We start from the raw sequence: 143,103 nt of genomic DNA on the forward strand, positions 1-143,103 counted from the left end.
TAAAGATGCTCCAAGAATATGATACTATGAAAGTAATCCAAAGGAAGTCTTTTAAGCTTTAACCTTGTTTCCCAGTGGAAGAGTCCTTGCTTTTCCAGGGCAGGCTGAGGAAGGAGAGCCTGTTGGGAAAATTAGACTGGCACTATTACAACAGAAAATTAGATGCATCAAAGACATTCTTGAAGATCTTTTGGTTTCAGAGCTAGATTTTTTGAATTTTTACAATTTTTTTCTTTCCTCAGGTCATAAACCTTTCTTTGATCAATTCACCTGTCTTCTTCCTTGCATCCAAATGCTGTTTTTCAACTCCATTACTTTGGTTTGAGAAATATACTTTAAAAAAAAGATTTAACTTTAGCAAGTTCATTTTCCTTTTGCTAAAATCTACATTTAGAAGAGGCAATGTAGTACTTATTTGTGCATTAATACTGTAGAAATTAGAAGGGTTTTAAAGAAAAGAGCAAAGATCACAAGGAAGAAAACCTGATCCAGTGAATGGGAAACTAGTGAACTGTTTTTCCAAACATCACAGATGTGCCTTAATCATATATACCAGAGAGAGGGCTAGAAAAGCCACAAGTATTCAACCAAGAATTACTAGAGAAGCTGAAAAAATACTACAGAAAATGAAGGTAACAACCCAAGTGGTCACAATATTCTCATCCATTTCCATCTTGATTAATTCTATTTTAAATCTGTTAGATATTGGACCTGCACACAAGTTTTTGAATGTTGTGTAGTGGCCCCTTCTGATCTTCAATTGAGTTCCTCTTGTAGTAGCCTGTGATGTGCCGTGAATGACTGTAGTGGAAGAGGTCATGAGAAGTGTACATGTGCATGGAGAAACACACTTCACACATGGGGCTCTTTCATTTTCCCCTCCCCTCCCTGAACTGTAAACATTAATTGTGGATGCTCACAAATTGCTTGTTTATAGAAGTAATAGCTTCTTGAAATTAATCACTGAATTTATAACATTTCAAATTCTCTTTGGAGAAATAAGAACATGACAGTAATAATAGTCTGGCCATAAATGCCTAGGTGAACTAATCCATTTTGGAAGGTATTGAAAGGTTCTATAGCTTGGAGTAAACTCAATGAAATAGACAAGCAGTTCTACCCTTCTAAATCCATGGAAACCAGAGGGCTTAGAAGGGAGTAACTGCTTAGGATTGCACTGAGGGTCTATTATTCAAGACTTGTTCACCCCTGTTATCAGTTGGGCCACACAGTATAGCTGCCTTTCAGGAAAAAAGCAGAATATTTCACTTGAAGGCAGGTAGTGCAAGCCAGTTGGAAAGACAAATCTGCTGAAGGCAATTTCTGATCAGTGAAACAGGAAAAAAGGTGTTTAGCTATAGAACACAAAGTAATACACACTTTCACTGCTGCTCTGCCCACTCAGAATGAAAGCCACAACCTTTGGGGCATTTCAGTTCTGGCTCACACTATCAGATTCTCTTATTTTAAATTGTCATTTGTTATTTCAAGAGATGCATCTTGCATATAGACCTTTTTCAGCTGGTTGGTTTAGCCCAATCAAAAAAGAACAGTGTGGATACTAGCTTAAAAGCCTGCATTCCAAATAAGTGTTAAGGGGTTGATCTGTATCTTTTGATATAAAGGAATTGGAGGCTACAATCAACACAGTTCAAATGGAAATCATTAAGAAAGAAAACAGCTGCAAGATATTTGAGACTGAAATGCAAGAGATGCAGGGGCATCTTCAAACACTGTCTGGTAATGTAGAACTGTTTGATATCCTTACAGGCATTTTAGTTTTTAATTAGGGATGGGCATGAATCAGATCATGAACTAAAGTCCATCATTAGCTTTGTAGTTTGTGAAGTGATAATTGTAGAAGGATGTCCAGTGTGGACAGTTCATGAACTTTCTGTGGTAGATTGTGAATGGATACAGTTCCAGGCTGACTGTCTCTGCTCAATGAAACAATGTACAAAACTCCAAGGTGCTTGTGGGAGGGGGGAATTCTCCAGCCTTGGAAACACCTATAGGAGCCTTCCAAGGCTTAACAAGCACTGCAGGTTGCCAATAACAGAGTTCCCATTCTGCTTGAAAGCATCAGAAAGCCTGTTCCTCTACAGTCTCTCCAAATTGGGAGTGGATTACATTTCTGGGGTGTCAGGAAAAAGCCAGTGACACCAAACTCAAAAAACTTAACCTGGGCAGCAATCCCACCAGACACTCGAAGCAGGCAAGCATACTTCTGGGCCATTCTTTAGACTCCTTTCTGTGACTGCAGCTTTTCCAGAGAGAAAAAAGGTCTCCCCAGTACCCTCTCTGGAAAAGCAGTCACAGAAAGGAGTCTAAAGAATGGCCCAGAAGTATGCTTGCCTGCTTCGAGTGTCTGGTGGGATTGCTGCCCAGGTTAAGTTTTTTTAGTTTGGTGTCACTGGCTTGTTCCTGACACCCCAGAAATGTAATCCATGCCCAACTTGGAGAGATTGTAGAGGAGCAGGCAGAACGGTGAGAGCTGGTTTGGTGTGGTAGTTAAGTGCACAAGTGCATGACTCTTATCTAGGTTTGATTCTCCAGTCCTCCACATGCACCTGCTGATGTGACCTTGAATCAGTCACAAGTTCTCACAGAGCTGTTCATCTCAAGAACAGTTTCTGTTACAGCTCTCTCAGCTCCACCTACCTCACAGGCAGTGCCGGCTCTATGGGATGCGGCGCCTCAGGCAGGCTCCTCTCTGGTGTTACCATCCTGCTTCTCCTGTTTGAAGTTATCACATTTTAAATATATGAAACACTGTATGGCTTGCTTTGGCACGTGACTGACATTTTTGTCTTGCAATTTCTCTCCCTAACAAGATCTAATTATTCCTGTAGAGAACACATTGTACCAGTCATCCACCATGAGCCACTACACACAATTTTGCATGACAGAACTCTTGTTGGAAAAGTTTCAATGCCAAGCAAAGCTGTGACTACTATCCTCAGATACAAGCAGGGGGAAGGGGGAAGTAGTCAGATGTGAGTGCTACAATTGTATGTACCAGCTCATAGATCAATAAATTATCACTTGAATCTAGTGAAGGAGATCCATACGTGTAAGAAGATTTCTATGCATGTATTCATTGCTGGATTAAGAACCACAGGTATAAATAAGGTTGCCAAGCCCCCGGTCCAGGCCAGCGGGGGGAATCTCCCCTGATGTTGTCGAAGAAATGACGTCACCTGGAAGTGATATCATCATGCTGGTGCACAGTGGCTGCTCTAGGTGTTTCTGGGAAAACTCTATGGTTTTCCCAGACGTTCTAGCCATTTGGGAGGGAAAACTCTATAGTGCAATAGGCACCATAGAATTTTCCCCTCCCAAATGGCTAGAGTGTCTGGGAAAACCATAGAGTTTTCTTGGAAACACCTAGAGTGGCCACCAGTGCCATCGCTGGCGTGATGACATCACTTCTGGGTGATGTCATTGTATCACGCACACGCAAAAGTCCCCCTCCAGAGAGCGGAGGGGACTTGGCAACCCTAGGTATAAATTTGAGGTATATTGGAGGCAGATATTGTTTATCAGGATGGCCTTACTTTCAATTTAATTATACTATGTAAGACTGTTCACATTCTGTCCCAGCTATATCTTTTTTATAAACTAAGATTGGGTCAGAGTACAAATTATTTTTCTTGTAATGGTACTCTAAACCCAGGGACGAATTATGGTATAAATAGTTTTCTAAGACTGTATGATGCTTTTTTGCACTTTTTAATCTGTTCATGGCTAGATTTACCACCGGCTGTAATACTTTCTAACCAAAATTCAGAGGATTAGTCTGTTGCTGCAAAATAGAAAAGAGTCCAGTAGCACCTTTAAGACTAACAAATTGTATTGTAGCATAAGCTTTCAAGAAACATAGCTGTCTTTGTCAGATTCATGGAGGGTATGTAGAAACTGGCTTGAGATAAAGAGGTGGTAAGGGGAGGGGGGAGTGGATGCAGGGAGTGCCATGTAAATGCAAAGCAGTTCCAAGAGTCATGAAAAAAGTAGAATGGGCAGTCCAGGCTGAGTGTAATCACATCCTTCTATTGATGAATTTGAATGGAATACCTGAAAGGGAAAGGCAGTTACATCTGGTAATGAAATAACCATCCAAAAGTCCCGATTCAATCGAAGTCCGAGTGAAATTTACAAATGAATTCCAGTTTAGCAGCTTCCCAGTAGATTTTGGTTTTGAAATGTTTCTGTTGAACTATGTGACCTTTAAGTCCTAGATGTAATATGTCCTGGTAGATTGAAGTGTTCTTCTAATGGTTTCTGGATACTGCCATTTTTTATCTCAGATTTATGTCCATTTATTCTTTTGCTAAATGTTGGCTGGGTTGTCCTATGTATAGAGCAGAGGGGCATTTTTGACACGAGGGACTGCCTCTCCCTATATGTCCGTCTAGTTTCTACTAGAACCAGGGCCTTTTTGAGTCTGGCATCTACCTGGTGGAATGAGCTCCCCACAGAAATCAGGACCCTGCAGGATCTATTGCAGTTCTGCAGGGCCTGTAAGATAGAGCAGCTCTTCTGCCAGGCCTTTTGGTGAAATTTGGACATCTGACTCGTCTCACCCCTCCTACTGTATATTGGCCTGACCTGCCTTTTATTGCTTAGTGTGTGGAACAGCTGTTTATCAGCGGGCCTTAAGCAGATTTCTGGAATACAGCCATCTTGTGCTTAATCAGTACTGCTGAATTGTAGTCTATTAGTTTGATGATTTTAGGATTTTAATGAATTAATGTATATGTTCTATGTTGTAACCTGCCCTGAGCCTGCCTTGGCAGGATGGGTGGGATATAAATCTCATCAAATAAATAAATAACACATTGGAGGATGAGCAGCTGTAAGAGCCAGAGATTGTGTAGTTGACACCATTGGGTCCTGTAATCATAGTTTCTGGCTAGATATGTGGGCAGAGTTGGAATCTGGGTCTGTTGCAGTCTGGTTCCTGTACTGGTGACTCTGTTAGATGGACCATGATTGTTAGTGAGAAGTCTTTTAAGGTTGGGGGGCTGTCTGTAGGCAAGGAGAGGTCTTCCACCCAGAGAAGCATCATTTTGTCAGATGGGTTGTAGGTCACTGATGATATGTTGGACATGTTTGATCTGGGAACTATAGGTGACAACCAGTGGTGTTTTGGTGATGGTTCTTTTCAGTTTGTCCTGAAGTAGGCTGTTTCTGGGTACTAGTCTGGCCCTGTCAATTTGTTTCTTCATCTCATTTGGTGGGTACCATAGTTCCAAAAATGCTTGTTGTAAATTCCTTAAGTGAGAGTCACAATCAACAGCATTGGAGCAGATACAATTGTAATGGAAAGCTTGGCTGTAGACAATGGACCAAGTAGTATGATTTGGGTGGTAGCTGAAGGCAAGTAGATATGAGTATCGGCTGGTGGGTTTCCAGTATAAGGTGGTGTTTATCTGTCCATCATGTAGTTGTACAGTGGTGTCCAGAAACTGTACCTGTTGTGTAGAGTGGTCCAGTCTCAGGTTGATGGTGGAGTGGAGTTGTTGGAAGTCCTGGTAAAATCTCTCAAGGGCTTCCTTCCCATGGCTCCAAATGATTAAGCTGTTATCCAAAAACTTTAAGTACAGGAATGGCTTTAGTGGATGGGAGCTGAGGAAGTGCTGCTCCAAGATGACTCCTGAAGGCTTTCACAACCTGGGGCCTGTTTACTTGAAATATTACCTTTGCCAGATGAGCCTGTATGACAGCTTCATTCTTTTGGTCAGCTCCTGCTCTTCATCCCTTCTTTATCATGATGTATTCAGCCATGGCTTGTATACAAGCTGTCTTAGTGGCAGTCCCCACTAAACCCCCAGGAGACATCATGGTGTACAGTGAGATGTTTTAGCAAAGGCAGCTCAAAATCCTGTTTGTTCTCATGTCATCCAATGACTGAAGACTGAACTGCACAACAGCGAATCTTCCAGGCCTAAGGAAGTGTTCTGTGTTCAATGGGACAACTTTTGTATTAAGTATGATCAAAACAATAGCCTTAGAAAGAGCTACCTTACAGTGGAATCCTAACACCACTGTCCTGGGAGCAAGCACCAATGAGTTGTTTTGTCAAATTTTAATGTGTGGAGTGAAACGGATGGTTTCCTGCAGATGGAAATGCTCAAGAAAAACTGTTATTAATGGAGGATGCCATGAATTTGAAGAAATTGGCTGCTCTATCCACCCAGGATGTCTTGTACAAAGAAAGAGAACTGCTAAACATTCAGAGAGAGCTAGAGCAAACTGTAAATACAACGAAGGAAAAAGAACATAATATTCATCTTCTAGAAACTCAGGTAAGCCATTCCCTATTTGGTCATGAATAATTTTTTTCAAAAATGCATTCAATGTCGAGGGCTGTAGTTTTGAATGACTGAGTTTTGGACCAGCTTTTAGTGAAAAGATGCAGGTTTCTGACTAATAACAGGCAAAGGAACTAAATTTCAGTTAAACAGGATATTTATTTGCTTAAAGCAGGGTTTCCCAAACTTTTCTTTCTTGTGGCCTGGTTATTTTTACACTTCTCCTTTGTGACCCACTAAAATTCGGGGTTGGAGCCTGGAGACTTTTAGGGTGGAGCTGGAAGACATGAATTATGTCATTTCCTGCAGTGTCACTTCCAGGTCACGGGCCAAGTAACGTCACTTCCAGGGCACACTGAACCAAAACTCCACCTCTTCCTGTGAGGTCACTTCCAGGGAACTCCCCCAAACCTGCCTCTTCTTCTGAAGTAACTTCGTTTTCAGAAAAATCTCTCTGAAACTCATGCTGAGCCAAAATGGGGGTGGAAAGTGGGTGGTCTGCAACTTTTTCACATTCCCAGGCTCCTCTTTTTCCACCCCCACACCTGCATGCACCTGTTTGTGTGTTCTTCTCCAGCTTGCAAGCACTCCTAATGCCCATGTTCAATTGCCTGCAGCACCTACACAACCCTTCCTCAACAGCACTGCCAGTGTATGCAGTTGGGAGTGCTGTTGCCATTGCTATCAGGAACGCCAGCACTGTGTACCACCCACACTGGGCCCTGGCAGCTCCTCTACCTCAAAATATGCTGACAGATTTAGTAGGCCCTTCCTTCAGCTGCTACTACTGGAACCCTGCCTCAAGCTACAACCAAGCTTGCTTATGTCACTATAACAGTGTGCCTCGCGGTCTCACTGGATCGCTTCTATATGCGGCTTATGGCTACCCTAGCCCCTCTTCAGCTTCAGTTCTTCTTGAATTTTACCTCACGGCTATGAAACTCAAGGGGTGGGTGTAATATGGATTTCTCAATACTAGTCTCTTCAGGGGTTTTGTTTGGCTTTCAGATGGATATAAACTCAGTTTGTAGGGGACCACAGCAGCTTTGATAGTTTTCCCAATACACTGGCACCAGAGAACTTTAAAATAAACCACAGAAATTTATTAACGTACACACACCGTCTTCAACTGGGGAATGGGAAATATATACATGGGCTATATTGTATCTCAAGCAGTTAACAGTTTCTTCGTAGTTCAGGCTTTATAATATCTAATTCACTTAGGTCTCTCAGATTCACAGTTCATATAGATTCACTCTCCAACACTATTCTAGGTTGGCCTCTTGGGTATAATGTGCCAAGTCTCTTAAGTCGACTGGTGTCTCTTCTCCCAGCCCTTCTAGACCCACATCTTTCCCTCAACCACCTCTTTAGCTCTTAAGAGAAGTGTCTCTGTGTCTGTGACCTCTCAGGTCTTTTACTGTGACTCTCCTTTAGTCACACACAGCCCCTTGGCTGTCTTTATAGAGTGAACAGTGAGCTTTGCTTCTCTCGAAGGCTCTCCTCAGCTCCTGTCTCAGCTTCTTCTCAGACCAACTGCTCTCTTCAGCAGTCTCCCTCAGACTCCGTCTGTTACTAACTGCCCTCAGCCATTAGCTGTCAATCACCTCTGAGAGTTCCGCGCACTCTGGCTCCCACCCTCAAATTATCTGACGCAGGCTCTATATGTCCTTAGTTTTCTTGTTAACCCGTTCATTACCGTCACAGTCACTCTTCAAGCCTAGGTTTTCTCTGCACAACAAAGAGATGGGGGAAGGAAGGAAGCAGAGCAGAACTCAGGCTTTGCTGGGGGCGGGGCTAGCTTTGGCTTTTCTTGTGACTCGGTATGGAGGCTTCCGTGGCCCGGTATCAGATCGCGACCCTGTTAATGGGTAACACTGGCTTAAAGTATTTTTACTTCTCAGAGTACAATCTAAATTGATGTGCTTTAATATAAACCAGTATTAGGTCATCAAATTAGGATAAACTGATTTGTGATTCCATTTTTAATCAAACAGTTAACTGTTCTGAAAAACTTGTTTAAAAAAATGACAGACTTCCCAAGGAACACTGGAAGCATTAGATCTATAAAGAGTCTTACGATTTCTCTTCACAATGACACAAATTTTCCCTAGAAGAGCAACTCCTAACTACCTGTTGTACTTGCAGACAGTAGCATCTTTTAAACATGTATACAGGGCTTTGTAGGCATGCCCACACTGGTTTTGCACCAAAGGTTGCACATATGGCTAACATGGAAACCAAAATACAATTCAAGTAAAAATTGTTTATATAATAGAATGTGGGGGCTGTAATGCTTTTCTCTCTTTTTAAAATACAAAATTAGTATTTCAGCATCATAGTGGGAGACAAGGGGAGAATGGACCCCTTGTCCATCATGAAGAGTCCTCCTCCGAGGAAAGAAGGACATCTTGATGGGCGATTCCCACCCTCTATTCAATGAGGCAGGAACAAATTCTTTTCCACTTTCTGTCTCTGCTGTCGGAGTCACCCATGTCCTCAGTTTTGGCAACTCTGAAAACAGTTAACAAATCTTCTACGCTATGAAAGAATCAACAAACATGAACTATAATGAGGAAAAAGATGAGTAACAGTAAAGGAGCAATAGGACAGGAGTGGTCCTGCTGAAAAGAAGATTGAAGAATGACTCTGGTGGTAGAGAAGACTTTGGGAGGGATGAGATATCCTCCTTTCCTCAGAGGAGAAAGACCCTTCAGGATAAGTATCCAAAACACCTCCTTCGTGACCCACTAAGCAGACCTAGTAATGTGTTTTCGTCTCTCTTGAAGAAACTTTGGCTATCCCACCCTGTCAGTAAGATATATTTTGGCTATTTGCTCAGCACGGGAACCTGAGGGAAGGGATAGATCATCCTTTAACTTAAGGTGAAATCAGGAGTTGTAATTGCTGAGAGTACAAGCACATACTGTTATTAGATATCAGGCTAATGAGAGGTTCTTAAACTATTCAGTTACTTTAAATCAGGGGTGGGGAACCTTTTTTCTGCCAAGGGCCATATGGATATTTATAATATCATTCGCGGGCCATAAAAATTATCAACTTAAAAAACACTGCTCCACTGAGGGAGAATGATTCAGGCCAGCAAAATTAATGCAAGTAATTGTTTTCCTATTTGAAGTCATGTGGGGAGAGCCTAATCTGGCACACACATATACACACACGGCCTGCCGCCCTAGGCAAATGCATAGGTCTAGGGCTTTTTTGTAGAAAAAGCCCAGCAGGAACTCAGTAGCATATTAGACTACATCCCCTAATATTAGCATATTAGGTCACACACTCATTAGCATATTAGGTCACACCATCTGGGATAATCAAGTGCAAACTGAACTGTGACAGTAATTTTTCCAAGCCCTGAAGCAATTCTGGCCGGCCAGCCAGACCCCTGGGAGGCTGCCACACAGTACATTGGGCCCTGTGATCCCTGCCTGGCCCTGGGGAGGCTGCTGCACAGCGCAGCTGGGTCCCACGATCCTCACTGGCCAGCCAGGCCCCAGGGAGGCTGCCACATGGCAATCTATGTATCTGTCCAGCAATTCCCGAGGGCCACACCAAGTGACCTCGAGGGTCATATATGGCCCTCAGGATAGAGGTTCCCCACTCCTGCTTTAAATCATTATACTGAGGGGCTTTTGTTCCAGTGTTTTCCCAAATACTCTAATACACTTATTTGTATAATTGTTGTTTTGGGGCCCAGAAGGCTGGTACCATATTCCCAGTACCCAAACATCTTCTCTTTGGACACCAGTGGTTAACTGATTTTTAAGGTCTCTACAGGCAGTTCTAATCCCAGCAGACCAGGGATCCCTATACTCCTCAGAGGTAACTCTCCCTGTTTGACTTTGTAGGAAATTTCTTCTTTCCCTAGAAGATTTATCCCCTTTCCTTTGGCCAGAATGGAAGTCTTTATCTACTACCCAAACTTCCTTGCCAAACTTCCCCCCAGTTCTATGTTCAAAGTGCTTTCAGCTAATGCTGAATTCAGACTGTGTTTAGTCAAAGCTGACATCTGACTCTGTCAGCACTAAACCCCTTTTCTGTCAGGGCTGTTCTCAGTTGGTCTCTGTACACATCTCTTCTCAGTTAAGGCAGGAATCTAACTGAATCTCCTCAGCATACAGCTCACACAAGACTTTTTCTGCTCAGCTGAAGCTAACCAATCAGATTGCCTAGAGCAGTCTCTGTCACTCAAGGCTCTCTGAAGAATTAACCCATCACAGTCCTTTGGTTGTTTGTAAAGCACTTCTTAGCTTCCTTTTAAAAAGTGCAGTCTATCACATCCAGCAAGATGCCTTCACCTCAGGAGGACATAGCCACTAAGGATTTAAAAATTTTAAGTGACGAAGACTTGACCTGGGTTCAACACTCTGGGAAAGTGGTTTTTTTCTGCTTTTGCCCCAGCACCATGGAACATTTGTGTGCCTCCTGGGATTTCTCCAGTTTTTCTCCCATCTTTCCCAAACCTGTTTTGATGCAAAATTTTGGGAAGGATTGCAGCAAAACCTGGATGGCTGCTGAGTGGGAAAGTTTTGATATTTCTAGTCCCCACCCACATGGCAGTCATTTTCTGTTTCTTTCTCCATAGTAGCTATTCATCCTCCCCCATGATTTTTTTTAAAGAATGGAAGAAGCCCCAGTTCAGGATGGGGGATGGCAGTGCAAATCTTGCCATGTGGAAGTCTCATTGCCATTACACTAAATCAGCAGCCCTAGGAGAATCACGCTAGCCTGCCTCTTGTGGGACAATGCCTAAATCTGTATTGGGATAGAGTGAAATGTACTGCTAATGACATCGCTGGTGTGGTAGAGAATGGGTATGCATTGATGGGTATACATAACCCAGTCCTGCAAGGGATCCTCACATGAAAACCTTCCACATTGCCAATACAGATCTCACTGCATTGCAGTGCAACATCGTTGCAGCAGATGTGCAAGTCGGCAAACAGTTGTCTGGATCCCTGTAACAGATTGGGAAAGGCCATACATTTGACTGTCACTAGGGGATTCAGTAGCATCAAATGACCATACACTTGGTGCAGGAGTGATCAGTTTACTATTCACTTCTATAGTGTTCTTTATTCAGCTTCAGCAGCAGATTCAGAAGCTCCAGGATATGGAAGGAAAACTTACAGAAAGTAGACTGGAATGCTTACAGCTACAGGAATTACTCCAACAGCTAGAGGAGAAATACCTGACTGGTGGCCAGTCTACACAACAGCATATTGTTCAAGAACTCCGGTAGGGATATTTAAGCATATTGTCAATCCTTTGGTACTTCTAGAACTATTGAGCACCTACTTTTCACACTAAATGGTCATTGGCTTGCTTGTATTAAAAATCCCCAATACAATTTCTTTATCCTTGAGCAAGGAGGGGAAGGAAGTAGAGCCACCACTTAGAACTTCCACATAATATCCATATTCAGAAGTCACATACCTTTTAATATTAGATGGTGGAAAGGAACATGCATTGGGCTGTAGCCTTAAATTATATCCTAATGTTCACAACTGTCATATATGAAATAGGAGCTTTTGAAAATTAGGTCTTGCTAACAATGTCCAACTCACTTAAAGCACATATAGAACTACCCTACTTTTGTTTGGCTATGAGCAATGTAATGTATTTGACTATTTCCCCTCCTAAATACACCTTTTAGCAGATTTGTGTATGGATCGGAATTTAAATATTATTTACACCTAGAGAGGAAGCTGAAAAATTAAGACAAATGCTCAAAGAGAGAGAGCTTTCAGCTGATGAGGATAAATACTTACACAACAAGATGGCAGAAGACTGTGGACATCTGATAGGAAAAAATGCCCTCTTACGAACTCAAATGCTGGAAGCAACCCGGCTGTTAAGCAAGGTATGTTTCCATCTGCTACCCAGGAAGTTAGTTCCTTATCTTCATTGTCTTTCCTTGAAAATGATTAGAAAAGATGACATGCTAGTTCCCTTCCAAAATATGTGTTTGTGTACTTATTAATTTGTTGGAAATACATGCATATATCTAAAGCATAATATAATAGGTTTTTGTGTTTCAGCTAATGCAGCAAAGTATTACTGTAAAACCACTTAAGGCTAAGGCAGTAGCTCAATGAATCAAATGTACAGGTTCCTGGGTCGGTGCCAGCAGCACTGTAAGAGGAATGCTACCATATTCCAAGCACTGGCAGAAAAGCAACATCTCCTTAGTTGCATCATACAAATGTCTGTTGGCTTATGGCTACAGCACAGCTCTGTGTCATCTCCTTTAAAAAGATTTTTAAAGCAAATGGACCAGAGCATGAATTGGCTACTATTTATACTTCTGTAGTGGTCATGAAACAAACTATTGGTTGTGCAGCAGCCACAGCTCAAGGTATCAAAGGTAGAATCACTAGTTTATATAAGTTTTAAATGAATGAATAAATACAAAGTTGTATTTATAAATAAATACAGAGTCGCAACATTATAGTAGACTTGTTGAATGCAATGGGGTGACACTAAAAGTCGTGAATTTCCATCCTATCTATCCAGAATCTGTATTTGTTTCCTAAGGAGAAGCATGAGTGTGCACTGAAAAGTAAACTCCTTGGGAATAGTCAGCATTCTGAGCCACAATAGCAGCCAAGATCTCAAGGAGCCATAGAAATATGGGCTTAGGTGCTCTCTCCAAGGGCATATCTGCAGATACTTTTTTCCACTTTGAGACTGAAGTGTTAACTGCATTTGATCTCTGTAGGCCAATCAACATGTACACATAAACTGTGCTGATTTCCCAAGAAGTGGCAGAGATAAATTGCCAGAAAGTACCATGGGTGGATCAGTCTTTGTAGCCAATGCATAAAAGCATGACATTTGATTTTTCAGGTACTGCTTATTATAGTTCTGGCTTCATACTGTAACATGAATATGGAAGCACTGCAAGCTACCAGAAGAATATGCCCGCTCCCTCAAAATCATTTTCATAGGATAGTTTCTCCCAATTTGCTACTCCACTGGCCCCAACTGAGCAAACTGGCTAATTATACTATTGTGCAGTATGCCATCTCCACATCCCTAGGAAAGCTACACATATAGCTTTCCATAGCATTATAATGCTATTCAGTTGCACATATGATGCTGTCCAGTGTGGAGATGGCTAGAAGGTAGAACCCTATTTGTAATCTGTACATGGAGCTGCCCCATGTGTGATCAAGATAATGCTATGGTAGTAAGGAAGGAAGAAATTAGCATAGTCATGTTGGTGTCTTGTATGCCCTCAACCATTCTATGCAAGATGTTTTTACTAATGTATATTCTAACTCATGGAAATGCTATAGAAGCAACTGAGAGAAGAAGAAAATACTTCCTATTCAAGATGGGTGTCTGAACTTGTATCAGGAAAAGAGGAAGAATGGCATCTTAAAATGGAGCTTTCCTACTTGAAGACACTACTCCAGGATAGTAAACAGAGGGTTCTTAAAGGACAGGATAAGGTCATTACATGCTTTTTAAACACTGACAGATCATAAATTCTGCAGCAGCACACTTAAACTTTGGAGGATGTGCTTGACTATCAAGTTCTTAACACATAAGTTTATTTAGCTCTAGCCTTCCACTATAACTTGGAATTCAGTTGGGAATAGCTACTTAGAAAAGCATTCCCCTTATGCTGTGAAGAGTGAGCATTGTGTATGTTATGAAAGTTGTGACAAATCATTTACTAGTATTTCCCCCACCTGTCCATCAAAGTCTGTCTTCCCAGAAGCCTAATTTTATCTCTGCATACAACTGTCTGATCTCTTTCACAGCTGCCTGCTTCTGTTTATTATCCTATTTCTTATTATGATCATTTCCCCAATTTTCAAGGATGCCATATTTGAAGGTTCAGAGAATATGGGGGGTCATACCCCACCCAACATGCCTGCGTTTCAGACCGCATGGAGTTATTTCAGACGGCATGTCCAGCTCATCATTCCACTCAGTGTAGAATGGTTTTATACAATTAGTTTATTTTTAGATTTGAAATACCTTAATGATGGTGACCACTTGTTGAGATGACTGCTACAGTTATTTTAAAAAAGCCCCAACAATAGCATTCTTTCCAATTTAATTTCAACATATTAAAAATAGGCATTTAAACCTTGCTGAATAGAACATACTATCTGAAGTTATACCCCATTGCCAAAAAAGTTAGCATTATATCTATTGCTACTATAGCTTAGTATAATTTCTAAAGGAGCTTCTTGTTCTTATGTAGCCAAAAAAGGGGAAATGCAAGGATTTAAAAAGGGCCATAAATTTCACTCTCCCCTAATTTCTTTCCCTTCCCTGAAAACTCTAACTTCTCCCCTTTTCTTGCTTCTTTCTCGCCTTCCCATCCACCAGCTAACCTAACTTCATCTGCCCCATCTTCAGCTTTCCCTCCTTTCTGCCTCCTGGCAGAAAACACACTGGATTAGGCCCAGTTGCATGTGAGGAATTGGCAAAGACTTACCAGAGCCCCTCACTTTCCCCCATCATCTCCTTCTGGCAGCCTTTCATAGATTCCTTCTCTCCTTCCTGCCTATCCTTTATTTTGCCGTCTTCAGGTATATTGCTTCATTTAAACTACACCTTTCTCCACAATGAGGATTCAAAGTATCTTTATATCATTCTCCTCTGCAATGTTGTATGCTCATAACCACCCTGGTAGGTAGGTTAGGCTGAGAGTGTGTGACTAGCCAAAGGTCACTGTGTCTTCCTGAGCAGTGATAATTCACAAGTGGATCTCCCAGAAAATAGTCTTAAGCACTAAAACACAGTGGCTTTTGTTGTGACTGCTTTGAATAGTAGCAAACACTGAGCCTTGGTGAATCATGTAAGTCACATAAGAGCAAACAGCCTGGTTGTTGCTGGCTGGCATACCTTTCCTTAATGCGCCCTCTTTCAAAGTCAAAACAGTTGTGAAAAGAGCCCTGCCCCTTACTGACCAAGGTTTGAAAGCTGGCAATACTGTTCAGGTTGGTTAGCAATCCCCCGCACAATGGCCACCAGAGAGTGCATTCATTTCTTAAACATACAGGTCCTGCTTCTATTTGGGGTGGGTGTTAACCCCCAAATACATTTTTTTTTTAGATTTTCTGTGAGCCTAGGTATATTTTCAGGCTTGTAGAAAGATTTCTCTATTCATGGGTCCAGTGTCTGGCTTTAAGCATCCACAGATTTGGCCATGATGAGAATTAGTAGGAAATCTACAAAGACTTGCAGGGTGAATTTCCCATTCCCCCATTATTTTCCCCTTCCTAAAAAGCACCCCCCCCCCCGGTTTATGGCCATCTTGGACATCCTTTAGCCCTTGTTTGGATAGGATATGGATAGGGATGGACACTACCCTGAACCAAGACAAAAGGCCCCACCTGAACAGTCCCAAACAAAACTGGCAGCCATTTAAACCTAACAGCTTCGCTGTACACCCACACTGCTCAGCTTTTTAAATGGCCTCAAAGAGCCAAATTGGACAAAAGTCCAGTAAATGTTCCGGAAAGATGCTGAACATTGGTTTGGTGGCTCCAAACCAGTGCAAGTTCATGCCAAATTTTGGCTCATGTGGTTTGTGCCCATCCCTAGATATGGAGATAAAAATAAGCATTTTCTTTCTAAAGACGTTTGTTCACTATAAGTAATACTTCAGGGCTCTTCTAGCACTGAGAGTGTGCCAACCCCTTTTCTTTGGAAACTTAGGCTTTGAACAAAATTGTGGTAGGTGCAGTTCCTGGAACCTACGGAATGCAGAATTAACTGTGAGGATAAACATGGGATCAGGTCTAAGGGCCACTTTGTCTTTATGCAAGATGCAAAGGTTGTCTTTGACAGAAAGGGAGCCTATTTCAGACACCTTCCTGGTTGAGGTGATGTCAGCAAAGAACAGAATCTTGGCCATTTGATGGAGACATTGTACATATATTTTGTGTGTATTTCTGCACCTGTAAGTCATGTCAACCTGCGATGACTGACCACTACTGGGGGCCTGGAGGATATTCAGTGAGGGGGCTGAACATAGCCTGCTCCCTGACGTGGTATTTCAAGGTAGGCTCCCATCCACAGTCAGTCCTGCTTAGCTTCCAAGATCTGATGAGACTGAGCTTGCCTGCGCTATCAAGGTCAGGGTTATAATGTCCACTTGTTGATCTTTGATCTTCTGGAGGACCCGGGAAAGAGGGAAGGGCAAATCGTAGAGTCTTGGACCAGGGAGCTATGAGCTCTTCCATTGCTTCTGCCCTGAAGTGGTAGAACTGTATGAAGAAGTGGCTGAACTGGTGATTTGCTAGGGAGGCAAAGAGGTCTACTTATGATTGTGCAAACTGATTATCTGGAAGAAAAGCTCCTTTTGGAGAGACCACTCTCCTTCCTGTATGGTTTGTCTGCTGAGCCAATCTACTTTGTTGTTGGAAGACCTCTTTATGAGTTGTGCTGTAATCAGGGGTTGTTTTGTAGAAAAATAGGTGGTGGAGCTCATCCAGGGATTGTTATGCAGCTGCAATACTATTCAATGGGCAAGGAGGTGGAACTCTCAGAAAGGTTAAGGAGCTGTGCTCCCAGGCTCCAACAGGCTGGCTGTAATTGATAAGTTCTTCTCAGCCCAGGTAAAGATTTTCAGGACTTCTTTGTGAAAATTGGAAGACCTCAACCCTCCTTGCTGGTTGATGCAGGTCTTTGCCAAAATATTGTCTGTTCTTATGAGAACGCGTCTGTGTTTGAATTGTCAGTGAAAATGTCTTAATGCTAGCCATATGGCTCTTTGCTCCAGGAGACTGATGTTCATCTTGGATTCTGCTCTTGGCGAGGTTCCTTGGATTGGATTGTCATCTAACACTGCTCCCCATCTTGAGAGGCTGGTGTTGGGGAAAATCGGCAGTACTCTTCACTTCCAGTATGTTTTTACTTTGTGAGAGACTGGATGGTTTGGTCCACCAAAGGCCAGTCCTCACTTGGACTGGCATTTGGAAGGGCAGGTTTGTTCTCCGCATGATCTGAAGTTGGTATAGTCATAAGAGCTGTTGCAGCTGTCTAGTGTGCAATCAGGCCTATTGGATCGCATCTAAATGAGATATCATGAGGCCTAGTGGCTTGGCCAGGGTCATGAGGTGTGTAGACCTGGCCTTGATTATGGAGCTTGACAATTCCATTATTCCTTGTTCTTGTTTTGAGGCGGGAACAATTGGTTGATGGAGGTGTCAATGATAACTCCCAGATGTTTCAGTTGTTGAGAGGAAGATAGGGAGCTCTTTTGTAGGTTGACTATGGATCCTTAATCCTGAAGGCACTGTATGGTCAGCTTTGTGTCTAGTTTGGCTTTGTTTCTAGTGGTTCACTTGATCAGGTGGTCATCTAGAGATGGATGGATGTGAATACCTTGCTGTCTCAATATGACTATTGGAAGCACAGCACCCTCAGAGCTTAGAGAGGTCAAATGGGAGCACTCTGAACTGGAAGTGGAATTACCTGAAGCAGAGGTATTTTCTGTGAGCTGGGAGAATAGGAACATGAAGACATGCCTCCATGAGGTTGATGGAGGCAATTCTCCTGGTTACAGAGATTCCATAATGAGTGTAGCAATTCCATCCAGATATGCTTTGTCTTGACAAACAAGTTCAGGGATTTTAGATCCAGGATGGCCCCCATGGCAATATGCGGCTCATGCTACTCTCCTAGGTCTCCCTTGTGTTGGGGGCGCCTTCTCATGAGGGACAATCTGTCTCACCTGCCAACAAGAGCCATTGTTGTCTTGTAGGTGCAGCATTCCTGAAGTGGCTTTCATATTTCCCACTCTTAGCAGTTGAATAGACTACAAGGTGTCTGTAGGGTTTTCTTTCTCTCTCTTTTTTTTTGCTGTCTCCACTTCTGAGGTCCACAGGAGAGGGAGAGAGAGAAAAGGGGGAGGGGGAAGAGACAGGGCAAGGCAGAATCAATGGGAGTGAAGAGGAGGAAGAGAAACACAAAGTACATGAAATAGGACAGAGCCTGTTTGCTACACTTCCTTCTGAGGCAGGAAACAAACTGGAAAGGGTGACTCCCATGACACTGAACAGGAAGCTAAAAATTAGTTCCTGCCTCCCTTGATTGGACGGTGGAAATCACTCTATCAAAGATGTCATCTGCCTCAGAGGGAGCATGTGTAACTGATCCAATGTCACCCAGTGCGTTTCCAGGGCAGAGTGCAGATTCAAGGCTGTAGTCTGTAACTCTAACCACTATACCACACTGGCATTCATAGAGTGACTGCTGTTGAATATTAGCAAGCAGCAGGGCCTAGGTGAGTCATGCAAGTCATATGGTATCAAGATGTGGTCTCAAAGATCACAGCAGTCCTGAAAAGGACCCTGTCCCCTTTCATTGATTAACCAAAATTAAACCTGTTGTTGTTGCCTAGCAACAGCCACTGAGGACACCCGTTTCTTAAAGCTATAGGCATTCCTTTTATCATTTGGTGTTTTAAGGTTCCTCAGATTTGGTCAATGTCACTATTAGAATATATGATGATAGTAAACAGTCTGATCTATGCAGTGTGTTAAAGCTAAATACTAAGTAAGTGCTAACAGAAACTATTGGTAACAGGTGATGTCTCTCTGGCAAGGAAAAGAATCGGAGGGCCAAAGTCAGCACTCTCTTCAGTCACAACTAAGAGATTTAGAGAGGAGGCATTCCAGCATTCAACTGGAAAATTCCAAGCTTCAAACTGAAAAAACTCATTTGGTAGACTATATTTCTTACTTGCATGAACAGGTAAGTAGGTATGTTTGCCGCCCACTCCTTTGTACATTCCGACAGCAACCCTGTTAAGTTTACTCAGTGTAGTAAATAAAGTACATTAAGCTTGTATTAGAGGCCAAAGAGTTCACAGAAAGGATATTTCTCCACTTTACACAAGTTTATTCTACAAATCCTGAGTATCAGAAGAACTTCACCAATAAACCTGGCCATGGTAGAGTATTTCAGCAACAAGGGTAAAATAGCCATCTCCTTATTCCATAAACTACCAGCAGAAGGAAAGGAGGCTGTTTTGCCCAATATCCCCTTCATCACTGTGTAGGGCTGCCAGGTCCCTCCTGGCAACTGGCAGGGGATGGGACAACTTACCAGGAGCAGGAGGGAGACCACGTGATGTGCCTACATAACTGCCCAAGTGACCCAGAAGTGCCATCATCATGTCAGGCAATGTTCTGTTATTTGGGCAAACATACTATGCAAAATTTGGCTTCTATCATAGTTTTTGCCCAAATACTAGACCGTTGCCCCAACATGATGACATCACTTCCAGATCACGTGGGCAGTGATATAGGCACATCGCTATACATTGGATAGATCTTCTTTTAGAGGGCAGGTTCCCCCCACTGGTTAGCTGATTGGCAGCTGGATGGTGGACTCTGGCAGAGGGGGACCCCCACTTCCACCAGGGGGTCTGGCAACCCTATCACTGCAGCACCTTGTATGATGTTTCATTTTGTTAGCCAAGGCTTTCCACCTTATCAGAGAGGATTTTGGGGAAAGCGAAAGACTGGTTCTGCCATTTTTTTTCCATTGGATCCACGTGCTAGTTTTAGAAGAATCCCTATTAAGCATAGTTACTCATCTTCCCATTTAATTTACTCCATGCTCCAAAGACTTGAAACTCTGTGTGCTTGTCAAGCATTCAGACTTGTATTGACTAAACAGCTGCCCCAGAGCCTGCCAACCCCTTCCTGATGCATGGCTAGTAACTTCCAAAATTCAAAAATCTCAAAAGCAGTTTGTGCTTTATTTCGCCAAAGTCTATTGCTAATGAATATCAAAGGGGCTTTTAAAAAATGTATAATTCAACTGGATAAAGTACATAAAAGTCAGTTATCTAAAACTCATGTTCTTTTAGAGTTGAGACTGATTTTCTACCATCTAAGCATGCAACCATGAACATAGTTAAGTGCCAGATTCAGAACCCCATGAAACGTTTTATTTTTAAGGGGCAGCATGTGTTTAGCTTCTAAAGTCTGTTGATGGATTTGAAAATGCTTATGGAACACCAGATGAGAATCTCAGGAGTTTAAAGAACTAGTAGGGAACTAGTGAACAGGGCTATAGAACCAGCACTAAATGTAGTTTTTTTCTCCATTAATAGCAAAAGCTGAAACAATTTTTCTACATTAACAGGCTGCATGTCACAAAATTCAGCTTTCTGTAGTGCAGAATGTTGTGGCTTATACCTCAGCTTACAGCAGTTTTTTAGACAGATATAGCCACTGAGATTCAACAAGAAGGTTGCTTACCGTGCTTATCAATAGGCAACTTTCTGTGGCAATATTCTGTAGTGGCCAGTGTCTCCACTAAATAATATTAAGCTTGATGATAGGCCCCAGTTGCACAACATACTAAATAACCTGGGACAATCTGTTCTCCCTCCCACCATGATACCATAACTTCTGCAGCAAAAAAATTAAGAGAGTGGAAGCATACCATCCTTACATGGGATATGTCCACTTTTAAAGGCGTATGTGCAAGTGACAAAATGTTACAAAAAGCCAAGGAGCTATGAAGGTCATTGAAAGCCCCCTCCCCATTACAGAGCTTATCAGTTATCTCCATATTGGTTGTCCAGATCTTATGTATCTTCTTTTAAAAAATTTAGGAAGAATAAAATATTGGATTTATACTCCACCCTACACTCTGAATCTGAGTGGCTTACAATCTCCTTTATCTCCCCCCCCCCCCAACAGATACCCTGTAAGGTAGGTGGGGCTGAAAGAGCTCTCCCAGAAGCTGCCCTTTCAAGGACTGCTTTGTGATAGCTATATGAGCATATGAAGCTGCCTTATACTGAATCAGACCCTCGGTCCATCAAAGTCAGTATTGTCTTCTCAGACTGGCAGTGGCTCTCCAGGGTCTCAAGCTGGGTTTTTTCACACCTATTTGCCTGGACCCTTTTTTGGAGATGCTGGGGATTGAACCTGGGACCTTCTGCTTCCCAAGCAGATGCTCTACCACTGAGCCACTGTCCCTCCCCTATGGCTGACCCAAGGCCATTCCAGCAGCTGCAAGTGGAGGAGCGGGAATGAAACCTGGTTCTCCCAGATAGGAGTCCACACACTTAACCACTACACCAAGGTTCATCCCTCAAAAAAGATTATATAGACAGTCAAGACTGTAGATTTCATTTTTGTATTTAGTAGGTTTATTGTACCACAGTAAGTTAACATCTTTTCCCAATTACCTAGATTGCTGAAAAGAAAAGAGAAATCCATGGTCTCTATAGTCATGCTAATAGCTTGTCCAGTGACCTTGGTAATTTGAAGTCTTATGTCGATACAGCATCTCATCTGCAGGAAAAAAAAGGAAAGAGTGCTCCAGTATGTTAATAGAAACAACTCAATGGGTTAACTTTGTGAAGCAGTTATTAAAGTCTGTTGGCTCACTTGAAGAAAATTAAGGCATCTTTATAAAATAGTTTCTTCGAATTTTTTTGTATTCTGAAATTAATTAAAACTTGGCCTTTTAGTTGAGTTACAATGGAGACACTGATCTACCATTGGGTAACTGGCTTACTTAAATCTAGGGAGACCTTTGGATAATTCAAGAATGACCACTCGCTAATTTGAAAACAGCATTATAAAGTCTTCTAACTGAAAGAGCTATAGAACCCTTGATGGCAGGAAGGAAACTATAAACAGTGCAATCAGCGATTCTTACTACACACATTTAAATCCTGCCATCCTTCATAGTTTCAGAGAGTGGCTGTAGTGGTCTCCAGTAGAATGGCTAGATTTAAGTCCAGTGGAACCTTGGAGACCAACAAGGTTTTCAGAGTATAAGCTTTTGAGAGCCAGTGTTCCCTTTGCCAGATACCTGGTATCTAACAAAGGAAGCACTGATTCTTGAAAGCTTATATCTTGCTGGTCTCCAAGGTGCTTCTGGACTCAAACCTAGCTGTTTTCTCATCTTAGGCTTTGATAGGCTGTGACAGTTTCCCACTTATTTTCTTGTTACGCCTGATCAATCCAATAAACTTTCACCAGACCCTCAATGAATGGTGCATGCAATCCCACTGGAAGAAGGCAAGCAAGAAACACATCCTTAAACTTGGTTTTAATCATGAGACTTGTGAGCACATGAGGATGCCCTATATATAGACATGGGAGAGCCCAGGGGGAAAACATGGAAATTTGGGGGTAACTGAAGAAAAATTCCTATGAAATATTTTCTCTTTTAGAATGTGTAAAAAGCTTCTTAAAGATTTTTAACCTTCAAAATATATAGCATGAATAAGTCAGAGAACTTTCTTAATTTCTCCAATGGAAAAAGTCAGAAATTTTTGGAATTAAAAAACCTCTTATACTATAGACATATACAATCTTTTCAAGGTTTTTTGGTTTAAATGTAAATTTGGCAAGTTAATATTAGGAATGGGCATGAATCAGCTCACAAGCTAAATTTGTGATGAAAATTACCTGGTTCGTAGTTTGTGAGCCTCCCACAACTCTCCATGAGGTTCAGGCCGTTCATTCATGTTGGTCGCATCCACAGCTGACACACTAGTGCAGATCAATTACGATTGTCAAAGGAATGGGGGGTGGGGAATGGACTTTTGCAGCCCAGGGAACACCAACAGTGGCCCCTCCAAAGGGGCTTCTGGCTTGTGGGGGATTCCATTCTATAGGCTCCTGGATCTGTGGCTGTGAGTTATTTCCAAGAGAGCACTTTCCTGGGGGGCACCTACTTTGGGAAGCTGCTACTACACCCCTCAAAGCCAATCCTCACCAAACCTGGAGGGCAGGTAGAGGGGCATCCTGTGGAAGTCCATTGCAAGTTTAATGCCTCTAGCTTGCGGATGGACCCATTCAACACACTCCTGAACCCGATTTCCTCAGTGATCACTTTCCTGGGGGCACCTGCTTGTGGGGGGGGGGGCTGTACTTTGGCCACTCTAAATCCAATCCTTACCAAACATGAAGGCAGGTGTAAGAGTCAGCTGGAGACTCACTGTGAGTTATGATGTCTCTAGTCGCAGAGGGGGCATTCCACATCACAAACCTCAAGAACTGGTTCAGTAAATGGGAAGGTCTGTGGTTCATGTGGCCCCATGAACCAAAATGAACCTCAGTTTTCCTGATTCATGTCCATCCCTAGTTAATATGCTATGGGTTTCATAATAATACATAAAGAGTTTAATGTTTACAATATTACAAAGTTTTTAGCATAATATCAAAAAAATGCCTCCAGTCCAGTAGGTAGCATTGTGGCTATAACAGATATTTAGGCAAAATAATACACTTTTTCTTATCTACAGAAATTGTTTTCTACCTTCAACTTTTAATTCTTCCTATTTCTCATAAGGCAAAAATTGAAGATACATATGCTATGGTAGCATAAGGTGCAGCAGTTTGCATTTTTTCCTCATATACCTATTTGCAACTTTTTAAATAGAAAAAGATACTTACACCTGTAAATTCCATAAATATGCCAAATGGTACAATTTTATATCCTCATTAAGTTATAAATAATGAATTCCATGCAACTCTTCATGATTCTAGGCAGGCTCTCTATTACCCAATATGCATTAACTCAAAGAGACAAGGACCGACTCTGGTACCTTCTTTACACATTGCATATAATTCTGCCATTAAATCACAACTTCTACATGAGGGACTCCACTGACTGGTATATTCTACCTGTTTTTTCTGCAGAAGAATTGGATATGAGGTATCTGCTACCAAATGGCCATTAGGAAGTCCCTTCAGCTTCCTGTCCAGTAGACCCAAGAACTGCAAGAATTTTAAAATACAAGTGCATATGCAAGAATAACTAGGATGCATAATTCAAGCATGCCAAGAATCTCAAAGCTGATATTTCTCTGAAATAAATTCCTACCTTTTCTTATAAAATCAGTAGCATCAAAACATTTTTTCAAAGTTTAAAATGATCAGAAGGTCTTCTATGGACTGCCAGACAGTTGACTTGACCAGGAAAAAAAAATACATGGCCTGTTAATTGCTCATGATTTTGTTGTATTCCAGTAATATAATCCGGGTGAATCAGCATTATGTTTGAAATAGCTAAAAATCCCGCAGCTACAGCTAGACAAATAAAGCTGGAAACTTTCAAAATTCAGACCTACCAATATCCAAGGTCCACTGAAGGATAAGCACTTCTATAAGATTTCTTTGCAAATATAACCCAAACAAAAAGCACAACAATTCTGTAGTGTACCAAGTGTATATTTCAATTTACTGTATGCAATCTAACAACAAATTTGGTCATAATTTACCAGATATACATAAATGATTTAAGTAGCAAAAGGAGATTCAGTTTCAAGAGAAAAAGTAAAATACATTAAGAATGTAAAGCCAGGTCCAGTTTAAGCATCAGAGCAGTATATTCTAATAAAGCAGATTTAGGTGAATTTCAGATTTTTATATATATCTGTATAGATATATATAGATATAGATAGGCAGGTCTACCAATCAAACTATTTTAAGGGGGGGAATGGGGTGGAAGAACCTTTATACTATAACTTACATATTCACAGAGCAGAACATTTACTTAACGTTTAAAATACTTCCCATTCATATTATCTTTCCCCACTATTTTCTACTTTGGACCCCACCAGAATTACACATTACTCATTTCATTCTAGAACGAGAATAAGATGTATTCAGTTTTTTTTAAAAAGACCCAAGAACTACCCAGCTGTCACGTTTACAGTGATGTGGAATCTACCAATGAAGCATTTGGATAGAAAAGGTTACAATTTAATACCCATATAATTCAGTATCTCTGTTTCATCCTGCAGAAACAGTGTCTAACATTAAGCCATTGTTGTAATGAAATAAGGGATAATAAAGCTGTCTCTTTAAATATAATATAATATATATATATATATATAATATCAACTTTGATCAGATGAGCACCATTAAGATTCTATCTGTCAAAGCAATTAAGTTTACCACACAACTACCATAATTTAGTTACCAATATAAAATAGGAAAATATACTCATTTTAAAGTTAAAACTCAAATATGGTGCCCCCTCAAATTATTATACAGTACTGTCACACTGGCCTAGCTGTGTTATGATAAATGCTGTGCATATTTATTCATTGTGACATAGTATATTGAACGCAATGACTCAAGTTCAAGTAGTTCATTTGCATTCAGACTAGATGAAGTTGAGAATTCTAAGCATAAAAAGGTGCAATACCCTCCCTTCCCTCAGAAAAAAGGCCTGAAATCATTGGTACAATATAACAAGTTTAGAAAAGATTTATGGCTACAAAAATTCAAGTTTCAACATCTCATCCAAAAACAAGCAAAGAGCGTTGGGGATAAATAGGTCTATCAATTATACTAACAAATACCAAGATTATTTTGAAAAAGGTTCCAGCAAATAAAGCTGCCAAGTTAATGTTAATTTGTTTGGTATATAAAAGAACCCCCAAAGTAGGAGAGAAGCAACGGCTTATTTTGTGTTCACTTTAATGAAGAGCAATGGGGCACAAGAAAAAAAAGAGACAGCCTTGTCTATTTTTTTCCACATAACAGAACTAGGCAAAAGCAAACAACTGAGGTTGAACTATTTAAATCAAATTTTTAAAAGTCTGATGACATTTACTTTTCTATGACACTCTTCCTCAGAATCTAGGACTCTAAGCTTTGTGATGGACTGAGGTATACAGTAGTGAATAAAAAGGATAACCCAATAGGAATAGTGCTAACATAACATAAATTAATAACATGGGTAGCCATGCCAGAAAGTGTCTAATATAAAATATTTAAGTGGCAAGGAGAAAATTACTTTCATTCCAATCACAACCCTCCTTGTAATCTAAGTCATTATTGTGTATTTGGTGCAAAAGTAGTAGCTTTTTGCAAACTCACAATATCAAAACCAAGGAAATTAGTAAATTAAATATCATTGATTAAATTCTCCAGGAGCTGGAAGAGAAACCACTTCCTGACCAACAGCCAGGTAACATAGATCAGTTTCATCAAGATGCTGATATTTTGAGGGGGAGGCAAGGGATGTGTGGCAAAGCCCACTTTCAGGAAACAGAAGTCACTAGTCCAAATCAGCCACATTTGTTCGTGAACTATGATTGGATCTGAGGGAGCCATCTCTGTATTTCTAAACAAGATTGCAATTTGCTTCATTCATGTTAAAGGACACATGAATGTGTAACACAAGCACAGTTTTTACTATGCTTTAATAGGAACCAAATAGCTATATCCTATAAATAATAAAAATACATTTTTTCTTTTGATAATTGACTGTAGATGTGAGGACTCTATAATCCAACCCAATGGCTGTATGCTATACAGTCCTGTGCAAATATCTTTAAAAAATTAATAATCCTTTTTTGCTATAAGGCTTTGACCCTACAATTTTCACAGCAATGTAACTTCCATCCAGCCTGTACCATGTTTCCAAGCCTTCAGTCAAGAAATCTACATGGTCAATCCATATGATGTCCAAATAAAGCATTCAGAAGGCCATTATGCCCTATCAGTCTTCTAAAGGCACACAGATTTCCCCAGATTCATCCCATCGGGTCTGGTCATTTTGTTCTTCCACATCATCGGGCAGTTCTTCATCAGCCTCTCCTACTTCATTTTCCTCAAACTCTTCATCTCTTGGAAAATCTGTGTCCTGAACCTGGTCTACTCCCTCTTGCCCTCCTGATTGAGATTTATCTGCACAGTCAACACAAACACCGTAACGTCGAGATCCATGTCTTATTCCAACACTGGCTGCTAGCATGAATATCTTCTTGCATACCATACATTTGTACTTTTTATCCTTTTTGTGAACCTAAAAAAGAAGGAACAATAAAGTCAGCAGATTTTTTTCCAGCTCTATTGCTTAGTAAGTTTGCTTGACTACTGCTAGCAATCCTGAGTACTCTTTCAATAGTCCCAGTTCTAAACTGTTTATCTTGGAACTTTGTTTCCTTGTTTTACCAAGTAATGAAAACATGCAAGTGGTTGGCTTTGTTAGATGAAGCTCCTGGTCTCAGCAAGAAAAGCTTTTGCAGCACTTATACAGGCCTAGTTTCTTAAATATGCTGACTTGTACAGCTGTCATAGACCTTGTTTTATAACAGTAAAAAAAAAATTAAAAAATGAAGTGTCACTGAAGAAATACAAATTTTTAAGGGATAAATGCTAACAAGATAGCTGCGAGGCTGATATTAATTAGTTAACCACGGCTCATAATAATAGGAGTACAAGGAAGTAGAAAGAATAATGGAATATTGATGAAAATTTCTATTAGAGGTGCTGAAACATCAAGCATGAAAAGTATCTCTTCCTGGGTACTGAAAGCACAGACATACAGGCACCCTTCCTAAAGCTACCAGAAATGCTTCTAACCTCTATGTTTCTAATTCTAGTAGCTGGAGAACCTGAAACATGTTCTGTATCACAATAATGTATTCACGGGATAAAGACACTACACTGGAAGCTGAATCAGCATTGATAAGACATTCAATGAATGCATTACACCACATTTCTCACCATGAAACTTTTGAGAAACAAGAACTTGACAAGTATTGTGCCCATCAACATAGATCAGTGGGTAAAGATAACACATATCTACAGTCTATTTCAAATATTACCAGTGGTAAACATGTGCAACTGAATGAACACTCTGTGAGAAGTTCCAGTTTATCATTATATTTATTTATTTATTCAATGTATTCCCCCACCCTTCCTGCCAAGGCAGGCTTAGGGCAGCATTACATCCCAGCCATTTTGATTGTACATTTGATGTAAACGGTTCAGAGAGCTTATACCCTCAGCAAGTTAGGTTTGCTATCTGACCAAGGGAGTATTCCTATGGAAACAGCAACATTCCAGGTAGGTTTACAGCAATATATTACCTCTGAAGTAAAAATTCTTTATAGCTCAACAGTGAAGTAACGACAAAGAAACAAATATGTGATTATGGTAAATTTTCTGAATGCTGTTGATTTGTTTGCTTATAGAATGTTTTTATTGTATTTTATTGTGTTATCATATGTTGTACTCTGCCCTGAGCCTTACGAGCGGAATAGAAATGCACTAATAAATAAATAAATAAGTAAATCAATCAATCAATCAATCAATCAACTATTCTATTTCTGGAACACTGGTGATTAGGGATGTGCAATATTATCTTAACCGGTATTTTCCAGTTTGGGCCTACTGGACCTGAAAAAATTTCAGGATTTCCAAAAAAATCTCAGCTCCCAATACCAGTAGACCCAAGAAGAAAAATACCAGGGTTTTTTTTAAACCAGCACAAAGCTGATCCAGTGGGGAAATAATCTGTTCTTCGTGTGCACAGCTAATCATCTCTGGGCTCGCTTCTCTTGTATTCTAGTCTAATCTGGGTTTTAAGAGAAGCGAGCCCCATGAAGCACATTATTCCTGAGCTGGCAGGAATAGTCTGCTGTTCACCAGCACAGCTGATCCTGTCTTCTGTAGTCCCTTTAAACTTTAAAGTGACTGCAGTAGACGCTCAACAAGCAGCTGAGACATGGGAGCAATCTGCTCCCATCTCTTCTGTTTTCAAATCTGCCTGGTAATCCCCAAATATACCTGTGATTTTTTTTTTTTTTGGGGGGGGGGTCTTGAGAAAATCCATATATATTTGGGATGTGAAAATCTCCCTGAAAATACTGGAAAGGCATTTTTCCAGTAGATTTTCAGCTTGGGTGGTTCCAAATGCACACCCCCACAGCTGATATTTTAGCTCCACTAAAGCCAACTCAATTATTCCAAAGGTTAGAAGGAGCAAACATTCATCTACCTTTGGCCTGTCAAACTATCAATCAAGACTACTTGCGTGCCATTGGTTGAGTCCACTCCTCTCTCCAGCCTAAGTGACAGTTGCTAGCTAGCCAAGCTGATTCTGTCAGTAACCAACACTGGCTCTGGCAGTTGCTGTCCCTCCCTACTCTCCCACTGGCTGAGCCGCCTGTCACACTGCTTTGCAGGAGAGAAAGAAACCCTTCCCTTGATTGGCTGAGGAAGGGAGGAGGGAAATTGCCAGAGAAAGCCTTCCTTTGATTGCCTGAGAGCTCCTCTGGAAGGGGAACCAAGCCAGAGATTTGGGGAGGAATTGTGTCTCCTGGCAGCAGACCACATACAGAGAAGAAGGGAGGGAAAGCAAGAGAGGGTGAGAGAAAGAGAGATTGAACTCTTGTGCTTAAGACCAACAACATCATCAGAGAGAGACTGTTGGTCTGAAAGGCACCACTAAAGGTCATTGAGGAAGAACTTATTGGGGCCAATCCTGTCTAGGATTGCCAGTTTCAGGTTGGTGGGAAATCCCTGGATATTCTGTCATAGAGTTTGAGAAGGGCATAAAAGTTCGGGCTTCAGAGCAGGGTCTGCCAGACCCTTGCTGTGGAAGCTGAATGGATGATTTCGGACCAGTCACAGACTTTCAGCCTAACTTACCTCACAAGGTTCCTGAGCAGTTCACAGGGGGAAGAGGAGAATGATGTAAGCTGCTTCCCCCCCCCTCACTGTGGAGAAAGACTGTTCTTTTTCTATGTAGAGACTGAAGGAAGGGGGGAGGCAATGGAAAGCTGAACTCAGAGGGCAAATAAAGAGGAGATTGGGTTGCTAACTTCAAGTTAGGAAATTCCTGGAGATTTAAGGGGTGGAGCCTGAAGAGGGTGAAGTTTGAGGAGGGGTGGGACCTCAGACAAGTACAATGCCATAGACTTCACCCTCCAAACCAGTCATTCCCTCCTGGGGAACCATTGTTGCCAATCTCCAGGTGAGGGGTAGAGAACATTCAGAATTACAACTGCTCTCCAGATGGCAGAGATCAGCTCCCCAGGGGGGTGGGAGGAGAGAGAATGAATGCCTTCATTTGGGTGGGTAAACAGCAAGGAGGGCATTTGCCCAGAGTTTCTTTCTAGAGCTCATTGTATTTTTATTCACAATGGGCCTTATTCCTAGTCAAAACATAAATACATGTGCTGTATAAATCTGACACAAATTGCAGGCTCAATGTACACTTGCAATTAATGTAGAGCAGAGAGAGGACACAATGAAGTACCAGTTGCAGAACAAAAGAGGCAAGAACATCAAAGTTCCACCAAAATATATTTTAGGGCACAGTGCATTTTAATCTGAAAAGGACAGAGCCAAAAAAAACCCCTCTAATACCAACTAACTTTCAAGCAATTACTTTGGTATGTGTGGACCTGTGTTAGATTTTAGCATGCCTGAGGTTTTGGCCTGTGTTTTAAGTAGCTAAAGGCCATCAGTTCTTACACTTCCAAATTCTTGTTTCTAAGCAACTCCTATCTTTTTCTATCAAGAGTCTCCAATAGGTAGTTTGGAAGCTACTGGCTTCTGCACAGTAACATTTGTAGCCCTTAGAAAAGATTGCAAAAAGATGTGCTTGGGGATGGGGGGAAAAGTTTTACAAAGCACTTTGCTCTGTGCTGCTTAGAAGATAGCTTCACTTCTGGCACATTTTCTCTGCCCTATTTCCAGGACAGAAAAAAACATGGTAAGATGCCAGGGAGAGGAGAGCAGTCTGGGATATTTTTCTTTACTCAGTAGCTCTCACTAGTGAAAATGTTGGTGATTCCCAAACTAAAGCAGCCTTTTAGCAGTAACACAATATTTATACCATCTTAATGAAAACTCACTATCACAACCAGTACTCTTTTTTAATATGTGGGGGAAGGCATCTTTGACATAGATGATTCCCACTTGTCCATCAAGGAATCAGGACTAAAATTCTTCTAGACTTCCTGTCTCCTGGTCAGAGTCACCTATTTCCTCAGTTCATTTCCTGCAGGCTTTTAGTAGGAAGTGCTCAACAAGGCTCCTACAACTCAGAAAGAGATTCTAAATATCTCTGTTCCTTCTTATTTCTTCCTTCTGTATGTTCTTTCTTCCTATTTTGCCTACTTTTCTCCCTCCTAAGAGTGGTGCAGCTGTGACAATGGAGAAGAAGCTGGATTTATATCCTACCAAAGGAGTCTCAGAATGGCATTACAATCTCCTTTCCCTTCCCCCTCTCCACAGCAGACACCCTGTGAGACAGGTGAAGCTGAGAGAGCTCTAACAGAAACTGCTCGAGAGAAAGAATTATGTGAGAACTTGTAACTGACTCAAGGTCACATCAGCAGGTGCATGTGAAGGAGTGGGGGATCAAACCCAGTTATCCCAGATAAGAGTCCACATATTTAATTACACCAAACTGGAGGTTTTAAGAGAATTTCAACAAAGCCTCAGATGACTTCATCTCCAAGGAAGATGGGGACCCTTATCTCTTTCCCAAAACTGGAGGAAGGGACTATTCCCTTCGGGCAGTCAAGCAGGCACAGTCTTGCAGATAAGTTACCAACAGCAGATCAGCAGGGGTGGTGAGAAGAACATGCCACACAATTAGACTATCCCTTGGAGCTGGCAATAGCAAGCAATGTTGGAGGAGTCTAGGTCTCTGTAAGAGCAGCCTGCAGGAGCCAGAAAATATACTGTTCAAGATCCTCTTCCAGATCATGTTCCCCACCTTCTCTCATATCATTTAGATGAGGAAGCAGTAAAGATTCCTCAAACAGGGGTCTGATTATTGCCTGTTTGGACACAGTTCCTTGGGCAAGGTTTCATTCCTGCCTGCCCAGCGGTTCCTAAGACTCTCAGTTACAGATTCTTCAAAAGGTAGCTGTCCCTTTAGAATTCAACTACCTGCTACAACAGGATCCTGTCTGGGGGATTTAGTTGCCTGTCCAAGGGCAATGAATACATAAAGCTCAGAATAATCCAGGTGTTTACAGATGCAAGCCTGAAAGGGTGGAGAGCACTCTGTCAGGGGAGACATGCACAAGAGAACCGTGCAAAGTGGAAGGTGAACATCAAACAGGTTTTTCTCCAGATTCCAGAAATAGAGCAAACAGAAGTCCTGATATCCCTTTGGCCACAGCCCCCAATTGGTCATGCGTATGTAGGTTTCAGCAATAGTGGAGTTTTTTAATAGAAGATGCTAGGACATGCTTCAATATTGGCTATCGTGGCACCCAGACTTAGCAAGGCTACACCTTGGCTGCACTGAAATTGAAATGGAAAAAACTACTGGGACTAGGCTATTTTGCAACAGTCACAAACACTATGCTTTCCTCTAGAAAAAATTCTGCTTCTAGAATGTATTAACTAACACCTCCTCTGGGAAGGCATGTGCTAAGTGGTGCAAGCAATACCATCCAGATGCATTCAGCCCAACGTTACACCAAATTCTAGAATTCTTGCATGATGATGTTGACCAAAAACTGAGGGCTGACCAAAAATTGAATGCTGCACAACAGATGGAGCCTTGGTGAGAGCTGTTCCACAGGTAGATGGATATCTGATCACCAGACACCCTTATATAATCTAGTTTCTTAAAGCAGTTGCCCAGGTCAACCATCCAGTCACTTACAGATTCCCTTTCTGTAGGCTACACATAGTTGTATCAGCTCTTATACAACCACCTTTCTGTAAGGAATTCCAATAGTTCAGAATGTAGGTTCTGTTTGACTGATTCAGCCAGAAGCGTCTTAGAATTTAGGTACTCTATCAGGAAAGAGCAAAGTGCTGCTAAGAATGGATCCCACATTTAGAGCTAAGATAGGGTAGTACTGCATATATTTCAATTCTTCACCACCACCACCCCAATTTTTAAAAAATTTTTTAAAAATTTCTTCAATTTACATCTCTAGAGATATTTACAGGCGTGTGCATGTTAAGACACACAGATAATTCTGAAGTGGTTCTGAAGTTCAACCATTGAGGCTACCTGCAGATATTCTGGGATGAAAGCTAATACAATCTAAGAAAAAAAAAATCAAAGTTGTGACAATCCACAAAGTAATTTAACAATGGTTCAAAACTATTATTGATTCACTATCCATACCAAACTCTTTTCTACTGATCAGTGTAGTAATTGTAGGATGTTACATACCAAGGAATGTCTCTTCACATGCTCTCTACGAGTAAACAGCTTTCCACAAATATCACAGCTGAAAGATCTCACTCCTGTATGAATGAGCAAGTGTCTCTTTAGTGTTCTTCTGTATTTGGCTACGTAGTTACAGTGTGGACACTTCAGTTTGTTCATGATTAAGGATGAGTCACCTAAAATCAAAACACAACTAGTTTAGCATGAAGACAAATGAAATCCACATAATTTATTAAATATTTTGCTATTAATAAATATTGCACTCACTTATTATTATCGCTTTTGTAATTAAGAGCATGCATTTTTAATAAGCAAACAAATCTCAATTTGGTTCTCTGCTTTGTCGGAGCATGAGATTGTTTATAAAAATCTTAAACATGTAAAAATAAGCTCACTTGCTCAACTGCTCTATGAAGATTAATTCAGCTTGCAAAAGCTATGCAGGTTAGTTTTTATATTTGACTGGATGGATGCTATTAATGAGAAGAACCATGAAGTTTCTAGGATGGAACGATGTTTTAGGCATTGATTGCATTTAGGTCTAAGTATTTCTTAGTATGCTGATATTCATCATCAAATACATAACAGTATTTGATATTTTAATATCAGTTTTTAAAACCTCATCTTCAAAGCCTTATCAAAATGTCTGAAGAGATCACGTCAAAACAGTTAATGGATTCACGTGATGCTTCTGATCATGGGCTATCCATTAATGATATATATATAATTTTTTATGAATTTACACACACACATAAAAATATCTTTTAAAAGTATATTCACAGAAATTATGTGCCACATTAACACAGTTGTGCTCTGTGTTAATGTGGCACATAAATGCTTTCTGGTTCATTCTGGACTTTATGTTAGTGAGATGGAGTAAAAAATTTTCTAGTGCTACTGTGTGGAAAAATTTTTACTTCACATATGCAAACATAGTCTAACTATAGTTGTCAGAACTGTTGTGCTGGGGGGGGGGATCACTTTATTTGGGCCAAATTTGAAATATGAAACAGACAAACCACAGTCCTTGTAGGTGGACCAAGCTTGAACATGGTGCACAGACTTCTTTTGTTAACATTATTTAATTTTAAATTTCTGGAAACCTCTGCTTTAGACACCAAGTATAGAGAACAAGGGACTTGGAATAGATGTATACCATGTATACCATATAAAACCAGCATCACAGGCTATTTACATCCGCACATAAAGAATGCTTTGGGTTTCAGCAACATACAACACATTGTGTTTGTTCATGATTAAATTCAGCTGATCTGAACCAGGCAAAAACTTTAAAAGTTTCCACATGTAGCAAACATGCCCCAAAACACTGACAGGAATCCTTGTATGACCACTATACAGGGATTAATTGCTGCTATGGTATGTCATTTATAGTTATCAACAGAGACACAACTAGCACTTTAAGAATAACTTTGCTGCAAAATCTACGTTTGTGACATTCATGGAAGAGGTTGAATCCTATTATTCTGTTCCTTGGATATATACTTCTGTTGCAAACAGTGTTTTAACACAATTAGAGGAACATGCTTGTGCCAACAAAAAGAACTTGAAAAATCAAACCCAGCATATCAGCGGCTAGCATCAATATTTTTACTACTGTCTTCAGTGTCCCCCCTAAGCTGCATATTGAGTGGCTTCTCAATAACACAGGAAGCCCTGCTCAGCAGCAATCTGGATCCATATTGCATTGCCCATTTTAAAATTACAGAAGTTATAAGCTCAGGATGTGAACTGCTTCACTCAGTAGGGGAAAAAAATTGAAGGAACATAGACTGTCTTTCTTATTCTCAACTCTACAATATACTATCCAACCAAATACATCCTGGAAATACAACACTATTACTTGGTAAATCACATGACACATCCTTCTGTATATTTTCAACTGGATGCTTGTGTTTATTGAGACACAATTACTTCAGCAAAGTATGTGAATCCGTGCTCTAAATCAAGGTCAACTTCCATTTTAAATGTGTCCAAAAGCCCACACAGTGCAATGTAGTGAAAACTACAAATAACTAATAGATCAATAGCTGTTATGCAGCTTTAAGAATACCGCAAAATTTAAAGCACATCTAACCAGATCACATCTTTGTTACTTTAAATAAACTATGTAAACTGTACTTTATCAGGATGCTTAAACAAGAAATTTGCTCTTGTGTAGCAATTAAAACAATTTCTTAGACCAACTGTCAGCAACTGATTTTTAAGACGACTGCAGATTTATACCCCACCCTTCTCTCTGAGTCAGAGCGGCTTACAATCTCCTTTATCATCTTCCCTCACAACAGATACCCTGTGAGGTAGGTGGAGATAAGAGAGCTCTCACAGAAGCTGCCCTTTCGAGAGCAATGGCTGACCCAAGGCCATTTCAGCAGCTGCAAATGGAGGAGTGGGATATCAAACCTGATTCTCCCAGATAAGAGTATGAACACTTAACCACTACACCATACTGGCTCTCTTAAGAAGTCTAACAGTCATTATCTTTGCACACAGAAGTCACAATAGACATCTTATGAAAAGAGGCAAACATGAATATTTATGAAAGTTACTTGCCATTTTCCCAGGTTTCCTTTGGCCAAGATTCAGGTAACAATCCATATTTGAAATCATTTGAAGTACCTGGCAACAATCCAAACTTGAAATCATTTGAGATAGCAGGAAACATTCCAAACTTGAAATCATTAGAAGTACCTGTCAGAAGAGGTTATGGAAAAGTAATGTAGAAAAAGTTATCTACTTAAGCCAAACAAATAACCTATTTCCATGTGAGAGAGACATGATTATGAGTTAAGCCATAACTTCAGGCTAAAGGTACTCTACCCACTATCACTGCTGGCTAACACACACATCCATTAGCAATCCATGCATGCAACAGAAAATCAGAAAATCAGTGACCAGGATCTGATATCTGCTGACATGATCCTTAGAAAGGTGAACACAGCTACTCTAACAATTCTCTACCCAGGTGAAATAGGACCCAAATAGTCACACCAATGAAAAACCTATTCTAGAAGAATGGCAGATGAATCTAGACATAGTGAGGAAGCAGGTATGCACTGGGTACTTTGGCAAGAATAACAAGGAGCCTGGCAATCAAATTACAGTACCTGAACTCAGCAGTCTTAACAATTCTCTTAAGACCCAACTACTCTAACTATATCCCAGATAGAAAAGAGTAAGAGTCCAGTAGCACCTTAAAGACTAACGATTTTGTGGTAGGGTATGAGCTTTCATGAGTCACTCCTCACTTCTTCAGATAACTGAAGCTTATAGCTACCACAAATTTTGTTAGTCTTTAAGGTGCTACTGGATTCTTACTCTTTTCTGTTGCTAAAGACAGACTAACATTGCTACCCATCTTGAGCTATATCCCAGATCTCATCAATGTTATATATTTTCACTGTCATCATCAGTTAATGTCCCATCTACCAATGATCCCAGGAAACAGGTTAGTTCAACTGAAACCGTGTAGGAGCAGCAGGCACAGTTGAGGCATACAAGTCAACTTGTTTATTGCTGTCCTAGCAAACCTGCTATTAGTACTCTCAAAAAGCAGTACTTTTGAAAGCTTCAGCTGATGCAATATTCTACAAATCTACATATGCAAATACACTGCCTAGTGTGGGTAAAATCATGAACTGAGTTTCTGCCTTTGTTCATGTACCTGAGTTTCTTTCCCATTTTTCTCTGACACCCAAAGCCAGGCCAAGCAATATTTTCTACGCAAGGCTTGGCTTATTTCCTTCTCCCTCCTGCCATGATGGCACTAAACCAACAGTGACTAAGCATATGGATTCCAAAAAGGATTACCCATTGACTAGGAGAACTGATGAAGGCATGACAATCAACAGCAGGCAGAACTGCAAACTGTGACCCACAACTCATTTTAATGGCAGGGACAAATGAAAGAAGCCAATGTAAAATACTCTGCACTTATAGAACAGGCACTATATAAATTCCCATTAATAAGCAGTTCAGTCTAATATTCACTACCATCCTTAATGAGACATTCAGGATAGAGTTTTCAAAAGTGTTACTTAATACAGGATATTATGATCACTACCAGAGGATTTATTTTTAATCTTTTGATCTTATGTGCACACTATGAATCACCCATTTATCAACACACACATCAAACTATTAAGATTAGTTATGTGTGCTGGTCTAATGCACTGGGATACAACTGGTATCACTGACAGCTGTACACTGATCTGTTTTTCTATGCATAAATATATGCAAGAATATTTATAAAACAGAGGGTGCTTACTCATAGGTGTTCATCCCATTTACTCCCCTCCCCAAATTTAATTACCAATGGCAAATAAATCCTTTTACCGTGTACACAGCTAGACTACACTGTTAACTCAAATACAGTGTACATTTTAATAGTACAGCAAAATACACATTTCTACATCATTTTACATACTGTCCTGTCCTTACTTAAAACTGCTGCAGCAAAAAGTGTATATATAGGAGTATACAGGATTTGGTGGCTTCTTTTCCCCGCTGATGAGAATTGACCACCTTGTTAATGGGTTACAGAGGAATGAGTGGATGCCAGCCATTACTGAACCTTCCTTCTTCCACATCTGAGACAGGCAGGGAGTCAGGGAAAGAGAGAAGGCAATAATACAGAACTGGGTTTGGTACTGTAATTTCCTTAGTAATTCTGGTTGATTATTCTAATAGAGTAATTTTTGGGTTATTATGGTTGACTATCCTACTATAGTTAGTCAACCAGAATAACCAAGGAAATTACAATACCAAACACAAGACTGAAACAACATTAGATGTAGGTCATCTGTTAATTCAAGAACACCTAAAGCTTACTCAATGCCTACCCAACGAATGTTAGACTAGAAACTAGCAATGCAAGACTAGTTCTCTTGGCTTCCTTTAAATTAACTGAGGTTACACCATCCCTCAACAAGGTTAGTTATCATCTAGAGTACTAATTTCTTCTCAGTGACCAGGACCAGCCACAAAGGTTGCAGGTCAAAAATAGTAGTCATTACATGACATACACATAACTTCAGGGTTTCTCTCAGCTGTAGTTCTACTAGCCTCAGCACTACTTTGTATCAGTATAATTCTTAGTTCTTCTACACTTTCCCCCTCATGAGGCAAATTTAATTCTTTGCACTTTTGAATCAGCCTCCTTCATTCCTAGAAACTCTTGCCATGTTTATCTCTTAATTGTATTTTCTTTTACAATTTTTACTAAACTTCACAAGATTATGTTCTTTCTTTTATAACAATTCTTTTCCCCTCACGTAATTCAAACATACATTAAATTTCATCAAATATCTGTCCCCTCAAAACACCTCTCTCAGCTTTCTTTCCTCCCAGGACATTCTATTCCTTTTGGGACAAGTCCTTCACTTCAGAATGTTTTATTCCACTTATAATAATTTTCCTTTCCTCAGAATGTTGTATCCCAATGCTAAGCCAACACATCACAAGTATGTAATGCTGCCACCAGGAATTTAATTCCAAAAACTTTATTTAATGTTCCCCACTTAATTGAGCACAAGATTTAAGGCTTCTTTGTTGGACTACGTGGCCCTGAGGATGAGACTCTTATGGTTTCAAGAGGTTTATAGTTTAATGCTCCAGTGAATAATAATTACTTCTGATTGAAACGTCGCTCTTTTGCAAACACTCCCCACTCTCAAATCCTTCTTTTTCTTCCTAACTCAACTTTCTGACAGCTTCTGTCTCCTACACTCCTATAATACTCTGACCGTATTAGGTTTTGCTCTCTATCTAGCCCCTAATATGTCCTCTAAAGTACTCTACTTTTCTTCTCTAGAATCTTTCACAGCATTTGTGTGGGATTCTAATCAGAAAACTGCTTCACGACTGAGTATTAACTGCTGTTACTCTGCTGAGAAATAACTGGCAACTGACTTCTCTCTCTATGCATACTCCTTAGCTCTGCCCACATTCAGTCATTTATCAATCAGCTCACTCACTCCCCTCTTTAATCCCTTTCTCTACTGCAACTTACTAACAATTAAAGGAACAGACATATATAAATTCAAATCATTACAAACCTACTGAAGGTTCTGAGCTACAGATCATAAAGGATCAAGATATAATAAATTTTAACCACTAAAAGTAGTTCAGGTGGATAGGACTGTGCAGATGCAGTGAGGGCCGCTAATTTATCCTTGCCATCTTACCATGTAGCTCACTGAACTATAGTAACATATAAGACTTTGTGACCATATGAGGATGCCTTTGACTCAATGGTACTGCAGAAGTCTATTTCATATTCCTGAAGCATATTTGTGCTTCAGCAGAGTAGTCAGGCCCAGTCCTTGCCTAAGGCTGTCCAAAACAGCAGGATCTATAAGCATTTAAGCTGACCACTTCCCTTCTCTTGCAACTCTATGCTAATTGGCAAACACTGGAACAGATTAACATCCCTCTGAAGGGACTCTGTTCCAAAAAGCCACCAGAGAGACATGCTTCCTCCTCTTCATTTGTGCTTCAGCAGCACCTTCAAGCCCTCTCAGATTAAAACATCCACTTCAGCTAGTCATTTCATATATCAGCCACCCTGGGTAGGATGAATAATATACACCTTTTTTGTTTAAAGGGCACCCATGTCCCAGCAGATAGAAAAATACAAATCAAGATATAGAAGGAAAAGCCAGATTCAAAGAGAGTACCTTGGACCACTTTCCAAATCTTGCACTCTACCAGTCATAAGAGACAAACTGAGTGGAGATTCCAACCCCCCCAATCCTTGGAAAAAGCAACAGGAAGATAGCATTGCCTCAATATCACATGGATGATTCATTCAATCAGGATACCTTCTGCCTCCAGGAGGAAACAGTGATCAAAACCACAACTTTCATCAGTCATCATGCCAAAGGAACAATAATCTGGGATAAAACTCAAATGGCAACTCTATTCTCATTGAAACTAAAATCCAAATCCACTGAGTAGCACCTTACCCTGGTTTTGGGCCAGTGTGGTGGTGGTGCAGCTCCACACCCTCTACTGCCCCGTCATCAGGCAGCATGGCTCTTGTTGCTAGTATCATGTGACCCATCATGGGACCCGGAGCCACATGATGCCAGCAGTGAGATCCTCCCATACCACTTGTAACAGATGCAACAGAGGAGAGGGAGAATTTAAGCTGTGCTATGCTGCTGCTGCGCTGGCCCTAAGCAATTCTCTAACCGTTTCTTCTGCTCACCACCACCAAAGAGAGCCAGTTCGGTGCATTGGTTAAGTGTGCGGACTCTTATTTGGGAGAACCAGGTTTGATTCCCCACTCCTCCACTTACAGCAGCTGGAATGGCCTTGAGTTAGCCATAGCTATCACAGGAGTTGTCCTTGAAAGGGCAGCTGCTGTGAGAGCCCTCTCAGCCCCACCCTCCTCACATGGTGTCTGTTGTGGTGGGGAGAAGATATAGGAGATTGTAAACTGCTCTGAGTCTCTGATTCAGAGAGAAGGGCAGGGTATAAATCTGCAGTCGTTGTCGCACTTAGCCCAGTGGGCAGTCGCCTTGTGGCTTTTCTGGCTCCTCCTGCTGCTGGGGTAAAGGAATGAGTGGAAGGAAGAAGGGTTGCAGAAGTTGCTTCAGGCTGGCGTGGTGGCAGCACATTTTAAGGAAAACTAAGTTAAAGGTACAATTGGGCTGGGGCCCTAGCAGCCAGAACTGGCCTGTGCACCCAATTCTTAGCAGCCTCCTCATGATTGCTGTTTGGTGTGGTGGCAGCGCCTGCCACTCAGCTCCACCAATCCTTGCTGAGCTGTAGTTGGAAGAGGGGGGGGAACACCCTGCTTCCTCTCTCCTCGAACTTTGCTGCCCCACCACCACTATTTTACTTCAGCTTCACAGCCTGCCCCCTAAGCATTTCCTTTCATTTCTTGGCAGCTTTGACCACACACATCTCATCATGTGCCTGAGCACCCCCTCCCCCAGCAGCTTGCCTTCCCCCTATCATAGTAGTTGTTCACAGGATGGATAAGAGCCCTGGACAGGCCAGTCTCGGTACCTGGGCCATAAATTTGACATCCCTCTTTTAGACTGAACACTAAGTCCTTTTGGAAGAGAGAATACATGAACCTCTAAAATCTTTGCAGAAGCCCCTGAGATGGCATGAAATTGGCCTCTGAATCCATAAATTACTTGAACTAATTTACAAAATGTTTCTTAAGCATTAAATGAATATTTTGCCTCATACTATAGAACTACAAATTAATAATCTCTATATCTTTGATCTATAAAATATTAAGTAGTATCTTCAGATAGTACTTTTTTAAAAAGATCAAACTTCTAAAATATAATTTTAAAAAGAAGTCGTTGATCTTTATTCCATAGCACCAGAACATGCTAGTTTTACTGTCAGTAACCTTTGTGTAGAAACTGAAATTCCCTAAAACAAAAATCTGGGACTTCAACACTGCCTGAGAGGACAGCACAGTTAGAAAGCTTGTTAGGCAGGGGCTATAGAACACTCTAAGAGAATGTGGTGACCAGGGGCGGCCAAACTTGTTTAATGTAAGAGCCACACAGAATAAAACATCAGATGTGTTCAAGAGCCACAAGACATGAACATCAGATGTTCGAGAGCAACAGAACACGAAGGCAGGCAGGAAAATCTATGGTGGAGGGAAGAACAGGGAAAAAAGCAACTTTAACTTTAAATGCATTTTCCAAGCTGCCAGCTGGGTTGGAGAAGTGTTTTAAAGAAAGAAAGAAATGATTTCTCCAAGCCAGTCAACAGGGTGGTGAGGGCTTCGACAGCCACACAATATGTGTGAAAGAGTCACATGTGGCTCTCAAGCTGCAGTTTGGCCACCCCTGGTGATGACTCAAGTTTGGGAACCAATAAACACACAACATAGGTTAGACCAAGGGTGTCAAATGTCCGGTCCATGGGCCAGGACTGGCTCACCACAGGGCTCTTTTCTCCCCACCCCCCTCCTGTCCTCACCCTTTGAAGCTCCAAGGCTATCGAAGTTCTCATCTCCTTCCTTGTCTTTGCAGGCTGAAGCAGGAAATAATTCTGGGCCTGCAAAACTGCAAAGAAAATGCAAAATGACTCTGCATTAAGATCTCTGTGCCCAGATAGACTACTCTGGGAGTAGTCATTCTGGGCACAGAGGCCTTAATGGAAAATCTATTCTGTGTTTTCCTTGCAGTTTTGTCTGTGCTGCAATGTATTTTAATGAAGTGGAGCTCAGTTTCACTTTTCAGTATTTATATGGCCAGTCAGAAGCTGTTTCTTGCTGGAGTTGTGTGACCTTGCAAATAAAGGGCTGATGGTCTGAGCCAGCATATCTCTGCTGAATGGACTTTAGAAATGGTGCCTAGTGAGTACTCTAACCTGGAAACCCACAGCTAAAGGGGGATATTACACTGAACCATTGCCAATCTGAGTAGACCTGGGGGCAGTGGGAGAAGCTTGCAATGCCCAGCCATTTCATGTTTCCCTAAACCCAGAGTATTTGATATTTCTGGTTTATATTTTTAGTTTCTGCTGTGATCCTTGTGCTTTTGCTTGGTGATTTATTTTTAAACCTGCAATGCCAAATCCCACTATTATCCCACCCTTTCCATTTTAAACAAAACACTGAAAGCGTTTTAAGCATGTCTGCATTTTAAGTGGGGAAAAAATCTTTTGTGTTTCTCTGTATCCTTTATATAAAGTTTCTATCTCCACTACCCGGCATTACATATTACGATGTGCATGACCTGTCCCTATAAAGTCCCATTTATGTCAGATCCGGCCCTCATAACAAATGAGTTCGACACCCTGGAATAAGACTCTCCATGAAGTAGCTGAAAATCAAAATGACACGTCACCTCCCCAGTCATATTCTTTTAGCTGCTGCTTCACAGATCTGGTTTAGAGCTGGGTGCATGTCTGCAGTTTCAAAACTATGAACAGTCAGAACTCCTAAACCACACTATAAATGTGTGCGATTAGCTCAGTCTATGGAGAAATGACAAGGAACGAACAGACTGCTGGGAAGACCTTCCTATATCGCAGGTTTTATCTCTTCTTCCTTCAATAAGACTGCTCAGAGTAATTTTAATCCATTAAAGGATCAATCATGATGGTGCCACTCCAAAGGGGAAAAAATTAAAAATAGGCATTTGGCACAATCTTCCAGGCTCTTTAAGCCTGGCAGCAGCACAAAAAGCTAACAGGAGAACCAAGCAACCAGAGAGAGGCTGGAGCCAAAGGAAAGCATAAAGGAAGGGATACTTACTCAGTCACAAAACTGTATCAGTAACACACTAGTATTAAGAGTGGATGGCATTAAGGAATTATTTTATTGTAGCAACATTAAACCAACAACACAACAGAAGTATAAAATAGCTCAGGTGAGTTCTACTGAAGCCAAAACTAAACTCTCAGCCTTGGTACATTAAATATTCCAAAGGTACTGACTGTAACAGTAGCCCAGACAAGTTTGGAGAAGCAGTAACAATGACACTGCCAGAGAAAATATAGCTTTGGGGCCAGAGACTAGATAAGGAGTTAAGAATTGACAAGTGCTAGCAGTGTCAAGACTCCAGTGTTCTGACACAGTACTGAATCACACAAATCCACAAAACTGGATCCATGAAACTCAGAGGAGTTTTCTATTATAACTCCTTAAACTGGCATGTTTAGTACTTAAAACACTTTATAGCCTCATATTTTAAAACCTGGTATTCCAAATCTAAATTTCACTGTTGTCAAAACTACTGTTTCTTCAACTATGAATACTGACACACGGCAGAGAAGGTACTTGCCAGAACGAAATAATTCATCAGGTTATGAAGAGGCACTCTCTTTCCTGTTTAGTGGCCCCAATTATGTCAGCACATAAAGAGAATACACAGATATGAATCAACACCTAATTGAAGCAGACTGAATGATTCTAGAAAATGCACAAGTCTTTGCTTTCATTCCATGTGTTGTCCATATTTGCACCTGTAGGCTTTTGCAAGCTATATACAGCTTTTTTATATTTAGGATTGTAGCACTTCTCCTTTTCTAAACACATTTCTGGTAATTTGTTTTTCCTTATATCCTCTATCAAAAGGAACTAAAGATTGTTCAGTATTAATGAGATGGAACTAAATGAAAAAAAAAAACCAAATTCCTAAGTTGCATTCTGTGAATCAAAGTCTTTTGAACTGGTTCTACCAATGGAAGGAAACTACTTACTTGTACCCAAGATGTCAGTTCTTTTATATCAGTTCTCACTTTATTTATTTAATATTTGTATCCTATCTTTCCTCATTGCTTACAGGTAATTATATTATACATTAAAACCGAATGAAACAAAAACCTCAATTACACCCCCACACACCAATGGAGATGCCAACTGCTGATACACATCAAAAGCACTGCCGAACAAGACTTGAGGTTCCACCTGAAGATGTCCAAAGAGGGGCTCCCTCACAATTTCAGGGAACTCAGTCTAAAAGTGGTAACCATGATTAAAGAGGCCTGGGCTCTAGTTGATGCCCCTGCTAAGAGGGGAACAGCCAACACGTGAGCCAACTATGGTCTTCTGGCTGTCACAGAAACATATGGGAGGAGTTGGTTCTTCAGATATTCAGCCCCACACCATTAAGGGCCTCTAAACGTCATAACAACCAGCACCTTAGATTTGAAAACAAGCTAGAAGCTAATGCAGCTATTTCAATATAGACAAGGTATGCTCCTATTAGCTATCCCGGGACAATAACCACACAAAAAGATGCAGAAGCTGACAGCTGCCTAAAGGTTCTGCATTGTGCCCTATATGCACTTTTTTACTCCTGCTGTCTAGAGAAGAGTGGAGGAGAGCAGTGGCGGGTGTGGCCAGGTACTCAGTTTGCTGCTTGCTTCCCAGCAGTGACAATGGTACATTCTGATAAAGGCAGGCATTATGATTACTGTGGTCACAGTTGTGCATAAACTAGTAATTGTTTGTGTGCCTGAGTGCATGCTGCACAGTTGTCCTTTTAAACTTGGTAGATACAGGAACAACCACAAGATATATGACATCTCATTTCCTAGCTACAGAACACAACAGTGCACAGAGCTGCTAGCTTCTACATACTCTTAACAGAGTAATTAAGAGGAAGAAAATGCAGAGAAACTGTAAATGAAATTTTCTCTCAACCTAGTGTTTAACATGCCAACTATATGGCTCAAAGGAGGACTGAACTGTAGCATTCATAACGTTACCTCATTTAACAAATGTCTGTTTTCTGAAAAGGTAGAACGTAAGAAACAACACAAAGAATGGGGACTTGTGTGGTCACTTGTAGACAATTTTTATTTATTACAGGTAGTCAAGCAAGTTGCTTGAGCCAGTATGGCTTATGAATTTGCTTTCTCCTAATATGCTGCAAGTGCTAAATAGCTAATTCCTTAATGCTTTCCCAATTTTATGAAAACATGAAGTTTTTTTTAAAAAAAACAAACAGTTGTACCATGAGCCCTTTCATATGCTAACAACTGCTCAGAAATCACTACAACACTCATTTCAGTATTGCCTGGAGCCAGAAAAGCCAGAATGAAGCAAAGGAAGATCCGTCAAAGAAAGGTACAGGAAATAAGACAAATTTTGGTGATAATATTAACTCTGTTGTACCATCAAGACTCAGTAAACTGTTCCTTTATGAATATGCTACTATTTCCAATACCTACACAAGTAGAAAGCTAAAGGACTTCATTAACAAGTGGCCCTTTGTACTAAACTTCACCAATAAACATCACTTGAAATACATCAGGTATTTAAAAAACCCAACAAGCCATTTCACCACAAATAGGTGATTCTAAAGCACAAAATATAATTAACTTTTCAACAAAAAAAAGATTATCTTATGTAACCCAGATTTTGAAAATTCCCCAGGCCAAGATACCACAAATCATGCAACCTATAAACTCCAGCAGCCCTTAGCCTATGGGGTGTCAAGTGTCCCGTTTGTGGCCACACCTGGCTTAGGGAGGGCTCAAATCTGTCTCCCAAGCAACTTCCTTCTCCTGCCTCCTTTCCAAGGCTGCTGTTGCAGCCATATGTTGCTTGTTCCCCAGCTCCCTCAGTGGCTCTTCAACTTCCTGATTCTTGCCTCCCTTTCCCCTCCCAGAGGCACACAGAGAGCTCCATAGCTGCTTCATGTGGGAGAGACACAAAGACAAGCCTGCCTCTGTCACACACACACACATCCCTTCAGCTTGCTTCTCTGGGGCTGCTTCTCCTCTCTTGGGGATGAAAGGGGAGGAAAGAGAGAAAAAAACAACTCTGGAGTCCCATCATGGCAGTTTAAGACCAACAATGTTTTATTCCAGGCAGAAGCTTTTGTGCACAAGCACACTTCTTCTTGGGGTGGGGGGGAGAGGAGAGGTGGATGGAAGGATGGATTCTACTAACAAGTACAATGCACACTGAGACACTTATTTTGGCTTATTCTTAAAAGCTATGGGTTTTTTAAAATGAATTTCTATGTTCCTATCTAGATTTGTTTTGGTTTTTTTTTTAAAAAAAGAGAGAGAGAGGGACCCTGATTAGGAAATTAGAACACTTGGATCGGTCCTAATATCTTGGGGAGTGAAATGATTTCAAATGCCAAATGATAATGGCACACACTGGTAGCAAGGCAGGAAAAGATCTCAATTCACTCCAGGAGGAAGCTTCATCATCGATTGCAATTCACTCTCTCTCACTAATCTCCCTTTGAAATTCCTTTGTAAGAGCACTGCTACTCTTACGTCAGTAACTGAATGTTGCTGTTTCTAATATCAGACTTATGTCCATTTATTCTTTGCATCCTCTTGGACTGAATCCTCCTGGATGGAACTGAGCCCTAGGTTCTGTCTCATTACCAACACCAGTATCTCCATGCCTACTCCTCCTCTGCATATCACACCTAATCCAATCAAGCCGGCTATTGTCATTCACCTGCTATTGCCATTCAACATCTGAAGTCACCTTTATAAAGTTAATATCTCTGTTACATCATGTTACATTTTATGGCATGCATGGCCCAGCCCAACAAAGTAATATTTATGTCAGATCCAGTCCTCATAACAAATGAGTTTGACACTGTTAACTCTGTTATAGAATTTAAAAGGAGAGGAAAAAGGGGAGTCAGCCCTTAATAGGAATGCCCTGATCACACAGCTTATTTGTTGCTAGGAACAAGCTCTGCTGCAAACAGAGCTCAATGGCTGCTGGATCTGCTTTGCCTTTTTTAGGAACTCATTTGGGAGGAAGAGGTGATGGCAGGCAGCTGACTGTGCTGGGAGGGGGGTGGCATAGGTAAGACTCTCCCCCCAAATGGTGGGAGGGGGACACCCAGAAACCTGGCTTGAAGGAGAAGCAGGAGTCTTTGATCTTCATGTCAACTTGCAGAGGTGTTAGAATTATTCAGAGTACAAACATTATAAGTAACTTTATATTCAGCTTTGGTGTTATAATTGTATACACAGAATTATTAGCCATTTTACTGAATCACGTAAGTGGGGGCTCCTAATGAAAATCTATTCCCTCCACCAAGAACTATGTGTTTGAACCTGAACAAAAAACAAGTCTTAGGTTATTTTTCTTCCTTTACTTCTTTTCTAATTGTATAGCAAACTAGTAGAAGCAATTCACTTGCCTCACAACACAAGTTTAACCAACAGGCTTGAGTATACAAAAGCTTATGATGCAATCAATGTTCCCTCTAAACTGCAGAGTCTTGTGAGCAAAAATTCTACTTCGTGAGCGACTGGCATTTAAGTTGTGACTGGCATTTAAGTCCTTCCTGAGCTAAGACAAAAAAGTGTGAGCTGGAGGCTAAAAATCTGTGAGCTAGCTCATGCTAACACAGCTTAGAGGGAACACTGGTTGCAATATATATCTTTAGGTGCTGTAAGATTTTTGTTCTTGTTAACAAAACTTAACATGACTATCCCACTGGAACCCATTAGTTTAGGCGCAGTTTGTTTACACTCAGATTACTCAAATGGTGGAGTTTTTATTATACAGAAAATGCAACATGAATGATGCTTAACAGAGCACAAGAAGGCAGTCCCTACTCTAAGGAGCTTACAATCTAAAATTTGAGACAAGAGAGATGACAAACTATTTTACAACTGACTGACTTTCTTATTTCTGACTTTGTTTCCAGAAAAGGGCAACTAGAATGATTAAAGGTTTGGAACACTTTCCCTATGAAGAAAGGTTAAAACTCTTGGGGCTCTTTAGCTTGGAGAAACGTCGACTGCAGGGTGACATGATAGAGGTTTACAAGATTATGCATGGGATGGAGAAAGTAGAGAAAGAAGTCCTTTTCTCCCTTTCTCACAATACAAGAACTTGTGGGCATTCAATGAAATTGCTGAGCAGGCAGGTTAAAATGGATAAAAGGAAGTACTTCTTCACCCAAAGGGTGATTAACATGTGGTATTGTATGTTAGTAGGTTGATGTTGATATGTAAATGTGTATATTTTAGTATGTATGGTGTATCACTGTGTTAAATGTTTAATAATAAAAAGTAACTTGCTTTCAAAAAAAAACATGTGGAATTCACTGCCACAGGTGGTGGCTACAAGCATAGCCAGCTTCAAGAGGGGACTGGATAAAAATATGGAGCAGAGGTCCATAAGTGGCTTTTAGCCACTGTGTATGTGTGTGTGTATATTGGTCATTGTGTGATACAGAGTGTTCGACTGGATGGGCCATTGGCCTGATCCAACATGGCTTCTCTTATGTTCTTAGAGTAGGGCTGACCTGCTAGATTTTGGGTTACCAACTGGTATGAAAAAAGTTTGTTGTGCCATGGAGGTTAAGAACGTCACCTGATAACTAACATCCCAATAATCCTCTATTAAGGGAATAAGAAATTTTTCTCCAGGCCAATTGGATGTTCCATTCATAACTCAGAGGCAACATTAAACTTGCTTAGTATGACGGGGGGAGGGGGGATATATCTTGGTATGGAGCCTGGCTCCTAGGTCCACAAGGTATTTGTTAAGGCCTGATGTAACCCAAGAGCAAACATAAATGACCATGTATTTTGCTACAGTCTGGTAACAGAACATCTGATCATTCACCTATGAGGTAATTTGCATTTAAGTCATATTTCAAAGCTAATTGCCTATACTTTGTCTCATTTACAGATGGGGCAAAAGCCAACAATAACTGAAAAAATTTCACACTTCTGCTTAATCTTGTTGCACCAAAAAGACCAATGTTCTATAGGTTTTCTTGAGCCAAAGTTCATTTCTTTAATTGCATGAGATGTTACACTCATAGAAACAAGGGGGGAAAGTATGGAAGTTATTATGACTGAAGGCCAAGAGGACTTCGCCCCTTCTCATATATACACATTTCTGACAACTGACAACAGTTTGATATGTGGGCTTTAACTTCCAAGTATTTGTGCCACGAAACTTATTTTGGCTACAACAGAACACAGGTACCCTCTATAGATTGTATTAATATTTACCTGCTTCTTCTTTAATGAACTGTAGGTCTTCTTCTGGGTACTGGACTGATGCTTGAGCTGCTGAGTGTTCTTCTAATGTTTCTTCATTATTGGGTGGTACGTTGTAAACAAACCTTTTTGTAGTTTGGTTTTTCCTTCTTGTTTTCCCAGGTTCTTGAAAAAACTGTCCTTGTGAACTCATATCATTCCAAACAAAGACTTTCCCTTCGCCCTGAGACTCATTTTCAGCCATTTCAGGAGAGCTGTCCTGGACCCAATCATTGATTTGGTAGTTTTCAGACTGGCCTTCATCAATGCAGTAGCCATCATTCTCAGTTTTTATACTACTTGCCAAGTTAGTAAGATTTCTTGTTGCCCAAAAACTAGCAACTTTCTGATCCCTTGATGACAATCCATCCCTACTAACCGACCTTCTATTGTAATCCACAACTACAGCTTCTGGAGCTTCTGATTTAATGCTTATATTTAAGGCATCTTTGATGAAATTTCGACAGGATTGGACAACCTCTGTCATCTGAAGGTAGCTGGCAACTGACATTACTTCAATAGCATTCTGGCTTGTAAGCACAAGATTACCAGAATATAAGAAGTCCAAGATGACAGAAAATCCTTGAACAGCAACAACATCTAAATAGGTAACAGTGGTTTGGTTACGGCTTTCTTTGTTTGTAAAGCAATACAAAGTTTTGAAGAAACGGCTGCCTGCAACCAGGATATTTTTGTGAGCTCTGAAGACTCTTCCACTCACCACAATATTGACATCACAGAGAATGCCCTTCTTTCTCTGCTCATTTAATTCTTGCAGGAGTTGATAGCAGTAAGAGTTCTCATTTGGCCTAACATTGTAATCACAGTCTCTTTCATTAGCCAGTTCTGATGGTCTTTCTGATTCCTGTAATGAATAAGGAGGGAAAATTAGTATTTTAAAAGCTATTTGCTGTTTTAAAATCTAGGTGAATGAAGTTATTGCCAATACCCCACTTCAAAAAAAGGCAGAGCACACAGGCTCACTACATAATGTCTCTCTCACTTGCACACAGATGAAATCTGCTATAAGAGAAAAGTATTAACATTTCTTCCTGTACACTCAAAACATACCAAGGTTATAAATCATGTGTCAACCAACTGTTCTAAGATTATTGGGAAGTTTGCTACCAACTAGACTATACTGTACTAGAAGTATATTTGTATACAATTTCTGATGCTAAAGTCTATCTGCCTATTTACTTCTATTGCCAATAGTCAATCTTGACTGTCCTGGAGAGATAATTCAATGGAAAACATACCTGCCTCATGCATGTCTTGATGATTTCTCCATTACTTTCCAGTCTCCTGCCTTCTCTACCCATACCCTAAAATCTATTCCATCACTTTTCTATTCTAGAAGATTTTTGGAGGCTTTTCCACAAAACTGATGGCTCTAGATCTTAAACTATAGTTCTCAAACCAGCTGTCTGTGTTGTCCTTACATTACTGGCCACATTTCTCTCAATTCATATGCTCTCATCGGCTAGCACTCTCAGCACAGTGTATTGGTGGCTACTGGGCAGTACTAGTTCATGTTGATACACTGAACAGAGGCTAGGATGTTGCACAGCTGCAATCACTGTCATTTCCCCACACAATAATCTGATGCAGCTGGTAGCAACATGCAACTGGAAAATTCCTTGACACAATTTTTACCTTTGCTAATTGTAGAATATATTAATCACAATACAGCACACTATCCCACCCATTAACAGTTAAAGGGTTGTTAACACCACAGTAACTAAATTCCAAATTTGACTTGGATGTAAAGTGCTTCTTGCACAACTGGAAGGCACATTTAGTTGCACATAATTTCTTGCCCAGGGGAGAGAAACACTACTACACATGCAGAGCATACTTCTTTAGATCCAAGCCATTATATTGCTAATACAATGATGATTTTGCTAGTTTATCACTAAATCTAATAGCCAAGGTCAGCTTCCATGTGGAACATAAAAGCCCTCCTGTATCAAATCAGATACAAATTTACTGCATTATCTGGTTTCACACAATGGCCAACCAGATGCACTGGGTGGGGGATGAATGGCATAAAGGGAAAGGCCTTCCTTAATATTATGTTTTAGCATTAGTATGTACTGCTTCAGTATGGAGCTCCCTTTTAATTGCTATGGCTAGTAGCCACTTAAGGACCTATCTTCCCTTAGCCTAACCCCTTTTCAAAGCCAACTAGGTTAGTGGCCATCCTCTGGCAGTGAATTACACAATTTAATTACTCATTGAGTAACTAAACACTTTCTTCTGCCATTCATTATCTACTGCCCATCAACTGCATTAGATGTCCCCAAGTTCTAGCATTACAGGAGGGAGAAAGGTTCTAGCCGCTGTCTCCTCCCCTTGTATAATGCTATGTGCCCCATACTTGCAATAGATTAGGAGGAAAAAAAATAGTGTTAATACCAATATCTGTGCATGCACAGACTGTGTGGAAAAGGGAAAAAAAGAGTTACTTTTGAGTTACTACAGCAACATAACAGGATAAGCAAAAGCACAGACATGAGCTGGAAGCAACCGCAGCTACCAGGCAAGGGGGACATAAAGCCAACAGAAGGGGAAAATTGTTTTGTAACAACTGAGCCCTTGAACAGTTGTTTAAAACTCAGGTATCTTAATTACAGATTCATCCACCCATCCTATGAGAATCAATTTTGCAATTTATGGCAGAAATGAGAATCAGCAAAGGAATTATTTAAGGGCTTACTGTTACTTGTGTAGATACACACTCCCTCCATAAATCAAACCAAAAAAAAATTCACAAAGTAGCTTATATTTGAAAGATAGTAACTGCTCTCTAAGACAGCGGCACAATGGGAAGTTTTTAGCAACATCTACTTAGGCCAAATACAAGTGCTTTCATTGTTTTTAACCGTGAATTTAATACATCAATGTCTTTCAGCACTGTGCACTATCCTGAGCCCTGTTCCACAGGGGAAGGCGGTTAAGAAATCGAATTTAATAAATAATAAAATGCTATTTTCTTTTGTAGCAATGGCCCCATTAAGATGCAGCACTCCCAACTGTTAAACACTGATACAGAAGATGATTAAGTCATTGGCTTCAGATACCTTGAAAAACTATAGTTAACATGGTTGCTGAAACTTGAAACACTGCATTAACTATGACTACGTAGTTAAGTATGTTAAGCTATAATCTGAAACTATGTCTTGGAGTTGTTTTCTTAATTGCTGTTGTTCTTAACTACGGATTCTAGTGACAAACATAGATCCTGGTTCATCAGTGACACCTTTACTAAAATGCATGCCAGGATACCAGCACGGTATCGGCAGAAACAGCAAACGTGATAAAGCAGTATTTATCAAACCGCCATCCAGTACCCAGATGACTATCTGCTAGCCAACTCTAGGTTCACAAATTATCCATAGCTAAAATAAACTGTAGTTTCATCTTATGTTTGAACCAAGCCATTGGGTTACAATCAATGCTCCCTCTAAGCTGTGGAGTTTGTGAGCAAAAATTCTTTGAGAGCTACTGGCATTAAAGTTCTGAGTGAACAATTTAGCTCACTGCATAAATTAGTTTGCTCTGGGGCCATCCTTCCTGAGTTAAGACAAAACTGTGTGAGCTGGAGACTAAAAAAAAAAAAAAAACTAAGCTAGCTCACACTAACTCAGTTAGAGGGAACACTGGTTACAACCTAACTACAGTTAGATTAGTTACACTTAGTTAACTATGGCCGGAGCAAATCTAACACTCACCATAGTTAATGACCAAGGAAGTGAAAGTAAGGCACAATACAACCCATACAAGAGACAGACCTAGTAAGGCTTAAATTTGTTCACTGTTTAAGCAATTTTCAACTCATGAAAAACAATCTATAAACCAATAAATAAATAAATAATGGGTTATATTTAATTAGGAATATTCCAGGGTATGAAAACCAGAATATTAAATCAGAATCAAAGGCTAAGCTCAAACTGAAGAAAAATTGCCACTTTGATTCAGAAGTGTTAGATATGTAAATCTTTTAATCAACAACCCCAATTTTACTTGTTTCTAATCCACTGGATTTAGCACTGAAAATTCTAGCACTAGATATATTAATTTTTTCTAGGCCCAGCTGTTAGTATTTATATAAAATATTATTTTATCGGTCTGTTGAAGATCTCTCTGCACATAATCATGGAATCATTCTTACAAGCTTTCATATTATCCCAGTTTTCCACATGGCACTGTTAGAACATTTCCATTATAAAACATAATACGCTATCCAGGGGGGTTATGCCATGTTTAGGAAATCCATATTGAATAGCAAAGAAAGATGGTGCCAAAGACCACATGCAAAAGTTCTATGATTCAGATCTTCCATGGGATACTAAGTATATTTTGACCCTGCCCTTTCTCCAAGGAGGTCAGAACAGCATTCATGGTTCTGTTTCTCCAATTTATTCACAAAACCATCTTGTTAACTAAGTTAGGTGAAGAGAGAACAGGTCCAAGGCCAACCATCAAGGTTTATGGCAAGCAAGGATTTGAACTTGGTCATTTTAGCCCAGGGATAGCCAAACTGTGATTTGGGAGCCACATGTGGCACCTTCACACATATTGTGTGGCTCTTGAAGCCCCCACTACCCTATTGACCAGCTTGGAGAAGGCATTTGTCTCTTTAAATCACTTCACCAAGCCAAGTCAAGCCAGCAGCTTGGAGAGTGCATTTAAAGTTGCTTTTTTTCTGCCTCTCTATTTCCCTTCTTTCTTGCTTTGCAGTTCTCAAAATCTGACATTCATGTCTTGCAGCTCTCAAACTTCTGACATTTATTCGATGTGGCTCTTATGTTAAGCAAGTCTGGCCACCCCAACATTAACTGCATCCATCCCAATGGCAGAAGCAATCTATCTTTTTCAGTAACTCAGTACTAGCTGCAGCTCCAGAGGAACTAAAATCACAGCACAGAAGGAAAAGTCATAGAAGGAAAAGAATTTCCCCCACCCCAAGTAATTCCTGATCAAAGCTGACTGGAACTATCAAGCCTTAAAAAAAAAAAAAAATCAGATGCAAATCACAGATCATATGTGTCTTATCTAGGCCAGGCCTTAAACATGGATGTATATGTAAATATATGCATTTACAACACTATGAAGAGAAGTAATGTCTAATCAGCATGCTAATTTACAGCTGTTTTAGGCTTCCCTTGTACTTTTGATTTCTAAGAGTTGCAATGTTAAAATCTGTGTTACTTTAACTTTCAATGAAACAGTATGCCAATCTGCTACACCAGGCGCAGGGAACCTTTTTTCTGCCAAGGGCCATTTGGATATTTATAACATCAATCGTGGGCCATACAAAATTATCAACATAAAAAACAGTGCTGACGCTGAGGGAGAACGATTCAGGCCGGAAAATTAATGCAAATAAAGGTTTTTCTATTTGAAGTCATATGGGGAGAGCCTAATTCAGCACACACACACTCTGGCCTGCCACTCTAGGCAAATGCCTAGGTCCAGACTTATTAGACCACATCCTCTAATATTAGTATATTAGATCACATACTCATTAGCATATTAGGCCACACCATCCGGGATAATCATGTGCAATCTGAAATGGTGGTAGCTGGCTCCCACCCCCACCCCTCCCTCCAGCTGCTCCCAGCAGACCTTTAAAGGCACCCACATACCCCAGCATCAGTCCTTCACAATGCCCACGAGAGGGGGGGGGAGGCCCAGCAATCTCCGAGGGCCAGACCAAATGATCTCAAGGGCCGTAAATGGCCCTTGGGCCTGACATTTCCCACCCCTGTGCTAGACCTATTTATGTATTATTTTTTTCCTGCTGAATTAATAAAGATCATGAATTGGTCTCAGTGCACTGCTTGTTTCCAGATGTAAGAAGTAGTCATTTTAAAAGCCAGATTCAATATTTCAACTTCTCTATATCTCACTGAGTTCATACCGTTCAAGCAGTGCCCTTTTTTTCAGCCTTATCACTCAGTGATGGGTGGAGCTGGCTGATAAAGGCTATTTCCTTAAAAATCATTAAACTAGTTGGGACCAGTGAACCAAACTATTTTTGTACACTAAAGGGTACTTCATGCTTGTTTCCAAAACAGTGCTGTCCTTGCTATATAGGCCCCAGCATCTGAGCTGAAGGGACTTTCAAAAGTGATTTACAATATGGCATGGAGTGCTTTACTCCTCAATGTCAGAAATTTCACTGGGCACGCTGAAGCTGTTGGGTACAAGCAAAGTAGCTTTGTGGACTGCAGCTGTATAGCCCAATCACTTGCATGTTTATCTAAAAGTAAACATAAGTGTTCAACAGGGATCCCTCCAAAATAAGTCTTTGCAGGGCATCATCCTTATGCTTAAAAGAAGCCACGAAACACAATGGAGGGGAAGTTGCTCTTTTGTCATTTGGACTGCAAGTAGTAAAATACAAAAGACAGATAGCTGAAAGGTTCTAAAATAAATGTGTAGAAGCCAGCAAGGTGGTACCTAGCTAGGGACTTTTTCGTACTCTCACACAACTAATTTAAATCCTGTGTGTGTGTGTGAGCAACCAACTTTTACGTCCTGGAAGTAGTAAGCAGATGATAACAAACACTTGCTTGTTCTGATGTCATTAGCTCAAAGTATGGTTCAAAGCTTCATATTCCGACACAAATGTGCCTAATGTTTTTCTTTCCTTTACCTACTACATTGTGCCCCTTGCCTTGTTTAGTTACCATAATGCAGTAACACTACTGATTTAATTTGGCATAATGAAATTAACTTTGTGCAGTATCAGTGCCCCACCTTTCCAGTATGGATTTATTTACTTCAACTGTACCCCACCTTTCTCTCCATGGCAGTTCCAAAGTGGTTTACATAATTCTCCTTTCTTCCATTTCACCATAACAATCCTGTGAGGAAAGTTAGGCTGAAAATGTGGGTCTGGCCTAAATTCACCCAACAAGCTTCCATGACAAAACAGGGATTTGAACCCAGGTCTCTCAAATCCCCACTTCTATTTATTAGCAGGTACATCTATACAGCTCATGGGATTTTAGTCTGGACAGAATCCTATATATAAAATATAAGAGAAACAATTTATGACCTCCAAAACTATTGGCAGAATTAGATTACAAGGAGCTCAAATAAACTAAAACATAAACCAGAATGAAATAAACAGAGGGAATTAAATTTCAGAATGGTAATTAACCTGTATTTAATTTTTGAAATCTCACAGTCACAGAAATATCTTTATCAGCTGCCAACATAGTTATCTCTTATTGTCTGATACTCTAATCACTATACCACATTCACTGTTAGTGTACTGCCCTTCTAAGTTTCTACATGTTCATAGATGGCATGAAAGAACAAAAACACACAGAAGCTATACATTGTGTAAAACAGCAGACTGACTTCTAAAGTACCAAAATATCAAACATGAAAACGGGACTATTAAGGAACTCACAGCACAATCCAGAGAGGGGGAGCGAAAAGTCTTTTGGGAGCAGACAAGCTGCTACGTGGGCGCAGGAAGGGTTTGCACAGACGTACAACCGGTGCCATTACAGCGGGGAGGAGTTACATGGGTGAATGGCTGCCTGAGTGCCACTCCACCCGAGGGCAGCTGCACCTGAGGGCTGTGCCCGAGCGCAGGCGGAAGTGAGGTGGAGCACAGCATTCAAGCGGAAAAGGGGGTGGAGTTGGGGGCATGGCCAGGCTTAGGCAGCTTCCTGAGCAGTCTGGTCCATGAAACGCCCCCCCCCCCCCCCGAGAGGAACAACTTTACGCCGGCAAAAATAGTGGCGTGTTCCATAGGCACTCGACACCAAAAACAAAGGTTGCCTCCATCACTGCGGAAGCTCGCAAACCCCTTCGGGAGCGGCATGATTGCTTCGCCAATCCCCTCGTGCCTCAGGCTGACAAACCCCCTCCCCAGCACCCAATCATGGTCTCCCCCCTCCTAAAAATACTTCCGCTCTGGCCTCGCACAACTCAGCTGTTAGGGAGAAGAGTGCATGGTGGGAGGGTCTGCCGGCGAGCTCCCGGCCATACAGACTTGGAGTGAGGGACAGGCAGGCATGTTGGTGACGGGTTTTGCACCGCGTGGTTGCTTTGACAGTATCTTCGACTTGCCAGGGGGAGAGAGGCGCTTCTCCCCTAGGGCTAACTGCTCTTGTTTCCAGGTCTCCACAGATTCTGGGTTCCTGGAGGCTCTGCATGAGAGGACTGTTGCCCATGGCCGGGTAAGTTCCACTGTCCTCCCCCTCCCCTCGCTCTCAACCACTTGGTGTGCGAGTGTCTCTGGTACTTGAACCAGGCAGTGGGCTCCAGGAGGGGGCATTTGCTGACCCCGCTCCTCTGTGCTGCCGCCTGCTCCCTTCCCTTGGTCTGCCCTCTGCTGTATTCCCAACCTCTTGTACTCTTGGCCGTTTGTACTCTGCAGAATATTTGAGCTTTGTGCCTCTTGCAAATTTTTGAATGTATTTTGAAGCTTGTAAAAGCCTTCGGTGAAACAGGGCAATACGCGCCTCCCTGTTGCGTTCTCGTGCTGGGCTGCCAATTGTCCCTACACCGGCATGTGTTGAAAGAAATCTCTGGAGCATTGGACTCTCCATTCACGGCTTTGCTAACTTCTTTCCTGGATCTCCATTATAAAGACTATGAACTTCTATTATGAATTGAAAGGATATTGAGTTTCCGGGTGATTTTTTGCACCTTTGCTTAAATTGTTTGATAAGCTTTATTTTTTTCATAATTGAGGCTGGTTTTTTGTGGATGCCTTAGGGCTTGTTTTCTCTTCTCCTTTCCACGTTACTCTTTGTGTTGCTGGGTTCCCAACCCCTGGCAGGGCCCGTGTTGGTGGGACGTCTCTCCTTTGCCTTTGATGGTCTGTCCATCATTGGCTCCGTTCTCTGCTTGGGGGTGAGCTGGGGATGGCTATCAGTCTCTCTGGGGCTGCCTCTCCCCATCTCTGACTGTCATGAGCCTCGACGCATGCACCAGGACTGGCCAATGGGGGTGGGTAGGCTGGCCCATCCCTCCGGCTGCCTCAGCCTCCCTTGTGCCTACACCAGTGGCATTGCCATGGCGACCATCTCCCTCATGGTAAGCTATGCCTGTCCCCTCCTCACGCTCCAACATGCCGAAGTCCTCAGGAAGTCTACTAGCAGTGTGGCTGCTACGCCACGGCCGGCCGCCACTTATGTCTGGATTGGGCTGTCAATAACCCAATCCACAAAATCTTCAAACAAAAGCCCGTAAAAACTGGAGAATAAGCTCCTACATCTATTTTAGGGATCCTTAATAAGAAACTTGAGATCAACCTATTTTATCTGTTCAAAATATTTATTTCAAATATTTACCTCCATGAATACAAACACTAATATAACTATAGATGTTTAAACACAAGCAGCATTTTCACCATTTAGCATAGTCTAAAATTAATAGCAGTCGCTTTCTTAGTTTGAGAGGGAAAAAAACAGGCTATCTACAAGATAATCTTTAAAACCACAATATGTGCTATATGCACACAGAACAGAAATTTAGATAAAGGACATCACCCTGAGGGAAACAGAAAACTTGTTTAAAAACAAATCAGAGCAAAGCATGGTGAAGATCATAATGCAAAATGACTTTTCATATCATCTACAAGATCTTCACCAAATAACTTGAACATGTCTGTTCTCTGCTGGTTCTCCCCCATGTGGCCACCTCTGAACTGAAAATGTAGCAGCCATAAAACATTACAGGAAAATTAGAACATAAAATGAAACAGCATCTCCACCTATCTAAATGTTAATGCCTGGGGACACAGTCTGCATGATACACTGCTTTTATTAATCTGCAGTACCCAAATTGTTAAACTTGGTATTGCCATAGGTCAGCAGGCAGATTTTCTGTTCATTCTTTCAATAAGGTCATGGAGGGAGGGAAGCAACTAGTGAATTAGGAAATTTTACACAGAAGGGCTTTAAAAAATGCATGCATGAGATAAAGCAAGCTAAACCAGCCTCAGCTCTATGAAACTGTCTCCATTAAAAGGACAATATGGCTTAAGCAGGAAAGCCAATACTACAGAATAGAAACCCTTCAATCTATTATTAACATGCATTGCAGTGTCTAGTAATTGGGTGGCCAACTGTAATACAAATAGTGGAAGTTTGTGGCACAAGATCAAAAGAACCAATGTCTATGGCAGAGCGTATGACCTGTACATTCAGACTCCCTACTGTTGCCTAATTCAAATTAAATGCAACAGTACAGTTTGGCATGGGCTGGCAGAAGAGGTTTGTATGGAAGTGTGTAAAAGTACTGTATCAGGCACCTTTCATACATTGGACTTGACTTGAGCCACACTTATAAGACGCAGGGGTAGTGTGGTATAAGTTGCCCTTTGATGTTCAAATCTTAAATTTATAAACATGCCACTCAGTGACCATAAACCATCTCAAATTGAATGTGACCACAGTTGAAGTTATGTATTTCCATCAATAGACATAATCATTACATTCAAAGAAAGCATAAGAGCACTGAGATGCAAATGTTCACCTGTATCAATTTAACTTGCATCTTGTCACCATACCAGATTCACTTCTACCTCAAAAGCTTGCTGTGAGTTACATATGCAGCCACTGGAATTTAAGAAACCTAACCATACTATTGCAATAAGTGAAGGACAGAAAAACATTATGTACAAAATTAATCATCTACACCCAGTTTGCAAATGTGGAAGTGCCATGTGTGACCAGTTTCAGTATCATTTCTACACTGAAACCATGTTTCAATGTAATCAGGGAATCAGCTAAACTCAAAAGCCAGCATAACAGGCAGCTCTTGATAACACAGCAGGAATTTCTAATAGGTTAAAAGCACAGGGATTGAAAACGTTTTCCTAAATTAAAGTAAGGCAAAGTATGTTTTCTTCATTAAATGTCATGTACAAATGTTTTCAGAGATAGTTACTTCGGTTTCAGTATCATCCCACATAAACATGCATAGCAAAGGCAACTCAAACAGCTTCAAGAATCCTTATTTACATCCAAATATCTTAACCAGCTACTGCCAAGGAAGGAGGGAGAATGATAAAAGTTTCTACAGATTTATCATTTTCCAATTCTAAAAATGTTTGCTTATATTCTTTACATATCTGTATACTGCGAAGGCATGGACTTCAGTGTCTGAAATAGTCACATACACGAGTAATCTTACTGTCACAATGATCAGCTGCAGTAGCTATTGTACACCTGGAAAGTTTCACTTGTTCCCTCCTATACCAAAGAAACAGATCAGTGAAAGTAACAATTACCATAAAGGAAGTAATGATACTACAATAGAATCATTATGGAAGCTTAAGCCATTAAAAGGTAATGTGGCTACCTAAAGCTTTCATACAAGACTGCAGGGCAACTCAGCCTGAAACAGAAGGCAGGGTAATCTACTTACTGGAGACAGAAGGTGAACTGGGAGCATGATGTGCCCTCAAACCCAGCGTTCAGGGAGAAGAACTCAGGTGGGCACCCTGCCTGGCAAGAATCTCCTCAGGGTAATCAAAGCATCACAATCCCTTCCCAGACCGCTCCCCACTCCCGACACCTCTCCCCCAGCCGTTACCTGCTCGGCGGTGACAGGCTCGTTGAGTCGGTGTTCAGCCGAATGATGATGCCTGAGAAGTAGGGCTCGTTTGTAGTTGCGGGTGCCCTTGCAAAGCTCGTCGTGGCCCCCACTATTGCTGCTGTTATTGTTGCCACCGTCCGCAGAGACAGCGGTGGGGGAGGCGCACCAGGCGCAGGACATGAGCCCTGTCTGCTGGCAATACTGCAGCCAGGGAAACTCCTTGAGCCAGGCGCCCTGGAAGGAGACGTGCAGCTTCTGCAGCAGGGACTTGGGCCGGGCCGCCAGCGGGAAGTGCTGGATGCTCTCCCCCTCCCCCGCGCCCACGCTGCTGACCTCCGCCTCGTCCCCCCCGGACCGCCTGCTGCTGCTGCAGCTGCCGCCCTCGGCGCCGCTGCCATCGCCCAGGCTGCCTCCCTCGCCGTCCTCCTCGTCCTCGGTGCTGTCGCTCAACGACCCCCCGTCCTGCACCAGCTCCTTCCCCTCCAGCAAGCCCTCCAGCTCCAACTCCTCCTCCTCCGCACCCCCACCCCGCCCGTTCAGCGGCCGACGCGGCCAGGCCGCCCCCGCCGCCACCTCGCAGCCATTGTTCGCCGACGACGAGCCCCCACCGCGGAAAGCCAAGGTCCGGCGGTTCTTCTCGGCGAACATCGGGGCGGCGGGAGCAGTGGGCAAGAGCAAGAGCTCTTTCCCGGCGGCGTCCGGGGCCTCCAGCGCTGCCACCTCCAGCTCCACCGTCTCCAGCTCCACTTCCTCCTCCACCCCCTGGCCGTTCAGCTGTTCTGCCTCCTGGCGGACCCAGGCCTCGCCCGGGTCACTGCTGCCGTTAGCTGTCGGGCCGCCGCTGCCTCCTCCTCCTGCGCTGGCGGCGCTGACCAGGCCTCCCCCCCGGAACGCCAAGGTCCTGCGGTTCATCTCGGCGAACATGGCGGGCAAGCGCGCGCCCCCCGCCCGCCTGACTCCCTCCCTCCCCCCCTTCCTGCCTCGCGCCCAACTCTCCCCTCCCCCCGGCTTTCCTTCCAACCGTCCGCTGTGACGACGGGGAAGGTGCGGAGGCAAGAGAGAAGCCACCAGACCCACCCGACCAGGTAGGCAGCTCTAGTCAGCCGCCGAGTCTTTAGAAAGCTTGAGGAAGGGAGGGGGCAAACCCTGTCTTCTCGTTCCTAGCCTGTATATCGCGACCACCTCCGGCTCTTCCCCCCAACAATGGATCCGGCCCAGCCAACAGCAGCAACCCTTCCGCCCCAACAGGCCCCGGGCCCAGGTCGAATGGCAAATGAACAACGGACTGCACCCACAATGCACCAGGGCAGCAGCCGCCGACGCCGCGGGGGAGGGGAGGGGAGAAACAGAGAGCGAGCGAGGCAAGGAAGGGGGGGCGGTCGAGGAGGAGTCCGAACAGCCGGCGAGTGTCAGGTTTTAGTGCGCGCTCACGGCAAAGCGCGCCCATTGGACGACACCGCCTCGCCACGACTTGGCAGGACTTTCTGTGCGCGACCCCCGCTCTTACACACACTCTCGGGGGCGCGCGCGCGCCACGCCTCCCCCCCACCTTTCTGTCCCAGAAAGCACAACAGGATTTCCCCGCCCCTCATTAAGGAGGCTCTCCACCCTCCTCGGGCGCTCGGAGTCATTCCCTTCCCCCCTTTGACATCATCACCCTGGAAAGTGGACATCTTAAGGAGGGCGCTTTTCCTCCTCCGGCTACGCCACACCCCGCTTCTCTCGCTCCAGGATACCGAAACCCTTTCCAAACACCTCACCCGGGAACAGAAACAGATCACTCAACCCTCCCATCGCCCACCCCTTCAGTACTGATAACAAAACACCCCCTTTGCCTCGTAAACACACACACACACAGCATGAGGGACAGCCTACTAGAGTAATCTCTCTTCAACACACCACCGGCTTTTTCCAGCGCCCGGGGGAGCCTCGCCTGCCACCCGGAGGGTGGTGTTCTTGTTTGTTCCCCCTTACTCTCTAAAGTTGCCCCATCGGCGTTGATTAATTCAGGGGTTAAAAAAAGCCGCCGGTAGGCTCTCGTGGCGACGGCTGGCCGCCTCCGCGAAGAGCTGCGCAAGTGCCAGGCCCCAGTAATTACTTGGAAATACACTGCCCCGAGTGCCTTTATTGCTCTTATTGTGAAACGAGGGAATTTAAATATAAAGGTCACGCACGTGCTGCACCAAGCTCGGCTTGCGTTATTGACACGGTAGTTGCATCACTCCCCTGGCGCGGCCAACTATTACATAGCTCCGGACATGTTGTTGCCTGCACAGCCGCGGAGTTTACCTGAAGAGGTTGTTAAGCGCGGTGAGGGCAAAGCAGAGACGACAAACAGGGAAATAACGCGAAGCAGCGTTATTAGTTAGGGGAGCTTAAGCTCGCGGTTGAACTGAAGCTGGGGGTTTGGTTTTTTTTTGTACCAATAACGTTTGGCAAACTTAGGACACACGCACCTGAGTATTCGGTCGTGATGTCAAGCGCTCCAAGAAAATTGCAAAGCACGTCTTGTATGACGTTATAACACCTCAGAATCTTTGCCTTTTGCTTGCCTTAAATGAAGGCGCGGTTTACCCACTATGCTCAATGTGAAACATCTGTAAATTTCCTTTTTATCGCTCCTTTCTGCCTACCATTTTCTAATAATACATAGCCCGCCCCCCCCCCCCCAGCCAATCTGGCCGGTTCTGTGGATGGACACCACTTGGCATAGTAACAAACAGGCTTGATTTTGGGCAGGAGCTCACAGGAGCAGAGCTTCAGAATCTTTAAATTTGATTATACTCTTTCTTACCCACCCGGCCAATATTTGCTTCTGGGCTCCATTGTGAGAATTTTCCTGAACTCTTAAGATTTGACAAACTTGCTAATATTTCCCCCTCCCCCCAAAGTGGGGAAATAATCAAAACATATAAAGCAGACAGATGGAAATCTTCATCATACCACTGTGGCCATATAGGAGAAAGTGGTTTTAAAAGTATGATAGGAGTAAGGTTTTATTATGACAATTATTTCTTAAGTTTCCAAATGCCGTATAACAACCACACTGATTATACCGGCCTCTCAATTTTAAAATGAAGTTACATTTAATGCAATTTTTCATACCATTTCATCAGCTTTACTCAACTGACTTATTCTTAGGACTTTTACCTAATTAAAGAAAGTACAGTCAATTATGTCTGTATTATCTATTTCATTTATTTATTAGATTTCTATTCCACCCTTTCCCCAAGGCTCAGAGCCAGGGTTTTTTTAAAACAAGAATGCAAAGGAGTCATTCCCCTCCCCCCTTTGACATCATCACCCTGTTGAGGCTTGGCCAGGGCTCAGGCTCAAAAAAAGGTCTCCAGCAGAGGGAAGGTACCAGGCAGCCATGTGCTCCCAGACTGCGAGCGCCATCATCTCTGCCATCTCCAGCCTCCAAAAGGCATTCAAAGAGAGAGAGAGAGAAAGCCCTGCTCAGAACAGATTGGTATGGTTGATTACTAACAGGGCTTTTTCTCCCCTCAGAAAAAGAGGTTCTGAAACTCTCAAGAGGGAAATGAAGGAGAAACATGGGTGTCCCTCATGAACTTTTAAATATTTTTTGAGAATTTTGTTTCCACATAAAGATTCTGGAACTCGGGTCCACCACATTCCCCCCGGGGGACAAAAACCCAGACCATGGCTGCTGCTTTTTTTTTTTTTTTTAGAAAAAGCCAAAGAGGAACTCGTTTGCATATTACCCATTCAGTAGGTTATTTTCTGCATATTGCCACAGAACAGTACAGTGCCATCAGCTGCATTTCATGGATGTGTGTTCCCGCACAGCCTAATGAGACTTTGTTTCACTCCCCTCCCCCAAACATGGCTGAAGAGAGACAGCCATGTGGCGTGGAGCGGGCAGTGGCCAGTCCAGCTTCTCCTGGGAGGAGGTGCTCATGGGCAGCTCAGCAGCTCTCGCTCTCTTCACAAGCCTGTTGGAGGCTGGAGGCAGCAGAGAGGATGGAGTGTGCAGTCTTGGAGGGAGCACATGGCTGCCTAGTGTCTTCCCTCTGCCAGAGACCTTTTTTGAGCTGGCCAAACCAGCCAGAACTGTTCCTGCTCAAAAAAGCCCTGGCCCTGATTGGTAATAATACTTCTGAAGCAAAAATATTCTTCACTTATGATTACACCCTGTTGCAGCAGGTTTACCTCTCTTGCTTCAGACCCTCCTCCTACTTCAGAAAGGAGAATGGCTTTTCAGAGATCGTGTCTTTCACCTACAGTTTCCACAAATATTGTAAATTTATTGTTTTAAAAATTTGCTGCCTAATCCACCATTTTTCATTAACCAAAAGGGTTTTAATCAATTAATCTAGAGCTTTCACAGAAGCTGCCCTTTCAAGGACAACTCCTACAAGAGCTATAGCTAACCCAAGGTCATTCTAGCAGGTGCAAGTGTAGGAGTGGGGAAACAAACCTGGTTCTCCCAGATAAGAGTCCACACACTTAACCACTACACCAAACCGGCTCTCAGGAAGCAAATAGATGGGAGGACGGGTGGAGGTGGGAAGAAAGCAACTTTAACTACATTCTCCAAGCCGCCAGCCAGCTTGGCTTTGAGAAGTGATTTAAAGAGAGAAATGCCTTCTCCAAGCTGGCTGACGGGGTGATGGGAGCTTTGCGAGCCACAAAATATGTGTGAAAGAGCCATGTGTGACTCCTGAGCCACAGTTTGGCCACCCTGAATGAGTCCTATGAGAGTTCCCTTTTGTTCAATAGGACTTATTTCCATAAAAATGCACACAGAATCACAGTTGTGCAACTTGATTCAATACATTTTTAACTTGGAAGATTGTCCCTTTGAATTCAGTGGTGTTTGCTCTCAGATAAGGGTACATGGGATTTTACCTGGGTTTGGTTCTTTGTTTTAAAAAAAATACCTCAAGGATATAACCAAATAATAAACTCTGTAAATAAGTTGTGCAAGATGTAGATACGGGTCATTTTAATTTGATGTTAATAAATTTTATTGTATGTAAATAGGTTCTTGATGTTTGTTTCAAAATTTCAAAATTGTTAGCCACCTTGGTGGTATACCAAAGGCAAGATATGGACTATATTTACATAAAGAAACAGCAGGCAAATTTGGGGTGAAGGAACTGTTTTTATGAGTTCATAGTTTGTATGAGCCCTATCATAATTTGCTTTCACTGAGACCACAGTAGTTGTTGCTTGTGATGTGGCCTAACAAGGAGAGGTGAAGGATATACATAGGATATAATCATAAAGACCTGTGTACAGACTTGAGAAGTTTATGGATGGGATATGTATCCTTCCTTCTCCAAAACCATGGATTTGTGTGGCATTAGCAGGCAACAGCTACAAGGGATGTAGTTGTTGCTGGACCTTTTTTTGAGCAAGAATGCCCAGGAACACAGTTCCAGCAGGCTTTGTGTCAGGGGGTGTGACCTAATATGCAAATAAGTTCCTGCTGGGCTTTTTCTACCCCAAAAGCCCCAATTTGTTATAAATGCCCCTACTGTAAATATCCTAGGAAGCTTTTAAGAATCTAGACTGCAAACATCTATAATAAATTTGAACATTTGGAAAAGGTTCCAGCATATTATTGGAACTCTCTGTCTGGGGCAGTGATGCTCTGTATTCTTGATGCTTGTGGAGGGTTTGGAGCATAACACCATAGAGTCCAACTTCTAAAGTGGCCATTTTCTCCAGGTGAACTGATCTCTGTCACCCGGAGATCAGTTGTAATACTGGAAGATCTCCAGCCACCACCTGAAGACTGACAACCTTAAATGATCCCAAAAAAAACCAGGGACTAGCCCTGGGGCATACCCCAGAATCCACTCTGTCTCTATATCTGCTTAGAAGGAGAAGAAAAAGACTGAAGATTTATACCCCACCCTTCTCTCTGAATCAGAGACTCAGAGCGGCTTACAATCTCCTATATCTTCTCCCCCCACAACAGACACCCTGTGAGGGGGTGGGGCTGAGAGAGCTCTGACAGCAACTGCCTTTTCAAGGACGACTCCTACAAGAGCTATGGCTGACCCAAGGCCATTCCAGCAGCTGCAAGCGGAGGAGTGGGGAATCAAACCCAATTCTCCCAGATAAGAGTCCATACACTTAACCACTACACCAAACTGGCTCTCTTTAGCAACACTGCCACGATCTAGTAACAGCAGCCATACAGGCCAGGACTCATTCATTTGAATGTCTTCTGACATGAGGTATGCTGTCATTCATCAATGTTTTCCTGTCATTAATAGTGGCTGAACAAAACTGTCTCATACAAAAGAATAAATGGATACAAAACTTGAAATATTCAGAAAGCAGCAGGAAAGCATTTCAGTGTCTTCAGATATTCTGTAACAAAGATGCCATCCTTCAGGGAAAAAAGAAAGAAAGCTGCAAACAGAAGACTTCAATGCTGAGTGTATATTCATATGCAAATTCAAGATGATCGGGTGTGGGCTCAGTAGAAATTGGTCTTCTCAGTTAGCTCACTACAGGAAGTAATTCCTCTTTACAGGTTTCTGTACATTATTCATCATGTTTTGCCAATTCATCATCTCTTGGAAGTGGTCCACTTCAATTCTAATGGGATACTTTACTCTTTTGAATGGAATCCAGTGGCACTTCAGGGACTAACATTTTATTCCAGTTTAAGCTTTAATCAGAGGTCATGAAAGTTTATGACAGAATAAGTTCTGTTGGTCTCTAAGTGCTACTAGTTTCCTGTTTTAATGCATTGCTACAAACTAATATTGCTACCTATCCAGAATTATTTTTTCATTGAGTCTTGTTTTCATTTGCATCATAATATAACATATCTATGCCTTGGATTGCTAGGCTTCTCTTAGCCGGACCAGCTAAGAGACCGCAAGGGAAACTTGCCTCCCCCCCTCTCCTGACTGCCAGGCTACAGAGACCTGAGCGGCTGAATCAAGCCTAGAGTGGTCACCACTTGCACTCGCACTTTAGCATCATCGGAACTGATCCAACACCACTGGCTCCTGTAACTAACATCACCGAGAGTATTATCGAGACTAATTAGTAAACATCACTAATGAAGAACATCTACAGGCAGGGTAATAACGACTCAACAGACTACCTGGACTCACACCCCATGGAGGAATGACAGATAGCTCGCTAATAGTGCTAATTTATTATTATTGTTAATTTAATTATAGATTATTTTATCAATCAATTAGCGACAAAATTAATATTTAGATTAGAAAAAAAAAATCTTAACTTATTTATTAGGATGGGAGGGAGGGATTATTTATTTATTAATAAGTTAAGAATCAATGAATTTGCAGAATTCAACCTAATTGATTGCAAGGCGGACTGGGAGGGTTACTAAATTAACTTGAGATATAAATAGTGGGCTGTCAACCAGGAATTGGTAGGGTTGGTGAGGAGGGTAAGTGAAGTGGCAGGTGGAGATAAACCGGAGAGTGACATTGGTGACTTTATAGTGAGTTGATTCAGATGGCCGGCCAGGGGATTCCAGTGCTCCTGGGGAGGGGAAGGTACGACGGTGGGAATAGACAGAAATATAATGGAAGGAGACAGAGACAAAGCGGTGCTCGGCCACCTTCCAGTCTACTTCCCATCCCAATGGTGGCGGGTAGTGGGTCTAAGAAGAATTGCTCGCCTCTGTCATTGGTGTTATGTAACGCCAGGTCCATAAATAATAAGACCGCGACCCTTAAGGAGTTTCTGCTACAGCAGAACATGGACCTGGCTTGCGTGACCGAGACCTGGGTGAGGGACGGGGAGACAGTAGCTCTCTCCCAGATGTCCCCCCCGGGATACTCGGTCTTCCACCAATCACGGAGTAGCGGGCGGGGGGGAGGCGTAGCATTACTCATACGGGAGGATTACTCCTTTCGGGCTCTCCCGGGCCCAAAGATTGATGGGATTGAATGCGCCGGTCTGGCGTGGGATGTTGGAGAGGGGTTGGCAATTTGGCTGGTGTACCGTCCGCCTAACGCACCGGCCAATGCCTTACCATCACTATTGGAGGCAGTGGCGGGCTGGGCGTTGGAGTACCCGAGGCTTATGGTCCTGGGTGACTTCAACGTCCATGCCGACGACACGGCCTCCACTCAGGCGATGGACCTAGTGTCGTCCATGGCAACACTGGGACTCTCTCAACTTGTCACGACTCCCACGCATCAGGCCGGGCACACATTAGACCTGATCTTTGCGTCCGGGATTTTGGTGAACGATATCGCCGTAGAAGCGGTACCATGGTCGGATCACCTAGCCCTTAAGGCCCGTATGGGGATGCTACCCCAACCCTGTATGGGCGGAGAGCCTATTTTGGCTCGCCCTCGGGGCCTGATGGACCCGGAACGGTTCCAAACGGCCCTGAGGGATCCTTGGCCCACTGGCAATTCCCTCGATGACCTGGTGGAGATCTGGCAGGACCAGCTATCCAGGGCTATCGACGAAATTGCACCCCGGCGTCCTCTACGCCCTCGCACGAAGCTGGCCCCATGGTACACCCTGGGGTTGCGCCGGCTGAAACAAGGGCTTAGACGACTAGAGAGGCAGTGGAGGCATACTCGGGACGAAGCAACGAGAACATCCTATAGAACGTTTATGAAGTCTTATGAGATGGCAGTCAAGGCTGCAAAGAAAGAATACTTTGCTACCAAGATTGCATCTGCAAACTCGCGCCCAGCACAATTATTTAGAATAATTGGGGATCTTATAACGTTGCCTCAAGGCAAACCAAATGTTAGAGAATTGGAAATAGGCTGTGAGGCATTTGCGAGATATTTTGCAGATAAAATCTCGTTGCTCCGCCAAGACCTGCCTACCACCTTGGATACAGTGAGTGAAATTGAGGCTCCGTGCCTGTCTTCAGGTTTAGTGCTGGACCACTTCGACCCGCTCAGCCTGGAGGAAGTCGACAGAATCCTCTCCGCTGCTCGCCCGACAACATGCGATCTGGACCCCTGTCCCTCTTGGCTGATTAAATCCTGCCAGGGGGAGCTTAGATGTCCTTTACGGGACATCATAAATAGGTCCCTCTTAGAGGGGCAATTTCCAACACCCCTAAAAGAGGCCTTGGTCCGCCCTCTCTTGAAAAAAGCTACAGCAGACCCGGCCGAATTGGCGAACTATCGACCGGTGTCTAATTTACCGTTTTTAGGTAAAATTATTGAGAGGGCTGTGGCGCAGCAGCTTCAGAGGTTTCTGGATGACGCTTCTGTCCTGGACCCATGTCAGTCAGGCTTCCGGCCGGGCCATGGGACGGAGACGGTGCTGGTCGCCTTAGTGGATGACCTCCAACGGCAACTGGATCGAGGCGGCGTTGCAGTGCTGATGCTGTTAGATCTGTCGGCTGCATTTGATACAGTCGACCATCGGCTACTGACGCGCCGCCTCGCCGACATTGGGGTTGAGGGGTCGGCCCTGCAATGGCTTTCCTCCTTTCTCCTAGGTCGGGGACAGAGGGTGGCTATTGGGGGAGAACGATCCCGGAGGCGCACACTGGATTGTGGGGTGCCTCAGGGAGCAGTTCTCTCCCCGATGTTGTTCAACATCTATATGCGCCCCCTCGCCCAGATTGCCCGGCAGTTTGGGCTGGGTTGCCATCAATATGCAGACGACACCCAGCTCTATCTGCTAATGGACGGCTGGCCCAACTCCGCACCAGGGAATCTCGACCGGGCTTTACAGGCTGTCGCGACATGGCTCAGGCTGAGTGGGCTGAAACTGAACCCAGCGAAGACAGAGGTCCTGTGCGTGGGCCGCGGCGCCCTGGGAAGGGAAATAGCTCTCCCGGCCTTCGACGGTGCGCTATTGAAAGCAGCGCGCCAGGTAAAGAGCCTAGGTGTTTTACTGGAGCCTTCACTATCAATGGAGGCCCAGATAGCAGCCACTGCCAAGTCAGCATTCTTCCATCTGAAGCGGGCAAGGCAGTTGGCCCCTTTCCTCGAGCGCCGGGACCTCGCAACGGTGATCCACGCAACGGTCACCTCAAGACTAGACTACTGTAATGCCCTCTACTTGGGGCTACCTCTGTGCCGGACTCGGAAGCTGCAGCTAGTGCAGAACGCGGCGGCCAGGCTGTTGTTGGGACTTCCAAAACGGGAGCATATACAGCCGGGGCTACGTGAACTGCACTGGCTGCCGATTATATACCGAGTCCAGTACAAAGTGTTGGTCGTTACCTTTAAAGCCTTATATGGCCGAGGACCCACCTACCTGAGGGACCGTCTTTCCCCATACGAACCCCAGAGAGCACTGAGGTCAGTCGGGAAAAATCTGATGACCATCCCCGGGCCGAAGGAGATTAAACATCAGAGCACCAGAGTACGGGCATTCTCGAGTGCGGCTCCTACTCTGTGGAACCGACTCCCCGAGGAGGTGCGGGCCCTGCGGAACCTTGAGCAGTTCCGCAGGGCCTGCAAGACCGTCCTTTTTAAACTGGCACATCCGGACTGTTAGGAAGATCAAGAATTAAGGAGCCGCCAATGCGGTCGGAAGATTCACACCGCAGAATAATTATATCATTGAACTGGTTTTTAATGTTAGTAGTTTCATTGTTGATGTTTTATATTGTTGGATTTAAATGTTTTTATAATATCACTGTATGTTTTGTAATACGCTGTTAGCCGCCCTGAGCCCGCTAAGGTGGGGAGGGCGGGATAGAAATAAAATTTATTATTATTATTATTATTATTAATGCCTCCATGCTTACCCTGGTTTTACTCAGTTTTTATGCAAACTGATAGTTCTTAATGTATCTAAAGAAGTGAGTGCCTTGCCTCACAAATATGTTATAAATTGTGTTTAGTCCATATGGGGCTATAAGCTCTGTATTGCTTTGACTTCTGCAGGCTTACAGAACGCCCCTCTGGAATTTAATTATTTATTACTGGCAATTTCAAATAGAAATGTGCATTTCATGCAGTTTCTTCACATTTGCTCCCACAGCTTCCCAGATGTTAGAAGCCCACCTGGATTCTTGAATTCCTGTTTCCAGCAATTTCAGAAAGGCAGCAATGAGTATTAAATACAATAACTTTGTAGCACATTCCAGTGTGAGGCTAAGGGTATAACCAGGCAAGCAAATTCAGGGTTCCTTCCATGGATAAGAACAATGCCACTTTCATAGAGGGAACATATAAAATACAAATATTGAACATATGCCCACTTTAAAAGAGCACTTTTTTCTATCTATATTTTTTAAATTATGTAAATAACTTTTCTTGGTAACATAACTTTTCTTGGTAACAATAGTATCATGCTATTGTGTGAAATTTTTTACAATTAAATTATAATTGTTTTATTATGGAAATAAAAATGTAGACCTGGTAGTGTATGTCACAAGAGCCTATTGTTTATTTCTTATATCATCATCATTGTGTGTAAGACACTTTTTAAGAGTTAACAAACAATAAGGCAGCCCCTGCCTTGAGGAAGTCAGTGAATTTATGGAAATGTAACTCTGTTTAGGACAATCTGAAGAAGTTTGAAATGAAAGCTTATACCTTGAATAACTCTTTTTTGGTCTTTAAGGTGCCACTGGACTGCTACTTTGGACTAACACGGCTACCCACCTGAATCTGTTTAGGACTGTACTGTTAGAATTTAATTTTTTTCCCACAGTGTGAGGTAATAGACAGAAAGGAAGGAGAGGGGGGTGAAGGTAATAAGAATATAAATTTCCATGTATTTAGGCTTAGCCAGACCTCAAATGTTCTGTTCCTTCCATTGTCACATATATTAAACAAAATAGTATTTAAATATATTCTTCTTTAGCCTCTTTCATTTCCTTCATCTATTAGCTGTTTAGATACTATCTGTGTCCTTCCCTTATCTTATAATTACTTAGTACTTTGCCTTGCAAAAAAGCATGTTCTGATAGAAATCTTTCAAAGCTATTTCACTTAATGTTCATACAGTTCATAATGCTGGTATCACCTAAAAGAAATTTAGCTCTTTTCTGATTCATATGCCAAGGTTTTTCCCACCAGGAGAAGTCAAGTTTTTCCATACTTAGGATAGTAATCCATAGATAAAACACTGCAGAATAATAATGCCATCCCAAGCAAAGAATAATAATGCCATCCCCAGCAAAGTGTACAAGCCCATCTACTCCACTGGATTTAGAAGGGTGTAACTCTCTTTAGACTTGCACTTTAAATGCATATGTCAACCAATGTTGAATTTCTAACTTTTGACAGATAATTTTCAAATATTGCTGTTAAGATTTAAACTCTTGCAATTAGCTGTGGTGAGTGCCAGGAGAGGAGCAGCAAGGAAAACCTGGCTTGAAGTCTCTTGCCCCTTATTTATTTATTTTGCATCATGTCCCTTTTCAAATGAGGGAGGAGACCCACACATTGCATGCCAACATGAAGCAGGCAGAGGAGCCCTGTGCCTTTATTCCGCGGCAGGGGCAAGGCTAACTTCTGGCACCCCCCCCCCAGCACTGATAGCTTCACTGAGTCACATGGGGGGCCCAAGTCGGTGCCCCCAGAAGGCCAGCACCCTTGGCAATTGCCTAGTTTGCCTAGTGGCTCAGGGCAGGGATGTGATTGGGGGGGATGCTTCATTGGTACAAAAGGTCTCTTAGCTCCCCCTACTGTGTGCCCCTTTTGGCCCTGCTCTTATGCTTTTAAAGCACCCCCACACCCCCTCATCATTTTGTCAGAAATACTATTGCTGTTCTCAACCTACTGATGCCTGAGGACAGCAGGCCAATAAGGTTGTCAGGTGTTTTTTTACTTCTGCTCCCATGCTTTTAAACATTACTGAAATATGCAGGCTTTAGCAGGTGTAGATGCTTAGCTCCATTCCTAAGCCTTATGCCCTTCTAAAAGCCCAGGAATGAGCCTGCCCCTGGTGCTTGCTACAACTGATGCATTGGCATGAGCGCAGGGGGGGGATTTTTTTTAACCAGTTCAAGAGTGACTGGGGGATTGTTTGATGGTGGGAGGAGGGTTTCTCCCATCCAATCCCAAGTATTTGCAGAACCTGTAGATTGGCTCACTGGCTTGAATCACCAGGTGCTCTCCTCTGAACCACATTGCTGGTTGGAGTATGCTTTGCCTCTCAGGATCAGATTTCTAGGAATGTATAGCTAGACATTTCATGGCCCTATAAATGCTTGAGCTTTCAAATACATTGCATGCACTCTCAGATTTCATTAATCCTTGAAGAACCCATATGGTAGAGTGGTTAGAGAGTGCTGGACTGGGAACTGGGAGTCCCAGTCAGGTTCTAAGCTTTTCCACCCTTGCTGGGTGACTTCAGGACTAATTTTTGAGAGAGTTTGATATAGTGGTTAGGAGCATGGAACCCCCAACAGCCTTATGTGTGCTGCAGTCAGGGGGTTGGAACCCCCAACAGCCTTATGTGTGCTCCAGTTTTGATTCCCCACTCCTCCACATGCAGCTGTTGGTGTCACCTTGGGTCAACTACAGTTCTTGAAAGAGCTGCTCTCTCAAGAGCAGTTCTCAAAAGTGCTCTCAACCCCATCTGCCTTGCAGGATGTCTGTTATGGGGAGACGAAGGGAAAGGAGATTTTAAGCTTCTCTGAGTGAAGGGCAGGGTATAAATACAATCTCTCCCTCCTCCTCCTCCTCTTTCTCTCAGTCCAACCTAATATACTAGGTTGTTGTGAAGATAAAATAGAGTGGAGAACCATGTAAGCTGCTCTGCATCTGTATGGGGAGAAAGGGAAGGTACCATTGAAGTAAATACACCAATAACTCAACTAGATCAAGATGGAAGATTGATATTTGGAGACTGCAGCCAGGACCAGATCTACATATTTTTTGAGGGGGGGCAAAATTAAAAAATGATGCCCCCTTTTGGGCCATTCTGTATTATGGGCCCATAGAATACAATGGACTCCATACCCAATTTGGCACACACCCCCTCTGTCAGCACCTGGGGCAAGCACCCCCCCCCCTGCCCCCCCTGTCATGGGTGCTGGGGGCCCTGCAGAAGAAGCCGAGCCTGCAGAAGAAACTGTGCCCCTGCCACCTGCACCAGTGCCCCTGCCTCCTGCTGGAGAAGATCCAAGCCCCCCTGCCTCGCCCTCTCGGGTGGCTCATGTGCGTGACCGCCTTCGTCAGGACCTCAGGGATCGGAGGAGGGCGGCACGCTCACGAGCAAGACGCTCCCTGAGCCCTGAGTTTTGAAAGGATTCTGGCCCTTCTAGGAGTGAGGGTGCTTGAGTCTCAGCAGGATCCTGGCTGCCCTCTGAGTCAGCAATTAGCCCAAATGGGCAACAGACAGCAGAGGGCTATATAGCTGTGGGCTTTGAGAGAAGGCTTTGTGGAAGCAACTAGTCACTTACCTGACGTTCTAGCATCCACTTCGGCTTCTGACCCCCCCCTGACTCTGGCATTGACTTCTGGACCCCCTGACTTTGGCTTCTGAACCTCTGACCTACGATACCTGGACTGTGATTCGGTTTTGGCGCTTTGGACCCTCCTTGCTACCCAGCTACAGACCTTGGACTGCCCCTGGACTTTGCCTGGCCTGGCCCCAGCCCGTGACAGATTGCTTCCACCACCACAAACACCCATTCCACAGGATGGATGCTGAAGCAAGTGGAACCGCAGGACTACTGGCTGCTCTCCAAGCCCAGGTACAGCAGCTGACACAGGCAGTAGTGCACTTGCAGCAACAACCTGCGGCCAGTGCTCCAGCCAAGTGCCCAGTTCCCCCACCTGACAGATTTGGGGGTGCTGTGGAAGAATTTCCTGCTTTCCTGGCGCAGTGTCGGCTGTACTTTGAGCTAAGAGCACGGGACTTTCCCAATGACAAAACAAAGGTGTGTTTCATCATTAGTCTGTTAAAGGGGCAGGTGGCCAAGTGGGCCACACCCCTACTGGTTGAGTCCTCTCCCCTGCTGACTGATTACCAGGGGTTTGAGGCCCACCTGCCTGCTGCCTTCTCAAACCCAGTCCAAGCAGCTACAGCCAACCGGAAAATCAGGGCCCTGAAACAAGGCAAATCCTCAGTGGCTCAGTACGCCACCGAATTCAAGCTCCTGGCCCAAGACTTGGCGTGGAATGAGGCTGCCCAGATAGACCAGTTTACCGAAGGGTTGGCAGAGGAAGTCCTGGACGAACTGGCCAGGGTGGAGCAGGCACCCACGCTCCAAGGACTTATCACCCTCTGCCTCCGCATCGATGGCCGCCTGGAAAGTCGCCGCCAAGACCAGAGGGCGCCAGCTCCCTGCGCCGTGCCACTCGGCTCCTCTTCCATCCCCAGCTAGTACCAGAGACGAGGGTGAGCCTATGCAGCTTGGAGCTGCTCGACCCCGCCTGACTCCAGAAGAAAAGGCCAGACGCCGCACGCAGAATCTGTGCCTCTACTGCGGCACGGCAGGCCACTATGCCTCTGGCTGCCCTGCTAAGCGTCGGATACCTGGACCTTCGTTGCCACCGCCGCCAAAAGGTCAGCCCCAGGCGTAAGTGGACCCTCCAGCCTGGGGCGACTAGCTGGGTCCTCCGAACAGCAGGCTGATACCCCGGGCCCGTTCCTGCTACCAGTCAAACTCCGTCTGCCCGATGGACGCTGGCTGTTCGTGTATGCCATGCTGGACTCGGGAGCGGCCCACTGTTTTGTAGATGCCGCCTTTGTAAAGCAGCACCAGATCCCAGTGCAGACAAAAGAGATTCCGATGCTGGTGGAGGCTATTGACGGGCGCCTCCTCCATTCTGGCCCCGTCACCCAGGAGACCTGTCCCATCACCTTCCACGTCCAGCAGCACCAAGAACAGCTGCAGTTTGATGTCGCCCGCATGCCTCACTTCCCGCTGATTCTAGGCCTTTCCTGGCTGAAGCTGCACAACCCCATTGTGGACTGGGCCCAGCAGGAACTACACTTCCGAGACCCATGCCCCCATCTGACTCCTCCCACCACTCTAGCAGCCGGCATCCCGAGTGGTGGTCCTCAGCTCCCTTAGAAGTATGCGGATTTCGCTGATGTCTTTGAAGAGACAGGAGCTGATCAGCTTCCCCCTCACCTGCCCTATGACTGTGCCATTGATTTGGTACCTGGGGCACCACTCCTGGTGGGGCGTCTGTACCCAATGTCGGAGCCTGAGCTGGCAGCTCTGCGAGACTTCCTGGACAAGAAGCTGAAACGCGGATTCATCCGACCCTCAACCTCTCCCCTGTCTGCCCCAGTCCTCTTCGTGAAGAAGAAAAGTGGGGAGCTCCGGCTGTGCAATGACTACCGGGCCCTGAACAAGATCACCATCCGCGACCGGTACCCTCTACCACTGATCCCTGAACTCTTGGATCGCTTAAAGGGGGCCCAAATCTACGGTTTTGGTGCTTTGGACCCTCCTTGCTACCCAGCTACAGACCTTGGACTGCTCCTGGACTTCGCCTGGCCTGGCCCCAGCCCGTGACACCCCCTAGATCCGACCCTGACTGCAGCACACATAAGGCTGTTGGGGGTTCCCAGCTAATGCGAGATTTGAAATAGGGATTTTTCCAGCTCACTCTTTGACTGTAAGAACTGCTATGGCATACAAACTTGCCTTGGTTCAAGATGGTGGACTTTGATTATTTCCTCCAGTTTGAAATATTTGATGGTATACAGCTGTAAACCACAGCTATACAATTCTGGTGGGAAGATGGGCTGCAACTAGCATAGAAGCGATTGCCCAGGGCCCCCATATCCTTTGAAAACAATTCTGGGATGTAAGTGCTTAATATGAATATTTTACACATTGATATCTCAAGTCAGGCCTAAGGGAAATCAACCCTGACTGTTCCCTGGAAGGTCAGATGCTGAAGCTGAAGCTCAAATACTTTGGCCACCAAATGAGAAGGAAGCACTCACTGAAAAAGATCCTGATGCTGGGAAAGACAGAAGGCAAAAGAAGAAGGGAATGGCAAAAGATGAGATGGCTGGATAGCGTTACTGTAACTAACACGAATTTGAGCAGACTTCGGAGGATGGTGGAAGACAGGACGGCCTAGTGTGACTTTGTCCATGGGGTCACAAAGAGTCAGACTCGACTGTGCGACTGAACAACAACAAATCTCAAGGTTGGCTGCATTTTCCCTACATTTTTTCTGTTTTAAACAATTGATTAGATGGGGGGAACACAAGTAGGTAGCCTAGCCTAAGGCACCAAGCCTGGCACTGGTCCTGATGACAAGGAGATAAATAACATCACCTGGTCAATAACATCCCATTAAGCTCTAGTAAAGGGAGAAAGCTTTCTTTTTCTCCAGGCATTTGACAACCTTAATATCCAGAGTTAATATATTTGCTGTGCACCTTTGCGGCAAGCAGAGAAGAAAACGGCAAGCCTTATGGGAGTTATAGAACCATCAAAGTTTCCAAACTTCTGCTGGCTTATGTAAAACACTGGAATCCTCGCCCTTCCTGATTGCTCATTTGAAGTCCCAGCTCCTGTCAATAACTACTACACTTCATCACTTTCATGGAAGAGGCTGGAGTGAGGTCCCCGACTACTTTTCATAGGTTCCTTGGTCAGGTTCCTACTCCTGTTCTGGATGTCCTTTGTCTCTGATCATGATAGCCTGAGGAAGACTCTGTGAGCATGGGAGTGGGATCTTGGCAGGGCTCCTCTATTGGCTCCATCCAGGTCATGGGGAGGTGCTGACAGAATGCAGGGCCCCTGAAATGGTTTCTGGTCTGTTTGCTATCTGGAGACAAGAGTCCAGACCTCATTGCTGGGGATGGATCATAGCATCTTCCTGCAAAGTGTTCAGAGGGTTTTGTGCCTTGGAGATCTTAGGGCATTAGAGGGTCTCCTCATTATCCAAAGATCCTGCCACAGTGGAACTGGAGTGAGCCAGGACAGCAAGTTTCCTCTTGAGTATGAATAAGCATTCTTTTGCCTTTATTTAACTCTACTGCACCACCTAGAGACTTATAACAATATTACTTACTTCATATGACTATCTTACATGGTATTTCTACATTAGTATGTATTTGGGGGGGGAGTATAAAGAAATAAAAAATTATAGCCCTCTTCTGAGATGCATCATAGATTAAAATAAAAACAATTTTGCAACAAGTTCAGAAACAAATTAAGTGTCCATATAGAAATTAGCATTTAACTTGACTAAATTTCTTCTAGATCATAAATCCAAGGGTTTAAGATTGAATTTGGAAATCTTATGCAAGAGTTTGTAGAACAGTTTCTCATACCTTGCAAGGGAAGCAGCAAAGATCTGGTTCCCCCCATTTACCACAGCACTCCCCATACTGTTTTCATCTGTGCAGCTGATGTATGTCCAAGAAGATGCACTATGAGGGAGAACCATAACTATACCTCCCTTCTACCAGGGCTGTGTTGAAGTAGCTAAAATTGCTTTGTGAGATACTGTCAAAAATGGCTTATGCAAAGAACCAAAGCATAGCAAGCCATGTGGAACAGCAATAATGCAACTGCAATTCACACAGAATTGTCACACATTGAGGAAGGAGTTTTATTTTAGCAAGATGGTAAAGGGCTGTTTTCTTATTTAACCTCCCCCCAGACATCTATTTAACCTCATAATATCCCTATCAAATTATTTTTAAAATAATATGGTGATAAGGTTCACCATTTGCAAAGAACTGTTAATATCTTTTAGTGTTCTAATTTAAGATTAGATGGACAATAGTGGTTGAATTCGTGCATGCTAATAAAGGCAAACCCTTGTAGAGTTTTATGGAAGAGGGTTAAGCATTTGCTTAAATCTGCCACTGAAATCCATCTGATTTATAGCTTAGGGTTGCCAGGTCCAAATCAGAAATTACCTGCGGACTTTGGGAGTGGAGCCAGGAGACTTTTCCATTCCCAAAAATAAATTAAAAAATATAGCAGTACAGTTTCACTGAATACAATCTTAAGAACATAAGAGAAGCCATGTTGGATCAGGCCAACGGCCCATCAAGTCCAACACTCTGTGTCACACAGTGGCAAAAAATTTTATATACACACATACACTGTGGCTAATAGCCACTGATGGACCTGTGCTCCATATTTTTATCTAAACCCCTCTTGAAGGTGGCTATACTTGTGGCCGCCACCACCTCCTGTGGCAGTGAATTCCACATGTTAATCACCCTTTGGGTGAAGAAGTACTTCCTTTTATCCGTTTTAACCTTTCTGCTCAGCAATTTCATCGAATGCCCACGAGTTCTTGTATTGTGAGAAAGGGAGAAAAGTACTTATTTCTTTACTTTCTCCATCCCATGCATTATCTTGTAAACCTCTATCATGTCACCCCGCAGTCAACGTTTCTCCAAGCTAAAGAGTCCCAAGCGTTTCAACCTTTCTTCATAGGGAAAGTGCTCCAGCCCTTTAATCATTCTAGTTGCCCTTCTCTGGACTTTCTCCAATGCTATAATATCCTTTTTGAGGTGCGGCGACCAGAACTGCACACAGTACTCCAAATGAGACCGCACCATCGATTTATACAGGGGCATTATGATACTGGCTGATTTGTTTTCAATCCCCTTCCTAATAATTCCCAGCATGGCGTTGGCCTTTTTTATTGCAGATGCACACTGTCTTGACATTTTCAGTGAGTTATCTACCACGACCCCAAGATCTCTCTCTTGGTCAGTCTCTGCCAGTTCACACCCCATCAACTTGTATTTGTAGCTGGGATTCTTGGCCCCAATGTGCATTACTTTGCACTTGGCCACATTGAACCGCATCTGCCACGTTGACGCCCACTCACCCAGCCTCAGCAGATCCCTTTGGAGTTCCTCACAATCCTCTCTGGTTCTCACCACCCTGAACAATTTAGTGTCATCTGCAAACTTGGCCACTTCACTGCTCACTCCCAACTCTAAATCATTTATGAACAAGTTAAAGAGCATGGGACCCAGTACCGAGCCCTGCGGCACCCCTCTGCTTACCGTCCTCCACTGCGAAGACTGCCCATTTATACTCACTCTCTGCTTCCTATTACTCAGCCAGTTTTTGATCCACAAGAGGACCTGTCCTTTTACTCCATGACTCTCAAGCTTTCTAAGGAGCCTTTGATGAGGAACTTTATCAAAAGCTTTCTGGAAGTCAAGGTAAACAACATCTATCGGGTCTCCTTTGTCCACATGTTTGTTCACCCCCTCAAAGAAATGTAACAGGTTAGTGAGGCAAGATCTTCCCTTGCAGAACCCATGCTGAGTCTTCCTCAATAACCCGTGTTATTGGGCCCCACTGCCTCCCTGGCTGGTTTCCTACTTCTAATATATTTGAAGAAAGTTTTATTGTTGGTCTTTATGTTTTTTGCAATATGCTCCTCATAGTCCCTTTTTGCCTGCCTGATCACAGTCTTGCATTTGATTTGCCACAGCCTGTGTTCCCTTTTACTAATCTCACTTGGACTGGTTTTCCACCGCTTAAAGGAGTCCTTCTTACCTTTTGCAGCTTCCATTACTTTGTTTGTTAACCATGCAGGCCTTTTCTTATGCCTGTTTGTGCCTTTCCTAACTTGTGGTATGTATTTTATCTGAGCTTCTAGGATTATAGTTTTAAATAGCGTCCAAGCTTCCCCAAGGGTTTTGACAGTATGTACCTTTCCTTTCAGTTTCCTCCTCACATGCCTCCTCATCTCAGTGTATTTACCCCTTTTAAAGTTAAACGTGGTTGTGGCGGTCTTTTTGGACAACTCCCTATTTATACAAACGGTGAAATCAATAACATTATGGTCACTGCTCCCAAGCGGCGCAATCACTTTTACATCTCTCACCAAGTCTTGGGCATTACTTAGGACCAAATCCAGGATCGCCCCACCCCTGGTAGGTTCTGAGACCATCTGCTCCATAGCGCAGTCATTGAGAGCATCAAGAAACTCAAATCTCTTTCTCTCGACCAGAACACATATTGACCCAATCAATCTGCGGGTAGTTAAAATCACCTATTACGACACAGTTTTTACGTTTAGCCGCTATCTTTAAGCCTTCCATCATATTATAATCATCCTCTCTCTTTTGATTTCAATCTTCATTTCCTCATCCCTCAGCAGCTGGCTGCACTTCCACTAAATGAAAGTGAACATACATACACACAGTCACAAAGCAGCCAAAATATACATAGTTTGGGAACCCACACTTTTGTGATCTCACTGGGGCAATTTACTCATGAGAGTTGCTGAATGTAACCATCTGTTGTATTTCCACCAGCTTCTTCAGACTAATACAGAAAATGAAAGGTTTTAGTTTACTTTTTACTATGCAAACAGCTTCTGAAAGGAATGTAAAATGAACATATGGGCTTCTCTTCCTTTCTCACAGTTTCCCATGTTCGCTGGCAACAGCCACGTGTTTTTGCTGGCTCATCCCATCCCCATTCAGCCGTGCTCATACTGAAATTTAAAGGCACACACCCCTTCCAAGTTTCCAAGGTGGAAAGGCACATCATGGTTCTTGGGATGGAAAGGCACATCACGGGGCAAATTTCCAAACTTCTTGGGGTGAAAAGGCACATCATGGCTGGCTGGTGGTGGGGAAGAGCCGGCAGAACTTGGGGGATTCCCTGCTGGGACCTGGGGACTGGGAAGCCTATTATATCTGGATTCTGTCTCACAGTTTGCCTAAGGCATGCATATTTTATATAGAACACAGCAAACTGCAAGAATTTAAGTCTTAATAACAATATTTGAAAATTATCTGCCAAAAATTAAAAATTCAACATTGATTAGGCTATGTACATATGGATGTGAATTGCTTTACAGAGGAAGCCTTTGTTGAAAATGTAAACAATTTTGTGGCCATAGCCTCAAGATTTGCCTTAAAGAGGGGGGATAGTATAAGAATATGCCAGGGTTTTTTTTTAATCTCAGAGTTGGTCTGATTAATTCCTTTTTTCATATTTAACTAAATTTGAAAAGTTGTGATAGGCTGTAGTAACAACCTCCTGCTTGGATTGAATGTGTGTGTGCTAAATGAGCATATATTATCACCATATGTGTCAGTATGATGAACAGTGTATACCCCCTTCTCCACATAAAACTTAGAATACATGTTGGCAGTTTGTGGCTGAACCAATCCATTCACATGACCAGTTTACCACATACACATTTAGGCGTTCAAGTAAGCTCAGTTAGCAATTATCTGAATTGATTTTCTATAGTTTATTGTGCTCAGTGTTTTAGGGAGACCAGGGCTCCCCAGATCCCTACCTCTTGTGATGCCCCTCCCTTCAGCTAGTTTTAGAATGCTCTAGGGAGGCATGATCCCTCCCAAATTCCCATATCTAGAGTTGCCAACCTTCAGATGATGAAGAGAAAAGGCAAAATGCCTCTGTGCATAATAAGATCTCAAATACACATCCTGCAAAAATAAATATGAATTTTCTCCAAATGCAAATTATACTATTTACATATATAAATATATTGGTTGCAAAACAGAATGCACCTATAAGGAATAAGTAACCCAAATCGTATACAAATAAATTTTACATAAAGGGAACCAGTCCCACTTTTAGCATTTATCCTCCGTTATGATTTAGGTATGAAGATGCACGTCTCCAAAAAGTGTTAATTTTACAGTCCAATTATAAGTCCAAAAAGTCCAGGCTCAGCTTACAACCAATACAGAATTCATAAAAAGCAAGATCGGTCCCATTCATTGTTTAGTCCATTAGGTATTAAAGTGTTCAACCAAAATATCCATCTTTTTTCTTGCTGTAATAAAAATATCCAAGGTATTATGGGGGCAAGATAAAAATTTAGATAGCACAAAAAATCTAAGTGAATCAGGATCATGTTGCATTTTCATAAAATGGTCTGTAAGGGGAGCCTCTTTCACATGATTTTTCACACTTGAGTGGTGTTCTAAAATTCTGGTTCTGACAGTTCTTGTAGTACTTCCCAGATTAAATTAATAAACATGGGCATAATATGGCATGAACTGCACATTTTGTTGAACATGTGTTATGATTTTTTAACTTAACAGTATATCCCTTCAACCTTCAGGTGATGGCTGGAGATCTGGAATTACAATTGATCTCCAAACAACAGAGATCAGTTCACCTGGAGAAAATGGCTGCTTTGGATGGTGGACTCTAGGACAGGGGCATCAAATGTGTGGCCTGAGGGCTGGATCAGGCCCCAGAGGGATCCTATCCTGTGAGCAACTCACTGTCATCTACTTCCTTCTCTATCTCTTGCTTCCTTCTGCATCACAGCTTGCTTTGCTAGGCTTGCTCAATTGCACAGAAGCTACAGAACAAAGCCTCTATTTTCTCTATTGACTGACCAACACATGAAGCAACATGTACAAAAGTTTGCAATGCCCAGCCATTTAATGTTTTTCCCTGGATCTTAGGCTCAAAGCATTAACCATGAAATTTCTGTAATGAATGTAAATAAATCAAACGTAGGTTTGCAACTTACAGATACACACCTGAACAGCATACTCAAGATTGCTACAACACATTGTCTCCAGATTTTGATGAAATAATTAAGAGCAAGAGGTGTCAGTTTTCAGAGGCTGTTAAATAAATAAAATATTGCAAGAGTGCTAATCTTTTAAGCATATTTTATTTTAAGTTTTTAAAAAATCTTTAATTATGTTTGTGTCCTTTATAAATGTTATATCTCCACTACCTGGCATTACATTTTATGAGACACATGCCCTGGCCCAACAAGGTCTCATTTATGTCAGATCCAGTCCTCATAACAAATGAGTTCAATACCCCTGCTCCAGGACATTTATGACTCTATGACATTTAACCCCCATTCTTCCCCTCCCGAAACCCTGTCCTCATCAGGCTCCACTCCTCAAATCTCTAGGTATTTTCCAATCTGGAGCTAGTAACCCTACATATCTGTGCTTTATGCATATGGCTGATGAGAGTGATCTGGTCTTAAGCTCTACATAGTTTCGTTTATCCAGAGCCACCCATTTTATAACTCTAGGTAGGATCTCATGTAAATCAGCTGGCTGCCCCTCTCCTACCAGACACTTGGTCAAATACTCTTTCCTGTAACTGAATATCATCCCATTACCCAAGACATGTCTTGGAATATACTACATATTCTGGTTGAAGACACTTCCCAACCAAGTGGAAAATATTTCTCTAACAGCTTTAAAATTCCTCTTCTACGTTGGGGCAATGTCAAGATCCAAAAGAAGCTTGGCTAGCCCCAATGTGAGCAGTTCGCAGTCCAGAAGAGGAATGTGTAGGAAAAAACTGGGCTAACCTGACCCAAATGACCATCAGAAACCACACAATAGGATTCTGCTGTTTGGCTTGGAAACCCTGCTGCAAGAGGAGGGACAGAACTTCTGCTGTCCCATAAGAAATGCTGAGACTTTGTGATGATCTGGAGTGTTGAATGAAAGTACTGAACAAATTTCTAAAAATCTAAAAAAAAATACAATGGCAGAAAGATTCCAGTCCAGAGTGAGATGATGCCCCTGTGAATGTTATTTTGCCACACAGTTTGAAACAGACATATGAACATATATGAACATATGAAGCTGCCTTATACTGAATCAGACCTTTGGTCCATCAAAGTCAGTATTGTCTTCTCAGACTGGCAGCGGCTCTCCAAGGTCTCAAGCTGAGGTTTTTCACACCTATTTGCCTGGACCCTTTTTTGGAGATGCCGGGGATTGAACCTGGGACCTTCTGCTTCCCAAGCAGATGCTCTACCACTGAGCCACCGTCCCTCCCCGACTTGTGCAGAGATTTCATTGGCTGAGGGGAGTTGGATTAGTGAAAGGAATATCCCCTGTGCATCTCTGCCACCAACTCAGTCTTTCAGTTGCTATCTCTTTTCTGGGAGTATCTGCTGGGGGAATACCATTGCGTGGTATTTCCCAATCTACCACCATCATACTGAGATCAAAAGTGCAAGTATATGCCTTCCAACTTTCCTTCACAACTGAATGTGTTCTGTATGAATCATTTAGGAAGACTTGGTTATGTGGCTTGTGGAGATCTGTGGGAGGGACTCAGAGTTGAAGTCTGTGGACTGCATTAAGGTCCCAAGCTTTGTTGTTGTGGTAAGTCTGTGTCATAACTAAACCCTGCCATTTGCTTAAGACTTTTAATTATATTTATTTTATTTTACTTTATTGATATACAGCAAAGCTCTCTGAACAATTCCCCATTCCTGGTTCTGAACTTTGCTAAGACAAGCCTAATCAACTTCCTCTTTACCCAGGTTCATTGTACAAAATAGTCATTGTCTTCATTGTGTGCTTTCTAAAATGTCAACCTTCATTTTTCTACATCCTCCATTTATCCTTTATACTTTCCCTTGGCACTTCAGTTGCTTGTCACTCTATTCTCCCCTGATATTTCCTTTCCTAATTGGCACTCATTTACATTTATAAGATCATAACAGTGCTCTGTCAGCTAACAAAGCCATTGTAAGCTAATCACCTGGATAGGAAACTATTCCACTGTGTATATACCTTCCTCCTCTACCCCACCCCCACAATATAAGTACTACTTTCCAATGAGATTAAAAGTTCCTGTCTAAGGATTGCTTTCACAAACATGTTTTGGTCCATCTTACTGTCTTGCTGCAGCACTGTTTTCCTGACCATTCACATGACACCATCCTCTTTTCATCCTGCATCTCTGGTTTTGTCAGCTTTACTCTCACCTATCTCAAACCCAGTGTGAGTCATTTCCCTTGCCTCAGTCCCTCACAGTTGCCATCCCTCTCCCACACACTACAGGAGGGCTTTTTCAGACTTAATTTTTTTTTAAAATGTTATCATAATATATCAACTACTGATTTTTAAGGCCCCCTGGTGGCAGGAGGAGGAATGATGACCACAGGGGTCAGGCAAGAGAAGTGTGAGGAAAATGGAAAGCCAGAGATACTTGAACACCCACCAGTTCACGTTGCATCCTGTTCACCAATCTTGAACAGGGAAATATTTTTTCTATGTTTGATTCAAGTTTTAATTGACCCATTTGCAGATGCTGAGGTTGCTTTACTGTATCCTTTCCTAACCATGCAGTACGGTGCAACTGTCTTTTTGCTCATGTATGTTCTCAACAGACTACCTCCACACACACACCCACTCCTCATTGCATGTCTGTTCCACTCAGTAGGCAATTGTTTAAATACACAATTAAATGAATAATAAATTATATAAATCAGTAAATGCTGTGTTTTAATACAATATTAACTTTCAGTATTCATCTAAGCAGTCCCAAGTGATTCTCATGTTTGCTGACTGGTTTGAACTGGTAGCATCTTTGTACATGACCTTTTGCAAAAAGCCGGTGCAAACCTATTCAGCAGCAGTTCAACACAACCAAATAGACCAGATGATCAGCTCACATTTGACCATACCTTTGAACACTAAAGCATTTGTGACAAAATCCTTAACAGAAAACTAGTATGTGGATGCTCTGTTGCTACTGCAATTGCCTCCACAGCCACAGTGAAAGAAACATGGGGAATTGTTGTCATATGGAATCAGCCTTGGGCACCAATAAGTGCTCTAATGTGGCATCTGGAAGCTAGGTATAGAGATGTTGTTCTTTACACTTTAAATTGCCCAATTTTATTAATTGAGTTCATTAAAAGGGTTTTGTGACCAAGAACAGCCAGGCAGTAGACAGAAGAACAGATTCCAAGTAACTGAATTTTCTTCATTCTGTTCAAAAAATCAGCCATCTCTCAGAAGAGTTCTCCAAGCAACAGCAGCAGAAATAGTCCACAGAAAGAATACTATCTGGTAAAAGCTTGTTAATGAAGACTGCATTATGTTTTCATGAGAAAGACCAGTAAGAGCCAGTCAAAACATACTTCAAATAAATGCCAGGGTCCTAAGGCTAGATTCCTTTCCTTATATACACTCCTTTTTTCTTATCTGGTTGCTCAATTGCAGCCCCATACAGCGTAACTGTTGGCATTGCCAAAGTGAGGTTGGCAAAGATTTGCAACCTTTTCTGCCAGTTGTGGGAAGGAACACAATTTTCTCCTTACTTGAGCTACTTTCTGAGAATGATAATAGGGGCAAAAGATTAAGCTGTTGTGCTGTTTGAGGAGTTGATTGTTTTTCTAGGCTGGTCTATATTATTTGGGCTGGTTTTTCTGGGCTGGTCTATTTCCACTCTTTAGTAGAGTGGAATGCCAGGGTATTGTTCCAAAAGTCCTGATGATTTAATTTGGTCTGGGTGTGGGGAGACCCATGGAGTCACAAGCCTTAGATAGATGGATGTGATAGTTTCTCATAGGGACTTGGTCATCTCATCATGAAATGGAATTTTGTAACACTTAACACTGGAATTAATTTAACAAGCTGGAATTAAGATTGCCGGGAAAAACATCAACAACCACAGATATTCAGATGACACTACTTTAGTGGCAGAAAGTGAGGAGGACCTAAAGAACCTCTTCTTTAGGGTAAAAGAGGAGAGCACGAAACTAGGCTTGAAACTCAACATAAAAAAAACTAAGATCATGGCATCTGGCCCCATCACACCTTGGGAGATAGAAGGGGAAGACATGGAAGTCATGACAGACTTCACATTTCTGGAATCCAAGATCACTGCAGATGGTGACTGTAGCCATGAAATTAAAAGACATTTGCTCCTTGGAAGGACAGCTATGGCGAACCTGGGCAGTATAATAAAAAGTAGAGACATCACCCTGCCAACAAAAGTCCGTATAGTCAAAGCAATGGTATTCCCAGTAGTAATGTATGGCTGTGAGAGCTGGACCATAAGGAAGGCCGAGCGCAGAAGAATAGATGCTTTTAAGATGTGGTGCTGGAGAAGACTCTTGAGAGTTCCTTGGACTGCAAGAAGATCAAATCAGTCAGTCCTAAGGGAAATGAACCCAGACTGTTCCCTGGAAGGTCAGATGCTGAAGCTGAAGCTCAAATACTTTGGCCACCAAATGAGAAGGGAGCACTCCCTGGAGAAGATCCTGATGCTAGGAAAGACAGAAGGCAAAAGAAGATGGGGATGGCAAAAGATGAGATGGCTGGACAGTGTTACTGATGTAACAAACACGAATTTGAGCAGACTTCGGAGGATGGTGGAAGACAGGAGGGCCTGGCGTGACTTTGTTCATGGGGTCATAAAGAGTTGGACTCGACTGTGTGACTGAACATCAACAACAAAACACTTAATTCAATCAGGATTCTTTTCTTTGATCCAAGATGGAGTTTCCCTATACCTTTGGCTGACAGGCTACAGGAATGTAAGGGGTATGGGAGGTAACCAAGCTGATCCTTAAGGCTGAAATCTTATGTAGATCAGTAGCAGCCACATTAAACACCAAGAGTTAATTCTGTGTGACTGCATACAAGATGGAGTAGAATGCTAACCATAACTGTGTTTGCTCACATTAATGTTTTTGTTTTCACTGTTTCATCATCATCCTGTATTCTAATAAAAGTCAGGATATCTTTGGATTCTGAAATCTGGTGACTGGAGCTGTGAACATGCAAGACAGATCATTCTATAAGCCTAAAAGGTACCCTAGGTTTGTAGAAAAATGTGAAAACTTAAAACAAAAATACACTGGGCAGCTTAAAAAATCCAAAAATTCTAAAAGGAGTGTCTGTAGCTTTAAGCAATTGATTCCCTCAGTGGCTGTTGCTGGCATCCACAGTATTCCAGGCTTTAGTTTCTGTGAGTAAAAAGGCAGGGGAAGGGCCCTTTCCAGTCCTTTTGGCCTTTGAAGGAGATCTCATTGGGGCCAGGCCTGGCTAGAGTTGCCAACTCCAGGCTAGAAAATTCCTGGAGATTTTGGGTTAGAGTCTTAGGAGGGCAAGGTTTGGAGAGAAGAGAGGCCTCAGCCAAAATGCCATAGAATCCACCTCCAAAGCAGCCCTTTCCACCTCCCTTAGGGGACACATCTCTGTTGTCTGAAGTTCCGTGGTAATTCTGGGAGATCTCCAGATCCCACTTGGAGGCTGGCAGCAACTTCTGAGTGACTTGATACTACCCAATGGCAATGGCTCTCCAGTATAATATCCCCCTTAGGCTTCCCAATCCCCAGATCCCAGCAGGGGATCCCCCAATTTTACAGGCTTCCCTCCACCCCCAGCCAGCTGGTTGGCAGGGGAAGCCCCACCCCCACAGCCACCACAGCTCTAGATCTCCGGCAGGTTTAGTGAATAATGGGTAATTGATCCGTGAGAATTGGGGGCTCTGGGGGGGCTGTTTTTGAGGTATAGGCACCAAATTTTCTGTATAGCATCTAGTGCCTCTCCCCAAAATGCCCCCCAAGTTTCAAAATGATTGGACCAAGGGGTCCAATTCTATGAGACCCAAAAGAAGGTGCCCCTATCCTTCATTATTTCCTATGGAAGGAAGGCATTTAAAAAGGTGTGCTGTCCCTTTAAATGTGATGGCCAGAACTTTCTTGGAGTTCAATTATGCTTCTCACACCCTTGCTCCTGGCTCCGCCCCCAGTGTCTCCTGGTTCCACCACAAAGTCCCCAGATATTTCTTGAATTGGTTTTGGCAACCCTAATCCCCCTTTAGCTGTGGGTTCCCAGGTTAGAGTATTTATTCAGCGACCCACTCTCAGGTCCATTCTGCAGAGACAAGCTGGCTCAAAGCACCAACCCTTTATTTGCAAGAAGCTTCAACTGGCCATAAATGCTGCAAAAGTGAAATGGCTTTAGCTCCACTTTCTTGAAAAACACTGTAACACAGACAAAGTTGCAAGAAAAACATGGAATGAATTTTCCATTAAAGTTTCTAGGCTCAGATAGACCAGTCTGTCTGAGTGCAGATACCTTAATGGGAAATCTATTCCACATTTTCTTTGCAGCTCTGCAAGCCCAGAAGAGTTTTCAGCTGAAGCAGGCAAAGACAAGGCAAAGAAGCTGGGAACCATATTGGCAGCCTGGAAGCTTCAAAGGGTGAGGACAGGAAGGGGGTGGGGGATGGAGAAAATTGCTACAGGCCTGATCAAAGCCCTGGGCTGGGTGGATTCAGCTCGGAGGCTGGGATTTTGAAACCTCTGGTTACAGCCTCAAAATAGGGTCTGCAAAACCCATCTTGCTGTGGAAACTCACCAGAAATAGTTATATACTTATAGCCTAACATACCTCACAGGGTTGTTGTGTGGATAAAAAGGAGGAAAAGAGAATAATGTAGGCTGTTTGGTCTCCACTGTGGAGAAGTTGGGTATTGCATAAAGAATAAATATAGCTGAAGATAAGATAAAAGGTAGGTTAATGAATAGATGAGATTTAAGGAGAGAATGAAGCAGGGAGACAATATGAGAATTTTCAAGAGGAGGAAACAAGGTTAAGAAATTCCTAGAATTTGGGAGGGGCCACACTCCGAAATCCTTAGAGCTTGCCCAACCTTGATCTAGCATCCCTAAGGGGAACTGATCTCTGTCATTTGGAGATCTGTTGTGATTCCAGGAGATCTGGCAAATGGCAACCCTAAAAGGAGAGAAGGGAGCAGGAAAAGGGTAGAGACTATGGGGGCTTTCCGGAAGGAGAAAGAGAAATAGTGAGAGAGGGGGAAGTGAGATGCCTTCTTCAAGTCATTATTGTTTCCTTATTTTGGTTTCCTCCAGCAGACATATTTAAAAATTGTCGTCTCCTTGGGAAAGAGACACATTCTTTTTTTTATTATGCGAACATATAAATTTATGAGTGTGACTAGATAATGCCCACATAACCTCAAAGAGTGTATTTTGCTTACCATTGTTCTTGTTTTGCCCACTGAAGAGCAGGGTGGTGTCTCCACCTTTAGATTTGGCAGCTGTGGTCAACAGATGAGGATCTATAAATTGAGGATGATCACAAGACAGAGTAGCAAGCAAATGCCCCCCATCCAAACAGCTGGGATGTCGATCAATCTTGTGGTCCCTGCCAGCAACATCACAAAATGTTTCTTGAAACAAATTTAGTCTGCCATTCAGTTTATAGCTGAATTTAGTCTGCCATTCAGTTTGTAGCTGCACACTTGTGTATATATTCTCTTTCTACAAATCAGTGTTTAATTTATGGTTTCTGTGTTTAAAATTTGACACGACTGAAATGGTTTACAGTACCATCCTAAGGAGAGTTACATCTTTTTAAGCACACTGAAATCAGTAAGGTAAAACTCTGCTTGAGATGGCTCTGTAAATTGCTCAAATAATTTTGGCACCCTCATTTGTTGTTTTTTTTAAGAAATGTTTTTAAATGTTGCATTTGTTTGCCTATGTGTTCACAACTTCTGTTTTGGTATGATGTTTTGGTATTAACAAGATAGGAAGGCTGACTGGTTTTATAAATAAGTGAAATGAAGCACAGTTATAAAATAAGCTAAACTTCTGAGTCTGTTGACAGCTGCAAAAGCTTTATGTTGTTCACTAGCCAAGTATCTGAGAGGGTAAAATGGAGACAGGATGATAATGATTGATGATGACTTCACCCTATTCCAGCTGAGAATATAAAGGCGCAGGAAAGCAAATTAGTGACCTGGAAAACAAGCTCATATTAAGAAATGTCAGGTCAGTGGGCAATAGCAAAGGAACAAATATAGGTATAACAAAGATACTTTTGTCACACTGGATTATGATGGGAAGGAGATTGGAAAGATAATGTTTAGCTCCTTCCTCATTGGGATTAAGGCCATGTCTCTGTAAGAAGGAAATCAAGCACTATATTAACAAGAGAGTAGGGAAATTTCCCTGATTCATTTTTAAAGATGCACATAAAATATCTAGAGATCAAAAATTTTATTGTGTATTTGAAAATCTTATTAAATTAATTTTATTGTATGAATATGTGCCTAATCTCCCCTGCAGGGCTTTTTTTTTTTTAGCAGGAAGACACAGGAATGCAGTTCCTGCTGGCTTGGCATAAGGGGGTGTGGCCTAAAATGCAAATGAGTTCCTTCTGGGCTTTTTCTACCAAAAAAGCCTTGTGTGAAACAATGGTGACATTATGGGGTATGATCTAAAATACCAATGAGGTCTGGCTGGGCTTTTTCTACAAAAAAGGGAGCCCTGCTCCCCTGTAATACATTTTCAGTGGTCAAAACTGTTTGAGAATACAGCCTCAACAGCAGTTTTGAGGTGCTCACAAAATTAATCAATAGAATTACCCTCTTGGATGCTGTGTTCCATGAATGATGATGAGAGCACAAATGTGGTGATTTCATCTTTCTGTAATCAGAAAATATATATATATATTCTGATTACAGAAAGATGAAATCACCACATTTGTGCTCTCATATATATATATATATATATAGAGAGAGAGAGAGAGAGAGAGAGAGAGAGAGAGAGAGAGAGAGAGAGAGACTATTGTCATAGTCTACATCATGGCTTTTTTTCTGAAAAAAAGAGAAGCCAGAACTCTCAAGAGGGAAATGATGGAGAAACACATGGACACCCCTCGTTCACTTTTAAACATTTTTGAGAACTTTTTTTAGAGGTTCCAGAACTCCATTCTGCTGTGTTCCCCCATTTAAAAAAGTATTGGTCTTCAGGAAGGAGAACTGTACCTATCGTATCAGCAGAATCACAAGAAGTGAGGGAATACAATTCAACACCTGTATTGTGTTGTGTTACAGAATCTTCACCCTGAGCTGCTCCTCAGTAGTTGCAAGCAAAGAGTGAATGAGATAAAGGCGAAAATCTATTTCATTATAAGAGATAAAATTTCACTATCAATATTTAAATTACACAACTGGGTTCTTCTGCTGATGTAAATGAATTATTGTACATTTTATTAGATGGAGTTGTTCACAAATATATTTTTCAAGGTCAGTTTTAATTTTATAAATATCTTCCTTACAATTTGCCACCTGTCCATTCTTAATTTTGCTGATTTCATTTCTGCCTTGGTATCCTTAAAAGCAGTTTCAACCCTAACATTCCCATTTTTGTGCACTTGTCTGCATGCACGGAGGGGTGGGGGAACGAACATACAAATGGTAAAAAGCAAGGTGGCACACCCCAGTCTTTCTTGAGACAAGAACAGCAGGAAACTGAGCTCATTTGTGTGCTGCTTTTTTGAGGTACAGAAATGCGCCAGAATGATAGAGCACCTAGTGGAAGATATGGCTACTATATGAAGAAATGCAGCAGCATTTTAACCCTACAGCTGAGTCACATTGTGTTTCCCCCCAGCAAGCTGGGTACTCATTTTACCGACCTTGGAAGAATTGTGTAGTCTTGAACTATCGACTGTGACAGGAATCAGCTCTTTAGAGGATGGGCTCTGATATTACTCTAACGGCAGGGAAACTGCTGCTATGTTCCTGCTTCCCATACTGAGTAGCTCCAGAGCATGCAGAGTGCAGTTTGTTTCTCCCTCACTTCTCTGGAAAAGACTAGTATGATGACCTGCAGTACAGCCTCCTGCTGTTTGATCTGGATTTCTCTTATGACCTGGCAGCATGGGAAGGGAATGAGCAGAGTTACTGCTTCTCCTGCCTGCCAGAAAGCCCAGCCAGAATCTCAGAGCATTCTCATCAGTGACACTGAGAATTCCTTTTAACTGGAGTGTGATTTAAAAAAAAAATCCAACATGCATTTTACAGATGTTGTAAGTGAGGAAGCCATATCAGGCAGCATTTTCAGTAGATCTGTATTTAGTGATGCACAATCTGTCCTTTTTTAGAAGGCACGTGCAATCAGAACAACTAATGCAATAAGGCAATGGCTGAGGTTCTATGGCAGAAGGAGAAAAAAGTTTGCTATCAGTGGTGCATGCTACACTTGGGAAATCTGGTGTCTCTCTCCAGCATAGTCCAGCCCCTCATGATAAGGAAAGTGATAGGTGGGGTGGGCCACTTCTCAGAGTCTGGCCCTTTTTCTTCCTTATCCAGTGTATATAAGCTCAAGAGACTTCAATTCTCCCTTACCTTGAAAGCTATGTACTAAGACAATGGGGCTAAGGTACAGAAGAGGTGTGCATTTTCCTTCTTTCTGTTGCTTAATAATTTACTTGGTGGGAGCTTAGGAGTTAAAGTCCAATAGTGAAAGAGCCTTAGAAAGCTCCATGACCTCAGAGTCTGAGTTGAAACCCTAAGCAGCCAAACGGGTTTCAAGAAAGCATTCAAAGTCAGAGGTTCTGCTGATTGCTGCTGTGCAGTTGTTAACTGTTTGGCAATGTTTCACTTGCCCTTCTAGCTCTGATAGACATCAAAGGACTGGGGCTCCAGTGATGTATTAGCAATTATACTGCTATCTTGCACTTCCAAGTATTATCTTGTTCTTGAAAGGTCTGAAATGATCTTAAACCACTTGAAGTAGCTATATAAATACTTATCAGACCTCACTGAGATGCAGTCTTTTCTGAATGAAAAGTGACAGCTGTTTGACTGCACGTACTGATAGCGACACTAGTCAAAGATGAGAATTGCAGAAAGTTAAGTACAGTAAACCTGTGGAAGAGCTATAGGTAGGACATAAAACCAAGATCTGGGGTTCTGGGATATTTTTTTCCTCCTTATTGTGGATTCTGATTTTAGACTTATGTCCATTAATTCATTGTTGAAGGGACTGGCCTGTGAGAGTGGAAGGACATTGCTGAGATGTGATGGCACAAATCACATCAGAGGACAAGCAGGAGTATGAACCTGAAACAGTATGGCTGATGTTGCTGAGTCCAGTGATGGTGTTGCTAGAATTTATGTAAGAGCAAAGTTGGCATCTTGATTTGTTGCAGGCCTTGGCACCAGACTCCATGTTACTGCTAAGTAGCTTATCACTGCGATTGAGAAGTTGCTTTGTTAGAAGACTGTCTGTAAGCAAGAAAAGGTCGCCCCCCAGTGTCTATGTGAGGGGAGTGTCACTATGCAGCATGGGTTGTAGGTCATTAATAATTCATTGAACTGGCAAAAGTTGTGAGCTGTAAGTATCTACTGGTGGTGAACTGTTGTCACTTCCTTTGGGCTTGTTTTGTAGCAAGCTGTCCCTGGTGCCATAAGTGGCTGCAACTTGATGGCAAAAGAACCCCACCAGACTTGTGGAAAGTGGCTCTATATATTGGATCTTTTGGACAGAGCTACACAACCTTCTCCAAGTTTTCAGTTATATATTCCAAATCAGCTCATCTCATTTCAAATGTATCTGTCCAGTAAACCATAATCCTGAATGGATAGCTCCTAGAATGATTTACAGTTTATATTAGAGGAGAGTAAAACATATGAGAGGAATGGTATCGTCTTTTAGCTCCTTCCCCATCCATATGCACATGCACATTCAGCATAACTTGTGAACATAACCTATGAGCATACAAGGTATATACACACAGGTTCTGTGTGTATGATCAACATCCTTGCAATATTGTCCTGAGAACATCACTATAGACTTTCTTCTATGTTGCTCCTCTGATTTACATGAGAAGGGTTGCAGAGAGAGAGAGAGAGACAAACAGGCTCTCTTTTGCTGTTGGTTCTGCACCTGAAAAGTCCTCCCATTGGAAGGCCATATGTCCTAGTATGCTAGCCTTCTTTTGATGGCAAGCTCAGCTGAAGACACATCTCTAAGTATTCTGAGTCTCCTTTTGATTTTTACTGCACTGACTATCCTGAAGACTTTTTATGGATGGTGTTCTATTCTTTAATTTTATTGTAAACCACCTTGAACACATTGTTGCAGAGACAAGATATATTTTACATAGATTATATATCTGATAGCAACATGTGGCCCCCATCTGTGGATATCTAAAGCCATGGATCAGGATCAAACAGGCACTGAACAGATTTTCCTGCAAACTTGGAAGATCTCCCAGGTTTGCAGACAAATCTGAAACATTTTAAAACATTCATTGGAAGGGATTGAATCCCCCCCCCCCCCAATAAACAAGCATTTGTTTGTGCATGTGCTGACAATGATTTTACCATGATTCTGCTGCAGCAATTGGGAAACACTCTGGGCCTGGCGGTAGCAGACACCAAAAGCTGCTCCAGGCTTGAAGCAGCTCCTGGACACCATGCCACTGCTGTGGCTGGCATCAGATATGGGTGGTGGGGCATGGAGCCGCACCAAACTCGGCAATGGGGGGGAGAGGGGATCCTCCCCCCCCCCCCGAGTTTCATGGGCCCCACACTTGTAATATACAAACACAGATTAAGTGTATAGCTGTTACTTAAACAGGAATCTTGCCTCTAAAATGAAAAATGGAAAACTTTTGGAAACTCAATAGGAAAAACCACTGCAAGGGCTATTTGGAAAGGAAACATGAAGGACAGGTATAAGGTTAATCATAATTTCTAACCTTGCCAATTCTTCCTTCTAATTCTAACAAACCAAAACAGATTTTTTCTTAAAACCCACAACATTACTGGGAGTCAATTACAGCTGTACATATAACCTATAGCAAGACCCTTAAAATGTTTCAGTATCTTGGACTTTAGCTCGGGCCTTTTTGTTTTGTCTCAAACATCTGTCCTATTATGAAAAGAAGAAATGCCCAGTAAATAATTTTCTTTTAACAGTGTAGTCCTAAACCAAATTGCATCTTTCTAAGATCATTGAGGACCTCAATTTGAGGTCAACTAACTTAGAGCATGATTCTGCTTACTATGGCACTGTAAATCTATGAAGATTTCTTCCACAAGCATATAAGACCATTCGAAGGAGAATTCTGGGAGCCACCCTTTCTGGCCGCTTATGGTAAGACCTTGCAAAAAAACAAACATAACATAAATACAGGTATGTTTTGCCCTTCCATTATTCATGTGATCATAGGACAGATCAAAACACAGGGGACAGTAGCAGTCTTTCTGTATTCTTTTGACCTGTTCTGAGCACAAAAATGCAGGAGCGAAAGGCAGGAGGACAGTGCCTCCTGTCTGTTATGCATTTGACCATGGTGACAGGGAAGCCTTTCCACAAGATGACTCAGAGACTCTAGGAAATGCAATTAGTTCTTTGTGGTCTTTGGGTGTCACACTGATGGGCTTCACATCTGTGCAAAGCACCAATTCAAAAAGCCAGCTTTTCATCACAAAGACTTCCCCTTAGAAAGACAACCTCAGACTGTGCATGTTCCAAAGGTGAGAATTCATGCCTTCTTGCTCAGTTTCTTTTCATCTGCTTGTAGTGGGAGAAGCCATTTCTAGCCTCTCTCAGAGCCTTTTCTCCATTACTAGCTGTTTTTTTAAAAAGTTCTATAATGTATAGTTTGTGGTATTATAGTTAGTGAGGATAGCCTGGAAGAAAATACACCTCTGAAAAAGGGCCCCAACCCCAGCCTACCATGCCCTGCCCCCTCCAAGGAGAGAGCAAGGCAGTCTGCTTGCCCCTTCCCCCCCAGGTCACCTCCTCAATTACTTGCAAGCTGTGTGCTGTCTCCCTCACTTTGTGTAGGTCTTGGTCTGAATCAGGAAATATCTGGGGACTTTGGGGCGGAGCCAGGAGACTTTGGGGATGGAGCCAGGAGCAAGGCTGTAACAAGCATGTTGAACTCCAAAGGGAGTTTTGGCCACCTCATTTAAAGGGACCGTGCTCCTTTAAAATACCTTCCATTTATTTGGAAATAATGAAGTATGGGGGCACCTCTGGTCCAATATTTTTGAAACTTGGGGGTGTTTTGAGGAGAGGCACTGGATACTGTGCTGAAAATTTGGTGCCTCTACTTCAAAAAACAGTCGTCCCCCCCCCCCTCCGAGCCCAAGATACCCACAGATTAATTCTCCATTAAACCCTATGGGAATTGATCTCCATAGACTACAATGAAGTGCCCAGTAGACATCTCTTCCCTTTCTGATGACCTTGAAGTGGGGGGAAGGGCCTCCAAACTTGGGGACCCATTGTCCCCAACTGGGAATTTGCAGTCCTAGGTGAGCTGGATGTTGCCTTTCTCACCTTGTGTGAAGGCAAGGTGTGCCAAATGTAACACTTTTGTATGCAGGCAATAGACTTGCACTGTACTACATGATCCACAAAGTTACTTAGGAAATTATTAGGGACTGTAGTTTACACTACTGTGTAAAGGTTGTTGAAACTAGGATCCTACTATGGACTTTTGCATGATTTTGTGTTTCGTGTTAATAGCTGTGCTTTGCTTAAGTTCTGTTTTCAGACCAGGAGTGTCAAACTCATTTGTTATGAAGGCCAGATCTGACATAAATGAAACCTTGTTGGACCAAGCCATGTTGGGCCAAGCCAATTTACGATTAGGTAGCAGAGAACTTTATAAAGGACACAGATGAACACAATTTTTATATATATATATATATATATATATATATATATATATATATACACACATACTTAACACGTTAGCACTCATTGGTCTTCAAGGAGCCTTCTTTGTATTTCTCCCATGTGATCCAGGGAACAGGGCAAAGGAAGCACTGCCTCTTTCCTTCCTTCCCCAGGGGATGGGGGTGGGGGAGGCTTTAGCCAATAGAAGGAAGAGAGGCTTGGCTCAGTAGCTCTGCTGTGCAATTGAGAGAGTGTGGAAAAACAAGCTCTGCCTCCCCACCTTCCTCTCCAAGGGAGGTGCCTAAGCTAATGAGAAAATAGAGGTTTTGCTCTGTAGCTCCTGTGCAATTGAGCAAGCCTTGTAAAGCAAGCCATTAAGCAGAAGGAAGCAAAAACGAGGAAGAAGGAAGCAGATGACAGCCAATTGCTCGGGGGCCTGATGGGAGTTCTCCAGGGGCCTGATTTGGCCCCCGGGCCGCATGTTTGACACCCCTGTTCTAGACTTTTGGTTGGTTCTACAACTCTAATCCTATTGCATTGTTTATTGAATGCCCCATCTGTCGATTGTATTGATTCACTCTGTGAAATTTGCCTTGAGTCCGAGTGAGAAAAGTGGACTATAAATAACATAAATACATACTTTAAGGCCTGCTTTCATCCAAAGAACTTTTCAGACCTTGAGGGGTAAGAGGATCTACTATACTGACCATTGTTGCCTTCTGGTTTGGGGTTTCAACACCAGCAGCTTCTGAACAAGAGAAATGACACGATATCACCATCTGCCTGGCATGCAGTAAACCAGGGTGTCAAACATATGGCCCATGAGCCAGAACCGGGCTAAACTGGTTCACAGTTCTTTTCTCCCCCCCCCATCACCCTTTGAAGCTGGAGGCTGCCAAAGTTCCCAGCTCTCCCAGTCTTTGTAAAGAAAATGAGGAATGGATTTTACATTAAGGTTTCTGTGTTCGGATAGACTATTCTGGGACTGTTTCTAGCAATACAAACAGTGCTCTGGGACTAGAATGACAGCCTGAGAGTAGAATGATGGCCTCAAGCAATAGAATCTGTGTTTTGGAACTGGAATGACAGGGCACAGAGTGGAATGACAGCCCCTGGGAGTAGCAGCAGCAGCATTCTGGGAATGGAATTCCACTCTAGGGCCCCTCATTCCAATCCCAAAATACTTCTGGTACTCCCAGGAATTGTCATTTCATTCTGGGGACTGTCATTCTAATTGCAGAGTAGTCTGTCTAGCCCTTAATGCAGGGGTCCTCAACCCCTGAGCTGTGGACCGGAACCAGTCTGTGGCCTGTTAGAAACAAGGCCATGAGTTGTAAAATTATTTCATTATATATTACAATGTAGTAATAATATAATAAGAAGACGACATTGGATTTATATCCTGCCCTCCACTCCGAATCTCAGAGCAGCTCACAATCTCCTTTATCTTCTTCTCCCACAACAGACACCCTGTGAGGTAGGTGGGGCTGAAAAAGCTGTCCCATAAGCTGCCCTTTCAAGGACAATTCTGTGAGAGCTATGGCTGACCCAAGGCCATTGCAGCAGCTGCAAGTGGAGGAGTGGGGAATCAAACCCAGTTCTCCCAGATAAGAGTCCATGCACTTAACCACCACACCCAAATAAAGTGCACAATTGTATCATCTCAAAACCATAGCCCCCCACCCTGGTCCGTGTAAAAATTGCCTTCCACAAAACTGGTCCCTGGTGCCAAAAAGGTTGAGGACCACTGCCTTAATGCATACCTTAATGGAAGATCCATTCCACATTTTCTTTCCAACTTTGTGATGCAATGTATTTCAATGGAGTAGAGCTCAAGTAGTTTCATTTTCCAGTGTTTGTATGCCAGCTGAAACTGTTGCTTGCTAGAGTTGTCTCTTTGCAAATAAACAGTTGATGTTTTGAGCCAGTTTGTGTCTGCTGAATGGACCTGAGAACAGGTGCCTCAGTGCATGACCTGGGAACCCTCAGCCATGGGGGAACATTACACTGGATAGCCATTGCAACTCTGAGTAGACCTGGGGGCAGAGGGAGAAGCTTGCAATGCCCAGCCATTTCATGTTTTCCTAGGCTCAGAGCATTTTATATTTTTAGTTTACATTTTTCGTTTCTGCAGTGATCCATATACTTTTTTAATGTTATATTTTAGAAACTGCATTGCAAATTCCACTATTTCCCCACCTTTCCATTTTAGGCATGTGTCTTTTAAGAAGGAGGGAGGTAGGTTTGGGAGGTGTCAGTTATCAAAGACTGTTAAATAAACCAGATATCACAAGACATTTAATCATGTTTGTATTCTAAGTTAAAAAAAATTGTGTTTGCCTGAATTCTTTATATAGTTTATATCTGTACTACCTGTTATTACATTTTATGGAACACATGGCCTGGCCACACAAAGTCCCCATTTATGTCAAATCCAGTTCTTGTAACAAATGAGTTTGACACCCCTGCAGTAAACCATAACAGCTATGATGCATCCACCAGGACAAACTCATTGACTTTTGGGATGACCACACATCTTCTGATGCAACCAACTCATCCATCACTGTCCTCTGAACCTCTGGTAGAAGATGAGACTAAGACAATTTTAAACAATGAAAACAGAAGGCGATGATTTCTCAGGAATTATAAAGAGGTACAAGTTAGAAGGTGGGGGGTGGGGAACACTGCTTAGTTTGTAGTGCTTTAAGATGTTAACTTATTAATAAGGACCTTGTCTTCCAATTGGTGGTGCAGTTTAATGGAGCCTGTTTTCCTTGACATTTGTTGTGATGGCCTCTGAACAGACATTTGCTGTGAGTTTAATTGCAAGAAATTCACAGATTCTACTGAAGTAAAATACAAGATTAACCAGTAAGGGGCAGCAAATAGCTTAAAAGAGCCAGCGGTCAAGAAAATTTATATTCTTTCTTTGATGGCTTCAAGACAATTTCAAAAGAATTTGGATATTTTTTGGCATTAAAAGTAAAGTCAAGGCAGATGGGGGTAAAGGACTGGCAACAAGAGCCACATGGACGATATTGGAAAATTCTGATCTCCTAGTGTGACATGTTTTTAGACTGAGACATCAGCAAAAGTAGAAAAAGATGTCTCGCAGGCTATAACCATCTAAGGCTGAAGAAATACTTCCCAATAAACTGAAATTTACTGTTAGTACAGTGGCCCCCCTGTCCAAAAAGCAGACCTAGAGGATTGCCTAGGGTGTCATATGGCAGGGGTACCACAAGAGGCTTGCTCTGAATGGCAACTCCAGCCTATCTCCCCCTTCCCTACCCCTGCTGAAGAAGGGAAGCATCCAGGTTAGCCGGGCTGCTCAGAGTGTGCCAAGGCCAATGTGTAGGCTTCCCAAACCCTCCGCCCTGCTGGGGGACCCCTGGATTAGCAGCCTCCTCCCCTGCTCCCAAAAAATGTGGAAGCGGGGGGGTGGGGAAATGGCACGGTGTCTCTTTCCCTGCCTGCCTCCCTCCCTTGCAGACTTTAGGCTTCTTCTTCCTCCGGGTCACAAAGACCTGCCCACCGCTGGCAAGCTATTCGCTCCAGTCCAGCCTCCCTTCGCGAGGTGCATGCTGGGACTCGTAGTCCTTGCGTCCTCTCCGGCTGCCACAGGCGTCTCCTCGGGGAGTCTGGCCAGCGGAGGGGGAGGGAGCTCCGCCCCCAGAGGACCATGTGCGTTTCTACCTCCGGAGGCTTCAATCGCTGATTGAAAGGCTTCCTCTTGGGATGGGGTGTCTGTGTTACTTTGAAGAAGTTGGCAGCAACTCGTGAGTAGAGAGGCCAGTCCCCCTTCAGTGTTGCCAGAAATGGGGGGGGAGTCTGCTGAGTACTTCATTATTCTCTATGTGGAGATCGATTCTCTTAAGGTATAATGGGGAATTGATCTGGAGGTTTCGGGGGCTCTTGGGGCGCTGTTTTTTGAGGTAGAGGCACCAAATTTTCAGTATAGTATCTATTGACTCTCCCCAAAGTATCCCCCAAGTTTCAAAACGATTGGACCAGGGGGTCCAATTCTATGAGCCCCAAAAGAAGGTGCCCCTATCCTTCATTATTTCCTATGGAAGGAAGACATTTAAAAAGGTGTGCGGTCCCTTTAAATGTGATGGCCAGAACTCCTTTGGAGTTCAATTATGCTTGTCACACCCTTGTTCCTGGCTCCGCCCTGATGTCTCCTGGCTCCACCCCCAAAGTCCCCAGATATTTCTTGAATTGGACTTGGCAACGCTACCAGTGTGCTAGGGTATGTGAGTGTGTCTAAGCTGGCTGGCAGCTTGGAGCGTGCCTGTCTGGTGAGATGTGTATGTGTGCCTAAGGCTGGCTGGCCAGTTGACAGGGAGGCTCAGTGGGCTGGCTGGTGTGCTCAGGTTGGCTGGCCTAGGTTGCCAAAAAGCTTGAGCTGGCCCGGCCCTAGGCTTCCCAATCCCCAGGTCCCAGTGGGGGATCCCCCGTTTTCACAGGCTTCTCCCCGCCCTCAGCCAGCTGGCCGGCAGGGGAAGCCCCACCCCCCACAATAATCATGTAGTTTTAGAGCTCCTGCAGGTCCGTTTTTAAAATATGTGCCTTTAAGGCTGAGCAGGAAGCAGGAAACAGGAAGGGCTTTGGAGAACGGCCCCTCCCTTTGTTTTGCTTTCGTTTTCAGATCAAGTAAAGTTCTGCAGGAACAAGACGCAGTAAGTATTTGTGTGTGAGAGAGAGGGAGGAGGCAGGGGATTCCTGGTTTGGAGGCCCTCTCCCTTCTTTAGAAAGCGTGGGGGGAGAGGGAAATGCCTACTGGGCACTCTATTATTCCCTATGGAGAATGATTCCCATAGGGAATAATGGGGAATTGATCCGTGGGTATTGGGGGCTCTGGGGGGGCTATGTTTTGAGGTAGAGGCACCAACTTTTTAGTATAGCATCTAGTGCCTCTCCCCAAAATACCCCCCAAGTTTCAAAACAATTGGACCAGGGGGTCCAATTCTATGAGCCCCAAAAGAAGGTGCCCCTATCCTTCATTATTTCCTATGAACGAAAGGCATTTAAAAAGGTGTGCTGTCCCTTTAAATGTGATGGCCAGAACTCCCTTGGAGTTCAATTATGCTTGTCACACCCTTGTTCCTGGCTCCACCCCCAAAGTCCCCAGATATTTCTTGAATTGGACTTGGCAACCCTACCTGGCCCTGCTTTGGTACTATTTTCAGGGGTGTCAAACTCATTTGTTATTGTTAGGGAATTCTGTTTATCTCAAACAGTGCGATGGATCACTGGATCAAATAATCATTGAGAGGCATTTAACATGAAAACAAAAACATATTTATTACTATAGGGAAAGGGTACTGGGAGGTGAAAATAACAAACACTATAGAACTACATCCTCACACTAGAAGATCTTGTGCTTAATGCAGACTACTTCCTCCTCCTTCTTGACCTCTCTGCCTGAACAAAGGAAGTCACCTGACTAACTGATCAAACAAACAAAACAGGTTTTCCTGCTTCTAGATCTTGATTGACAGCAGTATCTTCTTCCTAGGTCATGCAGACAATAGGGAATCAGGCACAGTGTTAACTCTATAATGACTGGAACTTTAGAACACTGCAAAGGACATACAGAACAGATACATATTTCCAACAGTTATGAGGGCCAGATCTGACATAAATGAGACCTTTTGGGGCTGAGCCATGTCAGGCCGGGCCATGTGTGTACCTATTTAAGATTAGGTAGCAGAGATATAAACTTTATAAAAGACATAAACACAAATATATATATTTTAAAACTTAAAACATGCTTAAAATGTTAACACTTGTTGGTTTTAAAGGTGTGTTCTTTGTATTTCTCCCATGGGATCCAGAGAACTGGGCAAAGAAAGCTGTGGTCTTTCCTTCCTTCCCCAGGAACTGGGGGAGGAGAAGCCTCAGTCAATAGAGGGAAGAGAGGCTTGAGCCAGTAGCTCTGCTGTGAGATTGCCTGGAAAAACACGCTCTGCCTCCCCCCCCCTCCTCCCAAAGGGAGGAGCCTCAGCTAATGGAGAAAATAGAGGTTTTGCTCTGTAGCTCCTGTACAATTGAGCAAGCCTTGCAAAGCAAGCTGTTATGCAGAAGGAAGCAACATATAGCGAGAAGGAAGCAGATGACAGCCAGTAGCTTGGGGACCTGATAGGAGCACTCCGGGAGCCTGATTCAACCCCTGGACCACAAGTTTGACACCCCTGATTTAGATGGTAAAGATATTTAGAGATGGACAATCATAGACTAGTGTGGCCTGGTGGAACTACTAGAACAAATAATTTTTTATTTTCTCTCTGCAAAACAGGCAAGCAGGCTCATCTGTTATGTCCTTGCCTAAACTTTAGAGCAGTGGTCCCCAACCTTTTTGGCCTTGGGGACCGGCCCCAGGACCAGTCTGCTGACCACGGTCCCAGGGTCGGCAGGGTGGGGGCACCCAATTCAATCTCCCCCCGCCCCCCATGGTGTTTCCTCCTCCCTCCTGTTTGAAATTGCTGAATTATTTGCTTATTTGACTTAAAACTACAGTAATTCACCAAATGTATGTTGGCACTGTGTGATTTTAGCAGAAAGGCCCAAAATTAATTTGCTGTGAAAGGACCATTCCACTGTTCCACATGACAAAATGTTTCATATACATTGTTATTTGTGAAGTAAAGCATAAGCATTTGTTTCTATAGCCTCGAATATATACATACTCATACAGGGACCACAAATTAGACCATCTTCTGCAAATGAATAATACTTATTGGAGTCCCTTGGTTCAGTGTGAAGCAGTTCAGACACTGCTGGTTTTATCCTGGTTTCTTTCTGAAATCGTTGTGATTTAATGCTTTAAGAGCAATCAAGCGTGTCTTATCTCACCAATCAGATCTGATACAGCATCCTGACTCTCTGATGCTCATGTGTTGATAAAGGAAATCTGCCCACTGTAGGCTTTTGTAACAAAGTCTTCTGCCAATGTTCTCTCAGATTTCAGCCACAAACAACAAACACTTACATGGTGCCAGGGCCTTTTTTGTAGGAAAAGCCCAGCAGGAACTCATTTGCACATTAGGCCACATCCCCAACATCACCATGGCTTCTTGTGGCTTTTTTTGTAGAAAAAGCCCAGCAGGAACTCATTTGCATGTTAGACCACACCTTCTGAGACCTAGCCAGCCGGAAGTGTGTTCCTGTGCATTCCTGCTCAAAAAATCCCTGCATGGTGCCATACTTTAAGCCAGTCTGAAATGACTTAAAATGACTGTGAAGACTTTATTGATATTGCTGTCAGCGATACAGATGCCTCAACTCCCTTGATTTCAATTGGATTTAACATCTTACAGTGCCATCCTAAGAAGAATTGTTCCCTTCTAGGCCCATTGAGAGAGTTGTAGCCCATTCAGCATCTAGGCAAGGTTGGAGGAAATTAAAAGGACCCGTAGAAGTACTAGGAAGCAGTTCATGAACCCACTGGCCTAGGAGGTACAGCAATATTGTTTATTTCTTATTGATGGGGATCCCAGATGTGTACAGGAGAGATACAACACAGGTCATGACATCATAATGATTGTCCAAGCAACTAAATTAGGCTTAGGAGTTGCAGTTTTTAATGACTGTTACATTCTTGTACCAATATGAAGCTCAGCTGTATCAGAAAAGATGTAAATACTTTCTTAAGACTTTAACTGAGGCCTGCCCTTAGCATATAGGTGAAGCTGGCTATTTCCAAGACTGTCAGCTTCTAGGGGGCACCAAATTAGACAGAATATTTTCCCCTCCTCTTAGGTAGATGAGTCTCTCTCCAGGCAGTCTGGAGTCCTGTTACTTTCTTACCTTAGGGGAGGGACAGTGGTTCAGTGGTAGAGCATCTGCTTGGTAAGCAGAAGGTCCCAGGTTCAATCCCCGGCATTTCCAACTAAAAAGGATCCAGGCAAATAGACGTGAAAAACCTCAGCTTGAGACCCTGGAGAGCCGCTGCCAGGCTGAGTAGACAATACTGACTTGGCATACTGGAAGTTGAGTAGGTTAGAGAGTGCAGACAATGGGAATGGACACTCAGGAATTGTTAGAAGAGGTGCTGGCAGGAAGTGATCTGTGACTGGAAGCATTGAGGAGCCAGGGTAAGGCATGCAAGCTGCACTAGAGTTGGGAAATATGAAGCCCTAAGAATGAGCAAAAAGAATTAGGATGGACATTGTAGGGCACAAGGCTGTTGCATGGGAACTGAAAGCTGGTGGGCGGGAGTGGGATGCTACAAGACCCGTGAAATTCTGAACTCTGCATGCAAGGGGAAGCCTGGCACCATTTTTCTTCACCCCCACCAGCCACATCACACTCAGAACAGCAAGGTGAAGCTGGGCACCACCATTCCTGTACTCCTCTTCCCATAGCAAAGCTGGCATCATGGTTTGTATTCTTCTCCTTGCAGGGCAAAGTTGAGTACCACCATTCTCTGTGCCATGCTCAGATCAGCAAAATAAAACCAGGTGCCACTGTGCCCACGCTCCCTCTGGCAGGATGAAGCTGGGTGCTCCCATTCTCCACCCTGTCTACTTCATGTTCCTTTTTACAGGGTAAAGCTAGGTGCCACTGTTAACATGTTCTTCCTTGCAGGACAAAGTCAGGCACCACTGTTCTCCACCCCACTGGCCATTCCATGCTTAGATGAGCAGGGTGAAGCTGGGTGCTACCATGCCCATGCTGGTCTTCACAAGGCAATGTTAGCTGCCACCATGTCCTTGCAGTTTTCTCTCTTTTGAATGTGTGGATGAGGCCAAGGTCACATTTCATTCAGAGTCCTGAAAGCCCTTGGGCTGGCCTTGCGTTCACTGACATGTGTTACCATTTCATAACATTAATCTTCATAGCTATGTGTAGTGTTATTATAAAATATTGGGTCCAGTGGAGAAGAACGAAGGCTCCCAGAGTAGTGATTGTTAAAGGTGTATTTTGTTTGGAAAATAAATTTTTTTATCCCAAACAGTTCAATGAATCGTTGGATCAAAATGAGACTGAGAGTTCTTTAGTATAAAACAAAACATAAGTTTATTTCTATAGGGATGGGGAACTGGGAAGAAAATAAAAAACACTATCAGCTACATCTCATCACTAAGATAGTCACATTGCTAATGGAGACTCTTCTCTTTCTTCTTGACCTCTCTCTACCTAGACAAAGGAAGTCACCTGACTAACTGACCAATAGCATAAACAAATAAACAATCCTTTCTGGACTTTTTCTTCATTGGCAGACAGCTACGTTCCTCTTCCTAGGTCAGGCAGACTATAGGGAACAGATAAACATTTTAACTCTATAATGACTGGAACTTAGATCATTGCAAAGACATGCAGGACAGTTACAGAATTCCAACAGTGATCAGCATCTTTCAGCATAGTACAGATAAGGCAAAAACTACCATGCAAACCCCAGGCCGTGGCCTGTATAAATACAGAGAGAGTCCACCTGCTCCCCACCCATAGGTCCATTCAAACTGGTACAATAGCCTCCTATAGGTGGCCCCAGGCAGCCTGACCAACCAGGCTGTAGATGTTTCAATCCTGGTGCCCATTCTCCCTCAGAGGTTGTCGGACATCTCTGTGGGTTATTCCTACTATTCCTTCAGGGAGGCAGGAACACTTTTTTCAACTTCCTGTTGGCGCCTTCGGAATAACCCCGCCCTCAGTTTTGTTCCTGCCTCTACAGGGAGCAGCAGCACAAGGCTAGGCTCAGCCTTTTTTCTCTGTTTCTTCTTCTCAATTTCCATTCCATATCCTTTCCTTTCCATATCTACTTATCCCTCCTTTTCCTTCTGCCTTTGCTGATCAAAGACTACCGAGGAAACTTGTTCTGGGTCGTTTTAGAATGGCCTGTAGTAGGGACGGTTTCCTATCGGACGAGGAGGGAGAGTCGCGCGCCGCGCTTCTAGCAGCGCCGACTCACGTCGAAGGAGCCGACCTGCCTTCGCGGCTTGTTCGCGCCCTTCCTGACGCGGCCGCAGACGAGCCAGCTGCCAGCGCCAAGAAACGGCACGTAATGAAGGCCCAGGCTACGTCCCTCGGGGCGGCAACAAGCAGCGGCGGCCATTTTGGAAGTGCGGAGCGTAGCTCTCAGACCTTCCAACCCCCAGGAGCAGGCACTCCAGAGACTCGGAACTACCTGCAACCGCGCATCGAAGGCTTCCAGGACGGGGGTAATGTACAAATGGGCAACCCTCTGAATCCAGAGGCTATGCTTTTTATTAGAAGAGCTATGCAGGAGGAAATGGGCTCCTTTTGCGCCCGGTTGGGGCTTCTCCCTCAAGGATCAACCTTTCCTGCAGATCCTCCCCGCTCTTTCTCCTGGCCCACTAAGGCAGCGCGAAAGGCCCCAGTGCAGTCTTCCCAATCCTTAGAGCTCGAGACTATGGCATCTGACTCTGACCAGGAAGACAGGGAAGAGGGGGAATGTTTCTCTGAGGAGGAACAGGAGGAGGTTAAAATTCCTGAAAAGGCTAGTCGTTTCTTCCATCAGGAAGATTACCAGTTCCTTCTAGCCAAAACGCTTTCAGCCTTAGAAATTGAGGAGGGCCCTATTGATGAGGAAATCAAGGTAGCTAGATCTAAGAAGTTTAAGTCAAGAACCAGTGGTAATTCTGAGTTCTTGCCCAGGGGGGAAGCTTCTGAACAAGTCTTCCCTTTTCCAGAATACTTTGAAAAGCAGGTTAGAGCAGAATGGGAAAAGCCAGCTTCCCTTAAGCAGTTTCCTCACTTAGTAAAGAAGTTATATGCACTGCCTGCCTATACCAATGAGTTGTTACAAGCTCCAACTGTGGACGGCCCAGTAGCAGCTCTACAGTCTTCGGGACTGGTTTCAGAGGACGGCCAGGGTTCTCTTAGAGATCCCCTGGACAAAAAAGCTGAGGCAACCTTGAAGAGATTGTACGAATCTGTGGCCATGATAGTTAAGGCGTCCTCCGCGGCCTCCCTGGTCTCCAGGGCGTCCATTGTTTGGGTACGTAAGTTACTCCAGATGTTACCAGAGGACAACAGACGCATGTTAGAGGGCGCCTCACGCATCCTTAAGGCAGCGTCATTCACAGCTGACGCAACCTTAGATATACTGAGCTTTGCCTCTAAAACAATGGCTTCCGCTACTGTGGCTAGACGCCTCCTGTGGCTTAGGGCTTGGCAAGCTGACTTCCTCTCTAAATCCACAGTGGCAGCTTATCCCTTTCAAGGGGATCGTCTCTTCGGGGACGCTCTGGACAAGATCCTAGTAGAGACTAGGGATAAAAAGAAGGCCATGCCCAAATCCATTCGGAGGAATGAAAAGAGGGGCCCTCAGTCCTTTCGGACCCAACATTCCTTGGCCAGATATCGTTCTGAATCAAAGAAGTTTAATTGGGAAACACCAAAGAATTCCTTCAAAAGAGGCTCATTCGGCTCCAAATTCAATCGTAATAGCTTCTCCAAAATGGACAAGCCTGACAGAGAGGGCAAGTCCAAGCAGGCATGACTACGGTCACGTACCGGTGGGAGCTCGACTACTCCACTTTGCAGAAGCCTGGGAGGCCTCTCAGGCAGACCAATGGTCTTTGGAAATTGTAAAAGAGGGGTATTCAATAGAGTTTCACCGCATTCCACCAGACAGATTTGTCAGATCACCTTCCCCCAAGCAGAAGCACAAACGTCTCATCACCTCAAAAGCAATTCAGCATCTTATCGACATTCGAGCAGTCGAACTAGTCCCAGGGTCGGAGAAGGGGAAAGGCGTATACTCCATCCTTTTCACCATACCCAAGAAGAATGGCGACTGGAGGGCCATCTTGGATCTCAAGTTTCTAAATCGCTATGTCAAAGTACGTCACTTCAGAATGGAAACCTTGAGATTCATTATGGACTCTCTATTGTCAGGGGAGTACCTCACTTCCATAGACCTGACCGAAGCTTATCTCCACATCCCTATCCACCCTTCTCATCGTCGTTTTCTAAGGTTCGTGGTACTGAATCAGCACTTCCAATACAGGGCCTTACCCTTTGGCCTGTCAACGGCGCCCAGAGTTTTTTCCAAAATGTTAATTCACCCTATAGCCCAGCTGAGGAAGCAGGGTATTCACATTCACCCCTATCTGGACGACCTCTTGGTCAGATCCAACAGCAAGGAGAAATCCCTTCGGGGGACAACTCTGGCCATTCAGTGTCTTCAGTCTCACGGATTCCTGGTGAACAAAGAAAAGAGTTCACTTCAGCCGAGTCAGAGGTTGGAGCACCTAGGCGCAATGATCGACTCCACTTGCAATTCGCTATTTCTACCTCTGTCCAAGGCCAGGGCCATCAAGGATTTGGCTTCCAGGGTCATCCAGAGCAAATCGTCACCTCTGATGTTGCTTGCCAAACTAATGGGACTTTTGATATCGACCATAGACATGATTCAATGGGCCAGATTCCATTCCAGGCCTCTTCAACTGTTCCTACGACCATTTCAACTTCAGATTATGGAGAGAAAGGCCATAAATCTGATAATTCCGTTGTCAGTCAAGAGGAGTTTGCGATGGTGGACGGACTTGTCTCATCTTCGCCAGGGCAAGTTGTTCCATCCTCCCTCATACCTGGAGGTATTCACAGATGCCAGCCTGGGGGGCTGGGGAGCTTCTCTTCAGGACAAGCCAGTCCAAGGCAGGTGGTCTCAGTCCGAGAGTCTGCTTCCCATCAACCTGCTAGAAATCAGAGCCATTCGTCTAGCCCTGGTTGCATTCAGGACCCAATTGTTCCAGAAGCATGTGCTTGTCAGAACGGACAATATCACAGCCAAGGCGTATCTGAACAACCAGGGGGGCTCCAGGTCTTCTCAGTTGCACCGGGAAGCATCAAGAATTCTGACATGGGCAGAAAATCATCTGGCCTCTCTAAGGGCGGAACACATCAGAGGCCAGGACAACATACAGGCAGATTGGTTAAGCAGACAGGAAATCTGCGAGGGCGAGTGGGCCCTCAGCTCAGACATATTCGACCTCATATGCCAGCGTTGGGGTCTACCAGAGGTGGATCTTTTCGCTTCAAACACAAATGCGCAACTACCAAGGTACTTCACAAGGTTCTCCCATCCAGAAGCCGAACAGACAGATGCCTTGACAGCCATATGGCCTCCAGGTCTCTTGTATGCGTTTCCTCCGGTCCCTCTAGTTTCTCGAGTACTGCGGAGGGTGAGAGCTCTACAGGCGGAAATCATCATGGTAGCTCCCTATTGGCCACGGCGTCCGTGGTTCTCAATGTTGACAGAGCTATCAATAGACCTTCCAATGTCACTTCCAGTTCCTCCCGACATGCTTCATCAGGGTCCGGTGTGGCACCCCGACCCGGGGTGGTTTCATCTGACCGCGTGGAGATTGAGCGGGAGACATTCAGAAATCTAGGTTACTCTCCGGAGGTGACGGACACTATGCTAGCATCAAGAAGGCCCTCCACAGTTCGCATATACAACACCACCTGGAAGGCCTTTGTCCGATGGTGTCGTAGGAAAAAGGTTCCTTCGCTTTCCCCTTCCATTGCGGAGATACTAGCGTTTTTACAGGAGGGCCTGGACTCCAGGTTAAAACCAGCTACGCTGAGAAGGCAGATAGCTGCCCTGTCCACTGTCTTACCGGTCGTTGGAGGGTATAGGCTATCTCAACATCCACACATCCAATTATTTTTGCAGGGGGCAAAATCGAAATCTCCTCCGACAGTCCATCGCTTTCCGTCTTGGCGGCTCCATACCGTTTTATCAGCGCTTACCAAGAAGCCATTTGAGCCCCTTCGAGAGGTGGACTTAAAATGGGTGCGAATGAAAACTCTCTTCTTAGTAGCCATCACGTCTGCACGTCGAGTCTCGGAACTGGGGGCCTTATCAGTGAAGGCGGGTCTTTGCGTGTTCCACAAAGAAAAGGTGGTTCTGCGCACGGATCCCTCCTTCATTCCTAAGGCTGCTTCTAGGTTCCACCGCTCACAAGAAATATACTTACCCACCTTTTGTCCAGAACCCAAACACCCAAAGGAGGTAGTCTGGCATACGTTAGATGTGCGCAGGGCCTTGAAGATTTTCATTCTACGATCTGAGTCAATTAGAAAAACTGAATCCATGTTCATCAACATCTCTCCTCCAAGAGTGGGAGACAAGATGTCTAATTCATCCATCAGTGCAGTGCTGAAGGCCTGTATCAGCGAAGCATATAGGGCATCAGGGTTACAGGTACCTGGAGGAATCACGGCACATTCTCTTAGGAGTGCCTCCACAAACGCGGCACTGCTGAATAGGGCTTCAGTCGAAGAGGTGTGTAGAGCTGCTACTTGGTCCTCTCCGTCTACATTCATAAGACATTATAAGATCCATTCCATGGCATCAGCAGATGCAGCATTTGGGAGAAAGGTATTACTGCATGTTCTGGGGGAGGTCAGCGATGAAGACCCACCCGATTAAAGGGGACTGCTCTGATAGGTCCCACAGAGATGTCCGACAACCTCTGAGGGAGAACGGCCCATTGGACTTACCGTGAGGGGTCCTTCTCCTCAGAGGTTCGGAGGACATCTCGCCACTCCCAGATTCATTTCATCGCTTAGGTTTCTTTCTATAGCCTATCTCCCTTGTACTGTGTTACTTTCAGTATCATCGGAGTTCAAGTTTACAGTTTACATGTTAAAACGAGTTGTTAGTTGTGTTTATAGTCCTTCTAGTTAGAGGGAAGACGACACTGCTTTCGGAGTCCCACAACTGAGGGCGGGGTTATTCCGAAGGCGCCAACAGGAAGTTGAAAAAAGTGTTCCTGCCTCCCTGAAGGAATAGTAGGAATAACCCACAGAGATGTCCTCCGAACCTCTGAGGAGAAGGACCCCTCACGGTAAGTCCAATGGGCCGTTCTCAGGGATGAAGCTTGGGGATGAAGTACCAGGCTGTGGCCTATTTCAATCTAGTTCAGTCTTAGGACATAGCCTAGTGTTTATAAGCTGAACTGGTCTGGTGGGTCTTCTTCATGAAAATAGGGTTGCCATTTCCCTGGCAGTGCTGGGGAACGGGGAAGCCTCACCCCCAAAATAGGGATGTCACTGCTTGATATCCTGACATGATGACATCAGCCAAAAGTGACATCATCGTGCCAGGAGTGCTCTGCTATTTGGGCATAATCTATGGTTTTGAGGCTAAAAAACCCATAGTTTGCCCAAATACCAGAGCATACCCGGAGTGATGTCACTTCCAGGTGACCCCATTACGTTGGGGATGTCACATCATGTCCCCACCCATCCCAGAACAAAGTTGCCCACTCCAGCAAAGAGAAGACTAGATAACTGTTCCTGAAAGGAACCCTGGGAACTGCAGTTCCATCAAAGTGTGAAATGATTTTTAATTTACAAAATGTGTATCTTGCCTTTCTGCCCATATGAGGGCTTCCAAGATAACTAACAGTGTAAAACATACATAATTAGGATGTCTGAAAAGGGTTCTTGGCAGCTTAAACTGCACACATGTTCTGTCTGAATCCAGTTTACAAATTCCCTGGATATGGCCATATTAAAACTAGGCAGATGGCACACCTCAGGAGCTTTGCCAGTATAAGAATGGCAGGAAGGAAACCAACATTAATTATTAATTGCATAGTTTCCCCTCCCAGCAGTTTTCTGAAGAGCTGAGTTTATGCAGACAGGACATGGCTGGGTGGAAACTTGCAGCCTGGCCATTTAAGTTGACTTTAGTGGCTGTATCTTAAACAGTAAAATGTCAAAATGATTAAGCCTATACTTTGGCGGAGCCATTTATCTTTGTCCTAGCCACTGCCAATTACCATCTCACTCCCCCACTTACCTTTCTGGCAAAAGCCCAGCATCTCAGAGAATTAGGACACAGGATTCCAGCTGTGGCATAAGGCAGCTCTTCCGTGCCAGTCCATTACCTCTCACTGTTGTACAATTGAACCATTCTTCCTGTGTTTTTGCTGTTAAAAGGTACAGTTCTTGCTCAAGGATGTACTTGTTTATAATTGTGCCGTTCAATGCCAAGTCAGCTATTGCAGCCAGGGTCACTTGACACCTTACTGACTGAGCTCACTTTTATGTGCCTCCATAATTATCACTGCTTTGCTTCTTTCTTGTTTCTTCTCCTTATTGTCAGAGGTGGCATGTGAGAGCACCAGACAGAAAATATGAACCAGATCTCCCTATAGTATTTTCATGTTTCCACCTCTATTTGCAGGACAGAATCTGCTTCTGGAGTAGAGAACAAACTAGTGCCAAATCTGGTATCTGTTTCAAAATTATTCATTGCATGCCTCCTTGCTAAATAGCTGCTTGCTTGGTGGAATGTGGGCCTCTGAACTATAATACTCAGCATTTATATAGCACTTTTACACTGCTATCTTAAGCAGAGTTACTCCCGTCTAAGACCATTGAAGGGAATGTTACTCTGCACAGGATGGCCCTAAGAATTTCCAAAGTGCTTCCAGTGCATTAACTAAGTATTCCTTAGACATGTCTAATTAGCCACTGTTGTTATTTCATAATGTAAACAGGGAACGGAGGCTGCAAGATGGCTTCTTTAAGGCTACCTGGGCTGCTTTCACATGGGGCTTTCCCCTATCATGGACAGAAGAACACCCCCTCCACATTGAAGGGTAGCATCTAGATAACATGCCCATAGTGGCCAGTACTCATCTGGCAACCATTTACTTCCTTTTAAGCTCTGGAGAAAATATTTTTAAAAAATTATCCAAAGTTAATTGAGTTGCCAACCTCCAGATGGTAGCTGGAGATCTCCTGGGATTACAGCTGATCAGTTCCTCTAGAGAAAATGGCTGTTTTGGAAGGTGAACTCTGTGGTATTATATCCTATTCAAGTCCCTTCCCTCCCTTCCTCAGGCTCCACCCCTAAATCTCCAGATACTTCCCAATCTGGAGCTGGCAATCCTAAGAGTAAGCTGCAAGTTGGCTGCTAGTGGAGCATCTGTCAGGACCTTGTACTAACCCATCACAAGGAAGAGTGGTGATGACCTTCATTCCCTCCCATAAGCCCTTTAAAACAGCTAGTTTTTTTTCCCTGATGTCACTTACAGATAAAAACAAAATTATAGTCCAATGGCACCTTTAAGACCAACAATGTTTTATTCAAGGTGTGAACTTTCGTGTGCAGGCACACTCCCTCAGACAAACACTGAGCTGCCTGCAAACTGCAACCCCCTTGGTCCAATTATTTCAGAACATGGGAGTTCTGTGGGGGAGAGGCTCCTGCAGAAGCCCTGCAAATTTGGTGCCTCTCCTTCAAACCCCCTCCTCCCAAGCACCCATACATTATTCTGTTTTGCCGTTGACTTCAATGGCCATAGGGAACAATGGTGGGATGGGAATTGGACCCTGTGGTCCAATGTTTTTGAAACTTGGGTGTTCTGTGGGAAGAGGCTCCTGAAGCTGTCTTCCATATTTGGAGCCTCTACCTCAAACCACCTTCCCCCCAGACCATCATTGATTATACCTATTTTGCCATTGACTTCAATGGCCTATTGGGTATAATTGAGTCAATTTCTTTTCAAATAGAGCCTTCAAATTTCAGCAGTCATTCACAACTACTGTATTCGGCAACCAGATCAGATTAGAGAATCTGATTTGTCTGCATAGGGCCCCAAATACAGCCAAATCAGCTGCTTTTCAGGGATGTATTTGGTTTGGCCTAACCGAATGCACACCCCTCTTGTGACCCTGTACTTTTCTGTTAATTGACAGTCTGATTTCTTCTTAAATACTACCTTTAAAAAATAATTGCAAATTACATATTTTCACTTTTAAGTCACTGCAATGAGTCTGATTATTTATAGGCCTTAAAGTTACCTACTTGGAGGAAACATAAGCGGGGGGTGGGGGAGTGGGTGTTGTGCCCCTTTAAAGGGGCACAATCTCTCTGTGGAACAGCAGACTCTGGGGCTGGCTTCTCCTGGAGCCCAGTTTAAACCAGACTACAGGTGTTCGGATCTACCAGAGCCAAAAATATACAAAGAAAATACTGATACAGTATTTTCTGGGTGTATTGGCATCTCAATTGTATGTAGGTTTTCACAGAAAAAACAGAAAGAAAAATCCCAGATATATTCAGGAATTACTGGGTAAATCCAAAAAGAGCAGAGAGGCAATAGTAGATTGCTCCCGCCTCTCAGCTGTTTGTTGGGCTTCTGCTGCAGTCCCTTTAAACTTTAAAGTCCCTTTCTCAGTCAAATTTTTTTATTAGAATTATAATAAAGGGAGGGGGGAAGGGAAAATAGGGAGTGAGAACAGAAAAAAAATAGATGTAGAAAAGTTACATTCTGCATAATAACAAAAAGTAAACGATAGTTCAGAAAAGCTTCAAAATACATTGAAGTCATACGGTAAATACTGCAAGACTAGCCTATATACATCCGAGTCAGTCAAAAACAAAAAGGAAAGATAGCAATTTCATCGGGTAATAGTAACATTAATTAGGTATTCACATAGTAGTGTCAAGCCAAGCATATAGTGGTTCCCAATACTTTTTGGCATCTTCCATAGTCTTGCCTCTCAGTAGAGAAGACAGTCCAGTTCAGCTATCTCTAATATTTTTCCAATCAGTTCTTGTATATTAGGCAATTCCTGGTGTTTCCACTTTTGAAATAAAAATAATCAAAGTTCTTGCTGCCGTATTAATATGTGCCATCAGGTGCTTTGCCTCTCTTGGATAATCATTATGGGAGGGACGGTGGCTCAATGGTAGAGCATCTGCTTGGGAAGCAGAAGGTCCCAGGTTCAATCCCTGGCATCTCCAAAAAAGGGTCCAGGCAAATAGGTGTGAAAAACCTCAGCTTGAGACCCTGGAGAGCCACTGCCAGTCTGAGAAGACAATACTGACTTTGATGGACCAAGGGTCTGATTCAGTATATGGCAGCTTCATATGTTCATATGTTCATTAGGATAAATGTTTTGTAAAATAACTCTGGATTAAATTTAATTTGCATTTTCAGTATTTCCTGCAATAGTTCATGTACAATCTCCCAATAGTTTTTAACAATATTGCAAGACCACCACATATGATAAAAGGTCCCAGTATGGGAAGTACATTTCCAGCATTTGTTAGATACATTAGCATACATTTTAGACAGTTTTTCAGGAGTTACATACCATCTGTAAAACATTTTATAAACATTCTCTTTAAAAGTAACCGCTTTAGTTAATTTGATATTAGATTTCATAATCAATTTCTCCTGTGAACCCAAAGTTATCAAAGCTGTATTGTTGAGTAGAAAAACCAACTACTTTATCTTTAGAGTATCTAGACTCCACTTGTAATCTCAACCACCTGCTCATAGTGTTATTCTGGAGCTCCAGCTCCAGTTAAGATTTCAGTTCATTATTTTGTTCCAGTAAATCCTCATACCTCCAAATCATGTTTGGATTTAATAGTTTTGGTTGAAAAGCTTCCACTGGTGAAACCCATGTTGGGATCTTTTGATACACCTTCGGCTTCTACCAGACCCACGGTGAATAGAGATTTCCACAATAGGTGATTTTTAAAATAAGAATGACCTTCCAATCTCTGATACCATAAGTATGAGTGCCATCCCATAGTAAGATCATGTCCTTTTGTCATTTAGCAACAACCATTCTCTCACCCAGGTCAGTACACAAGCTTTATAGTATAATTGCCAATCTGGTAATGCAAAACCAGCTTTTTCTTTACAATCTTGTAAAGCTTTCAACTTAATTCTTGGTTTTTTATTCTGCCAAATATATACAGAAATCATTTTGTTTAGTTCTTGAAAAAAGCTATTAGGCAGCAAAATTGGATTAGTTTGAAATAAAAATAACAGTCTCGGAAGTATATTCATTTTTATTGAAGCAATTCTTCCCATTAGGGACACGTTTAAGCCTTTCCAAGCTTCAAGATCCTTTTTAATTTAAGTAATTTATCCTAATTATCCATCTTTAAGTTAATATATTTATTTGAGATGTAGATCTTGAGATATTTAACTTTCTTCTCATAGGTAAATCCTGATCTTTGTTGAAGATGAAGGAGATTATTTTGCTCCATTGTCATATTCTTAGTTAAAAATTTAGTTTTCTTATAATTAATTTTCATTCCTGCTGCCACTCCGAACTGCTAGATGATCATGTTTTTATATTAGAACAACCATTAGATTCTATTGACCATCTGTAGCAGTCCCTTTAAAGGGGCACAATCTCCCTGTGGGACAGCAAACTCTGGGGCTGGCTTCTCCTGGAGCCCAGTTTAAACCAGACTACAGGAGAAGCTTTCCCAGCCAGGATCTGTGTGCTGCGGGTGCAATCTCCCTGTGGTATTTTTTGGTTCAGGTCTATTGGACTTGAAAAACTTCAAGATTTCTGAAAAATCCAATACTGGTATAGTATTTGGATCTGGGATTTTTCAGAAATCCCATTTTTTTTCAGCTCTTGTGGTCCTAAAAAGAAAAAATACCAGTTTAAACCAGGCTGCAGGAATTGGCATCTGTTTTTTCACCTGCCAGGGCTGCAGCCAGCACAGGCAGCTCCCCCTATTGATTTGATGTTACCATTTTTTCTTGTGTCCAGACAAGCTTTAACATCCCAGTGATGTTCCAGTTTTTCCTCTCCCCCCACTTCTTTTTATAACTAGTTTCTCCCATACCTTTCCCCCATTGTGAAATGAATTTGCAAGATAGCCTCTTCTTTGGAATCTGAATGTTTTTCTCCGCCTTGAGGATTGCTGCTGAAACCTGCCCAGAAAGGCTGGTTTTAATTTGCATGCCAGCACTGAAACAAATAGTCATTCCCATTGGGAGGCCCAACATCAGCAGCCAGTCACTACCTTCCTTAGCATTCTTTCGTTCAAATGCAACAGCAAATTTCAGCACATCCCTGGGTGCCATTTTCAAATACATTTTAATATGAAGCATACATTTTAATATAAAGGGGGACAAATATATATTCAGATGCAGAACCCACTCTGAATGGAAGGCGGAATCCAGAGCTTCTTGAAGTGCAATAGAAGGAAATGGAGTCTGTGGGATCTCCCTGAGGCTGCAACTGCACTGCAACATTTCAGCATATGTGCAAAAAAGGGCAAAAAAAAAAAAGAAGAGGAAAAACAATCCTCAAATGTGAATTCAAACAGATGGAAGACTGACAGGGAAAGACGGAAGCAAACATGTCAGTGTGAACTGACTGCACCAATAGCACAATTGTCAGAACTGCCATGGCACTGACAAAAATCTGAAAGGCAGCTGTAGTCTGGAAATGATGATGATGATGATTTGTTAACCATCCTATCCCAGCTTGCGCCAGGCTCTGGGTGATGTAAAAGGGACATAATCCTCTAAAACAATACATAGATTTTAAAATCCAATATACAATTTCATAAAAACTAGAACCAAGGAGATCCAAGATGGTGTATTATATATTAAGGATACTGCTCTTATTTTATTGTTAATTATAATGTGCTTATTGCTTCTAGTTCTTCAGTCCCAACCCCACTGAATAATGTTATTTCAGTAGAAGTCATTGCAGTTTGACTAAAATGTTATCATGTTTTGTAATCTGCTTGCAGACTGACAAATAGCTTTGTTTACTAGGAATCATTATTAGATTCAAATATTATTATCATTCAAATGTGTTTTATAACTGGCTTATTGATTGACTGAATAGTTCCAGGCCTCAGATTGAGCAGAAGCTCACTGGAGCACAGCTCCTGAACCTTTCTGGCGGGTTCCCCCTTCCTACCTACCTTTCCTTTGTCCATCCATTGAATGAGGTTCAGCTACATCATCCCTGGCTTTTCTGTGGACTGTCTACAGGACAGCAGGAAGTAAGCCAGCCAGCCAGCTAGGAATCAGGAGCTTTGCCATGTCCCCAGCAGCCCTAGTTAAGACCTAGAGAAATTTGCATCAAATTGCTGCTGCTCCCATTGATACTGGAGCCCAGAGTTCTTTCTGTGATTTTGGGGCAGGGTGGCTTGCTGGCCTTTCGGCTGAGGTGGGGAAGGCTGCCCAGGAGTTCCCCAGCCACGAGAGAAGTTTCCTTGGGACAGTTGGCTCTCTGGCCAGCCAGGGCTGCCCTGCCTTGTGCAGGCAAGCTCTTCTCATCGGTGGGGATGGTGGGAGGATGGCCCAGGAGCACCCAGCCATGAGAGAGGCTTCCTTGGGCCAGCTGGCTCTCCAGCCAGCCAGGGCTGCTCTGCATTGTGCAGGCAAGCTCTTCTCATTGGTGGGGTGGAGGGAGGGTGGCCCAGGAGCACCCCAGTCGTGTTTCAAATTGGACCTGGAATAAATTTTCAAATTGGATCTGGAATAAATAAAACTTCTGATTTTCTTTTAATATCTGAAGCATGGGTCTTAAGTGTTGAATGCCAGGGAGAGTATTCAAATACCGCAAGGATTCACATACCATACTGTCTGTGACTTAGTGGTCTGAACGGTACTAAAATTCAACCAAAGAGATTACTTAAGTTTTCCATGTGGTTGCTATTTTGGTAATATGTAGGGTTGCTAGGTCCAACTCAGAAAATATCTGCGGAATTTGGGGGTGGAGCCAAGAAACTTTCCCATTCCCTAATAAATAAAAATACAGCAGTTCAGTTCCCCTGAATACAGTTTTCATTTCCTCGGCCTCTTTTTTTGCTTACCCTAGCAGCTATACTTTCACTAAATGAAAGTGAAATATGTCATACTTCCCCACCCCCAAGTCCCCTTGACAGGCTTTGGAAGCATGGCTTTTTAAAGGGACACACACAGAAAGCAGAATAAACAGAGTTTGCAAGCCCACACTTTTGTGATCTCACTGGGGTAATTTACTCATGGGAGTTGCTCAATGTAACAATCTGTTGTATTTCAACCAGCTTCCTCAGACAGGAACAGGAAAGGAGAGCAGGCTAGAGGTTGGAGTTCTCCTCCATCCCATAATAAGGTTCTAGTTAACTTCATTTTACTAGCTAACTCCATTTTACTATAGAAACTATTTCTGAAGTGAATGCAAAACAGAGGGACTCCACTTTCTGCCTATCTCACAGCTTTACACACTCATGGCTCTGCTTGCTTGCCCCACCCCCTGCTTTCTGGCTGCTGAGATTTAAAGGCACACACATTCCAAAACACAAACAGTTGCAAGCATCTTCTAAGCCTGCTGAGGTTTAAAGGCACCATGGTAGCTGTTGGGGGAGGACTTTCTTCCACCGGCCAGTTAGCTCATGGCAGGGAGAGCCTGCAAAGCCAGGAGATCCCCTGCTGGGACTTGGGGATTGGCAAGCCAAATAATGACAGCAACCAAGAAATAAAGCACATCAAAGCCACTTATAAATAGAGGTTAAGCAATAAGTAATTTAATTTACAGTTTAATTCTATACAGCATTACTCCAATCCAGGGTCACTGAAATTATATTAGAGTACTTTTGTATAGGATATCTGCTTGCTGTGAAATCATGCTCTTCTGAATTTTTTAAAAATAGTAAGTGATTACCTGTGTTAATCCAAGATATCTTCGTATAACAAATATAGCAAAGCTTAAAAGAGTGCAATTTCTTTTCATTTTTCACACATCTGACCATCATGACATTTTTGGACAACTGAACAATGCAGAACTGACAAGTATTAGACTCAAGGCTAGTATACTGCTAACAGCAGGTACAGCTCATAGTTAAATACTTAAACTATGCAGATATTTATTTATGTATTTATTTTAGTATATTTCTATTCGACCCACATTCCCCGTAGGGCTCAGGGCGGAGTACAGCATATGATAAAACAATAAAATACAATAAAAACATTTTAAAAACAGACAGCTCAACAGCACTCAGAGAAGTTACCCAGCCTGGCCATCTCACATCATGATATCTCACAGGTGACAGTACCGATAGGGGAGGCCAACCAGATCAAGAATAGACACCCGTAGCCTCAACTAAAAGCCTGGCAGAACAGCTCCTTTTTACAGACCCTACGGAAGGCTAATAAGCCAGGTAAGGTCTGGATCTCTGTAGGGAGCTGATTCCACCAGGTCGGGGCCAGGAATGAAAAAGCCCTGGCTCTAGTTGAGGCAAGGCTGGCATCTCTTGGGCCAGGGATGGCCAACAGATGTTGGGAGGCTGAACGTAATGCCTCCTGGGCATATATGAAAGGAGACGGTCTCGCAGGTATGTTGGTCCCAGGCCATGTAAGACTTTAAATGTTAGAACCAAAATCTTGAAGCAGATCCGGTACTCAATGGGCAGCCAGTGCAGACCGCGGAGCCCATTAGTAAAGGTGGTGCAGTGAGCAGGCAAGCTGCCGCATTCTGCACCTGCTGCAGTTTCCGGATCAATCTCAAGGGTAAGCCAGCATAGACTGAGTTACAGTAGTCTAGTCTGGAAGTGACTACTGCATGGATCACTATAGCCGGGACCTGGGGGGACAGATATGGTGCTAGCTGCTTGATCTGCCGAAGATAACAAAAGGCAAATCTGGCAACCATCGTGATCTGGGCCTGCATAGAAAGGGAAGCATCCAAGGTCACTCCCAAGCTCATATCAATGACCCACCCATTCCCTATATTACTTCCTTCAGTCTTTATCTTCATCCTTATATGATAGAATTAAAGAAATATAATCACTTCTCTACTGAAACTGTGGAGAGTATCTGTCTGCATATGTTCATTGTTTTGCAATCCATTTATTGTCTATGAATGAATGGTATAAACACAAATTGAATTGATTGATTTTATAAGGGTCTCAAAATCTAAAGTAGTGTGCAAAACAGGGGAGTACTTCCAACATGAGTTGGCAATACCTTGAAAAAAGACGTTATGAGCTTATCATTTGCTATCATCAAGATCCAACATATCTAAGCCTTGGTCAGCTTTAACATCTTATTATATTGACCCATAGCCAAGTCAATTATGAAGCTTTCCATGCACAGGCCTCAGGAAATGCAGTAGGTTGCAACCAAACAATTGTGAGAGAAATTCCATGCATGGAATGGAACTTTCCTATCTCTCCCACCTCCCATTGCAATCCACTTTGGAAACATAGACTTGGGTTTAAGGGCACCCTCAGGAATAGGAATGAGTACAATGTTGAAATCAGAAGTGGGAGGTAGAAATCACCCCCCTCCCCCAACAAACATACAAACTGTTGACAAAGGTACCTTTCTGTTGACCAAAATACTTTTTCAAGTGAATTTGGGGGATTTTAGTTACGTAGGCAAGATGGCAAAAATAGCATGGGGTTGATACCAGAGTCAGTATTTCCCAGGAGCCCTTAATTGATGAGATTTTGGATCTAAAGTAAATTATTTTTATTCTAGGGAACTCAAGCATACAAGGGACAATCATACATTCAACACATGCACTTCAGAACTAGGAAAATAGCTAGAAAATATAGGGACATTTGCATTAGCAGGAGTATCATTGGTGGGTAATATGTTACATGTTCAGGTGAGAAGTAGAGATTCAGCAGCGAGAGGGAGAGAACATGAGACGACGAACACCATGCAGAGAAAGGACCCACATTAATCGGAAGTGGGGGTGACTCAGCAAGGTAGCTATCAGGAAAAAGTCGCACCTGAATGGCAGGAGGGTCTGCCTTAGACAATTTTGTGACCCGGGGCAGGGTCCAGTGAAGGGATTACCTGGCCAGTCAGTGGTTCCCAGGAAACTTAACAATAGTACCCAGAGAGTGATTAATGTGTCTCTAAGTAAAAACATACACCAAAAAAAGAAAACTGGAATGCAGAAGAAGAAGATAAGAAGATATTGGATTTATATCCCGCCCTCCACTCTGAAGAGTCTCAGAGCGGCTCACAATCTCCTTTACCTTCCTCCCCCACAACAAACACCCTGTGAGGTGGGTGGGGCTAGAGAGAGCTCTCACAGCAGCTGCCCTTTCAAGGACAACCTCTGCCAGAGCTATGGCTGACCCAAGGCCATGCTAGCAGGTGCAAGTGGAGGAGTGGGGAATCAAACCCGGTTCTCCCAGATAAGAGTCCGCACACTTAACCATTACACCAAACTGGCTCTCTGCACAATTTAGTGTCTGATGGGTTGTTGTGGTGACACCTCTTGGGGAACATGGGGGAAACAAAAGGGATCAGGAAGAGTGGAAGTGGACAGCAGGATCTGACTGATGATAACTGTAATATGATGAAATTAACCCAACAATGTTCTGTTGACAGAGATGTTGTTTTGGATTGGTGGCAGGAAGATTCCTTTGTCCATCAGTAATCATTATGGTTGCCTCACATCAGTTCCTTTGTCTCTGGCTGGGCATCTGCATAATTAAAGCTGATGTACAGACTCTGGAATGCAGTACATGGCAAAGATGCAGTCTCTTCATGGCTGGTACAGGAAAATAGTATGTCATTTTGAATTCTCCAGGAACATGGCTTCCCCTAGGTCTGCTGCTGGTCTTGTCTCTGCAAAGAGTGGGCTGCAGGCATCTGCAGCAGGGGCTGGGCAACTAAGGGGTGAAGAAGGGTCTAAAGTCTTTGCCATTTCTGTAGGCAAAGAGGTCCACAGCATAATAGTCCCAGTGGGGGGGTGCCTTGTGCCTGGCTTGGTTCAGCATCATGATAGTCTGAGAGGGTCAAGTGCCCCAAAGCTGGTCTAGCAGTCTATGGACACTCCATTATAGTCCAAAATCAAGTGTGTGGGTTGCTAAGAATCATGGCTCTTCGGCAACATTTCAATGGAAAGTGATCATTGGATTGACTATGGACTTGCTCCATTGTAAGGAGAATAACATTTTAAAAGATCTTTACTGTATTTGTATTTATAATGGCTACATTCTATTTCTGCAATATCTGATGGCAGCTGTCTGTTCAAGCTGCATGCCATTGCAAGTGAAGCAGTATGAAACAATGTGGATGTTTCATCCTCTTCCTCTTATGCAGGTTCAAGTTTATTTGGTTTATATCCCGCCCTCCTCTCCAAAGCAGATTCAGTTCGGCTCACAATTCACAATAAAACAGCAATAAAAACAATTATATTAAAACATTACATTAAAACAATTTAGTGCTATATGTAGACCTTGATCTCCTAGAAATTACAAGCTACCAAAAAACAGGCCTTTTGGGTGTTATATGGCACCAGAAGCCCAGATTTACAGATAAATATGAGCATTAAAGACTTTCCAAGTATTTACAGTCTCTCATTTCTCAATCCATTAATTTTGCTTCTGTAGCGAAAGAGAGATTTTATTAGTGGCCACAATTAAATTCTACAGGCTAATTGCTGAATTGCCTAAGAAGCTAAAAGCTTTTAATCCATACTAAGAACATGTAACTCTTTCCACTGGTGCTTTGCTATTTGAGGATATGAAGAGATAGAAAATGAGAAGGGGGGGGGGGGGAGCCTACTTTGAACATTGAGGCAGAGCTCTCTTTAATCCTTTAAAAAACCCAGTTCAGTTTTCTCCTATGTAATCTGAAATGTTATGGACTGCTTTTCTAGTAAAGCCTTTTCACCAAAATCAGTGATAACAGCTTTCATGCAAACTTTAAGTCCTGTGGAATATTTAAGACAAACAAAGTTTTACTCTGGGTAGAAACTTTTCTACCTATATAATCAAATTCCCAAGGTTTTTAAAGCTTTACCAGTCAGTACTGGAATAGCAGTGCAATCCTAAAACAGAGTTACAAGTTTCTATGTCCAGTTAAATCAATAGGTGTTTTAGGATTATGTTCTTCAGTTTAAGATTGCACTGTAAATGACACAATAATTCTTTAATTATAACGTAGGGCAGTACATTATACTTTTAGCAACAAAAGGACAGCTGTTCTGTATTTTAAAAATTGCAGATATCAAGTGCTCGCCCTCCTTCCTTATCAGCATACATAGTGTGGCAAACAGTCAATTTTTAAATGCATGTAGGAAGCCATGTATGCCTCTTTCTAGAAGATTGTGAGTCCTTGCCCCATCCAAGAAAACTGAGGTCTATTTTCTTATGAGCTGGACACCATGAGAAGGGGAAGTCCTTCTATTTGCTAAACATTTGTAGGCCTCTGAACTATCCTCATGAATTCTCAAGAATCTCAAAATTCAGTAATAACTTGAGGTATAAGCCACATGCAGCTATAAGCATACTTTTCTACCCAAACCATCCAATGCTTGAAACTGTTCCACTACAAGAAACATGGAGTTGGATCCCATGTACTGTGAGCTGAAGACACTTGCAAAGGCTTTCCCCTTTCCAACAGCCTCTTAAGACCCTAAAAAAAATAGCAGTTATTAGGGTGTTGAGGGTACCTTGTGGAGAAAATGATGCTGCAGTGAAAAGGGAGAACTTGGATAAAACTGATTCCCCCTGCACAAAGGGAAAGCAGGTTCCACCATGTGGTGGATGGAGTTGCAGGAAATTTTTGTCCCGTTCCCCAGTTTTACTGCCCCCCCCCCATACATTTTGTCCACAAGAACCCACAACACCAGCTTGGAGATTAATTATGATGAATTTATTATTCATGCTGCTGAAGGTAACTATTATTTAAACTTTACCTGTAACTATTAAAATACTGTTGTACAGTGAGCTAAATTAGGGCGGGAGAAAAATTTCCTGTCCCTTTAATAGAGACTTAATTATTGTTATTCATCAGGCGATGTTATTTACCTCTATGCCATGAGAAGCTTGTCTGCCCATTTCCACACAGTAAATATTTTATTAAAGAGGACAGGACAGACAGTTGGCAACCCTATGCATAAAACTGCAAACTCAGTCACTGGTGAGTGTCTAACATCACCTCTGAATTACCTTACAAGTTCTCTTGGCTACAGAAATCTAAGCTTTAAGCAAACATACAAGTAGAAAAGAGTAAGAGTCCAGTAGCACCTTGAAGACTTAATAAAATTTGTGTCACGGTATGAGCTTTCATGAGTCACTGCTCACTTCTTCAGATATTCAGAAGTCAGCAATGACTCATGAAAGCTCATGCCCTACCACAAATTTTGTTAGGTTTTAAGGTACTACTGGGCTCTTACTCTTTTATACTGCTAAAAAAAGGTAAAGGTAGTCCCCTGTGTTTTTGACTCTGGGTGATGGTGCATCAGGATGTTTTCATGGCAGACTTTTTACAGGGTGGCTTGCCATTGCCTTCCCTAATCATCTATACTTTCCCCCCAGCAAGCTAGGTACTCAATTTACAGACCTCAGAAGGATAGAAGGCTGAACCTGTATGAACCCCAGAGAGCACTGAGGTCAGCAGGGAAGAACCTGCTGACTATCCCTGGCCCAAAGGAGGTAAGACTCCAGAGTACCCGTACTTGGGCCTTCTCAGTTTTGGCCCCACAGCTGTGGAATCAACTCCCAGAGGAAATGCGGGCCCTGCGGGACATTGAACAATTCCGCAGGGCCTGCAAAACCATCCTGTTCCAAATGGCCTTCACCAGCTGACACTACTAAATTTCCAACTAAACTTGCCGATGAATAGCACTAAATGTATTAATGTTTTTAGAATTTTATGGATTTTAATTTGTCTTCAAATGTTATTTATTATATAATGTATGTATTGAATTTTATGCTGTTAGCCGCCCTGAGCCGCTTGGTCGGGGAGGGCGGGATACAAATAAAATGTGACTGACTGACTGAGTCAACCTTGAGCCGGACCTGAACCCAGCTTCCACCGAGATCGAACTCAGGTGGTGAGCAGAGGAGTCGGACTGCAGTACTGCAGCTTTACTACTCTGCGCCATGGAGCTGCCTACAGACAGACTATATACTGCTACAGACAGACTAACACAGCTACCCATCTTGATCTATCTACACACAAGCTTAGTTTAGTGATAGGCAGAAGTTAGGCAGCAACATCATACAGCTGGTTGCGCCTTTAAGGTTTCTGGATAAGGGGGCATTTGTGCTGATAAATGAAGAATATGGCTGAACTCTGGGCACTGGGCTTCAGGGGGCCAGGCTGCCTTCCATAAGAATAGCTGCTATATTCTTAGCTGAAAGGCATTTTAAAAGGATATGCATTCTATCCCAACAGCGATGTATTTGCTAATAATTAAAGTAGTGCAATGCACATGGCTTAACATATTTAACTTATTGGTTAGTCAAGTCTTGTTTCCGAACCTGGTCATAAAATTTATCATGCAAGTCCAGTGCAGTGAGATTAGTATGCTCATTCTGCACTCTTTACAGCTTCTGACAGATTCATCCTATTGATATAAAGCCTTATAAAACCTAGACTGTAAAAGAGTCGGCTGATGTAGAAATATCAATCAATTGCTTTCTATAAAACAGTGCTCAAAGGCTACAAAATGAGAAGATCTCTGCTATACCACGGGTACAAATTCTACTTTATTAGTGCAATTTTGGTTGCTGTGATGAATTTATTTTTTGTAACACCAAAGGAAAATTTCTCCAGTGGATTCTAAAAATCCCACTAAATTTAAAAAGTCAAACATTATATTGCATAGATAATCAAACTTGCTCCCTCTTGGTAAATATGTATGAATTAACTCTTTTTCTATAACATATCAACTATAGTGTAGATATCAATTACACCCCCCCAAGGTTAAAATCAAATTTAAAAGGCCACTCCACAGTATCAACACTACTTACTTGTTCTACAACATAGGATGAGTCAATGCACAAAAAACAACAATCTTTTTTCCATCTGCCTTCATTTCTCAGGGGGGAAAAGACCTGTCTCCAACACTGGATGAGTCCTGGAGTGTCTATTCACATACTACATTGTTGCACCACTTCTCTCTGATTACTAGTTCTCTTTTTAACCTTCTGGTACTTCAGGTACATGCAGACAGAACAGAACAGCTAGGTGGGCCATATACTGTAGGTAATATTATCGTTCTATTACTCTCAAGGAAGTTCAGACATTCCCTAATGTTTCATGGTTTACAGCCAAAATTCTTTTGTATCCAGGAGGACCTTAAGAATGTAGTGCTAAATCCTGTCTACTGTAGGGTTGCCAAGCCCAATTTAAGAAATATCTGGGGACTTTGGGGGTGGAGCCAGGAGACATTGGGATGGAGCCAAGATCAAGGCTGTGACAAGCATAATTGAACTTAAAGGGACTGTCGGAGCGGGAGTAGCAGAGTGAGGGAGATGACTTGCCCGACACAGGGCTTCAGGAAAGAAAATCAGGCAGACGCGTGCAACTAGTGCCAAAAGGTGTATTAACATATATACACGACAAGTGCTCTCTTGTGCAGTCTATACAATATCACCTCCACGGACAAAGTGCTTCGCCTAACCACCATCTCACAGGGAGAGACCTGTGTGATGCACACACAGATCATATATAGTCCAAGCAGCCAATCCTGGCCGTGCTGACTCAGCAGATTGCATCACTTGGCTTCTGCCGGCTCAAGCCGGTCTGCTGATCAGGTCACTGTGACCTAGCCTGGCAGCTAGATCACCAGCTGTCATACTGTAGCTGTCAGACTGGGTTTACGTAGATTCTTGCTCCAACACACCTCCTAATCTATTTAAACCCAGTATACCCAAACACTTTACACAGTTTTCATGTTCACTTGCAGTTAAACATTTCGTGAATATATCAGCGGCATTCTCATTCGATGTACACTTTATTATTTTTATGAGGTTTTTAGCCGCTGCTTCCTTCACATTTTGGTACCTGATAAGTATATGCTTGCTTTTCCCTCGAGCAGCTTGGTTCTCCGTCAGTTCTTTGGCTGCTGAGTTGTCAGTATATACTGAAACTGGCAAATTTACAGGTATGCTAAAGTCCCTCATCAGTTGTACTGCCCACTCTAGGTTAAGTACACATTCGTTTATGGCACCGTACTCTGCCTCACACGTGCTACATGCCACCAGGGTCTGCTTGGTGGCTTTCCATACTACTAGGGCATCTCCCAGAAATATTCCAATTCCTGTGGTTGATTTTGCCTTGGGCCGGTCCCCCCAGCTTGCGTCAGCATAGGCGCGTAGTTCAGGTTTTTCTCCTACTCTGAGGGATAGCTTACGTTCTATTGTGCCGCTGAGGTAACGTAGTACTCTTTTAGCCGCCACCCAATCTTTGTGGTGGGGTTCAGCATTTTTCTGGCACAATATATGTACCGCATAGCTGATATCTGGCCTGGTCCAGCACGCTAGGTGCAATAAGGACCCGATCAGGGACTGGTATAATGGTACATTCTTGAATATCTCACCTTCAGGTTCCTTGCTATAACCTGTGGTCATGGGTGTTTGCACACTGCTAGCTTCGTTCATACCATACTGAGCTAGCAGCGCTCTCACTTTGTTGCTCTGGGACAGTTCAAAACAACCATCGGCCCTCCTCGCTATTTCCACCCCTAAGTAGTAGCTCACTGGCCCCAGGTGCTTGATAGTGAACAGCTTACTGGCTGTTTCTTGAAACCATGCTAATTGTTGGTTGGAGTCCACTAAGACAATCAGATCGTCCACAAAGATGAGGACTATCATTCTGGACTCTCCCACCACCCTGCTAAACATGCAAGGGTCTGCCAGATGCTGGTTGAATCCTACTTTCATTAATGCTGACTTCAAACACTTGTACCATGCGTGTCCGGCTTGTTTCAAACCATACAAGGCTTTGTTCAGTTTTAACACACCACTCCCACCATCAAAACCGGGGATTTGTTCCATAAACAGCTCCTGGTCTAAGGGGGAGTTCAAATAGGCTGTCTCGAAGTCAAAGTGATGGGCTTGTTGCCCCGTACTTCCAGCCTTACACAATGCTGCCCTGAGGGTTTCAGCTTTTAAAGTGGGGGCAAACACTTGCTGATAATCCACTCCCTTCCTTTGGCTGAACCCTCTGGCCACTAACCTGGCCTTTCGTTGCACGGCTCCGTTTGCGTCTTTCTTTAACCGGTAGGTCCACCTACAGGAGATAATGTTCCGGTTGCCCGGCCTTAGCACCTCAGTAAACACTCTGTTTTTCAGCAAGGAATCATATTCCTTCTGCATTGCGGCAAACCATGCTAGCCTTTCTTTACTATCTAGCTTCAGCACCTCCTCGTATGTTTCCGGTTCAGGGGTGCTGACTTGGTTTGCACTTGGGAACCCGTATCTAGCAGGAGGGATGCCTTTCGTGGCTCTAGCCGACACCCGTGGCCCTGTGCCAGGATTCGGCTCACCTTCTCCAGCCCCACTGGGTGCCACCTCCTGGGCTGGGCTTCTGGGCTGCGCTCCAACATTCTTATCAGTACTTGGCAGCATTCCCAGGTCTCTTTCCGTAGAGTGCAATCTTGCCCAGCTGGACTCACTAAATCCAGCGGACCTACTAAAGGTTAGCTTCGCCCGCTTATCACAAAAGCGATATGATTTGGTTTCTGGCTGGTAGCCCAGAAAGGTTAGGCTCACTGCCCGGTCACCTCCTTTCCTTCTATGTTTCAGAGGAATATTCACCCAGGCTTGGGTTCCAAATACCCTCAGAAAGCTCAAATCTGGGCAGTGGTTATATAGCCGCTTATAAGGCAAATCATTTACAGGCTTACACCAAACCCTATTATGTACGTATGCCGAGCAATGCATCGCTTCCGCCCAATAACGAATTGGCAGCTTTGCATCCTCGAGCATGCTGTGCATTAATGTTTGTAACACGGCGCCTGTTCGCTCGGATAGCCCATGTTCTTGGGGCGTTGCTGGGTTCGTCAGACGGTGGGCAATGCCCTTGTTCTCCAGCCAACGTTTCATCTGGTTAGATAAGAATTCCCCCCCTCTGTCGGTTTGTACAGCTAGGAGATTAACCCCTAATTGTCTCTCCACTGCTTTGACCCACTTGGTGAATGTCTTATACACCTCAGACTTATGCACCATGGTGAAAACCCACGCGTACCTCGTGTGGTCGTCGGTGGCCACCAAGCAGTATCTCCTCCCCGACAGACTCTTTGGCAATGGGCCAATAACGTCTAAATGGACTAGTTCCAGGGCTCGTGTGCTTTTCCTTGAGCTTTCTTTAGCAACAGCACACGCCTTGCTTTTGGTCTTCTTGCAGACCTGGCAATCCAAGTAACTTTTGCAAGGATTTACTTTCAAACTAGGCACAAGCTCCAGGGTTTTCTTTAACGCCCTAAATCCGCAGTGCCCAAGTCTCCTATGGAGCAAATGTATACAATTATTGTGCACAGGCTCATTCGACACCTGAGCCACCTGGGCACAATCACTCTGGACCACATACAGTTTACCTTCCCTCTTTCCTGTCACAAGCAACTTTCCCCCACCTCCCAGGATTTTGCAGCAGGTTTTCTCAAATCTCACCTGGTATCCCTGGTCAAACAGTGTGCTAACACTCAACAGGTTAGACTGCAGTGAGGGTACATACAACACATTTTGCAACATACATTTCAGTGCAGGAAATTCCACATTGCCTGAGCAAACAGAATTGGCAGTGGTCCCATCAGCCAATCTCACATACTTATGCTCAGGACTGTCAATGTTTTTCAACAACTCCTTCTCGCAGCAGAGATGGCTCGTTGCCCCGGAGTCTAAAATCCAAGCAGACCCTGTGCTCTCTACTGCAGACGTGACCAGCCGGGTTGCTTCCTCACACGGGCTGGCGGTCCTCCGCTCTCGCCGCACACGCCCCCGCCTCTTCTCCCTCTCAGGGCAAGCTCGGAGCAGGTGCTGCGACGACCCGCATCCATAGCAGCGACGGACTGCAAACGCAGTCGGCTCCACTTCCTCCACCTTCGGACGCCTGCCAGCAGCAAAAGCTGGCTCATTCTTGGCTGTCTTCCCGGACACACCGATAACAGCACGCTGCCCGGCCGACACCCCCGGACAGCTCACGGCCGCAATTCTCTCTTGGAAGTCAAGCAGGTGGGCACAGACGTATTCCATGGTCAGGGTCGCTACGTCCACCGTCTCCAGAGAAGTTATCAGGGGAGTGTACTCAGGTGGCAACGACGACAGCAAAATGTACACTCTGTCGTCTGGAGCTACAGTCTTGCCTCTTGCCTCCAGCTCAACAAAACAGTCCGTTAGCCGTTTGATGTGATCTTTCACACACCCTCCAGCCGGCATAACGGTGCGGAACATCCTCCTTGTCAAGGCCATGAGGGAACCAGCAGTGGTGCTAACATGCACCGCACTCAACGCGTCCCAGGCAGCCTTGGGAGTGTCCTTCCCTCGCACATAAACCAGCTGGTCATCTCCTATAGATAGCACTATGTTGGCCAGTGCCTTATCCGATAACACAGTCTCGGCAGGAGATAAGTCAGCAGGGGGGTTACTCACGAACAGCCATTGCCCTTCACGCTTGAGGTAGTGTTGCATTCTCAGGCTCCACACCGCGTAGTTGGCTGAGGTGAGCTTCTCAACGGCTACTCCAAGCTGTTGCTGAGCCATCGTGCCGACTCCTCCTCACAGCTGGCTGCCGACGTCCCTCTGGCTCTCAAACAGAGAACGGTGGTGCTTCTGTGTCCTTCACCGGCGTTCCTCGCCTCCGGCTCTTTCCAAACTCACAGTCAGCTCAACTCTCAACTCTCTCCTCCGCGCAGCGGAACCGCCCTGGGCCCATAACCCTGTCGGAGCGGGAGTAGCAGAGTGAGGGAGATGACTTGCCCGACACAGGGCTTCAGGAAAGAAAATCAGGCAGACGCGTGCAACTAGTGCCAAAAGGTGTATTAACATATATACACGACAAGTGCTCTCTTGTGCAGTCTATACAATATCACCTCCACGGACAAAGTGCTTCGCATAACCACCATCTCACAGGGAGAGACCTGTGTGATGCACACACAGATCATATATAGTCCAAGCAGCCAATCCTGGCCGTGCTGACTCAGCAGATTGCATCACTTGGCTTCTGCCGGCTCAAGCCGGTCTGCTGATCAGGTCACTGTGACCTAGCCTGGCAGCTAGATCACCAGCTGTCATACTGTAGCTGTCAGACTGGGTTTACGTAGATTCTTGCTCCAACAGGGACGGCACACCTTTTCAATGCCTTCCTTCCATAGGAAATAATGAAGGATAGGGGCACCTTCTTTTGGGGCTCATAGAATTGGACCCCCTGGTCCAATCGTTTTGAAACATGGGGGATATTTTGGGGAGAGGCACTAGATGCTGTATGGAAAATTTGGTGCCTCTACCTCAAAAAGCAGCCCCCCCACCCAGAGCCCCAGATACCTGCAGATCAATTCTCCATTATTTTCTTTGGGAATAAATCTCTATAGGGAATAATAGAGTTCCCAGCAGACATTTCCCCCTGCTTTCTGATGACCCTGAAGCAGGGGGGTCTCCAAACCGGGGGATCCCCTGCCCCCACCTGGGGATTGGAAACCCTAGTCTGCTGCCACAAAAGCTATAGTGAATTATACAGTCCCTTAATCCATGACATAAATCCATTAAAGACAGTAGAAACAATTCAGCACTGTGTCTTGGTGAAGTGAAGACTCCACAGTTGTTCCTTTATAACAGGAGTGTCAAACACACGGCCCATGAGCTGGATCAGGCCCACAGAGGGCTCCAATCAGGCCCTCCAGCAACTGGCGGTCATCTTCATTTTCCCTTGCCTGCTTTTTTCTGTCGCCATTTTGTGTTTCTCCCCAGATAAGCCAGAGTAGCAAAGCAGCCTTTCTCTCTCCCCTCTCCCTTTTCCCAAAGGGAGGAGGAGGGAGGAGCAGCCTCAGCCAATGAGGGAGGTTGGCTCTATAGCTCTGCTGGTTGATTAAGTTTGCCAGGCTCAATTAAGGGCAACTAGAATGATTAAAGGGCTGGAACACTTTCCCTATGAAGAAAGGTTGAAACGCTTGGGACTCTTTAGCTTGGAGAAACGTCGACTGCGGGGTGGTTTACAAGATAATGCATGGGATGGAGAAAGTAGATAAATAAGTACTTTTCTCCCTTTCTCACAATACAAGAACTCGTGGGCATCGATGAAATTGCTGAGCAGCCAGGTTAAAACGGATAAAAGGAAGTACTTCTTCACCCAAAGGGTGATTAACATGTGGAATTCACTGCCACAGGAGGTGGTGGCGGCCACAAGCATAGCCACCTTCAAGAGGGGTTTAGATAAAAATATGGAGCAGAGGTCCATCAGTGGCTATTAGCCACAATGTGTGTGTATATATAAAAAAATTTTGCCACTGTGTGACACAGAGTGTTGGACTGGATGGGCCATTGGCCTGATCCAACATGGCTTCTCTTATAATCACTCTGCAGAGCTACTGAGACAAGCCTCTCTTCCTTCTAATGAATGGCTGAGGCTCCTCCCCCTCCTCCTGCCCTTGGAAAGGAAAGAGCCAGAGCTTCCGTTGTCCAGTCCCCACCATCAGGAAAGCTACAAAGAGTGCTGTGACGGTAACGAACGGGTTAACAAGAAAACTAAAGACGCATAGAGCCTGCGTCAGATGACCTGAGGGTGGGGGACAGAGTGCTCAGAACTCTCAGAGGTGATTGACAGCTAACGGCTGAGGGCAGTTAGTGACAGATGGAGTCTGAGGGAGACTGCTGAAGAAAGCAGTTGGTCTGAGAAGGAGCTGAGACAGGAGCTGAGGAGAGTCTTTGAGAGAAGCAAAGCTCACTGTTCACTCTATAAAGACAGCCAAGGGGCTGTGTGTGACTAAAGGAGAGTCACAGTAAAAGACCTGCGAGGTCACAGACACAGAGACACTTCTCTTAAGAGCTAAAGAGGTGGTTGAGGGAAAGATGTGGGTCTAGAAGTTTGAAGGGCTGGGAGAAGAGACACCAGTCGACTTAAGGGACTTGGGACATTATACCCAAGAGGCCAACCCAGAATAGTGTTGGAGAGTGAAAGCTGTATGATCTGTGAAACCTGAGAGACCTAAGTAAACTAGATATTATAAAGCCTGAACTACAAAAAAACCTGTTAACTGCTTGAGATACAATATAGCCCATGTATATATTTCCCATTCCCTAGTTGAAGATGGTGTGTGTATGTTAATAAATTTCTGTGGGTTACTTTAAAGTTCTCTGGTGCCAGTATATTGGGAAAACTATCAAAGCTGCTGTGGTCCCCTACAAACTGAGTTTATATCCATCTGAAAGCAAAACAAAACCCCGAAGAGACTAGTATTGGGAAATCCATATTACACCCACCCCTTGAGTTTCATAGCCGTGAGGTAAAATTCAAGAGGAAGAACTGAGGCTGAAGAGGGGCTGGGGTAGCCATAAGCCGCATATAGAAGTGATCCAGTGAGACTGCGAGGCGCGCTGTTATAAGTGCTTTTAAGATTAGCAATGTTTTAGTGAAGGTATGAGCTTTTTGCCTTGCTACAGAGAGAGAGTGAGTTTTGTTGGGCTTGTAACTGGGTTTGCCTCCTCTTTTTCATTGTACTCATGCCCTCCAGTCTTTCTCAATAGGAAAGCATGTGAACTATTTAGAAGAGAAATATCAGCATTAGGCTGAGAGTGTGTTCCAACCCAGGTTTGTCCAACATAAGAACATAAGAGAAGCCATGTTGGATCAGGCCAATGGCCCATCCAGTCCAACACTCTGTATCACACAGTGGCAAAAAATTTTTTATATACACACACAGTGTGGCTAATAGCCACTGATGGACCTCTGCTCCATATTTTTATCTAAACCCCTCTTGAAGGTGGCTATGCTTGTGGCCGCCACCACCTCCTGTGGCAGTGAATTTTCCTTAATTTTTCTTTCATATTTTCCTTTAATTGAGGGTCTTGAATTTAGACTTCCCAGATAGTAGGCTGAAACTGACCATTGTACATGGCTGTCTCTCTGTTCTCGTAGTTGTTTTTTGGGGGGAAGTTGTATTTTTTGTTGTTGTTGCAGTCACTTTTCTGGGGGAAATTATAGTTTTGTAGACAAGCACATAGCCCTCAGTCTGTGCCATGGTGCCTTCACATGTTTTTGACTAGTATGTGAAGCAACTTCTGTACAAAAGCTCACAATGCCCAGCTGCTTCATGTTCCTCTGGGTCTTAGGCTCAAAGCATTGACCATGAGATGTCTGTAATGAATGTCAATGAATCAAAGTAGGTTTGCAGCTTACAGATGCGCACACCTGAACAGCACATATTCAAGACTGGTACAGCACAGACATTGTCTGCAGTTTTTGATGCAATAATTCATAGCAAGAGGTGACATTTATCCAAGACTGTAAAACAAAATATTGCAAGCGGGCTAATATTTTAAGCATGTTTTATTTTAAACAAAAAATTTCTTTAATTGTGTGCCTGTGTCCTTTATAAAGTTTATATGTCCACTACCTGGCATTACATTTGATGATACACATGGCTCGGCCCGACAAGGTCTCATATATATCAAATCTGGCCCTCATAACAAATGAGTTCGACATCCCTGCTTTAGAAGGTGCCCCTAGGACAGAGCAATTGCAGTATGATGTTGCTGTTGCTATGGCAGCAACTCTCATGAACAACCAAATTAAAAACACAAGAGAAAGCTCATCATCCATGCATATAATTGTTTTTTGCACACCCTTTTAAAGAATTCAATTTGTGAGTTAGGGGCTCAAATGTGTAATTCAGCAGCACCACCACTGAAATCTGATGTTCTTGCTCCATTCCAGATTTGTATTGTTAACCCATATGAACTTTTTTTAAAAGTACAGGCACTGCTCTGGGGAAAATACCATAATTCTTCACCCTTCTTTATTATTTATCTCTTACTGTTAGCTTCCAACCTCAAGGGCACATCTAGTATGAACTATTATATATTCATGGGAACAGCAGAGAATATGAAAATTACTCATAAACTGTGGATGTTGCCTAGGATAATATCTGTAAATGTCATATAACAACATACATAAGGCTACACAACACCTCTAAGAAATGGTTTGTTCATGTAGATTCCCTGAACCAATGAGCATCAGCATGCCTTTACCCCTCTAAATCTGATAAACTGTTTGATGCTAAGATAACATCCAATATTATAGCATGTACACATGTGAGAGACACAGTTAAATGCACTTAGTTATTTCCCTGCTGCAGGCCAGAACCATTGAGTCACATATTGATTTGTGGTACTGAATTTCAAAAGCTTGAAGACACAAAGTACGAGGAGGCTGAAATGAGGTATTTTTTGAAGTTGATGATCAAGCTTCCAGCAGCTGATATTCACTGCAAGGCACATCAAGGGTACACTACAGGTAAGTCCATAGGGCTTATTCAGAGGCAAATGTGCACTGGATTAAAGCCTCAACAATATAACCCTAAATTGAGCTTTCTATGCCTGTTGATTTCAGTGGATGTAACTCTGCTTACAATTGCACAGAAAGTGCATTACTTTGATTCGCAAAGAAGATGTGGGTATGAAGGATTATTCAGACTATGAATATGGTATGATCACAGGTCACGTGTGTGTATACAAAGGGTTGCCAAGTTGCAGCCAACTTATGGTGACTCCAGCAAGGTGCTTTCAAGACAAGTAAAAAGCAGAGGTGATTCGCAATTGCCATCCTCTGCAGAGTGTTCCTTGGTGGCCTCCCTTCTAAGTGCTGACCCTGCTTAACTTTTGAGATCTGGCTATACCATGCTGCCTTCCCTTGCAAACATAACTCAAATATAGCACTAGAACAAACAAAAAAGAGAGAAAATTTTCCATCCATCATGTTCTATGTTTTGTAACTATGTATATTAAAGGTTATGAACCTTTGCTTTGCACAAGAACATAAGAACATATCAGGCCAATGGCCCATCCAGTACAACACTCTGTGTCACACAGTGGCCAAAAAAACCAAACCCAAGTGCCATCAAGAGGTCCACCACTGGGGCTAGAAGCCCTTCCCCTGTGCCCCGCCACAAGTACCAGAATACAGGGCATCACTGCCCCAGACAGAGTTCCAACGATAAGCTGTGGCTAATAGCCACTGATGGACCTCTGCTCCATATGCTTATCAATTCCCCTCTTAAAGCTGTCTATGCTGTAGCCGCCACCACCTCTTGTGGCAGTGAATTGCACATGTTAATCACCCTTTGGGTGAAGAAGTACTTCCTTTTATCAGTTCTAACCCGACTGCTCAGCAATTTCATTGAATGCTCATGAGTTCTCATATTGTGAGAAAGGGAGAAAAGTACTTCTTTCTCTACCTTCTCTATCCCATGCATAATCTTGTAAACCTCTATCATGTCACCTCTCAGTCGATGTTTCTCCAAGCTAAAGAGCCCTAAGTATTTTAACCTTTCTTCATAGGGAAAGTTTTCCAACCCTTTAATCATTCTAGTTGCCCTTTTCTGGACTTTCTCCAATGCTATAATAACTTTTTTGAGGTGCGGTGACCAAAATTGTACACAGTATTCCAAATGAGACTGCACCATCGATTTATACAGGGGTATTATGATACAGGCTGATTTGTTTTCAATTCCTTTCCTAATAATTCCCAGCATGGCGTTGGCCTTTTTTTATTGCAATCACACACTGTCTTGACATTTTCAGTGAGTTATTTACCACGACCCCAAGATCTCTCTCTTGGTCAGTCTCTGCCAGTTCACACCCCATCAACTTGTATTTATAGCTAGGATTTTTGGCCCCAATGTGCATTACTTTGCACTTGGCTACACTGAACCTCATCTGCCACATTGACGCCCACTCACCCAGCCTCAACAGCTCCCTTTGGAGTGCCTCACAATCCTCTCTGGTTCTCACCACCCTGAACAATTTAGTGTCATCTGCAAACTTAGCCACTTCACTGCTTACTCCCAACTCCAAATCATTAATGAACAAGTTAAAGAGCATGAGACCCAGTACTGAGCTCTGTGGCACCCCACTGCTTACCATCTTCCACTGCAAAAATTGCCCATTTATACTCACTCTCTGCTTCCTATTAATTAGCCAGTTTTTGATCCACAAGAGCAAGGTTTCCCAAACTCCACCAGAGAGTGAGAGTGAGAGTGAGAGAGAGAGAGAGAGAGAGAGAAAGAAAGAAAGAAAGTAAGAAGAAGGAAGGAAGGAAGGACAGAAAGAGAGAAAGAGGAGGGGTGGGAAATAAAGCAAATATGGAGGGAAAGACTGAGAAAGAAAGGCAGCCAGACAGATAGATAGAAAAAGAAAGAAAGAAAAGAAAGAAAGAGTTGGGTGGGAAATAAAGCGAATAGACAGCGAAAAAGACTGACTGACAGAAAGAAAGAATGAACAAAAAAGGAGGGAGGGGGAGAGAGTTGGAAATAAATAGTCAGAGAAAAAAAGAAAGAGAAAAGAAATAGGAAGGAAGAAAATGGGAGGGAAGGAGTGAAAGAAAGGAAGCGAAAAAGAAACAAAGATAAAAGAAAGGAAAGGAAAGGAAAAGGAAAATGCTGAGTGCCTCTGAATGTGGAGGTTTTCCTCAGTCACCATAGCTAGTAGCCACTGACAGACTCATCTTCCATGAACCTATCTAATCCCATTTAAAAACTCTTTATTCCTGTGGCCATCACTACATCCTCTGGCAGCAAATATATATGTGAACGAGAAAAGGAAATGATGCTGGCTAATCCTTCTCCCTTGTACCTCATATCTACATACACAGCTCAAGAGATAACCTGCATTGCTAATGCATGAGGATGTCAAAGAGAAATGGGATAAACTGTGAAATTCATGCAATACATTCACAGTGACAAACATGGATATAAATTCTCTCTCATAACATGAACTGACAAAGTTTTTAAAAGTCCATACACCCATCCAACTTTGCAAATAATTACTTAGGAAGTAGATGAAAGTTCACCTACCAATATCCTTCATCCACGCTTCAACTGAGTCTTGAAGCCACTGAGGAGAGGTGCCAGAATAATGGTAATGGAAATGATAAGACTTCAAAAAACAATTGGTGTCCTCATCTGAAGACAGAGTGATCTTCTGATCTGAACTAGGATTTGGGAGAATTATAGCACAGTCCTAAATCCTGTCTCTCAAGAGCTTGAGACTGCAACTAAACTTCTGCATTGACATACCATGATGATACATATGTCTGTAGAACTGGAAGATCTGGAGATATGTCATTGTCAAGCTGTGGTAGTCCCATGCTGGTGAAATTTTGGTGTTTTAGCACAGAATTTGGTGCACCAGGGGTGTGTCATGGGTGGAGCAAAGTTTAGTCAACATCCTAAGCCTCACCAGCCCTGGTCAGTTGTGCCCCAGACCAGGCACAATATTGTTCCGCAATAACCATGATATAGATTTTAAAAATCGCTCACACAGGAAGGTAAAATACAAGTCCTTAGGGTTGCCAACCTGCAAGTGGGGCTTCCAGGAATTAGTTCCCCTTGAGAAATGCCTGCTTTGCATGGTGGGGTCTATTCCATTATACTGTGCTGAAGTCCCTCCTCTCTCCAAACCTTGCCTTCCTCAGGCTCCACCCTGCAAATCTCCAGAAATTTTTGAACCTAGAGTTAGCAACCCTACATGCTCCCACAACCTCCTCCTACCTAACTTCCAATGCCACCAAATTTAACATACCTGCAATTTTTGCAGCCACAGTTCTCCTAAGACTAAACAACCAATCAGACACACACTTCTTCAAGTGAAGATGCAAGGACAAATGTAACTCCCACAGATAAGCAAAGGAGGGTCCCTTGCCACAACATCTACAGTGGTATATCCTTCCCCCAGTGAACCTATTCCATGCCATCAACTTTGATTCCTTCAAGTATAAGTGTAGACAGGGCAGAGTGGCAGGAGGGAAGGTCTTGCAGACATACTTCTACTATATCAGCATGCCACCAGAATGCTATGCCTAACCCCCTGTCTTGCCAGTAAGACACAGAAAGCACAACCGCACAATCCTGCCTATTTTCTTGCAACAGACGCTGTTCCAGTGCAACTCTTCCAGGAGATGGGAGATTATGGGCACAGTGGTTACACTTTATTCCCCCAGCAGCAGTGTTCCCTCTAAGCTGATGTAGTGTGAGCTAGCTCACAGATTTTTAACCTCCAG

General features: G+C 43.2%; 2 protein-coding genes across 2 annotated transcripts; one reads left to right on the forward strand and one right to left on the reverse strand.

Moving 5' to 3' along the window:
• Window positions 1-551: 551 nt before the first annotated feature.
• On the forward strand, window positions 552-21,749 carry LOC132574715 (protein Hook homolog 2-like). Its single transcript, XM_060242951.1, has 7 exons — window positions 552-632; window positions 1,626-1,740; window positions 6,124-6,308; window positions 11,416-11,570; window positions 12,033-12,195; window positions 18,891-19,058; window positions 21,521-21,749. The coding sequence occupies exons 1-7, from the start codon at window positions 627-629 to the stop codon at window positions 21,659-21,661; spliced, it is 933 nt and encodes a 310-aa protein (XP_060098934.1). The 5' UTR covers window positions 552-626; the 3' UTR covers window positions 21,662-21,749.
• A 2,747-nt stretch (window positions 21,750-24,496) lies between these two features.
• ZBTB10 (zinc finger and BTB domain containing 10) lies at window positions 24,497-62,276 on the reverse strand. Its single transcript, XM_060243589.1, has 5 exons — window positions 61,311-62,276; window positions 49,710-50,601; window positions 35,814-35,951; window positions 33,246-33,418; window positions 24,497-27,107 (listed from the first exon to the last, which is right to left on the reverse strand). Exons 1-5 carry the CDS (start codon window positions 62,235-62,237, stop codon window positions 26,802-26,804), a joined length of 2,436 nt encoding a protein of 811 aa, XP_060099572.1. The 5' UTR covers window positions 62,238-62,276; the 3' UTR covers window positions 24,497-26,801.
• Between the last annotated feature and the right edge of the window lie 80,827 nt (window positions 62,277-143,103).

This window comes from Heteronotia binoei, chromosome 7 (genome assembly GCF_032191835.1).
Source record: "Heteronotia binoei isolate CCM8104 ecotype False Entrance Well chromosome 7, APGP_CSIRO_Hbin_v1, whole genome shotgun sequence".
Taxonomy (NCBI): Eukaryota; Metazoa; Chordata; class Lepidosauria; order Squamata; family Gekkonidae; genus Heteronotia; species Heteronotia binoei.

Excerpts from the sequence above, each read along its gene's own strand:
- ZBTB10 (XM_060243589.1), bottom strand. The coding sequence starts at position 62,237 with ATGTTCGCCGAGATGAACCGCAGGACCTTGGCGTTCCGGGGGGGAGGC. Across the intron at positions 35,952-49,709 it reads GTTCATTAAAGAAGAAGCAG|GTACTTCTAATGATTTCAAG; the intron begins GTAAATATTAAT and ends CTCTTCTGACAG. Across the intron at positions 33,419-35,813 it reads AAAGGAAACCTGGGAAAATG|GTGACTCATCCTTAATCATG; the intron begins GCAAGTAACTTT and ends TTTTGATTTTAG.
- LOC132574715 (XM_060242951.1), top strand. Across the intron at positions 11,571-12,032 it reads CATATTGTTCAAGAACTCCG|AGAGGAAGCTGAAAAATTAA; the intron begins GTAGGGATATTT and ends ATTTACACCTAG. Across the intron at positions 19,059-21,520 it reads TTTCTTACTTGCATGAACAG|ATTGCTGAAAAGAAAAGAGA; the intron begins GTAAGTAGGTAT and ends CCAATTACCTAG.